General features: G+C 46.7%; 5 protein-coding genes and 2 long non-coding RNA genes across 48 annotated transcripts in view; 3 read left to right on the top strand and 4 right to left on the bottom strand.

Annotated features, from left to right (window-relative positions):
• The window catches only part of SMARCC2 (SWI/SNF related BAF chromatin remodeling complex subunit C2), a 32,550-nt gene extending 8,686 nt beyond the window's left edge, over positions 1 to 23,864 (top strand). Inside the window, exons 7-29 of one of the 40 annotated variants that reach the window (XM_083599591.1) lie at positions 783 to 852; positions 1,160 to 1,235; positions 1,460 to 1,591; positions 2,492 to 2,607; positions 3,132 to 3,256; positions 3,579 to 3,638; positions 5,036 to 5,073; positions 5,840 to 5,970; positions 6,055 to 6,126; positions 7,458 to 7,571; positions 7,937 to 8,090; positions 8,502 to 8,594; positions 9,026 to 9,145; positions 9,478 to 9,540; positions 10,225 to 10,483; positions 11,638 to 11,799; positions 12,446 to 12,501; positions 12,929 to 13,058; positions 14,143 to 14,309; positions 15,012 to 15,146; positions 16,226 to 16,601; positions 20,434 to 20,517; positions 23,372 to 23,864. In XM_083599591.1, coding sequence (XP_083455717.1) covers positions 783 to 852; positions 1,160 to 1,235; positions 1,460 to 1,591; positions 2,492 to 2,607; positions 3,132 to 3,256; positions 3,579 to 3,638; positions 5,036 to 5,073; positions 5,840 to 5,970; positions 6,055 to 6,126; positions 7,458 to 7,571; positions 7,937 to 8,090; positions 8,502 to 8,594; positions 9,026 to 9,145; positions 9,478 to 9,540; positions 10,225 to 10,483; positions 11,638 to 11,799; positions 12,446 to 12,501; positions 12,929 to 13,058; positions 14,143 to 14,309; positions 15,012 to 15,146; positions 16,226 to 16,601; positions 20,434 to 20,517; positions 23,372 to 23,448 — 2,810 coding nt within the window. In that variant the 3' untranslated portion in view covers positions 23,449 to 23,864. Of the gene's footprint in view, positions 1 to 782; positions 853 to 1,159; positions 1,236 to 1,459; positions 1,592 to 2,491; positions 2,608 to 3,131; positions 3,257 to 3,578; positions 3,639 to 5,035; positions 5,074 to 5,839; positions 5,971 to 6,054; positions 6,127 to 7,457; positions 7,572 to 7,936; positions 8,091 to 8,501; positions 8,595 to 9,025; positions 9,146 to 9,477; positions 9,541 to 10,224; positions 10,484 to 11,637; positions 11,962 to 12,442; positions 12,508 to 12,928; positions 13,077 to 14,142; positions 14,310 to 15,011; positions 15,147 to 16,225; positions 17,036 to 19,172; positions 20,803 to 23,371 lie in introns of those variants that run through there. The other 39 variants (XM_083599572.1, XM_083599568.1, XM_083599589.1 and 36 more) reach the window with 39 other exon arrangements.
• A 2,681-nt stretch (positions 23,865 to 26,545) lies between these two features.
• On the bottom strand, positions 26,546 to 39,980 carry MYL6 (myosin light chain 6). Of its 2 annotated transcripts, XM_083599694.1 has the most exons (7): positions 39,773 to 39,969; positions 39,415 to 39,442; positions 34,314 to 34,457; positions 33,028 to 33,201; positions 31,902 to 31,979; positions 31,164 to 31,203; positions 26,546 to 26,864 (listed from the first exon to the last, which is right to left on the bottom strand). In XM_083599694.1, exons 1-6 carry the CDS (start codon positions 39,773 to 39,775, stop codon positions 31,175 to 31,177), a joined length of 456 nt encoding a protein of 151 aa, XP_083455820.1. In that variant the 5' UTR covers positions 39,776 to 39,969; the 3' UTR covers positions 26,546 to 26,864; positions 31,164 to 31,174. The 2 variants fall into 2 exon arrangements, with proteins under 2 accessions (XP_083455820.1, XP_083455821.1); XM_083599695.1 differs by lacking the exon at positions 31,164 to 31,203 and having other exon boundaries at positions 39,773 to 39,980.
• A 5,679-nt stretch (positions 39,981 to 45,659) lies between these two features.
• LOC310756077 (myosin light polypeptide 6-like) lies at positions 45,660 to 62,520 on the bottom strand. The gene is made up of 8 exons (XM_083599690.1): positions 62,382 to 62,520; positions 62,010 to 62,214; positions 54,277 to 54,304; positions 51,997 to 52,140; positions 50,873 to 51,046; positions 48,835 to 48,912; positions 46,877 to 46,915; positions 45,660 to 45,979 (listed from the first exon to the last, which is right to left on the bottom strand). Exons 2-7 carry the CDS (start codon positions 62,193 to 62,195, stop codon positions 46,887 to 46,889), a joined length of 639 nt encoding a protein of 212 aa, XP_083455816.1. The 5' UTR covers positions 62,196 to 62,214; positions 62,382 to 62,520; the 3' UTR covers positions 45,660 to 45,979; positions 46,877 to 46,886.
• A 7,596-nt stretch (positions 62,521 to 70,116) lies between these two features.
• On the bottom strand, positions 70,117 to 130,082 carry ESYT1 (extended synaptotagmin 1). Of its 2 annotated transcripts, none has more exons than XM_083599614.1 (31): positions 129,598 to 130,082; positions 104,124 to 104,165; positions 103,871 to 104,005; positions 102,307 to 102,380; positions 101,446 to 101,518; positions 100,731 to 100,820; positions 99,385 to 99,440; positions 98,799 to 98,922; positions 98,536 to 98,712; positions 98,242 to 98,324; positions 97,630 to 97,678; positions 97,233 to 97,322; positions 96,452 to 96,544; positions 95,026 to 95,097; positions 93,925 to 94,011; positions 93,693 to 93,842; positions 92,769 to 92,921; positions 91,920 to 92,096; positions 90,243 to 90,325; positions 88,598 to 88,646; positions 88,420 to 88,509; positions 87,105 to 87,200; positions 85,196 to 85,267; positions 83,385 to 83,471; positions 82,115 to 82,258; positions 80,749 to 80,912; positions 78,734 to 78,832; positions 77,673 to 77,804; positions 76,638 to 76,740; positions 76,500 to 76,549; positions 70,117 to 72,609 (listed from the first exon to the last, which is right to left on the bottom strand). In XM_083599614.1, the coding sequence occupies exons 1-31, from the start codon at positions 129,964 to 129,966 to the stop codon at positions 72,576 to 72,578; spliced, it is 3,297 nt and encodes a 1,098-aa protein (XP_083455740.1). In that variant the 5' UTR covers positions 129,967 to 130,082; the 3' UTR covers positions 70,117 to 72,575. The 2 variants fall into 2 exon arrangements, with proteins under 2 accessions (XP_083455740.1, XP_083455741.1); XM_083599615.1 differs by lacking the exon at positions 129,598 to 130,082 and adding an exon at positions 109,157 to 109,268.
• On the top strand, positions 72,563 to 73,316 carry LOC310756087. Its single transcript, XR_014544695.1, has 2 exons — positions 72,563 to 72,685; positions 73,062 to 73,316. It is a non-coding gene; the product is annotated as an uncharacterized lncRNA (long non-coding RNA).
• Positions 107,880 to 109,019, top strand: LOC310753340. The gene is made up of 2 exons (XR_014543332.1): positions 107,880 to 108,206; positions 108,769 to 109,019. It is a non-coding gene; the product is annotated as an uncharacterized lncRNA (long non-coding RNA).
• A 7,239-nt stretch (positions 130,083 to 137,321) lies between the features above and the next one.
• The window catches only part of INPP1 (inositol polyphosphate-1-phosphatase), a 20,866-nt gene continuing 17,242 nt past the window's right edge, over positions 137,322 to 140,945 (bottom strand). Inside the window, exons 7-8 of the mRNA XM_083599667.1 lie at positions 137,743 to 140,945; positions 137,322 to 137,684 (exon numbers count right to left, since the gene is read on the bottom strand). The exon at positions 137,743 to 140,945 is cut by the window's right edge and continues 5,598 nt beyond it. The gene's annotated coding sequence lies outside the window, so the exon portion shown is untranslated. The remainder of the gene's footprint in view (positions 137,685 to 137,742) is intronic.

The raw sequence follows: 140,945 nt of genomic DNA, 5'->3' as shown, positions 1-140,945 counted from the left end.
ATACCTCATGTTGCGTTTGCTTCATGTTACGTACTTTCAGGTTGCATCCCGTGGTGACCCGGAAGTACCAGAAAGGGTTACTTCCAGGTTTCACCACATGCACAAAAGTGCTAAATCGCGCTTCGCGCCATGTGCACAAGTGCCAAATCGCGCCACGCACCTGCGCAGATACGGTGCTTCAGGTTGCGGGCTTTTCATGTTGCGAACGGGCCTCCAGAACAGATCCCATTTGCAACCAGAGGTACCACTGTAATATACATTAATATAAAACAACTGAAACAAAGACGTTTTTCGAAAGTTAAGCAATAGAACAGATTAACAACATAAACCAATACTTAAAATATTCATGCAAATAAGGGTTATGCCTGGCACAGAAAGTATTGTGTGGCACCAGTCATAGGTTGTGGAGAGGATCTTCCACAACTGGGGCTCCATCACAAGGAGGCCTCTCTGCATTACCACATAATGTATCCCCCCTGCCCTGCAAGAAACAAAAAACCCAACCCCGTATCTGGAGAAAAGCCCCCACTTAAGATCTTACAGCACAGGCAGGTTGGGTAAGCTTCCCTAGGGTGGAAATTGCACAAATGGGATACCACTGCTGCCTCTGCAGATGACCTAAGCTAATGCAGGTGCAGCCATTCTTTTACCCAACTTCCCTTACAGGGGCTCAGAATAGATCACTGTAAAAATGCTGCACAATACAAATGGTGTGAAATAAAGCCTTTCCAGAGTGGATTAATACCTTGATTGTAACCATCCATGTTTACTTTTTCTTGTAGAAGAGTGGGTTCGCCCGATCATGAAGAGAGACAAACAGGTCCTCCTGCACTGGGGCTACTACCCTGACAGGTGAGCAGGAGCAGAGTTGGCATCTGTCCACTGTAACCTTCTCAATATAGGTACAGGAAGCATGTTTTCCCCTGTGTATTGGAGTGTGTATTTGCAGCTGATGCTACCAGTTTATATCCTCTGCTGTTTTTGTTTTCTCCTAGCCACTTCCTGTAAATTTTCAGAATGTGAATCTGGCTAAGTTTTTCCTGTTTCTGAAAGTGGGGTATAGATGTACTTGTGCCTTAATTTCCGCACCCATTCCTTGAAACTGGCTAAATTGTGCAGGAGAGGTTTTGAATCAACTGCTACCTGCTTTCCTTCATAGCTATGACACCTGGATACCAGCAAGTGAAATTGAGGCCCCCGTGGAGGACGCACCCACACCAGAGAAACCCCGCAAGGTAAAGGATTGCCTTCATTTGAAGTTTGAGTACAAAAAGAACTTGGGAATGGGTCACTCAAGGCAGCTGTCACAGAATGTGAGGCTCTGAATTCATGTTATGTCCACTGGGTCAGAGACATTCCTTTGAGCCTTTCCTTGTTGCAGTTTTGGATTGGAAAGTGGTTCATTTCCCTTCTTGCTTTAAGGTGCTCAGTGATGAGTTTCTTTTCTCCTCACATCAAGGTTCATGGCAAATGGATCCTGGACACAGACACGTTCAATGAGTGGATGAATGAAGAAGACTATGAAGTAAATGATGAGAAGAGCCCTGTCTCCCGCAGGAAGAAAATTTCTGCCAAGACTCTCACTGATGAGGTACGATGCTTTTAGAGAACTTCCATTTCTTTATAATACTTTTGGGATATCTCGAATATACCTATGTTCTAATGAGAGAAAAACTTAAGACCAAGAACAAAACCATCTCTGACCAAAGCATATATAGGAGCATGATATTTCAGACCCACCATTTCTGTGTCCACTTCTTGTATTATTTTGGTCTTTTAAATAGAGTTCCTCTGTGCCCAGCAACGCTTTTTTAAACATACAAAGTAAGGCTACAGGATCAGAATCTCATAGCGCAGATTCATTTTAAGGCAAAATCAACCTGTGCTGTGAGATTCCAATCCTATAGCCTTTCTTTGTATGATGTTGTGTGTAGCGTGATCCTGAATGTTCACACTTGCTCACAAATGTAAGAAGTGCCTCGCTGGATCCAACCAAGTTCCATCTGGTCCAGCTTTCATTGCAATAATTCCAAACGCCATCAAGTTCTATATGGTCCACCTTCTGTGTTCCTGTGTCTTATACCTGGCTCATATTCTGGACATGGGCCAGCAAGTCATTGCTCCTTTGCTCTACCTCACTTCCTGTGCTCCACCTCCCCCCCTTTAAACAATTAGACACAATTTCTGTAGGAAGGAGGCCAAGCCACACCTTTTCCCTGCTGTTTTGAATAAGTGGGGAGTTCTCTCATATCAAAAAGCATCCAAGCTCTCAGCTGCCATCTCCTGCCTAGCAATAGATGATGTGAGGCTGCTTGTTGTGTTTTGACACACAAAACAGACTCTTGACTTCCTGTGAACTGAGGTCTTCCAACTGTAATGGACTTGGTGTAGAATGTGAGGAACAGAAGCCTGAGAAATGTCCATTCACTGTTTCCTCAGCAGAAGCCGATCATTGCTCCTTCTGTACAGTTGCCTTATTTCATCTCTCTAGGTTAACAGTCCTGACTCAGACCGACGGGATAAGAAGGGAGGAAACTATAAGAAAAGGAAGCGCTCTCCCTCTCCTTCACCTACTCCAGAAGCAAAGAAGAAGAATGCCAAGAAAGGGTGAGGACAAGCTTTTCCTTTTTCCCCCTTTTGGGTTGACTAGATATCAAGTAGCTCAGCCTTGATTTTATTGGTTCTCTTGTGCTCCCCCACAATCCCATAAATTACATTGTCTTTAAAGAAAGATTGGAACTTGAAGTGTTCTGCAATGAGGCTTCCTATTACATTCCTGAGGACACAGATTATTGGCAGATAATCAGCCCACCACGTCCACTCCATTGACTGATTACACTGCTGGCTCCACTTTCTGTATGCAGCTGTGGATTTGCCACATGAGCACATGACACTTTCACCTAATTTTCCTTTCTTGAGAATAAGCATCAAAGTGCCTTCTTACCAGAAGTGACACTTAAAGCTGGAAGAGAAACCTTTCTCCTTCTGGACAAAAACATTGATCATAGTGTTTGCTGTGCACAACCAAGTCTTTATGCTGCCCATACATAATTGGAGTCCAGGGTGTTCTGCTTGTATTAGTTTGCTCCAACAAGGCTGATGGATCTCTCTCCTTACACCTCCCTCCACAGGCCTTCCACTCCCTACACCAAATCCAAGCGTGGCCACCGTGAAGAGGAGCAAGAAGACCTCACTAAAGACATGGATGAGCCTTCCCCTGTCCCTAATGTTGAAGAAGTCACACTACCCAAAACAGGTCAGTATCACAGCTTTTGGACTTGCATAGCTATTGTCCTTTCCCGCTTTCCATATGGGTCCTGGGGTCACTAGGTCAAGATTGTACTAACCAGTGTCTCCACCAAAAGTAGTGCGGTTTCATTGCTTTGTGAACCAGTTTGATGAATAAAACAGCCCCCCCCCCAACTCCATTTCAATCTCTGTGCCTGTCTGCTCCTTACAGTGCAATAGAGGAATATATGAATCTTCCAGGAGGTGCTTCTCTAGGACAGGGCAGGTGGGAAGAACCTTTGAGAATTTTCTCTCAGTAAAGTATTCCTTCCTTGTTCTGTCTTGCATAGTTAACACCAAGAAAGACTCTGAATCGGCTCCTGTGAAGGGTGGCACCATGACCGATTTGGGTAAGGGATATTTTTCCTTTTGTTATCCTGCTCTTGGTATGGGAATAAGTACATGTTCTTCAGTGTTTGCTGGATATTAGGTAGCAATATTAAACCACAATAAAGGCTCATTGAGTAGCACCCCCCCTTTGTTACTGTAAAGAACCACATGTTGGAGGGCATGAAATTCACTTCATGTGAGTATTGAAAACTGGTCACCCCTGAGTCCTGACTTGCGACTGGTGTCCTGAGATCCTATACTAAGGGCAGCTTGAAACGTGACATTATTGTGGCAGGGTTGTAAAATAAGCTTGCATTGTGAGTGAAGTCCACATAGGTGTTTGATTTGCCCACGTGTATGCTTCTTTGGAAGAGACTGGCTGTTGGAGCTTCCACAGAAGCATAAGCTAGGCAGAGTAGACACCTAAGAAGTGGCCCCTGTAGATCTCTGAAGCAGGTTAAGTAAGCATGAATCAGTAAATCGGTGTACGCAAGCCAAACTGGCAAATGCAGTAATAGTAGCAAGTTATGCCTGAGTAATTCCAGTAGACCCTAAGAGCTGCCAAATTGCAACTGTCAACCAGATGTTCTAGAGAGAGGGGATAAGAAGCCAAAGGCTTATTGGCTGGAATCCAGAGAGCCTCACAGCTTGCTGTCTTAAGCTCAAGGGAGCTTTAGACTTGTTTTCATCAAACAACAACCTCCCGTGCCATATGGCAAATTGCTTTTGAAACAGTTCAAAAGAAAGTTTTGATATGTCATGGGAGTCAGCTGTTTAAGAAAGAAAGCAAAAAACTCCATTTACATGCCTCCTTGTGCGCGCTTAATTAGCAATTTGGACCCCAGTCAATAAATGTATTAGTCATAGTGTGTATTTAAAAATACTTGTGGGCATGTACAGAATAGATTAGCGCATGCATATGTAATACACACACATATAAAACAGGACATTAAACTCTTCTGCCACTTCCAGTTTCTAGCAGTTTTTACAAAAAGGTTTTATTTATAGCCTCATCTATGCCAAGTACTCAGAATGAGCTGCAATGTTTCAGCCAAGATTGATTAATATGCTAACATGTTGTCAAGGGGGCTCACATTCCATGTAACAAATACAAGCCCTGGGGGAAAATGGAAGTTTAAACCAACAATAATAAATAATAAACTTTTAATAATATTTAGAGGGTCAGTGAAATGCAAAACAAAAACAAAAAAAAACCTCCCGGCTTTCTGCTCACTAAAATACCTTTATAATCTCCTCCACCCTTGTAAGATATGATTAGACACACATTTAGGTATCTGCATGTACAGGAATCTCATAAGTACTCAACTCAGTGTAATACTGTCCTTCCCAACTACTGTAGAATGAGTACAAATAGGTCTACATGACTAAGGTTGCCTTTGCCATTTTTGCTTTCCAGATGAGCCAGAAGATGAGACCATGGAGACTGCAGGCAAGGTGAGCCAAGTCTGACTCAACTCACAGAGCAATCCTACCCTTTAATTATGGCCTGGGGATGGGAAGGTGAGGGCTGCCACAATGATAGCAGAACGGCCACTGTATCCTTAGCCTGCAGTGTGTTCAACCTGGGAGAGGAATGGAAAAACTCACAACCCGAAAATCCCTAAATGACATAAAAATGGCAAGCATGTTCTGGAAACACCACCAGTGGCAACCAATCAGGGGCTGTGTTGGTGATGACGCCCACATTCCTCCCAGGCACGGAGGGAGCCAATGGAACTTGCATCAACAGGGATGTGTCCTTAGCACACCCATTGCATCACCCCACAGGTAGAATGCAAGATGACACCACAGCTTCTGTTTTTGCCTAGTCTCCTGCTCTTTTCCTCCTAAGCAGGCTAATATTCTGGTTCTTCTTTCCTTGCCCTAGTTTGGCCTGGGCAGAAGTGGACACAATTCCATTGCTTCAGTGCTGCAAAGATATGGAAGGGCACCTCCTTGGAGGCCTGCGACAGCACCCATAATTATGCTTGTGCCCTAGCACCCTCTGAAACAGCAAAGCACCCTTGATTCCTCTCTCATCACCTAGCAGTTTGTCTGTACACCTGCCTACTGTCACCCTCTGAGAAGGACTCAGGTTTTCTGAGTGCTGCATGAACAAGCAATTTCATCCTAGGCTTCTCTTAAAATGAAGCTTAAGAACAAAAGTCGTAAGAAAACAGTGGGCACTCAGGTTGCCTACTCAGGAGCTTTCTGGTTTCAGGATGAAGAGGAGAACAATGCTGGAAACAAAGGGGAGCAGACCAAGAACCCTGACCTACATGAAGACAATGTCACCGAACAGACGCATCACATCATCATCCCCAGCTACGCAGCCTGGTTTGACTATAACAGGTGCTCAAGTGGGGACCGGGGAGGGCTTTTCCTCTCAGTACCTCCATCCTTCCAGTCTGTTCTAACTGTTTGATTTTTCCTCAGTGTCCATGCTATTGAGCGGAGAGCCCTCCCAGAATTTTTCAATGGCAAGAACAAGTCAAAGACTCCTGAAATGTAAGATTGCTGTTATAAGCAGTAAGGTCTGTTCTGGGATAGTGAATGTGGCAACCCTTTTCCTCTGGTAAGAGGAGGGCTGGGGGAAGTCTCCTTATTTCCTAATCCAAGGATTCCCAAACTTTCTTTCAAGTTTCATTCAAGTGGTCCATGGCATGTAATCTTGCAGTTTGAAGCAGGGAGATGGCACATCCACTGCATTAAATACCGTATTTTTCGCTCTATAGGATGCACTTTTTCCCCTTCAAAAATGAAGGGGAAATGTGTGTGCGTCCTATGGAGCGAAGAAGCCATAGCCCCGCGACCCTCTCCCGGCTGGAGAGGTGACACGCGGCTATGGCAAGAGCCTCTATAGCCGCGCATCACCGCTCCAACCGGGAGAGCGCGCGCGGGGCTAAAGAAGCCCCGCTTACCCTCTCCCAGCTGGAGAGGTGACGCGCAGCTATGGCAGGAGCCCCTATAGCCGCGCGTCACCTCTCCAACCGGGAGAGCGCGCGCGCGGGGCTAAAGAAGCCATAGCCCCGCGACCCTCTCCCAGCTGAAGAGGTGACGCGCGGCTATGGCAAGAGCCTCTCCGCTGCGCGCCTTTCCGCTGCTCCCTGACCTGCTCTTTGGGGCTGGTGGTGGGCTTCCCCCCGCCAGCCCCAAAGAGCAGGTTGAAAGGAACCTGAAGCTTGGAGAGCGAGAGGGGTCGGTGTGCACCGACCCCTCTCGCTCTCCAGGCTTCCAAGGTAGCCACCTGAAGGCGACTGGACGCACCTTAAATGGCACCTTGTTTTAGAGGGGGAAAACGAAAGGGGGGAAAATCTCCCCCTCTCTGCGCAACGCCTCCTGCCGCTTTGCTGAAGGGGCGCTGGGCAGGGAGGGGGGGATTTTTTTTTCTTGTTTCCCCCCCTCTAAAACAAGGTGCGTCCTATTGTCCGGTACATCGTATAGAGCGAAAAATATGGTATGTTGATTTTTACTTGTATTTTTGTAGCTTCTTTTATTTCTTATGTTGTATGTTGTTGCACTACAGTTTGAATTCTGTGGAATAATAAAATGCCATATATAATAAATAACAGCAGTAACAAAGTACAATTAAAAAACATACAGCATTTGGCACAGTGCATTCCAATTGCTACAATGGACAGAAAAACTATTAAGTGATCTGCCAAGACCCTCAGCAATTTTCAAGTAGTCAGTGTAAAAAAAAGTTAGGGAACCGTTATACTGGCCTCTGTAGTATATGGGAGAGAATAGGCCTTAATATCATGGGAATACTTTACAGGGTGACATGGGTTATAAATAGTGGTTCTGACTGTCATCTTTTTCTTCCTGCTGCACTTTAGCTACTTGGCATACCGCAATTTCATGATTGACACATACCGGCTCAATCCACAGGAGTACCTAACCTCGACTGCCTGCCGTCGGAACCTGGCTGGGGATGTGTGTGCCATCATGAGGTATGCTGAGAAACAGAATAGCCGAGCAAAGCCAGAAGGAATGTATTCAAGACAGAAGCGGCCTCTAGCATTCTAGCTTTCGTACAGGGCTTAGTGCAACAGGATTTTTCCTCGTTTCTTAGCTCCCATTGTGTTTAATAGTAAAAATTATTTAAAGGTGATGAAAACTGAACATGCCCTGTTGAAGAAGAAACAGAAGTTTTGCTTGAGAGTCTTCTTGTTTGACAAAATTGATCTTCCTTATCTGGCTGTTTGGCAGATAATTTGTCCTGGGGAGGGAGTCCAGCTCCTGATCCTCTTAAAAGCAGAGAATAGAATTTGCCACATGGCTGAGCTTCGGGTCCAACTCTGATCCTCTCATGCAGAGTCCACGCCTTCCTGGAACAATGGGGACTCATTAATTACCAAGTGGATGCAGAGAGCCGGCCGACACCCATGGGACCACCACCTACATCTCATTTCCATGTTCTGGCTGACACCCCTTCGGGATTGGTGCCACTGCAGCCCAAAACACCCCAGGTAGCGTGAGAAGAAATTTATTCAATTTCATTTAGGTATTTTAAATGTTTATAGCTTGGTGGTTTAAAAATCTTCAAGGGGTAGCGTCCAAAACACGTTAAAAGCAAAATGAAATTATACAAGAATCTAGAAACATCTGATAAAATGAATTAATAGACATTAATTAGAGCATCAGAAAATTGGGAGTGGGGAGTAATTGGGACAACCCAAAATCCCTTTAGAGAATGGTTGTCTTGGTCTGGGTTTAAAAAGCCAGGAAGTAGCAGGGGGAACTTCCACATTCATGCAAGCTAGAATCAATTTGCTAGCTTCAAATCATCCCTGCTTCTATGGAAGACTTCATTTCTTTGTTTCCTATCCTAAAAGATACATCAGACTGGGGCTTAGTGCAAAATTGTGCTTATTCTTCAGAGTCGTCAGAGCGATAGCGATACCAAGGCTGGACGAAAGAACAAAGAGATTGAAGACCTTGTCACTGAGACGGTGAAGGGGAAACCTGAGCTGGTAGGAGAAAGAAGTGCTTCTGGAAGGGAACTATAAATTGTCAGTGTTTCTGGGGTCTAAAAGAGCAGGGCTGCATGGACTTTCCCCTTCTTTTCCATCAATTTTTAGGATGCATAAGAGATGAATTGTCACATCTTTCACTTCAGGGGTTTCTTAAATGTTGTTGGCTATAGTTTACCTTATAGGCTAACTATAAAATTTCATTGTCAAAGGCCAAGCAAGTCACAAAAAAGAAAGCACCTGCAGATATCTGCCACTGGAAGTTCAGACCCATCCAAGAAGTGGACAGCTTTTCACAACAGATGTGTATGGTTGCTGTCCAACCATTGCAGTCTGTGTTGTAAATTGGCCACAAAAAGAATGCGGTGATGGACATGTTTTCTCTCTGGCTGTGTTTACATCACAGGGAGCTCATTCTTCTCTTTCCCCAGCAAACCACAGCTTCCCAGCAGATGCTGAACTTCCCTGACAAGAGCAAGGAGAAGCCACCAGACATGCAAAACTTTGGGCTTCGCACTGACATGTACACCAAGAAGAATGCTCCTTCCAAGGTAAAGAGTGGGGAGAGGGTGGGTTTGCTGGTATCTGTTCCCTGGTTGGTGTACAGAGGGCCACCAAGAGACAACGGGTTGCCTCCGCCCACTGCCTAGACCATGCAGGGACACAGGACTGGGTAAGAGAGAAACAGCCAGCTCCTCTCCAGTTCTGGCCCAAGGCTGAGTCTGAGAGTACAGCTGAAGAACAGAAAGCCCCTCCACGGCAGGCGTGCCAAAACCTTACACTGAGAAAGAGGCCTCTAAGGACACGTGATGGTCAGATTATGGGGCTGGAGGCCTCCTGGTGACTGACCAGGGTTGTGTTCTAATGCGTGGTTTCCCCACAGAGCAAAGCTGCTGCCAGTGCTACTCGTGAGTGGACAGAGCAGGAGACGCTGCTGCTGCTGGAGGTGAGAGGACAGAAACATGATTAACTTCCCACAAAAGTGCCTAAGGCACTTCTTGAGTATTGCTTCCTCTTCCTGCCCCTAATTTGTGCTTAGACCACCCACACATACTGTGAACTGAGACACTGAATAGATTTTTGAAAGTTGTATCTCTGACTCACAAATACATAAAATATACAACATTTGTAACAACAGCAGCAAATTTCTTATACACCACCCATCTGACTGGGTTACCCCAGCCACTCTAGGCGGTTTCCAACAAAATACAAAGGAAGAAAACACAACATCAAACGTTAAAAGCTTCCCGATACAGGCTGCCTTCAAATGTCTACGAAAAGTCATAACATTTTCTTATCTCTTTGACATCTTGCATTGAGGGAACCACCAGAAGGCCCGTGGAATTGGATCTCAGTGTCCGGGCTGAACAATGGGGGTGGAGATGTTCCTTCAGGTATACGGGACTGAAGCCATTTAGGGCTTTAAAGGTCAACACCAACACTTTGAATTGTGCCTAGAAATATGCATTTATTTAGGAGCTACACTAAACATGGGCACTGAATGTGAGTCTGGCCTCTGAAAAGCTTCAGGCATGTAGAACATCTATTGTGGTGCTGTTGACTGGCTGTTTCTGATCCTTGCCCTTGACCGTTCATGTCCAATGTGTCGTTTCTCTTCACTGCTTTTTAGGCTCTGGAGATGTACAAGGATGACTGGAACAAAGTTTCTGAGCACGTTGGCAGCCGCACGCAGGACGAGTGCATTCTGCATTTCCTGCGTCTTCCTATCGAGGACCCTTACCTGGAGGACTCGGAGGCCTCTCTTGGGCCTCTGGCCTATCAACCCATTCCCTTCAGCCAGTCGGGCAACCCCGTGATGAGCACCGTGGCCTTCTTGGCTTCTGTTGTGGACCCTCGTGTGGCATCCGCAGCAGCCAAGTCAGCCCTTGGTAATTAACTGGGGCTCTTCAGACTCCCCCCACTGCGCCCTTAGGGACGGAAAGGCTATTAAGTCTGTAAATGGGTGCAGTTGTAGAACAGGTCTAGGACATCACTGTCCAAGAGACTCCTGGAAATTCTGTCCAGCCTTGTCATTTTAAGAGTTGACAGTGCACATATGTTAACAAGCTTTTCTCTACAGACTTAAATACTTCTTTTAAAAAAGGAAAGCTGTGGATCTCAGGATGCCAAATTCTGGGCCAGCATCCTGGGAACCAGTAAGGAAATTTTTGCTATCATTTATGTGATGCTAATACCCAGGCTGAACTTGGGTCAGAGACTCACAGATAAGTCCCCAAACAAGCATTCTCACTTCCCCTCCCTCACCTTTTGTTGGTCTGAGATCTCTGAGTTTGCTACTTTCTGAAAGCCTAGCCAATACTCTGTTCCACAGTCTCATCTTGTAGAGGAAATGAGGGCACTTTTCACGACTTGACTCAAGTACAGTACAGGTATATGCTGCAGCGACAGCATCCATCGCAGATGGCTATCCAACCCCTGCTCAAAAACCTCCAAAGTAGGTTTACCACCTCTCATGGGAGTTTGTTCCATGGTCAAACACCTCTTACTGTCAGAAAGTTCTTCCTGATGTTTAGTCAGAATCTCCTTTCTTGTAACTTGAAGTCATTGGTTCGGGTCCCACCCTCTGGAGCAGGAGAAAACAAGCTTGCACCATCTTCCATATGACCCTTTATATTTTTGAAGATGGCATTCATACATGTGATGTTGGACTCAGGTGCTCCCCATAAGGTGTGAAAGTCCTGATAGGTGGAAAGTGCATCCCCTAGCACTCAGAAAGTAGACTGGGATGTCATGTAGTGGTTGTTGAAATGAGAAGCTCATTGCTGACAGAGCTACTACACCTGATCAGATGCAGTTCTTCAGCTCCTGTGTCCCCAGTGGCCTCCCGCCCAGCTCTGTTTCAGCTGCAACTCTTGCCTATCTCAGCCACTTCCTAGTGGGTAGAAAAGGTGCAATAGGATTTCTTGCTGCCCGCAGCACCTACACTGCAATGCCCATTTTGCCCCTCTCCCTGTATCCTCCATGCACGCACCGTTTGGCCACCCGTTGCTCTTTCAGCTGACCCTGTGGCTCTCTTCTGCAGAGGAGTTCTCCAAGATGAAGGAGGAGGTCCCCACAGCCTTGGTTGAAGCTCATGTCCGCAAGGTGGAGGAAGCTGCCAAGGTGACAGGCAAGGCAGACCCGGCATTTGGTCTGGAGAGCAGCGGAATTGCAGGGACCACATCCGATGAGCTGGAGAGAATAGGTGAGGGGGGCGAGCGGGGCGCCTTCCGCGCTTCATCCCGTGAAGCGCCCTCGATGGACCTTGCCCAGTGTGCGGTGGGGACTAAGAAGGGTGCCGAGACGCAGGAGACCAGAGCCGGCCTGGCTTCCGGCCTGGAGCTCACACTCAATCGCCTGGCGCAGGGTAAGGGATTCCCATCGTCACTCTATCTAACCCCACCCTACCCCATCAGACCGGGCAGATCATGGGTTGGGCTGTGTGCCTAAAGCTTTCGCCTCCAGAAGGTGACAGTCTGGCTCAGTGAATGGCTTCTGGGGCCTGCCTTCTTGGGGGGGGTGCCTGGTCTTAAGCTGGAACTGAGCAGTGAGGGAAGGTGGAGGCTGGCATTTGGAGTTCTCCCTCTCTAAGGTGCTCCTGTCCAGAACTTGCCTCAGGTCTAAAATACCAGCAATCTGAGAAGAGTTTATTGGGCCTTAGTCTAGTGGGTCCCTCAGTTGTCATTCCTTGTAAAGGTGCTTGATACAGGATCTCACCCATTCAGATTCCCACTCCCATTCATTCTTCCAATTCCCCCCCCCCCCTTTAGTGGGTGGGAGGGAGCATTACTTTCAGCCTTTAATATTGGTATCTTTTTTCCTTGTCTGTTTCTCCATTCCTTGCTCAGAAGAGAGCTGCACAGATGAGAACCGGGCAGAACCTCCGTCATCGGAAGAGAAGAAAGAGGTGAAGGTGCGGGAGGGCGTGGATGAGCCCCGATACATATTCAGCAAAAAATGAGCCTCCAAAATTTCCTGCATGGGGCATACGTAGGTAGGAGAGGGAGGAAACTGAGGAGGTGCCTCATAGGATCCCCACAGGATGTTTGCAGCACCAGCTTGCAACTTTTCTAACTAAAGTAAGGCACCATGTTACCCTGCTAACAACTAACTGTCCCTCAGAGTCCTTCACTTCATTAATTTTCTGATCGCAATATATATCCTGGTCTACTTTCCTGGCCACTAGAATAATAACTGTAGATCCCCTGCTCCAGTTCTGAGACTTTTCCAATTGTGCCTTCTATATTGTGTGTGCCTGAGCCCCGTGCCACAGCGAGGGGAAGGATGAAGAGGCATTGGGCAGCTGCTGGAATCAAGCGCTTCTCTCAATGCAGGAACCAAGAGAAGGAGCCCTGGAGGAGGAAGTGAAGGAGAAACTTGGAGAGGTGCCCAGGAAAGAGGAAGAGAAAAGCAAAGAGGCTGACGGCGAGAAGGAGATGGACAAGAGTGACGGGGACACCATGGGTGAGCACCACCTTCTGGGTAATGGCAAAGCTCATAAAGTAGCGAGTAAACTAGGAGCCTGAGCGGAGCTGGGATGCTGTGGTCACATGTTCTGAAGCAGGGGCTCCCTCCGGATGTTGCTCAACTATGTTTCATCAGTAATGATTGAGCATGCTGGCTGGGACTGATGGGAGTTGGAGTCTAACAAACATCTGGAGGGCTACAGTTTACCCAACCCTGTTCTACAGTCTCAGCCAGAGGTACTGTTAACTTAAATGCAGCACAGTATGCCACTTGCCTCCTAGAGGCATAAGAACCTAATGGGAATGGGACAGCTCTGCCATTGGAAAATCGAAAAGCTTGTGGTTAGTAGCATTGGTGGGTGTGAAGAGTGTTGGGACAGAAGGTGAGTTAACAGAGCAGTAAAGTAAACATTCCAAGCACAATTCAAAGTGTTGGTGTTGATCTTTAAAGCCCTAAACAGCTTCGGTCTTGTATACGCAAAGGAGCGTCTCCACCCCCATCGTTCAGCCTGGACACTGAGGTCCAGCTCCAAGGGGCTTCTGGTGGTTCCCTCACTGCAAGAAGTGAAGCTACAGGGAACCAGGCAGAAGGCTTTCCCAGTAGTCGCACCTGCCCTGTAGAAGAGTTGAACAATCATATGACTTTTTGTAGACATCTGAAGGCAGCCCTGTTTCGGGAAGCTTTTAATGTCTGATGTATTGTGTGTTTTATATTTTGTTGGAAGCTGGCCAGAGTGGCTGGGGCACAACAAATTCCTCTTCTTTTGATGATGATGATGATGACGACTACTACTACTACTACAGCAACTAGTACCACAAAGAAAACATCCACTCATGAATTTCTTGCTGTCCTTCCTTCCTTCCTTCTTTCCTTCTTTCCTTCTCTTCCTTCCTCCCCTCCCTCCTTCCTTCCTTCCTTCCCTCCCTCCCATCCCACCTGTGCCTGATCAGCCTTTTGAGTGCATGAAAAAATGTGCAGTGATAAACTCCAGGCACTGAGGGATATTCCACCTCTTTCTAAGCAATAGTAGGCCAGGAGATCACGCACCCATCTGCCCATAATTTGTTTTTCTCCTCCTCAGCTGACGGGGAAAAGGAAAAAGAACCCAAGGATGGTAGTGAAGAAGGGCCCAAGGATCTGGCGGAGGCCGAGGCAGAGCGGAAGACCAAAGTGGAGAGGGACATAGGCGAGGGCAATCTTTCCACGGCAGCGGCGGCAGCTTTGGCGGCGGCAGCAGTGAAGGCAAAGGTTAGTGGCTGCAGGATTGGCTGGCTTCTCCATAGGCCAGATGGACGTGTGGGGTTGCCATTCGGACTGACCTTCTAGGAAGCAAATTGCTTTTATATAGTCGTGCAGTTGCTAGGCTGCAACCCCATGGTAAAAACATACCAAGTGGGTTACAAATTTTATAAACGGCATGAAGCTAAACAGCAGGCAGAAGCATTTTTTTTTAAAAAAGGGGAAAAGTCAATACAACAGATACAGTGAGGTTCCTAGTTCAGATCACACCTCAGCCGTAAGTTTCCTTGATCTCTTTAGGAAAGCTACAGAATCTCTTGGCTTCCATCCTTCCTCTGGAATATGAGGAAAATAGTTGCACTGCTATTGTTTGGATTATTGGCATATTGTATGTGACATGCTTTAGGCAGCCAACAAGTTAGCAGGGCCAGTAAGTTGGTCATGTTGCCATGCATTCAGGCACTCTGTTTTTGCTCTCTCACTTGGGTGACTCATTTGTTGGAATTCTGACCCTAGCTTCTAATCTGACAATCTCTCAGTCCTGCTTTAGGCATGAAGGCTTAAGGTGTGGGGTAACTTCTGAAGATGTAGAACGTGGGGTAGGGCAATCCTCCTCTGCTGGGAAGTTTTGGTCTCTGGATTTTTCATAGAGTTCTGTAGGGCATGCTACTTCCAGAGCTTTGATCCACCCTCTCTTCTCTTTCTCTGCAGCACTTGGCAGCCGTGGAAGAGCGTAAGATCAAGTCCCTGGTTGCCTTGCTGGTGGAGACACAGATGAAGAAGCTTGAGATCAAGCTAAGGCACTTCGAGGAGCTGGAGACCATCATGGACCGGGAGCGCGAGGCAGTGAGTACACTTGCGCCCTCTTGACGCCAGCACTGCTTACGCTGCCCAAAGCAGGTTGAGCCCCATGCTGGGATGCAACTTAACACGTGTGTGTGTGTGTGTGTGCTTCTGGGTTTTGTAGGAACTCCTGCTCTAGGTGCTGCCACAGCCTCTGTTTGTTTTGTATCTTCCCTAGTTGATGTGGGAATGTTGTGGATAGTAGGAGAGGATATATTGATTAAATATTATCCTTCCTCACTCAAGCTAGTGAGTCATATAGCAGAGCTCATTCCCCTTTACACAGCAGGAAGCTAGTTTGCAAATTCGTTTGAATCTCTTTAAGCAATCCAATCCGGCTTGCCTAGATTGGAGTTTATTCCTGGTAAGCCCCCTTTTGTTCCCTCTTAAAAAGAAATAAAGACACAACAGTCTTCCTTAAACAGTAACAAAAAGTTTACTTACATTCAGTTCACAGTATGATCCCTGAAGGCAGGCTTTAGCTTGTAATTACAGTTACAGAATGTGGCTTACATCCTTTGTAAGGATGGGCCCTTGTGCTGCTGGCTGAGAGCCAGCAGTGCAGTCCAAGAGAAGAAAGAGTCAAGAAAGTCCAAAAGAGATGGCTGCGTGACGGTACCTTTTGTGGGGTCTGCAAGGGTCACGCCCACCTACCTGGTCACATGCAGGGGGAGGATGCTCCAGACCAGGTGGAACAGGAAGTTCAACTGGCTGGATCAACATCTCCCTGTCTGCATCCACTCTAGGCAAACAAAGAATGTTATATTTGACTGCTATAAGGATTACATTCCACAGTTGACAGCCATGATTCTTCTTACTTGCAGCCAGGCAGTGGTCCGTATGGGAAGCCCAAAGAATGCTCTGAAGGCACATGCTGCAGTTATATGCTGGAGCTAAGTAGATTTGGCTCCAGCAGATGACTGGGAACCTTAGGCTCCATGTATAACGAAGCATATGTAGCGGAGTAAGAATTTGTGGCCACGTTAGGAGAAGAAAAGAAACCAAGGGAAGGGAGAGCACTGCATGAGGGGGTTTGGAATAGAGAACTTGCCCAGTGTAACCTGTCCCTGATCTCTCTGTAGCTAGAGTACCAGAGGCAGCAGCTCCTGGCTGACCGACAGGCCTTCCACATGGAGCAGCTCAAGTATGCTGAGATGCGCGCTCGCCAGCAACATTTCCAGCAGATGCACCAACAGCAGCAGCAGCAGCCACCGCCACCGCCTCTCTCTGTGGGCACACAGCCTCTTCCTCCTTCAGGGGCTCCTCTGGCACCAGCTGCACACTCCATGCCCATCGCCCAGGCTTCTGTGCCGGCCACCAGCACCGTAGGGCAGCCCAGCAGTTTGGCTCCAGCAGAACAGATTGGGCAGCCAGTGGCTGCGCAGCCACAGCCCGCAGCCGCTGGAGCTCCACAGACAGGCCCAGGTCAGACTGGACAGCCGTCTGCAGGTTCTCATGGTAAGTGCGACCAGCTTTTCGTTTGATCCACCAAGGGCAGAACGAGACTGTGCTCTGCAAGGGCTCACATGCGCTCCGGGCTTCATCTCTCACATTGCAAATATCAGGGCTAGGAAGGGTGTGCTCTGGCTTTGCAGAGCTTCTGCAGTCAGAGCAGAAAGGCTACAGGTCTGGCTTCTTCGAGGTCGGCTGAAGAGCTGAAGGGACCTGTTCCCTTGGCAAAACCAAAGAGATGCTAGATTCCTTACAGTTCAGAAGCTTGTAGCTCCATTTGTAACAAAAACTTTAAAAAAGAAAATCTGTTCATAATTATGTTCTGAATAAAGTGTATTCTGTGGTAAACCAATTCATACATAATGCACTTTATGTTCCTAAAGTAACAAAGTGGCTTTCAGTATGTATTGAGTACTTTTTAAAAACTTGGGAAAGCCCAGGCTTTTTTCTTTTTTCTTTTTTTTAAATAATATTTATTACTTTTGGAGTTTACAAAAAAGAAAAAGAAAAAAAGAAAAATACAAGAAAGAGAAAAAAGAAAAACACAAAGACAATACAATACAATATATGAACAATACAAACCCTACCTAAACCCATTAAACTAAACACATACATGAAATAAAACAAGAACAATTTAAAAACATCCCTCCTTTTCCATGCTCTATCCTTCATTCCCTTGTTTCCTCGACTTCCTCACACCTCCCTTTTTGTATCCCACTTCTAATATTTGTTTCAGCAAATCCTTTCCATCTTTCTCTATTTTCTGTCATCTTATCAATAACATATTCTTTAACCTTATTTCCCATTAAGGGTAAATTACTTATATGTACTTAACTCCTTATATCATTTCTGCTAAATCCATAAAATGTCATTCCATCATTTTTCTAACAGTCATTACTTTAACAATATTTCTAAATAAAGACTTTAAATTATCCAATAATCTTCCACTATCTCCTCTCCCTGGCTTCGGATTCTGCCAGTCCTTTCCGTCAGTTCCATATAGTCCATCAACCTGGAGATCTTATGTCCGAGGCTCTTAAATCTTTTCCAAGTCCCTTCTGCGGATCTTCTTCATATTCTTTGATACTCAGGAGCAAATCTCGAGAAAACTCCAACCTAGCAATGCTTTTATTCCTTCTGAGCAATTCAACCAAATTTCCATAGTTAAAAGTAAAGTCCATAAAGAATTTCAGGATGTATTTCAGAATTCCTCCACTTCTAGGTGCCCCCAAAACTTCATGCACCTCCAAACCCAAACCCATGTCCCAAAAGTCAATCAATCCCTGGATAGAGGGATCTTTCCAACTTTCCTTCTTCAATCCAAGCCGGGATCCAAACCTCAAAAATTGGCTTTTGCTAAGTTCAATCATGAATGACCTCGATTTGTAATCCTCAACTTGCTTCTGAGAAGTTAAGGGTCCCGCTTGTACAACTTTAAGTTCCACAACAACAGCTTTCTCCTTTTCCTCCACCATTTGTCCTGCCAAGATATGTTCCTGTGCCAACGCCTGAATTGTTTCTGTATTGGTACTCACTTTTTGGCTCAAATTAGTCACTTTCTGCTCCAAGTTGTCAATTTTAAATATCGTGTCCTCTGTCTTTTTATGGAGCTGTTCCAGCGAATAATTTATCTTATGTAAAACAGTCACAATAGCTTCTCCTATCAACATTTTGAAAAGTCCAAGGTCGGTCTCTGGTTCTCAGAATCTTTATCTTGCAGCTGGGGTTCTCCTTGTTACTTTCCTGCAACAGTTTCACATGCTCCCTCTAGAGGGAAACAGTTTCCACTTGTAACTTGTAACAATTTTTTTTTAACACGACTCAAGCAAATAACAATAGCTTCAATTTTCGGTTACTTTTTCCTCCTTTTTTTGAACGCAAAAGAGGGCAATGGAAACAGTATCTTTCTTGATGCTAACTGTCAAATCCGTTCTGACAATGAACATTCCCCGAACGTCAACTGGCAATCCTTTTCCAGGCTCGGAGCAGTGGCAATTTAATTTTCACTCTCTCCTGCAGGCACACTAAATCCAAGACTTCCCCCCTCTTCTCCTGCTTCCAAGGGGGGTTATGTGATTTTGTCCGATGGAAATTTAATCCTTTGTCAAAAGCTTTCAAAGACTTTAGCTTGTGGCGTCTTTGCTTCAGTCTATTTACAAAAGCGGAAGGCGGACTTCCTGTTTAGAACCTTCCTGCTTTGGTGCCAAATTAAAGTATTTCAAAATCCAATTTTCCGTTTTACTCACCGGTAGTTGTTTAAAATCCAATTGTCCACAGGAAAAAGTCAGCGCTCTCCGGCAGCAGCAATGTAACTTCACTCTGTGAAAGAAGCGGTCGATTCAAAGCACCGCGCCTCTCACCCCACGTCGCTCTGGATCCCCAAAATAGGGTTTCCCCGCGAGTAGGGGAGGCGCAAAGGGTGCCAGCCGAATCCCAAGTTCACAGGCTTCTCCCGCTTGTGATTTCAATGGGTCTCCGCCTTCGCCGTGGCAGTCAGACCCTGCTTTTCATGGAGCAAGTTCCTCCCGATCGGAGGAGCTCCGTGATTGCCGGAGGCGCCAACCCGGAAGTGCCCAGGCTTTTTTCATGGCTTCAGAACTTTTGGAAATTTGACATCTCTACTCATGATCTAATGGAACAAGCTGCTTACAGAGCCTTTTGAGAGTCTGCACTGGCATTGCTGGGAGTGTTTTAGGTATTTACAACAAGCCCAAAATGGATGCTTTCAGCTGAAAGGATGCTTTCGACTTGTAATTTGTGGTAGATACAGTGCGATTTTATAATGTTTCATGTTGCACTGTGATTTTAATTTATGTAAGCATCCTTACGGAATACCAGTGTTGTTAGAAAGGTGGGGTATACATTTTTAGATGAATAAAATACATAGGATTCTTGTTTTCACATGGTCCTGCTGAATGTGTGGGTGTCAAGGGGTGGGGTCACTGGGAATAATGCTGCCTCCCATTTCATGTCAAGTGTCCACATGAGGGGGTTGTATGAAAAGGCTTTAGAGATTGTACAACCCAGTAAATTGTGTGGTTGTGCTTCAGAGGGCAGGGAAGAAAGGCTTAGATCTGGAAGATGTGGGTTGAAGATGAGATTGGCAACAGCGGGCTCATGGTTTTGAGGAACTCGAGTGTCTTTTATTCTGTGTGCGAAACAAGATTAATGCCAGCCTACGCACCTCACAGGAGATTATGGGAACTGCTGGTAATATGAAAGAGTAAACTTCAGTTCATATGCTACTGCAGAGGCATTCAGGCCCAGTTCCCTGTGCTCTGATCCTAAGCTACCGCAACTAACCTTTGCATGAGAAAGTCATTTGTAGAGTGCAAATGTTACTGGAGCAACATACATACAGCTAGACCACAGGTTCTTGTTGGGCTCTAATCTGTGAAATGAGCCAAAGCTGCACATTCAAAAGTGTCATAAAAATGTGGAAGCAGCAATCATAAACGTGTCAGCCTTGCTTATAAAGCTGGACGTTTTATTTCTTGGACAACACTTCCACATTTTTATGGGGTACACTATTTCTGGTTCTGGTTCCAAATCATCCCAATAAATGTTCATAAAAATTATATATTCCAGCATCAAGTCAGTCTCCTGGGTGGGTGGTTGCTGCACATTTGGCTTTGAAGAATATTTTTTTTGTGCCCAGTTTGGTATATAGGCTGGGTCAAAGGTGAATGATGTGCATTTCCTGACCATGCATGCTTTGGAGCCCCGTGCAATGGGATCTTTAAACCCTATTGGATGCAAATGGGTCATGTTAAGTCATTGCTTGCCTGCTTAACTGTCACACTTAATTAGTTCTTTCTGTCTCTCTCTCCCTCTGAAGCCCAGCCTCCGTTCCCCAGCCAGCAGCCATCCTCCCAGATTCTCCCTGGGGCAGTCCCAGCAACCGTTCACCCTGCCATGGCTGGTAATATCCCCTCGGCTCTGCCTTTCGGAATGCCTGCCTCCATCCCATTTAGCATGGCTAGTAACGTAACAGACTCCATCGGCATTAACTTCCCTGCTAACACGCCCATCCATCCAGTGCATGGTAACCTTGTGTGCAGCATGGCTAATCCGCCCGTCGTCAACATCGCTAGCACCCTGCACCCTCCTGCCACCCCACTGCCTCACGGTTCCGCAGCTGCCCAGAGCCCCGCTATCGTGGCAGCCATGCAGGGCAGCCTCCTTTCAAATGCTGGTGTTGGATCAGGTGAGAATTGACCCAGAGATCATGGTGGGATGGGAGAGGGGGAGAGGATTTCACATACAGAAATGCAAGGCGCTGTGCAAGGTCATTGGGCTCAGGGCTGCTTTGTTTGACAGTGCGGAAGCTTCCCCACCTGCATTCCTGTGGCAAAATAAATGCATTACAATTCACAAGTAAATATGGTGTGTGTGTGTGTGTGTGTGTGTGTGTGTGTGTGTGTGTGTGTAACAGAGTGGGGAACTTGTGGCCCACCAGGTGCTGTTGGACTCCAACTCCCATCAGCCCCATCCAGCAGGGCCACTTATTAGGAGCGATGGTGGTGCAGAGGCATCTTGAAGGCCACAGCTTCCCTTTCCCAAGCAGGAACTTGGATGTTCCCGAGTCCCTTTTAAGCCAAGATTCTATAAAGGAGGAAGTGTTTTTCTCTTCCCCCTCCCTGCCTTACACATAAATTATGCCCATGTTTGGAAAGTGTCATGTGTGAAGTGGCCATAATGCTGTGCAAATGTATTAGGAGTGTCCTGGAGTTGAATAAATCAGCCTGAAGTCAAGACACATATGCATCCAATCAACTTCACCACTTTGCCCTAGGAATATCTTGCACATTGGGAGAAAAAAGAAAGCTATTCCTTAGAAAAGGAGTTCACAGTTTATGCAGTTACATGTTTGGTATATAGGCTGGGTCAAAGGTGAATGGTGTGCATTCTCTGACCTTGCATGCTTGGGAGTCCAGTGCAGTGGGCTCTTTAAACCCTATTGGATGCAATATGCAGTTACATTCTACATGCGACCTTTTGCTTTTCAAAGCTCACTGTTACCTAGAGGTAGAATTTTGCCTTATACGTCATTAGTATCCAGGCATGGATTCTTTCTTTCGCTTTCTTCATCGGGGTAGATGTGCAAACTATGCATATCTTTATATATTCACTTAATTAGATAGCTTGTTTTAATAGTGACATTTGAGATTTACAGTAGAATTGCATCATCTTATACCTATGCATCTCTGTCTTGTTTGAGTTTGGAAGATGGCTTTTCCATCTAGGACAGGGGTCTGCAACCTTTAAGACAAAAAGAGCCACTTGGACCTGTTTCCGAAGGGAAAAAAACTGGGAGCCGCAAAACTCGTCATTATAAAAATAACTTTTTTGTCACTTTTTTTTATTATTTGTTTGACCCCTCAGAATTACTCCTCCTCATAGAAATAAACGTTAACAAGTTACCTTTGTGTGTGTGTGTGTTCTTCACTCCCCTTCAAAACAGTGACCAGCGTACATGCCCCTTACAATGTAGCGGGTGGCAGGTGACGTTGGGACGGTGCGTGACTAACGCATGCACCGCCCCCATGCGACGTCACAGCCAGTACAGCGCCCGCCACAGTGGGGAGTGTCGGGGCGCACAATGCGCCTCCTCCCCTCGCTAGTATCCGCCCCGGAGCCGCAGCAAAGGTGTAAAAGAGCCACATGCGGCTCCGGAGCCGCGGGTTGCAGACCCCTGGTCTAGGATTGTGTCCCCCCCCCAAAAAAAAGCATTAGGGGAAATAGCATGCAATGAGTTAGTGCTTGAAACTGCATCTCGTATGTATTGTTTGGCATGGCTGGCTTGCTTTGAGCCATCTTGATTTATTGAATTATTTCCACTAGAGTCATAGATAGCCATGTCATCAGTTTTGTTGTCTCTTAAATTCCATTTGCATTCTGTTGTAAACAGGAATAAGACCTAGGTTCTCCTTCTGGGCAGCTGTAGATTACAGTATGCTTTAATGACAAAGCCATAATAATAATAATAGTAATAATAAATTTTATTTATATCCCGCCCTCCCCAGCCGAAGCTGGGCTCAGGGCGGCTAACAACAATAAAATAGTACAACATTCTAAAATCATTTCATTATAAAATTAATTCAAATCAAATTGATGGCAACCATTAGGCTAAAGTTCTGTGAAGATTGCCAAAGGAGGCAGTCAGGCTGTGCCCTGGCCAAAGGCCTGGTGGAACAGCTTTGTCTTGCAGGCCCTGCGGAACATTACCATATCTGCTATGGGATGTGACAGCAAGCAGTGTTGCTAACCACTTTCTTCTCTAAACTTGACACAAAGGAAACTGACAAGCACATCCAGCAATTCATTTGCTACCTCCTCACCAGTTTTCTCTTTCAGGATCTAAAGTATTTCTAACAAATTGTACTGTAGTGATGCTCTTCAGAATCGGAAGAAAATGCTGCCAAATTGGCAAGGGATCTAAACTTTTCTGAAATTGATTTGATAGGCGTTGGAGGGGGCAATGCACTCACCTACTGCGGGGTCTGGGGTACTGAAATATCAGGTGATTCAGCAATCTGATAGGGCATCAGGCTTGAGAGACTGCATGGCAGTAGGAATAGGGAGGCTGAGCCTTTTAAGTCTTTCCAGTGCAATAGATATTGATGTTCCAGTTTCCCTCCATTAGGGTTTTGAAGTAAATAAATGACACCAGAACACTCATTTTTATCACACAAAAAGTGGCAGCAAGGTAATGCTTGTATTTGCAGCACTGCCAACCTCCCCTAACGTCTCACTTCTCTCCCCTTTCAACCCAGATCAAGGGCCTTCACTTCAGCCGGATCCCATTGCTCCCAGTCCCAGCACGGCCACACCAGTCCCACCCACACAGTGAGAAGCTACAAGCGGCGCTTCTTGGCGCTTCCTTGGTGAGCCCTGATCACTTGGAAGGACAGGAAAACCCTAAATCGTGTGAAACATGGATTCTATTTGGATGGGTTTTAAAAAGGCTTCGAAACAGTGATCCAAGGAGGAAGAGGATTTGGCTGTGTTGGTTCCCTTCCCCTGTGTGTCTCTGCCCCACCTCATGTCCCCAATGCTTTTTTTGTATCCAGTTGTACCAAGATTTTATTTAAAGGTGTTTCTAATTGCTGGGGTGGGGGTGGCAGCAGGGAGAAGAAATTATCTCCCAACAGCCACTGCTATTTATAGAGGGCTTTGATTTTAAACATGGTTGAAAAGGGAGTTTAACTCCCCCTTGTATGTGTCTGTCTCGCTTTTTTTTAAACAATAAAGAAAAATTAACAAAAATATTCTCCGTCTCCTCTGCAGGGAAAACGGCAATCTACTTGGGAGTGGGCTTATTTATGGGGAAGAAGGTATTGCAGCCTGAGGGGGACATGCTGTTTGTACCAGAGTGATTATTTTTTTTAATTCACTGATGCAGGGAAATTTTACTTATGTGTAGCTTATGCATTAGGGACACGGGTGGCGCTGTGGATAACACTTCAGTGCCTAGGACTTGCTGATCGCAAGGTCGGCGGTTCGAATCCCCGCGGCGGGGTGAGCTCCCGTCGTTCGGTCCCAGCTCCTGCCCACCTAGCAGTTCGAAAGCACCCCTAAGTGCAAGTAGATAAATAGGTACCGCTTTATAGTGGGAAGGTAAATGGCGTTTCCGTGTGCTGCGCTGGTGCTGGCTCACCAGATGCTGCTTAGTCACGCTGGCCACGTGACCTGGAAGTGTCTCTGGACAGCGCTGGCTCCCGGCCTCTTAAGCGAGATGAGCGCACAACCCTAGAGTCGGACACGACTGGCCCATACGGGCAGGGGTACCTTTACCTTTACCTTAGCTTATGCATTAAAGAGAGAGTAGTTTTCAGCAGTTTGGGCAGTACTATTTGGTGTCAGAAACATAAAGGAGTTATCTGGAGTCTTTTTTACATAAAAAGCTGAATAATAATTTGTTGAGATAGCTCAGATTGAATTACAACTAAAACAAAGGAGGTCCCCAAATATATTTTAAAAATACCCAGTCAACATCAGGGGACCAAAAAACAATGAAATGGTTTTGAAGACAACTTAAGGTGAGCAGTTTTTAAAAGTTTAACGAGCTGCCACCCATGAGAAACTATTTGTTCCAATGAAGCAACATAATTTGAGGTGTGTGAAGAAATTGTTACTCCACGGCTGCAGCTTACAATTGCTTATGTTCGTTTTACATATAGTCTTGTTAAGCTATAAATTACTTCCATGCCATTTCCATTGTTTGGGGGATTCCGGTGATACTTTTCTTTCATTACCCCACAAAATAGGGCTGCCTCTCACAAAAATAACAGCAATGCCTTGTCCTTCAGGAGTGTGATGTTTCTCTCTTTCCATCACATGGATTTCTTGCACAGGAAGGGAAGGAGTAAGAGTGGTATTTGTACAGTTGCTCAAGGCAAAAAAAAAAAATTGTGTAGCATTGAAATTCTTTTAAGGCCCCTTTGCTCCAAAGTGGGCTCCTCACCCTACAAGGAGTAAACCACTTGTATGGCTATGACAAGTAACCCACTCCAGGATAAACTTCATCTGCTGTGTGTGCATTGTTAAGTCCACCGTTCCTTTCTGTACCTTTACTGCTTTATGCAGCTCCTTTGTGCAACTTCAGAGGAGCATTTAATGTTTCCACTTTTGTCGTGCTGCCCTGTATCCGGTACTTGAAACCCTGCAGCTTTTTGAAGCACAGAAACCCAGCCTTACTTTGTTTAACCTTATCGAGTTTAAAACAAATCCTTTGTCAAAGGGGGGAATGTGCAACATGCTAATTTTACTCCAGGTAGGAGTAGGACAGGTATATGTAGGCATAAACATAACCGTTTTCCCCTTCACATCCTATGCACAGTTCTATTTCCAGGCATTGTTACAAGGAACCTGTCTTTAAAAAAAAAAAAACCTACTGGACCTCAGTTTGGCCTTACTGCTTGCCTTCTAGATGAGACATTTCTCCATTTAATGGATTACATTCATGTAACAGGCCTGACTGGTGCCCTACAGCTGCATACCATGAAAAAGCCACTTTTCAGGGTTGTCTCTGCCATTACTGTATATTATCAGAGCTCTCATTGTGGTCACTAGGCAGTGGCATCTGCTCTCCTTCCCTCGCCACAGGCTTCAAAACCTCCCTCTCTTCAAATCCTGCTGTGGTGCACATGCCTTGCCTAGTTGCCTTTATTTGGTGCTGCTCCAGGCACCTTTCCATATTAGGCTGCTTACAAAAGTAGGAAATGTGCCCTTCTGTTCAAAGCAGTCACATTTTGACAGCTAGGATTAATTGAGGAAAGGGCCATTAACAAAGGCTCAGGTTTTGGTTTTTCAAATTCCTGCCATTTAAAAATAGTAGTAATAATGGAGAACGACAGTAGCACTGTTTCCAAGAATGGTGAAGGAGGGCAGGCTAGGGAGACTATTTCTTGACAGGGCAAAGCCCCCTAGTGTGTTCTAAGGGATTCAAAGCTGTACTCCATAAATTACTGGGTTTTACTGAGCAGCAGCAAGATGTTGCAAGAAGAAACAAACACATGCTACGACTGCTTTCACAGAACATGTAACAGCAACCCAACTTTACTCTGCCGTGTTCATTAATTTCAAAGGGTCTACTCTGAGTACAACTTCATTGGATGCCACTCAGTCTTCTAGATTTATTACATTTACATCCCACCTTTCCTTTAAGGTGACATTGTTTTCTCCCCATTTTCTCCACACAACTGCAAGGAAGGTGAGGCCAAGTGTCAGGATTTGAACCCTGGTCTCTCAGGATTTAGTCCATCAAATAGAGCTATAGCTAAAACTTAGTTCTGTGCTACTAACAGCATTTTTCTGTACTGCTCCTGCCAACACAATTCAAACTGGCTCAGATGAGTATAGCTACCAGAATCACAAGAAAAACCCTGTTTGAAGAACTCTGAACTCCAGCAGCTACCTTGGTTTTCAAGAAGTAACACGGCACAGTGTTCGTAAGACATTTTTGGGAACAGTTTATTAAAGCAACCAAGAGGAAATAAGCTGAACACTTCTGGAAATAAAGTGATGCAAGACAAGCCAGCAGTTTGCTTCCCTGCCCTTCAGGAACACCCCCTTCAGACAAATGATGTTTTCTTCCTTTCCTTAGCCCTCGCCTCAAGGACTAAACCAAGAGGCTGGAGAAAGAGGGAACCAAAAGTAGTTTCAGACACAGATAAAAAGGCACAAACATTTTAAGGATAAACTGGAAGAGGTTCTCGGGAGGAGCTAGAGGTGATCTTCAGCCACTCAGAACCATCCGCACCAACTCTGGGAAGAGAAAATAAAGCCGATGTCAGAAAGGCACAGGCACAAACAGAACACGTAGGACCAGGCTAAACCTACTGGGGGGAAATGGGACTTGCCAGAACGTGGGGATCCATGGTTAGCAATGACAGTGAACAATCTTTCCACTAGATGAGGAGCTTTCCTGTCTTTCCTCTACACAGCAGCCTTTGGCAACTTGGTGTCCTCCTCCTGCTTTAGGACTACAACTTCCATCAGCTCCCAGGATCACAGTGAGGCTGATCAGAGTTGTACTGCAAAACATCTGGAAGGCATCATGTTGGTGACAGCTGCTGTAGGGCTACGTGCTGTACTGTACGTTGGAATTACGGAGGAATAGCACAAAGCTAATTATATCAGCTGCAAGAAACGCTAAAATTGGTGTCCATTTTCTTTGGATGCACAGATGGCTTTTGGTCACAAAATGAAAAAGGCTTAGCGAAGGAAACAAATAAGCACTGCCTAGTTTCCTCTCTACTCCCTTCCCAACAGAGTTTTGGTTAAAGCCAGTCCCTGCCGGCAGTAGAGGATCACACAAGAAGTCCCACCCCCCTCTCCGGCACCAATGTCCTGGGGGCTCTATCTATGACCCACCCCAGTCCCACTCACATCTGTTAACGAACACTTCTAACAAATAATTTAATCAGGAAAAACAACTAGAGACAAGGAAACAAGAAGGCAACACGGGCAGAAGGAAGTACGGCCATTTCTAAAACTAGTTGCCAGGCATCAGAATTCTGGAGTTGAACCTATGAGGATGCTCTGCTTTCTGCAGAGTGGAAAAAGTTGGAGAGACACTCAGCTACAGCAGAGAAAGGACTCAGCTTTCTGACTGAGCCTACCTAGGCAGAGAAGAGGGGCAGGCAGGCAGGCAGGCAGGCAGCCACAGCACAGGCCCTTAAAGAAAGACTGTCCAATTAACCTTCAGTTCCAGTGGAAACACTTCCAAGAGGGCAGGATGGGGGCTGAAGAGCTGGAGGGGTTGCCATGCACCCTGTACCCAATGAGAGCAGCTATGTGGAAGATTTTGCCCCCCAAAAATGAAGTACTGGATCCCCACCCCCCCAATAAACAGTTTACTGCAACTTTTTGTGGCATGCCACAGAACCCAAACTGCTTTTGCGTTTAACATTGAAGAAAGGTGAATTTTTTCCTATTTAAGGTTGCATGTATTCTGTACAGACTTGGAAAACCACTGCAATTTGTGCTTAAAAAAAGTAAAAATAAAGCAAGATTAGACTTCACTGTTCAATAAGGTGAGGGAAGGTGGCACACTGTTGGTTTTTTTACTGGTCCTCCCCTGTTGCTCAGCTGTACAATATCTCCCTGCTTCAGTCTCCTCTTTTTTTGCACTCCCTGCAACCTCAATTCTTGCAGAATTTAACACAAATCCTTTAAATGCATGCACTGAGGGAAAGAGCTGCACCACTAGACCAATATCAGACAAACATACTTGCCCCCCGATGACTTGAAATATAAGGATTTATAGTTTTATCATCATGATCTTGGTTTTTTTTTCATGCTGTGTGCCCTAGAGAACAATGGGGTCTATAGGTTTAGACATAAGACTTCATTCTGAGAATGCTATCTCCAAAGAGTGACTCAAAATACCACCTTCTATTATAAAAACCAACACCATGTGAGGGAGGGAAAGGTTTATAGCAGTACTGTGAACACAATCAGTGGAAACCACAAGGTAGGTGCCCACACTGGGGCTTCAGCCAAAGCACCGTTCCAGACCCAACTACCAGCAAACCAAGACACATTTGACTAGAAGGCTTCTAGGCAGGCTCATATTTTACTCTGCTTCAATACAAAAGCCCCCCCCAAAAAACACCCCACCATGCCCCACGCACCAAAAGTGACAGCTGACTGAGCCACCCCTGGGCCACGTCATTTGCGACGTCTGCTGTTGCCACTTGCACATGTTCTCTCCCCATGAGCCTAAACAACCAGACCTGGAGCGAGGAAAAAGAGCACCCCCATAACTTGCTCGCCTCATGCTGGGATGGGAGCCAGGGTCCAAAGAGGAAGACAGGGAAATGGGCAGGGAAGTCTGGTGGAATTTGGGGTGTCTACTGAAAACAAGTGGGAGTGCACAAGTGCAAGGGAACCCCAAAGAGCTGTCACAAAAAGGGAGGGGTAGAGTGGCTGGGACACCCCCCCCCGGCTTGCTGGAGGTATTCATGCAAAGGCTGGACAGACATCTCTTGGGGAAGTGCTAACTCTGTCTCCTGAGTCAAGCAGGGAAACAGACCGGACCAGGGAACCTCTGGCCTTCCTTCCGCATGTTGCTGAGCTGCAACTCTCATCAGCCTCAGCCAGCATGGCCAAATTCAGCAACCGGTGGGCCAACAGGTTCCCCACACCTGGACCAGAACCTGGTCTCCAAGGCCTCCGTCCAGCTTCCCTTTTTGTGCAGAAACAGATTGCAAGTCCACAAACTGAAAATGTCCCCAGTCTCATCTACAACAGTATGTAAAGCAGCATCTACATGTTCAGTCCACAAGCCCTACCTATGGGCAGGTACAGATGCAGCTGGGCCAAAAGGAGATTGTCCGTGTTCGCAAAGGGCTTTGCACAGGTGCCCAATTAGCCAATTGTCAGCGCCTGCAAAGCGTGATGCCTTTGACTGTGCAGATGAATTCAAAGCCTGTGGACCAAAACAGGACACCTGCTCTCACTGTGGTAGAGAAGGTAAAAGGTAAATGACCCCTGGACAGTTAAGCCCAGTCAAAGGCGGTCCTTCAGGCCGAGGGAGCCAGCTTTCCGGGTCATGTAGCCAGCAGGACTAAACTGTTTCTGGCATAACAGAACACAATGACAGAAGCCAGAGCGCACGGAAATGCAGTTTACCTTCCTGCCACAGTGGTACCTATTTATCTACTTGTACCAGCATGCTTTTGGACTGCTACGTTGGCAGGAGCTGGGAAAGAGCAAGGGGAGTTCACCCCATCGCACGGATTCAAACCGCCAACCTTCTGATCAGCAAGCCCAAGAGGCTCAGTGGTTCAGACCACAACGCCACCCGCATCCCTTCCCCTCACTGTGGTATCACTTGTGAACCACCCTGAGATCTAGGGATGAAGAGCAGTATACAAATTTAACAAATAATAAATATAATATCAGGCAAACTGACAGGTGGGAGGGCCCACAGCAAACAGGGACGGTAAGAATGTGGCCAACCAACCAGATCCAGATCTCCACACCCAACAGAAAGGCATGCCCCAGTCAGTGTTCAAAATTCCCCAGGCGCCCGGTGTGTTTTGTGACTGGCGTCAGTCTAATTTTGACCATGGGGAGATCTCTGGGTGCTAGGTTGGCAACGGACATCCCCATCTGGCTGGCCCCTCCAGCTTTCTTAAGCAGAAGAGCTCATTTATTGCATTGCTATCCCACCTTTTTCTCCAAGGAGTACATGGTTCACCCCCCTCCTCAGTTAATCCCTACAACGACCATGTGAGGTAGGTCAAGAGGTTGTGCAAGGTCACCCAGTGAGCTTCATGACAGAGGAGGGACTTGAACCCTGATCTCCCAAGGTCCTAGTCCGACACTAACCACTACACCACACTAGCTTCCTAGACTACTTCTCTATGGGGCAGCTATATAAATTAAGCAGGTAAATAAATATTGGAAAAACAAAATATCAGAGAAGGATCCGAAATATTTTCCTTGAAGCTTGAATTTTATTCTGGATTGTTTTATCTGACGTTTTAATGTAAACTGCTTTTTCCTTTAAGAAATAAAGCATTATAGCAATGTAAATAATATATTATTATTATTAATAATAATAAATCTTAACTGCAAAAAAATGGTGCCTAGACATTCCACTGTGGCAACCGAAACCTAGGTTTAAGGTGCCTTTTGGCAACTAGCTTATATAACCGAGTTTCTAACACTCGCCCTAGTACTCAACAACTGGGGGGGGGGACACAGATCCAAGTTTGTGACTCTCATCACTGCAACAATTAAGCTGCTGCTCCTCCTGCTGCCACCGGCATCCCTACCCCACAACTGTGAGGTTACACAGGCACAGTCTTGCTTTAGCCAACCAGAGCTGCCTCATTTCCCCAGACACCCTTGCTCAGATTACAGAGAGTCAGCTACATGCAGAGACATGCTGGAAGATGGGGAGAAATGGAGGAAGATGCTGAACAAGAAGGATGGGAAAAGTAACAATAAAGAGCGCCAACAAAAATCTTCCTTTTTTTTAGGTCAACAAAAAAAAGGAGGCTGTTAAAAATATATAAGGTATATAATAAGGTAGGTTTGGAGGAGGCGTACCCCGTTCGAATTCACCCTGATAAGATGTGTCTCACAAATGCTGTAGAAAGGAAGAAACATCAAAATTGATCAAACAAATGAACAAACAAAACTGGACACATGGACATAAAAGACACACCCTAGCCCATTTGAGGCTCACATACACAGTGCCACGTTAGGAGATCTTGCGGTCTTTGTGAGTTGCTATCTGCACAACCTGCCTGAAGTGTACATGCAGTCAAGAGAGCCTTTGCTGCAAAAGACTCTGTCGCAGACAAGGAAACCCACCACCGCCCACCGCCCCCCAAAAAGCTAAATGGCACACATCATTCTTTCCGATTGAACAGGTTACCTGCAGACTCCCCATGACGACACAAAGCAATGGAATGCAAGCATGGCAGACGTGAACCCTCCTGAACTGCATCGCAGGTGTGCACACATATACAGAAATGAGGAACGAGGATGGCTCACTAGACGAACCAAAGGACAGGAGTGCCTGCACAAATGTCACACACACCCAAGTCTCCCCAACTGCATACCTGCATAGTGTTAGATTAGACCAGAGCTCTGTAGGTGATGTTCTCTTCATTTAGACATGAGAAAAGGTCTAAGCGAAAGAAGCGCCAGACCAGGCGCCATAGAGTTACGCCAACGCTAAGCTCTTCCTCATCTATCTAGCACGGAGGAAGATGGCGGGGCCCCCTCCTCGCAAGACCAGAGCACAGCAACCGAGAAGTCACCACCATCTCTGTCCCTCACCTTCATAGTTAATGCAGCCATTGCTGTCTTCATGGCCGGCCACAAGCATCTCTACTTCTTCCTCGGTCATCTTCTCCCCTGCAAGAAAAGTAGGTTGATTTGAGGAGGTTTGGCTAGGTTGCAAACCCAGGGAAGACGCAGCAAAGCCCTTAACAAAACGGATCACAAGCAACAAGCAGAACACACCCTGGTTTAAAGAGTCACAAAAAGGAAATCTGGGCAAGTGGGAATGAATTACTGGCTGGCATGACCAGCAGAACTTTTGTACAGGCTACAAATGGAATGCAAGTTTGGGAAGTCAAGTAAATGTTCACTGGAACACGCACAGCCATCTTCTAATACTGTATTGTAATTAATGGGGGATGTTCAAGCAGCAGCATAAGAGGTCCTGGGGGAAAGACACCTCTGAGGTGGAAGGAGAAAACTATTCTATGGGAGAGGCAGCCCTCTTTCTGCACTCATCCCACTAAAGGAGTCAAGTGACAAGCTCACTTTTGATCAGGGCTTCTCTCTCCTCTAACAGGGCATGCATGGGCCCAGCAAAAATACTCAAGGATTGGTGCATCCCAATGCCCAGACAACACACAAAGCGGGGGGGATTGTGGCAATAGCAATCTGCTGCTAATAACCCCAGAACTTCCATTCTGAAACAAATGGGGCAAGCGATTAAAATGGAACACTAATTTGAAAAACCATTATCTTGTATCCTGATCACACATGAGGATCGCAGCAGTCTCCCATCCATGGGTTTGGCCAAGGCCATAGACGCTTTGCTGCAGGAATTCTGTAGCATTGAATTCTTCCACACTGCGCACGTGTACACATACATACACACACAGTAGGAGAGATGACTGCAATCCAGATACACAATTCGAGTTCCAAGCAGTTATGCAGAGGACTGCAATATAAGAATTCCAGCTACTTTATTCTGCAAGATCAACGTCTATAAATTAGAGAGGCAGGTGTTTTTTCAGGTTCTTTCAGCATTGTACCCAATTTGGGACCACAGTACACTTTTGAAAAGCGTCTGGAGAACCAAGCAAGTCAGGAATGAATTATCTCAGCTGCCAAGCTTAGAAACAGCCAGGCAGCCCCCTGAACGTGACCAAGTCTTCTCCAGCCATACCTAGGGTGACAAGCACATGGCGTATCTCTGCTCCCATGACCGTCCCGTTGCCCTCCTTGTCGAAGACCCTCAGCCCCTCCACATAATCCTCAAAGCAGCCTTGATCCTTGTTCTTGGCAATGGTCTGCATCATGGGCAGGAACTGCTCAAAGCTCAGTGTCTTTGCATTCATTTCTGTGAAAAGAGCACAAAGCGGGTGGGGAGACAAGGCATCATAGACGGATTGTGGCCCCAGAGGATTGGGTGGGGAGTCTAGACGTTTCCCTCTCTCGCTTGCTGCTTTTCTAGGCTGGCCTCTGGCCTTCAGAACTTAGGTGCACTAAGATTATGAATGCATGGCGTGAGAGAAAGCAGATGGGGAGGTGGACATTTCCCCTCCCTCTCTGATGATACTAGAACTCAGGGCTATCCGAATGAAGCTGAATTCCAGAAGATTCAGGGCAGCCAAAAAGAAGCACTGCTTCACCCAGCACAGCCTTTCTCAACCTGTGGGTCCCCAAACGTTGTTGAACTACAACTCCCATCACCCCTAGCTAGCAAGGCCAGAGCTCAGGGATGATGGGAGTTGTAGCCCAACAACATCTGGGAACCCACAGCTTGAGAACCAGCCCAGCACATCATTAAACTAAAACTGGTTCCCACAAGTTTGCAGTGACAGCCACCAACTTGAATGGCCTGAACAGAGGATTGGACAAATCCATGGAGGATAAGGCTGTCAAGGGCTCCTAGCCCCTCAACGGCCCTGGGTCTCCCTTGTGGGGAGGCACTTTGCTTCTGTATTCCAGTTGCTGGAAGCCACAAGTGGGAACAGCCCCGTTGCGGTCAGGGCCTCCTTGGGTGCCCCTGGGAGTACTGGATGCTGAAATAGATGGGCGACTGGCCTAATCCCACAGGAATCTTCTTATATTCTTACTTCATCCAGGTGCAGGAACTGTGATAAAGAATAGCTGCATTTTGTGAGCTGTGTAAGTTCACAAAATTTGCTCATTTTGTTGGCAAAAGTAAACAAAGAGCTGAGGCAACAACAGCCCACACTCTTGCACTGGGAGTCTTGCTCAGCTGTCTCCGAGTTGTGGGCAAATGACCAAGCAGGTTTTTGTCCACATAAATGCTAGCCTAATGCATAGGGAAACTCTTTTTTAAAAACTAGCAGCCAGGTTTGCAGGTTCTGCCATAAAAGCCAAGTGGTCTCTGTTTAAACCACACACTGATCAGGGACCTTTCACTCCACAGAGCACTGAGACCCTTTGCCCCCCAAAACTGCTCCCGTAAAAGGGCCCACTCACCATCGCTCTTGGGGTTCCCCAGAACTTTCATGACTTCAGCATTGGTAGGATTCTGGCCCAGGGCTCTCATGACATCGCCACACTGGCTGTACAGGATCTTCCCATCTCCAGTTCTGTCAAAGAGCTGGAAAGCCTCCTTGAACTCTGCAGGGAGTCACAGAAGGTGAAGAGGTAAGACGCAAAACAATTGTGGGGAGGGAGTGGACAAGCCACCAAACCACATATTACTTTCACATCCTCCACCCCCCACCCCAGCATAAAACTCAAAACAAACCTTAAGATGTGTATTTCCTGAAGCAGAGGCCGTATCTTGTGTCTCCTTTTTTTAAAGACAGCCTACTTGCACCCACACAATTAACCCACATATTTTCAGGCTACAATAAGATGCCCCTTCCCTAGGCATGAATGCCACCGGACACAGCGGGACTCTCCCCTGCCTGCCTGCCTGCCTGCCTCCTCCAGCTGGGAGCGGGGGCAACGGCACACGCGCCAAACGTCACTCCCCCTCAGGATGACACCCGGGGTGACCCACACACCCCTTCCTACACCACTGCTTCCAGGAGCCTAGAATTCAACCTTCCTATTAACCAGGCAGCTAGATAATCTTCCATTTAAGGCACAGCCGGTTTCGTCACCAAGCAGGATCTAGTTTCTTCAGGCACAAAGAAACTGGAGCCTTAAAAAGTAACAAGATCTGTATAGAAAGACGAGGACAGACAAGAATGATCAGAGAATGTGGCTATATACCCCAGAAAGACAGACAGACGGATGGATGGATATTTGAAGGGGGGGGGAATGTCTTGGCAGCAACAAGGGGTGCAACTGCCTGGCAGAACAATCTCTCCTCTTCTTTCTCCACACGCTATTCCGAGGGTCCCGTCCCCCCAAGTCACCTTGGATGTCACCAATGCAATGGCCAGGAAGGTTAACAGCACAAACCATTAATTTGTTTGTATTCCTATTCCATTACATTTGTGCCCATTAGCAGCTTCTGTTATCAAGATCTCATACAGAATATTAATAATTCCATGTGCAGAGGTGAAGAAAGCTGGGTAAGTTTAAGAACATTTCTGGAGCTGTATGAAGTCTAGTTGCCATATGGACAGCTTATGAGCCACCTGAATGATTTTTCACTTTTAAGCTGAGGGGATGACATGGGAGGGAGTGTGATACACATGCATCCAATAAACTGGAGATGTCAAGGACTGGTTTCATGACCTTTCAGCACTCAGCTATGGCCTCTCCTAATTGTGGAATGCTTTTTCAAAAGCTGCAAGCTTACACCTACCTTGAAATAATTCCAAATTAGACTACTGCAGTGTTACAACATGAGGCAGTCCTTGAAGACTACAGAAACTACAACAGGTGCAAAAATGCAGCCACCAGAATGCAAACAAACCAAAACTATTTGACTCATATTACACCAATCTCCACTGACTTGTTGGCTCAGACTGCAGACCACCATATAGCTGCTGCTGCTGCTTCTCTCAGGCCAGCTCAGCTCTCCAGAGTGGGGCAGGAGTTAATTCTGGGTCCACTGCCAATTGTGGGCGGGCAACCACTCTCCCCAAACACTTGAGCACCCCACTGCACCCTGTTCCCCCAGAGCATATCTTGAGGCCGACAGAGGGTGCACCCCATCTCTGGCAGAGTGCCTTTTACCATAGAACTAAGAGCACTTTGCTCCTAGGGAAGGGAGAAGCAGTAACAAAAGGATCCAGAGGCAGCTACAGCTTCTGGAATTCAGATAGGGGGGCTTGCTTATGTGAGTTCCCACAAGACCCCTAACAGCAGAGGATTTTAATGTCCATACTTAATACAGTCATACCTCGGGTTACAGACGCTTCGCATTGCTTGATTTCAGGTTGCACACTGCGCCGAACCCAGAAGTACTGGAACGGGTTACTTCCAGGTTTCGGCGCTTGTGCACAGGCGCTAAATCGCGCTTTGCGCATGTGCAGAAGCGCTGAATCACAACCCGCACATGCGCAGATGCAGGTTGCGAATGCTGCGGGTTGCGAATGTGCTTCCTGCAAGGATCACATTCGCAACCCAAGCGTCCACTGTATATAGTTGTATACAAGGGTACACCAGTGGGGCTTAAGTGGTAGCAAATCAGGGGGTGGGGAGGAGACAAGAGCCACTCAGGATCAGCTATTAAGATTTTCGCATACTGCAGTGCCTTTTCTGCCCTTCCCAGATTGAAGACCTGTTTTAGAGAGATTATCCCCATCCGCTTCCAATGATGCTTTTGCCCAGCCACAAATTCCAAAGCAGCTAATTGCTCTGGACGTTCAGCTGAAGATGCTTGCGTGTTTATTACCTCAAAGCCTCCCACCCAGCAGGAAGCGCCAGGGTCACCCCCGCCTTTGGAAGGCTGGCAAAGGACTCAGCCGGGGCCGCGCCCAGGACAACTGTGGCAGTGCCACCTAGGCAAGCAGCAGGATCTCATTTGAACCAGACAAGGATTAGCAAAGGGGAAGTGTGTGACCCAGAGAGAACCACAAGCCTTGTCCTGCTGGGCAGAAGGGACCAGAAAGGATAATCCCGGCCCAGAAGAAGGGGGTGGGGAAAGCTGCAGCTCAGGGATGGAGCATCAGCTTCTGCCTACAGAAAGTCCCAAGTTTGAGCCCTGGCATCTCCCTGTCCCCTTCCCGAATCCCTGTAGAGTCATTGCCAGTCAGTGTAGGCAATCCTGAGCTAGAAAGACCAACATTCTCACCCAGCATAAGGCAGCTTCCTATATCCCCAGAGTTTCCTCTATCACTCCCTTTTCTGGAGCCATTTAGTGATTGTTCACTTTTAAACCAGGAGGAAAGGGCACAAATGACGTTCTTTGTGGAGGTGACATTTTATGCTCCCCCAGCCTCCTTTTTTCTAATATGTGCAGAGATGGTGTGATGAGAGATACACCATGCATTAACTGGAGATGTTGATTGATCTTAGGGCCTTTTACGTGCAAACACTGAGCTACAGCCTCACTTTTCCCAAAGCTGCAAGATTACACATGTTCAGATGAGACTCCTGCAACATGTAGCACATAAGGCTGCCCTTGAAGACTGTACAGAAACTGCACTAAGTGCAAAATACAGCAGCCAGAATGCAAACAAGCCTTCAGTCACTAGAGCATGAGATTCTTCATCTCAGGGTTGTGGGTTTGAACTCCATGTTGGGCAAAAAGATTCCCGAATTGCAGGGGGTTGGACTAGATGACCCTTGAGGTCTCTTCCAACTCCACAATTCTATGACTATGATTCTAAGCAAAAGCAATGAGAGTCCCATTACATCAAACCATCTGAACTGACTTGTGACTTAGTTCCTATCCCAACAATTGGAAAATCGAATTGTTGCCACTACAGCTTAGCTTGCTTTGTTTTATGGTAGAGCTGTTAACTTGGGTTTTTTATTGGACTTGGTCTTATGGTTTCTGTAATTTTTTTTATACGGTTACCTCTTTATTAACAAATTAAACATTCAAGGAAAGCAGATTATAAATGCTTAGAAACAATAAACGGTGACACAGCCTATGAGAACAGAAGATAAGGATTTTAAATTATTTTAACTGTTATCAGTTTTGAGTTTTAGTTTTAGCGTTCTCAGTTTATTGTACCAAAATGGTATTTCATGGTTGCAAAGCACCTTGGGCAAACACAAGGCAGTAAATAAAAGGTTTCAACAAATAAAAAAGGAAGCTCAATTTGTAACACTAAGCACCTGGAACATTAGTTGCAACTAAACTCCCCTCAAAACTATAACCAGCATGTAGGTGGATTCAGCTTGGAACAAAAAACCTCAGAGTAAGTCTAAAATTAGGGAAACCACAGATCCCCTCGCCAGCCTTAGTCTCAAACCATGCACACACAAACCATGCAAGAATCAGCTGCAACCCTTGCGGGAAGGAAGCTTTGGGGCTCAGAGCCGCCAGGCAGCTCCTCTCCAAATGCACAACTATATTAACACTAATGGAGCCTCCCCGCTTGCTTCCGACGGGGATGTGAACTAAGCTACAGCCACAGAGCTGCTGCTGTTCGGCCCCCTCCCCCGGGACCTTTAGAGCTGCAAGATTCCAAGAGGAATCTCTCCTCCTTTGCCTCCCAGCGCCTGGGATCCGGGCTGGAATGCACCAATGCAGCAGCAGCAGCAGCTCCCAGCCCCGGCTGCTCCGAATTGAGTTTCTTGCCCATATAAGGAAACCAAGAGAGCACAATCCCGGCGCTTTTGCTCGTCCGCTCCTGCAAACCGGGGAGGAAGCAGCGGGGGGGCCAGAGGCTTCCTCTTGCGCGGCCCGCGGGAAAGATCCCGCCCCGGCTCAAGTCTGGCCGCCTGCCGGGCCCCACGCGCGCGGCGCAAGAGGAGGGAAAGCAAGCAGCCATTTCCCCCCGCCTTGCCCAAGCGCGCATCCCGCTGCCGCACAACCGGAGAAGCCGCGACCGGCTCCTCCGGCTTCGGGAACGGGCTGCCCGGGTCAACTCGCGCCCCGGCGATTCCCAGATCCCGCCGGCGCGCAAACGCGGAGCTGGCATTTGCAACTCGCGCAACGGCCGGGAGGGGATCTGGGTGGGTCCTTTCCAGAACCAGGAAATGCATCATGCGGGAGCCATCAAGCGGGCGGCGGCGCCGACCTGAAGTCCAATGAATTCTTATGCAAAGGGTTGGGCCGGGGGGGGGGGCAACTTTGGAGAAAGGCTCCCTCCGAGCAGCCGGCTTCAGACACAAACACACACACACACAGAGGCCTAGCTTCACAAAGCTCAAATGCACAACTCCCCGCGGGAGGGAGACGCGGAAGGGCGTATTAGCAAGGAGGCCGGGGACGTGTTAGTTAACACGGGGCTCGCTTTTGTCCACACACAAACTCACCATTGCGGGGTTGTGATGGAGAGGTGGGCAGGAGGGATAGAGAGCAGCTAGAAGGAGAGAGAGGGGTGGGGGAAAGAGTCATAAGCCCCATATCAGGCTCCTAAGCAGATCTAGGGCGCCCACGGTTTAAACCTTAGGATTTCGACGTTTAAAAACGAAGCCCTGGCCCGCCGCCGCCGCCCTCGGGGTTCCCAAGTGCTGCCCAAAGTGGGAGCGCCCGGAAAGAGATGCGGGCACCTACCGGCGGTCTGGTCTTCCGAGAAGTCACACTGCGAAGGAAATCAGAGAAAAGCCGATTACTATTTGGGGGTTGGGGAGAGAGAACAGCAGCAAGAAAGTTCAGGAGGCGCGAGAGAGCGCATTTCTGCCCGCAAGGACCCCCTTGGCAACTTCGGGTGCGCGCTTGGACTCGCTGCTGCTGCTGCCGGCTCCCCGCCCAGCCCGGCCATCCCCCAAGGTGACCCCCCGCGGGTCCTTGGCTGAGAATCAAAACAGCAGTCCCCGGATCCAGGTCTTGCTTTTGCTGGATCCTAACCGCACAGCCTGGACCCCCCCGCCCGCCCCTCCCGCCGCGCTCAAATCTGCCACAAAGCACCCACCATGATTCGGGCTGCTGGCAGTTCCTCTCGCCTGGCGCTCTGACGCTTCCCTCCTTCCGCCCTGAACGTCTGCAAAGTCTATCTGCGGGTTGGGCTCTGAGGTCAGCACGCAGGCACTCGCCCCCGATTGGCTGACGAGCAGCAAAAATGGATCGACGTTATGCTAAGCAGAGGCTGCATTTTTCAAGAGACAGGAGTGGGCGGAGTTCCCCCGATCCCTCCTCTCCTGTGCAAAGCTAGGAAGGAAAGCACTCGAGCTTTTTTTGCCTATAGATGGGCTGCTGAGACGACAGTCTCGCGGGCGGAGGCTCTTGCCTTAGAAGGAGCCGGTGCATTGCATGCTGGGAGATGTAGTTCTTTTTTTACCCAAAAAAGAAAAGAAAACATGATGTCTGCAGGTCTGAACTGTAGTTCTAGGTTACTGGGGATTAAACCAGGCTGGGTAGATGCAAAAAGAGAGCCAGACTCCTGAAGCGTTGTAGAAGAGGAGATTTTTGCAGGTGTCGCTTGCATAACGAGCCACACCTGCTGAAATTCTTTCAGACAACTCTTAAAGGTGCAGAAGCCCTGGCTTCTTTTCCACCAGGCCACCTTGTTTAAGTGCAAACTGCAAGGTGCTTTGCAGTGTTTGCTTCATCATATTTCCTTACATGACAGCAATGTGTTATTTATTTTTCTAACTAATACACAATTTAATATGCATCAGCGTGGCCAGGCACCTGCCAAGGATCCAAGGACTGAGGACCTGTCACAGGTGGTATGATGGGCTGGCCCTGCTCACCTGATCTCCAGTCAGTTGCATTGCAGCTGCTTACCAGGAGGGGTGAGCTGGCACAGTGCAAATGCACGATTGGAGCCAATCCAGGATTCCTGATGGTGTGTTTGTACCGCACCAATCTCCCTTCTGCCTCAACCCTCTACCTCCTAGTAAGCAGCAGAAATGTTACCTCCCAAAGGACAGGTGAGCAGCAGCAGCGCCCCACCACACTTAGCAGAACTATTGCCTTTGACGGGTCGATCAGAGAGATGCAAAGTGTTTTCTCCCAAGGCTAAGCAGAGCATCCATGGATAGGCTGGAGCTGGAACCCAGCCTAAGGCTGGCCTGATCATAAGGTAGGCTGAAGGTCCCTGCTTTGGGTGGGTGGAGACTCTGAAGTGCAATGCAAGAGGGGGGATGCATTTGTCCGACTCCAAAATATACTGCCCTGGGTCCCTAACTCTTCCCTAGTTCTTGCATAATGTGTTTCATGTGGCAGAATGAATCCAGGTGATTTGTAATAACAGGCCATTTCATCAACCTGAATTGTTTGCATTAACCTGTGAGGTGGCCTTTCCTGTGCTAGGGAGAAAGCAGTTTCCCCCACATTATGGAAGCCAAGCTAATACAAAAGAGAAGCCTTTTATGGTTTGGGTGTTTATACTCATTCACAAAACTCATCGGTCCAAGAAAGGCTATTAATTGCACCTACTCCACTTTGTCACGGAGGAAGTGAAGCAGAGTGAAAATGGTTAGATTTTGGGGGCAGTGAGCTGGAGGTTGGTGGAGGGCAAACAGTGAGGTGAGAGTCAAGAAAGCAAGTGGGACTCAACCTTCCCATAAAGAAGGTTAGGTATGCCTGGAGTTGCTGTTTCCTGAGATGAGAAGCATGGCAAACATGCTGTTTATCTGGGGAAGGATCCGGTTTGATACTGATTTTAAAGTGAACCTAATTGACTTTTATGTACTGAGTTGAATAGGATCCAAAATGCAGCAGTCTGATTGGTCCTAGAACAATGCAGCAGTATGATTGGTCTGCAGGAGCCACCCAATCCAGCTCCAGATGGAAGTGAATCCACAACCTGATTGGCCTACAAGAGAATTCTGGAATTAGCCAATCATGTGCAGCCCATTGTGTAAATAATGTACCAGTATATAAAGCAGATACTTTGGGGGAACATTAATTCCTCCTCACCACTATGAGCTGAATAAAGAGCATGAAATCCACTCTCGACTCCGAGTATATTTCATTCACACTTCCCATAATGGTACGTGAGCTGTAACACAGCCTTCAAAATTCACAGTTCTGTGGAATTCGCTTTGCAGTCCTCTAACCAACAACTGTTTTAGAAAACATACATGTATTAACATGAAGTGTGCAAATGCATATATCATTAATAATATTAATGATAATGCAGCCTTCACCAGCTTGGTGCCCTCTAATTCTCTCATCAGCCCTAACCAGCACAGCTATGGAGGGCACCTGGTTGGGTAATGCTGACCTAAGGTATGCTACAGGGCCTTCTTGTCGAGCTGTGATTCTGACTGGAACATCAGAGCCTCTCCAGCAACAAAAGTCAAATCTCCAGGGCACACATGCGCTAAATGCAACACATTCATACAGCTCATATATCAGCAGGCCTGGCTGTGTACTAATGTGTTTCATCTGCGCTAATGAGGCCAGAGTATTCCCTGATGTGGGAATGGCCTTTTCTTTCTAACCTTCTTGAATTTGACAGCTTGTCGTGAGCAAAGTGCGTTTCGATGGTTCTTCTGTCATCGCTAGAGGATGGGGGTCCAAAGAGGGTGACGACACATTGAGTGGCTGTTTATTGAGGGGACCGGGAGATATTGCATCCTGCTATAAAAATTCCAAGTCTGGTTCTGACTTTCCATTTGCAACACTTAGAGGCAAACTGCTTAATGAGAAGTTCCCTTGTTTTGAACAGGACTTAAATACTTGCAAGTAAATATGATTGGGGTTGAAGCCCTACCGTGCAAGTCCTGAATGGGGGGTGGCTGGGGATATAGGTCAGTGCATCACGGGGGGAGTGGCTACAGATGTGCTGCACACATTATCATAAGCCAATGTGTTGACAACTCCTTTGAATCTTGGGCTTAGTGTGGATATTGAATGGCAACAGCCGGACAGATCCAAATGCACACGTTTCTCTTGTGCCACTTTAAATATTTATTCTGGGAAGGGGGAGAGGGTTGGGCAGATAAGCAAGCGCCAGTTGTATTCATTACCCTTCATATGCAGCCATTACACACGCTTTAAAAATATTATGTGTGCATTTGCTGCAAGTGTTGCAAATGGACAAAATACACCAACGAATCAGCACAGAGAGGAGAAGCAAACAGGAAATATAGAGAAGGAATACAAGGAAAGGGGTGATGGTTCAGACCACTGAAAGAGAGAAGCAGGGAGACCTAAACAGGCAGCTACTGGCCGTAAACCTCAAGGGAAGCCCTTGAGTGTCCTCCTGCACACATGTCAGGACCCATTGAGTTCAAACGCACCTTGTTGATCCATTTACAGAGTGGAAGGTGAAGATTTTTCATTTTTGTTGAAGCACCAAACATAGGGCTACCCCAGGTCATGCATAGTTCATAGTTCATAGCCTGGCAGGAGGTTCCATGTAACAGGGATGTAAAGGTAAAGGTAAAGGGACCCCTGACCGTTAGGTCCAGTTGCCGATGACTCTGGGGTTGCGGTGCTCATCTCGCTTTACTGGCTGAGGGAGCCGGCATACAGCTGCTTCTGGCAAACCAGAGCAGCGCATGGAAACACCGTTTACCTTCCTGCCAGAGTGGTACCTATTTATCTACTTGTACTTGACATGCTTTCGAACTGCTAGGTTGGCAGGAGCAGGGACCAAGCAACGGGAGCTCACCCCGTCGCGGGGATTCGAACCGCCGACCTTCTGATCAGCAAGTCCTAGGCTCTGTGGTTTAGACCATAGTTTTCAGCAATAAATGTGTGTTCCCACTGCATACATTTGCAGTATGGTATAGTAAGAGTGTCGGACTAGTACCTGAGAGAACAGGGTTCAAGTCCTCAGTTTACCATGAAGCTCTCTGGGTGACCTTGGGCTACTCACCGCCTCTCAGCCTAATTTACCTCAGAGGCTGGTTGTTGTGAGGATGGGGAGAACCGTGTAGGCCACTTTGAGCTTCTTTGAGGGAAAAGTGGGATATAAATGCAACACATAAGTAATTTAAAAAATAAAATATTCTAAATTAACTGGCAACTCATGGATAATGTTTGAGTCTAATGGCCCTGCAGGAGTCAAATGAGACCAATGAAACAGAGTCTGGGTGGAGATATAAATATACTTTATTCTCAAACCAGTTCTTAGTGATGTTTATTTACAATAATGATTTACTTGGCAAATAATATATTGATATGACTTATTAAGTAAGCATGAAAGTCCTCAAAATAAGATATAGAACTGTGATGCAGTGACTACATTGTGCAGACACAGGGGAAGATTTAGGGCTGGGCTTTGGGAAGGAGGCCTGAGGGTCTCACAGGGTCCTAGAGGCCTCCCGTCTCCTCCCCAAAGCCAGGTGCCTCCTTACCTGCCTTTGCCTCACACTGATGTGGCCCTTGGTGGGCGGAGAAGAGCACCGGCCTGGGCCGCTCTGGGATCTCTTGTGTGGGGGTGCCTGGTTCCCTCCTCTTCAAAACTGTGCACCCAGGGTCACGGCCCCCCTGCACACACCCCTGATACTGTACAGTCATACCTTGGGATAAATACGCTTCAGGATAAGTATTTTTGGATTGCACTCTGCAGCGACCCGGATGCGCATGCGCAGATGGTCAAAATGACGTCACGTGCATGCATGGAAGTGGCGAAATGCGACCCGCGCACGCGCAAACGTGCTGTCGCATCTTACGTTCTGTTCAGGATGCGAACAGGGCTGCGGAATGGACCCCGTTCACATCCCTAGGTACCACTGTATTAGTAGTAGTGGCGTTAGGGGATGGGTAGTATCTCTGGTGGGGGACACCTACCTCTGGTTGTGCTCCTTCTGGGGTAGTTGTCCGCCTTTGGTCCCCACCCTGCACAAAGCTCTCACCTGCGGCTCCCAGAAGCTGTCAGCAAGTGACAGCGGCCACACCCTGGGAAACAGCTTTGACTGGCTGCCTAAACCAGGTGAGGGTAGCCAATGGGTCTCCAACGCTTAGTGGGTTAGGGATTTCCCCTGCATGCGGAAACAGGCTCTAGTGGATTGGGTGGATGAGATCAGAAGTGCATCCAGTGGCCAAGAAGGCAGTTTCTGCCCATGCTGCAGAGGAAAGTGAGGGATGGATGGGGCTCATCCACCTGGGAAGGTAGCCCAACTAGGAGAAGGAAAACTCTGATTCTAAACCTCCTCTGCCTTGTGGGAGATTTTCAGGAGAAGAAAGGGCTAAGGAGTAAACCCTACACAAATCCAGAGTGGAGTCCCTAAGACAGTTGGATGGCATCCTGTCTGCCTCCTTCCGGCAACCCAGCTGGTGGACCACATCAGTGAGGTTTGAGACAGATGAATGCCAACAACAGTAGTATCATCCTCTCACATTTCCTCCAAGTTGGCATACATGGTCTCTCCCCAAACAGGTTTGACAGTCTTGCCAAATTACCCAGTGAGCTTCATGGCTGAGTGAGAATTTGAACCCTGGTCTCTCTGCTCCTAGTCAAACACACTAACCACGACACCACACCGCATAATGTTTGGTCCTGGGCAGACTTGAAGCATGTGTGGCACAGGCAGCCCACCTGGCAGAAGGGGACCCCATGGCAGCTCCCTTTCTATTTCAGAAATCACTTTGTGGAGTTTTGTTCTAAAGCAGTGAGCCAGATCTGGATGTGTGTGCAAATTCACATGTTGTTGACAAATCCTGGCTCTCCTTCCGCTTTCCAATATGGTTCGGAGTTTTTGGGCTGTCACACAATTCCCTGACAACTTGGTGTTGTGGGAACCTCCTTGCATTTCCCCACCACAAAGATGCCAAAGATACATTTTTTTCTGTTTTTATTGTGCATACTCTCTTGATGATTTTATGCTGTGAAGCGCTCTATAAAAATGTGTTTTCATCATCATCATCATCATCACACAAACTCAGAGACCAGAAAGAGCTGAAAACCAACGACTTTATTGTCCAGTGGAGTAAATGTATTGTTTTGGGAGAGTCAAAATGATTTAAAAATTTGTTTTTCTCATAGAGGCTGTAGCATTCAATGGTGCCCCCTTCTGGTTCCACAGAGGAACACTCAGTGATGTTCCCACATTGCAGTATAAAGGAAGCATCATTTGCAGCCAGCACTCTGAGCAAGGGTTGGGTGGCCGATCGTGTTTATACAAAGGTAGAAAAATGGGGGAGTAGATTCCACCGGGGAGTGATGGGTTTAGCAGTCCTGCCTGAAGGGTGCAGCTATTCAACCCCACCGTCAGCAGGTCTGTAGAGAAAAGAAGATGGTGTGTCCATTACGGTCCGTATCAAAGATTAGCAAGAGTTAGTATGAAGTAGCTCTTCAAGACAAGAGCTCTGAAGAGAAGGTGAAAATTCTTGGTTCACCAGCTTAGCTACATCAGCTCTGCAATGCTAGTCTTTGCAAACATCAGCACTAACAAGTTATAGCAAACTGACTTTATATCAACAAGCAACAGCAACAAGTAACTTTCCTGGAGTGTGCACACTTGATAATAAAAGGTAAAAGGACCCCTGACCATTAGGTCCAGTCATGGCCGACTCTGGGGTTGCTGCGCTCATCTCGCTTTATTGGCCGAGGGAGCCGGTGTACAGCTTCCGGGTCATGTGGCCAGCATGACTAAGCCGCTTCTGGCGAGCCAGAGCAGCACGAAAACGCCGTTTACCTTCCCGCTGGAGTGGTACCTATTTATCTACTTGCACTTTGACGTGCTTTCAAACTGCTAGGTTGGCAGGAGCAGGGACCGAGCAACGGGAGCTCACCCCGTCGCGGGGATTCGAACTGCCGACCTTCTGATCAGCAAGTCCTAGGCTCTGTGGTTTAACCCACAGCGCCACCCACATCCCATGCACACTTAATATTAGTGGGCCTCCCATCAGGGGTGGACTACGGTAATCTTTCATAATATGTCACCCTGTGTGAAGCTAAAATTTGGTGCCCCCAAATGGATCTTCTCAATTACGGATCTTCTCAATTTTGCACCTTCACGGCTCCAAGATACCGCACACAAACGTAAAACTTCAGAAGAGAGCTCAAGGCTCAATACTGAAAGAGGTTACAGGGAAGGAAATGTTATTTCCGGTGGGGAGGAACACACATCACTCCACAGAATTAACCACACTCATTTCTGAGGCACATACTCACTCTCTTCCGCTCAGACTGCCATGATGTGTTTGACAAAGGCTGTGGAGAGAAAGGAAAGAGTTGTCAGGAAATTAAAACTGCCTGCCACCACATTCACATGCTCAGTATTTTGGTCCAGCGAGCCTTTTACACCTGTTCCCCACCCCCATATATGTTTTCATCATCACATTTTCTAGGGTAACAAGAGTACATACAGAGCCTCTGTTTCCAAGTCATATAATCCTTCAAACAAGTCAGTGAGACATTACTGTTGTAGGAAATGTGGAGTTGAGGGGAGTAAAGGGGAAGACAGTAGAATTTCATTATTTTGTATAGTATATAAGCAAAGCTTTTGTTTCAGTGTCACGCAAACAGGGACTTTATTTTTGTTTGCTGTGTGAGAGACCAGAAGGCCCAGGGTGTGGTTGGTTGCAGTCGGTTGGTTGCAGTGTATTTTGTCTGTGTGTGCAGGGGGGGGGTATTGCTGGGTCAGGTTAACCATATTGATTTGTATGCTGTTGTGGGGGGATTGGCTATTGCCTTGCTGGCTTGCATACACAATGAAGGAGAGCCAAACTGGGTGAAGGCATCCTCCTCTTTTAGCTTTCCTAGGAAGGCTGTTTTCCATACCGTTTGGTACCAGTGGTCCATGTTCACTCCCAATAGATGCCTCCAGTGTCTAGTTATGGCGCTCCAAGCAGCTGAGAGGAAGTGGCTTATGAGCTCTTTGTCATGTGTGTTACACCTGATCTTTTGAGGTAGCAGTCAACCTTTACTGCCTCGTCCCTCCCTGACAGATGTTTCATTAGCAACTCAGGTGACAACTGGCCCACTTGCTCACCTGCAATCTGTTTTCCTGCCCTCACTTACTTCCCCTTAAATATTAGGAGTTTCCTTTCTGGCATTAGCAGGTCATGAAGTGCCTAACTGCTCCCTGCATGTAGCATTGAGGCCCTAACTGTCGAATGGGCCAGTTGTGGCTTCTGTATTACCAACAGTACTAGGCACTTAAGCACCTCATCCACACAGTGTTGCACATTTGTTTGCATATGAAAACTGCAACAAGCAAAGTCCAGCATCCCATATAACTTGGGAACAGAGGAAGCTGCCTTGTACTTAGACAGACCATTGGTCCAGCAAGCTTGATACTGTCCACACCGATAGGCTGTGTCTCTCCAGGGTTTTAGAGGGGGGTATAATCCCAGCTCTACCAGCAGATGCCAGGGATTGACCTGAGACTTTTCACTTGCAAAGCATATTCTTTACCACAACTTGTAGATAATGTGTGCAATGTTCTGTACATTACCTGCTTTTTAATATTCATTTGTAAACTGCTTAGAGGTTTTTCTACAGTCGAGTGATATATAAATTTAGTTAATTGCGATATACAAGCTTGCAGGATCTACACTTTTATCACCACATTTCCCTGTGAAACTGGGAAGTGTCGCTGCTTCCCTTGAATCAAACTAAACTGTCTACTCACCTCTTCTAAGTGATCATCCATAGGCAGGCTGTATTTTAGGGGGCAGAACTGAGTTATCTGCAACGCAATTGATCAGTTACTTAAGTATTTTTATTTACTTTCTTGATTGGGGGGGAGATGCCCCCCCTGCCAAGGTCCTGGGCTCATCCAGACTTCCTTTTGTGCCATACTTTCTAGGTTGACGTTTTAAAGCGCTGTGTCCAAGCATTCTTTTTTATTTTCCAGCCACTTTGCCCGTGAGAACCCACTCTTTAATGCTGAATCAGAACAAAAGGCAATTTGTGTTACCCACAGATTGCCATCTGCTCTGATTCAGTGGTAAAGAGCGGGTTCTCTCTGGGAAAGAAAGAAAAGGGGCAAAAGTGTGTGGGGGGGGGAGTGCTTGGATACAGTACTTCAGAGTGTGGCCCTGTGTCTAGGAAGTCTGGATGAGTCCAATATGAGTGTTCCGACACTGGGCCTACCTGCTCATGCAGAAACAGACCCAGTCTCTCACCTTCATAATTGATGCAGCCATTAGCATCTTCGTGCCCAGCTAATAGAGTGTCTACTTCCTCTTCAGTCATTTTCTCACCTGGAAAGAGAAGGAGGAGGAACAGCACATGGAAGAAGGGGTCAGGTTCTTTACATTTCCTTCAGTCCCCATCAGCCCCAGCCAACATGGTCAAAGGATGATGGGAGCAGCAGCCCAGCACCTAGCATACCAAGTAGTTCAACCTGCATCTTGCGCTGAAATAACTCCTCAGGAATGTGTATGAAACTACATTGTTTGTTGCACCAAAGGTGGTTTGATGTAAATGGCATCAACAATCAAATCTGATTTTGAGATATTTGTGATAGACCATATTTACCTTTATTAAATTCTAATCAATTGCAGTTGATCTTCAAAACAGAATGTTGGTATGTGTTGTGTGTGTATGTCTATAAACAGGTATTTGAATTTTATTTTAGAGGGCCATACTTGGAAGGGGAGACCTGGGTTCAAATCCATGCCATTTGCAATGCTCACAAGGTGACATTTGGTCACTATTTCTCAGCCTAATCGATTTCACAGGATTGTAGAGCAAATTCTATCATATGCCATTGTGAGCTTCTTGGAAGGAGCGTGGGGCACAGCTGTGTAGCTGAGCTAGGATTTGAATTCAGTTTTTCCCAGTTCAAGCCTGATGGTCTAGTCTATCAGCATGACTAGTTCTTTAGGCTGCAACCAAAACCCCACTTGGGAGTAAGCCACATTGAACTCAGTTGCATTATTATGTTAGATATCATTCATCAAGAAACAGTAAAAGGCTGCAAACAGTTTTAAGAACTTTTTCTGTGAGTTCTGGGTGTGGTTTTCTAGGCTGATTAGACACAGCTGGTAATGTGTATAAAAGAAAAGAAGTCGCAGTTTGAATTTTGCCTGCAGAGAGAGAACACCCACATGCTTTGTGTTTGTTGTTTTTGTATAGCTGTAACAAAACCTTTGTTTGAGTGTTTTGCACCGATCTTGTGGTTCTATCGTCTGCCACCAGAAGAAAAAAAAAACCCTAACATATTATAGGCTTAGATTGAAGGGTAATAATGATCATGTATCCTTTCTTCTAAAATAAAATAAGGAGACAAAGGGTAGCAAAAGTATCTCTCCATTTTATAGACTTTTCACTTTTTCAATAGTTCTTTGCAGGCTGTGCACTGCACCTCCCTGGAACAGAAGCTCAAGTCCTTATTTATTAATGCATGCATTCTATAGTGGATGAGAGTGCAACAACTCCTTGCCACAAGGGCATCCTCTCTATATAAAGGCCACTCCCCCAAAACCTTAATGGGGAAGAGGTACTATGAGTCTACAGTGGGGCCAGTGTTAGTACCAAGGCAAGGGGAAATTAGGATGCAAAACCGTACCTGGAGAGACCAGGGCCAGATTTAGGTTTGATGAGGCCCTCAGCTACTGAAGGTAATGTGGCCCTTTATATGTCCAGCTGTCCCTAGTCAACAACAAATTGTCACTGTTTTTTAGTTTGAATATATGCTATATGGTAATTTATGGACCTAATAGGTATCTAAAGCCATTTGCACATAACAAATAGGAGCCTACACAACACAAAACACTGTTGCTGTATGTAGGCTTTATTTTATTTGTTTTTTATCTTGTATTTTGGAAATGTACATCCAGTTGTTTTTTCCTTTAATTTTTTTGGGGGCCCCCAAGAGAGTGGGGCCCTAAGCTATAGCTTGTTTAGCTTATATGAAAAATCCAGCACTGGGAGAGACAGTACCTAAGCAACACCAGCTTGCCTAAGGCCATCCAGTTCATTTATGAATGAACAATCATTTCGAACAAGGATTAATTGCAGCGTTGCCCATTAGCTAGTTTAGCACATCCACCTGTACCTAAAGCTGAAGTAAGTGAATGGGATGATGGCTGTGTTGAAAATGGGATCCTTCTGGGCTCTGGGCTGTAGCATGGCCTCCTCATGTTTGGTGTGCCCCCAAAGCTGCTTGGGCCTTCTGGCAACAAACTGGCGAGAAAGTTTTGCCTTGGCAGCACTTACCAAGCGTGGCGAGGACGTGGCGCAGTTCTGCGCCCATGACGGTGCCGTTTCCCTCTTTGTCAAAGACCCTGAGCCCCTCCACGTAGTCTTCGTAGGTTCCCTGATCTTTGTTCTTGGCAATAGTCTGTAACATGGGCAGGAACTCTTCAAACTCCACCCGCTTAGAATTCAGCTCTAGTGGAGGAGGAGGAGGAGGAGGAAAGACTGTCAACAGCAAACTAGTCCCAAGCGCTTTGCCTCCTAGATTTCATGGGGCCCTTCCCAGCCTACACCCTCAGAAATCTGTGTCCGTTGATTGTATACATTCCATGAGGACTGCACTCTTTCACTTGGAATGTGAACCCGAAACTGTGTTTTACATCCTGAAAATTGCTTAGCATGTGGTTTTCGGGGAGGATGGAGCACAGGCTCAGAACTGGAAGGAGGTGGTCACACATCAGCTTCTTTTATACTGGGTTTCTATGTAATACATACTCAAATTACCGGTATATAATTATACAAATTATACAGAAGTAAAGAAAGAGAGAATACTATATTCCATGTTTATGTTTCTACTATTGTCCTATTTTCTTTCCTTATTTTTCTCCTTTAATTGATACAATATCTCTGCTTCTGATATTCAGGCATGAGTGCCTAGGCTAATGCAGCCAAAAGGGCACCATCCATGCACACGTATCTCCTCTTTGCATGTGGGTGGTACCATTTTGGCGACATAAGCATCGGCACTCAAGCCTAAATAGTAGAACTAGTAAGATTGCTGAAGCTCTAAAGGGATGTCAGCCTCACGTCTGAAAACACCCTTCAGGGCTGATGTGTCCTGTGCAGCTTCCCACCCTTCCCCCCATTCCTAACTAAAGATGGACAGACCTCTCAAATTTGTTTTCCCAATCTTAAATTCAGTTCACCATATTTCCACATCAACTTGCTATTTTTTTCTATTTAAAAAGAGTTCTCATGAAAATTCACCAGCATTTTAGCAGCCCTTTCTCATGATATACACATTTTTGTATGCAGTTTTTGCCTAGTACTACTCTGTACTGTATGCTTGCTTGAATTTGGAATCTATTGCCCTCAAGTGGCCATACTGTACGTTTCCCTTTCTACTTGTGAGGATCAAGACTCACCGTCCGGCTTGGGGTGTCCCAGGACTTTCATGATCTCGGCATTTGTGGGATTCTGTCCCACGGCCCTCATCACATCTCCGCACTGGCCCAACTGGATTTTGCCATCACCAACCCGATCAAAGAGCCCAAAGGCCTCTTTGTAGTCTAGGGAGATTAGACCAAAGTTTTAATGTGGTTATTTTGTGATGAGGTCTCAGAACTGGGCAAGCTGCCGGGGACCGGAGGGTTTTTGGGGGATAAAGTGTCAAGCTTGCCATGCCAGCTGTCAACTTGATGGTTCACATAATCCCAAGAAACTAGACACCGCCGTCTGCAAGGTCTGTTTAACCTGCCCAGTTTCTATCACTCATCACAGCCAATATGAAGGGAGGGAGGGAGGGAGGGAGGCTGCTGCCTACCAAAGGGCAAGCTCTGTTCGGGATGCGTCTAAAGAGAAAACGATGATGGTGATCTTGAAAGGAAGACTCTGGCTATTCTTGCTCTAAACGAAAGAGGGATCTCAGGGACCTTCCTTCCAAAGGGGCATCACCTTGATCTTGGGAGGGTTTTAGTTGCCAAGGAATCATTTTTATATTTAGACAGCACCTCTAATCCCGTAGCAACCTTGGACAGCACAAAGGCATGGCTAATCAGGCACACCAAGAGGAACTGCATCTCTCAGATACCCAGGCCCCCAACTCCTCTACTAACTGAGCTAATGAGACATTCCTTCAAGTTGCTAAAGAAGGTTTCAGTGGTAAGGGCAATTGGAAGTGCAAGATAGTTAAATCAGGCACCTATAGGTGATTACAATGTTCTGTTTGTTGGAAATATGTACACTCTTTCTCTCATAATGCTTAGGGCAGCTTTCAAGATAATAGAGGGATGGTTTGGTGAGCATGGTGAGGCTTCCTAAGGACTTGCCTGCATTACAAGTGTAAATGTAAAACCACTTTCCAAGTTTATTAATGGTGAAGTCCTGTATAAGTCTACTCAGAAGTAAGCCCCATTGAGTTAAATGGGACTTGTTTCTAGGAAAGTGTGGCAAGGATTGCAGTCTAAACGGTTGCTGCTCCTAGCTAAAGAACCCACATATATTGTAATCCGCGTCAGGGCTTTTGGGGCAGAAAACCAGTTTATTGATATAAGATTTAAAAATAAGAGTTGCTGTTAAGTGGTCGTGGAGAAAGCCATGCCTCCAGAAAAAATATATAATTTCTTTTGTGTCATGAGGGAAATTATGAATGCCTTTGAAATAAAAGTGTGTGTGTGTGTGTGTGCATTTGTGCATGGAGGTGTCAGATCAGAAAGCTGAAACTAAAGGTGTGATGATACTTGGTGGGTTACAAAGGTGTATTGGGGGAAGAAAGGACAATTGTAATTACTGTTTGCTCAGTCTGCACCTGGAGGACTGGAGTCTATGTGAGGAGGAAGCTGGGGCAGGGATAAATTATGTGACTGTCCAAGAGGATGGACTAGGCTTCTGTGTTTCCAGTCTCTTGACTCTAGCAACTCCGTTCTCCGCTGCTTATGCCATGAGACCAGAAGTAGCTGTAACTCCTCTCCCACTCCCGGTTATATCTAGTACTACAAAAATTGTGATGTGATCTCATCCCCACTTCAGGTTTCCCAGCAGCCAGTTAAATGAAGTGGGGGTGGAGGACCTTGCAAAACACTGGCATCATGTTTTGCTTCTTGGTGTTCTAAATGTTATGGGAAGAGGAGAAGGTGATACGGGGCCATTGCTTTTGATAACAGCTCCCAGTCCCTAAGAAATTAAGAGGTTTTAGGAAGTAAAAAGCAAACACCAAGATGCACACAAAGCAGTTACAGTGGTACCTCAGGTTAAGAACTTAATTCATTCTGGAGGTCTGTTCTTAACCTGAAACTGTTCTTAACCTGAAGCACCACTTTAGCTAATGGGGTCTCCTGCTGCCGCCGCGCCGCCGGAGCACGATTTCTGTTCTCAGCCTGAAGCAAAGTTCTTAACCCGAGGTAATATTTCTGGGTTAGCAGAGTCTGTAACCTGAAGCGTATGTAACCTGAAGCGTATGTAACCCGAGGTACCATTATATTTTGTTTGAGGTGGGCTGTAGAAGTGAATCAGAAATAGTTTTGCCACCAGGTGAAAGTTCATGCACTTATGTGCATCCAGGCACACCAGCTTAGCCCCGCGACTGTGGGTGCAGGGGGCATGCATGCACAACGTCAGCATGCTGCAGGGCGCATGCAGTGTCAGCGCTTCTGCATGTATCTCAGGAAAGCTTCTCCTGGCGCCTTTGGACAATCAAACTGGCTTACCTTCCAACTGCTCCTTAGTGAATTCAATCTACAAAGAAGAAAGAAAGTGGTTGGAGATCATGACAGTCACAGGAAAGGGGCAATGGTACTGAAGTGAGAGAGAGACTGGGCAAGGTGACAGGAAGGTGGTCAAGCCCAAGTTGTTGATAGAAATGCCAAGTTATAAAAAGGAAGCATTAGGACTCGCAGAAAACTTCTTCAGCCAGAGATGAGTGGACAGAGCAGATGCTAAAGCTCCCAAAGAAAAACTAAAGATGGAACAGGGCAGCTATGCTATGTATTTTGTCCATTTTAACATTTGACCGGTTAATTTTCATTGGCGAACAGATGTGTAAAAAATGGTCAACTTGTTTAGAGTTGATGACCATACTGGACATTTGTATTGTTGCATTTTTCAAAAATACCTACACAGTCCATCAGGGTTAGGAATTTTGCTTATTCAGATCAAATTCTCAGGACTCTCCCTAGGCCACCCCCTTTCTGCAGACCACGACTCCTCACCAGTCCTGCTCTGTGCCTTCGTGAAACTCTTTAACTGTGATATTGGCTCTTGCTAGCCTGGATAGAAATCTCTGGCTTTATTGTGGCTGGAATCATGAGCGTAGCCAAGGGGGGCCCAGCGGGGAGATGCCTCCCCAGATCAAGTAAAACAATAGAAAAACTTAACTGACCAATCACGTTGGTTCTGGCCCCCCCACAAAAATCCTGGCTACACCCATGGCTGGAATGCAACCTCTTGTACAAAGAAAAGAGTCACACCCATTACTCTGGCCTTGCCTATCACTAGGAGGCCCTCAGAAGTTACCTCATGAGAGAATGCAGCCCTCACACTAAGAAAGGTTCACCACCTGTGTGTCTATATATCACAAATGTCTCCTCCATGGTCATCTCTGAATGGTTCATTTTTACTCCCTTTCTCTGTCTCTCTGTTCTCCAATTTTCAGTTCTCCTCAGACCTGTCTCTCAATCTTGTCAAACAAAGGGTGTTTCCAAGACAAGGAGCGCCTAGAAAGATACAATCTTGGGTTTTTTTGTGGTAAGCCAGAAGTGGAATTGCAATTGCTTTTCCCGAGTACCAGGGATTTTCTTTTGTGTGTCCACATTCTGCTATGTTCCATTCATATCAGTGGGTGAGACACAGCTGTGTGCGACAGTTCATTCTCCTTCCCTTCCCTCCATTCTATCACTCTCACACCAAGACTTTTAAAGAACTTCCAAAATCCATATTGGAGTATACTATTTTTCATCCAACCAAACTGTCACAAAAAAAAGCACGCAAGCTTCCAACTTCTCCACAATTCTTCATCAGGCCAGGTGGGAAACAGTTCTGTGGAACTTGAAAGCTTGCACACTGTTTTGTGTCATTTTGGTTGACCTCATAAAGGCATTGCCCTAAAATGGGTTTGGGAATTTTCCTTATGAAAGTACCCAGCTACTTTCTAATGTTGTCTAGGTTCTTGGGAGATGACTGCCTTTCACAGTTGAGGTTATTAAAGGGCGGGGGGGCGTGAAGGATGGAAAGGCAGAGAGAGAATAAACAGAGTGCTGCCAAGGAGATTTCCACGGCCTCCCCTCCTACCCCAGCTCCAAGGTAGTTGGGGAGTTGCAATTTCACCTCTCTCTCCCTCTCTCTGCAAGGAGGCAACGCATTCTGCCCTGCTCCCTGCCCACTCAGCTCCTCTGAAGCCTTGGGTCAAGAGGTCTGCTGCTGACTGACCGACTGGACTCCCGATGAGAGATCCAGCAGCTTTTCACTTTCCTTCCTGCCACTGAGAAAGGGCAACTTGCTTCCTCAGCCTTATAAAATAAAACAAAAAATACTCACTCTCCTGCAATTTTGCGCAAGTACTTTGTTTGTCAGTAAACAAAGAGGGGGAAAATGCTTTCCCATTTCTCTCCCTTCCCAACTGTGGAGACTCAGTTCCCCAGAACTCCTCCAAATTTTATGCTAAATCCACTGAAGAGTCCAGAGGAGCCAGTGGTCAGGCCAGGTCTCTCTCTCTCAAGCGATGGTGCCTGCTGAGTCTTCACATGTTCATTCAGAGTCTCCCAGCGGCTTCTGGATTTCTTCACTTGCCTCTTCATCTGCTAATTCACTTCCTGAGTTCAGTTCCAATGGGACAGCAGGACTGCTGTATTTTGTGAACCACTTTGAGATTCACAAAAAAAGGGTATAAGAGTTTTTAAGATAAAATAAATAAAATGAGACCGGCAGCTTTTCTCAGAGATGTGCAAGGTAAAGCTGCTTACAATGTTATAAACATTTCACAAATTTAAAATTACACGGTTAAAAACCCACATTTTAAAGCAGCACAGAGCAATTAGTTAAGATATAGGGCTTACTGTATGTTCATTTCCAGCACATTCATTCAAATAAGTAATCAGTGTTTTAAAATATGTGGAATGGCCTTACCAGATACTAAAAGCGTGCTTAGGTATGGGAAGTGGGGGGGGCAGGGTGATAGGGCTCATTTATGCCCCCGCCCCCCAAATGCTGCTATACACATAGGAACCACACCTCTTGCACAAGTTGAGCATCTTTCCCTCTGGAGATGTGCTTCTCTTCTGGGTTTAAAATTATAATAATGAATTCTATGCATTAGGGGGGAAGTCATGTGTATCACTGAGAAAACACAGATGTATTACAAATAGATGATGATGCACATGGGCCCCTATAAAATGCCAGTGAAGAAGGCAGGCCAGTTCCAGTTTCAATGCCTCATGCAGAAGCTGTCCAAGGATGTTTGCAGACCAAGGTGTGGAATTGCCACTCTCCATACACTTACTTTTCACAGGACATGCACATGGCATCACTGTCCATTAATGTCTATCCTCTGTCTTCCCTGCATTATATATGCCTTTTTTTCAGACAAAGTCTTTGCTTTTTTCAGAAGTACAGAAGAGTAGAGCACTCTCTGTAGCTGCAGATTCCCTTAGCAGTATCTCTTAAAGGGCATCGTTTTCATGTGGGCAGTGACCAACAACTCAGGCGAATCTCTCACAGCTTTGCAGCACACTTTCACTATAAACTTTGCAATGGGTGTCATTTTATCACATTTATTCATTTTTAAATTGATCCTTTTAATTAGGTTAATATGTGTTTCTGGTTTGGTTTTTTTAATGCATCACATTTTTTGTTTAAAAACTGAACGAAATGTAGCCAGAAAAGCGTTATATGCTAAAAAGATCAGTGGGGGAAATGAGCAGGGTGATAAGATGTTGGGCACCACAAAGGTGTGCTGAGCTTCAAATGGTGAATTGAAGCTTCCCCTTCGTCACTCACAGGAGCTGGTGTGGATGGAACATGGAGGACTGTGCAGAGAGAAAAAGTGCAGGAAGGCTCGTGATTATGTGGAAAGACACCTGCAGTTCCGCTTATTGCTTACAACAGAGAGGCAATCTTGGAGCCAGAGGATGGAATGAATGAGCATGACTTCACTTATTAATGCCAATGGGTCTACTCTGTGTAAAGGTTAGGTGTATTCCACCCGGAGTCTGAAAGCACCCCAAACCCCTCAGTCCTCTGTGGCAGCTCCTAGGGGCCCAAAAAGGCTGTGGTCCAGGCATCTCACTGTACAGTACAGGGCTCCATATATTTGTTCCGTCCTGGCCTGCCCCAGCTGCAAGGTTTACAAAAGGTAACAACTCTTGCTTCTGTTCATCTTGCTTCCCACAGGCCTTGGGAGTAGATCCTGGAGACGGAAGCGTTTCCCCCAAGACTACGCATGTGTGGCCATGTGTGGCTGGAGATGGGACCCAGCCTAAGGCTGGCTGGCTCATGAGGAGGCTTGGAGCACAGGGCAGGAGTGGAGGGAAACCAGGGTGAACTCTGGATTTTTAGTTTTGCGACATGCGACACTGCAGATGGAGATATAGAAGCATGATTAGTCGCACCAACAGGGTGAAGAACAGCTTCTATCCGTGGGCTGTTAGGCTGCTGAATGAAAAGGTAACAACAGGGCAACTGACTTTTGGGTTTGGTGGGTGTGCGTCAGTAAACGAGGGGAATTAAGACTAAGAGAGATGAGTGGGGGGAGCTCGTGTAATCTCACTGTATACAAGTTGTAAAGGTAAAGGTAAAGGGACCCCTGACCGTTAGGTCCAGTCGCGGACAACTCTGGGGTTGCAGCGCTCATCTCGCTTTATTGGCCGAGGGAGCCGGCGTACAGCTTCCAGGTCATGTGGCCAGCATGACTAAGCTGCTTCTGGTGAACCAGAGCAGCGCACGGAAACGCCGTTTACCTTCCCACTGGAGTGGTTCCTATTTATCTACTTGCACTTTGACGTGCTTTTGAACTGCTAGGTTGGCAGGAGCAGGGACCGAGCAACGGGAGCTCACCCCGTTGCGGGGATTCGAACTGCCGACCTTCTGATCGGCAAGTCCTAGGCTCTGTGGTTTAACCCACAGCGCCACCCGCATCAACTTGTACAAGTTGTACAAGTGACAATAAAGTATTTCTATTTTTATTTATCATTGTGGATCTGCACATTTTACAGGTACTCTTTTTTCTGGTTGTTCTGTGGCCCGTGGACAGTGCAAATGAGCCCTGTGTGTTACGTGGGACCAAGAACAGTTCTTCGCCGCGCATGCAGGTGCTGCTGTGGCCAGGCCTGGAACTGCTAGGCCAGACTGCCTCTTCCTGCATCAGAGGCCAGCCTCTCGCTGGCTCTTTCAGCCTTGTGACCAGCAAAGACAGGAGGAGGAGATGCTTAAGGCGCCAGGGAGGCCAGTTCAGCAGGAGGTTTCTAGGACTGGAATCTAGAGTGGGTTTAAATAAGGGCTCGCTTTCCCCTCTCTGCCATCACTCTCCTTATTGAAGCCCCTACCTCACTGTTTCAGGAATCCCGCAGCGTTAGGAGGACATGGCTGTTGACTGAATGCCCCAATCCTCCTGCAACTTGATCCTCCCAGTCTCAGAAGGTGGCATCCCAGCAAAGGGATAGAGGTGGGATTGAAATAACTGTTCCCTGTAAAAAGCGGGGAATATGCTAAGTCCCACCCCCACCCCACCCCCGCTGGTGGCCACCTGTCCCTGGCCGGGCTTTCTGAGAATGCAGGCCAAATACCAGGCTTTTGCGCCTGCTGTTCGGACCTGTCGTTAAAATAACAGGAGCCCTTTCAATTGCTAAATTTATCTTGCCCCTCTAACCCGCTAACCTTAGCTTGCTGCCCTTCCCACTCACCATTGTCTATTGAGATGGGGAAATGGACTTTATTTCCTGGCTGCCTAGAAGCAGCACTGAGACAGGGTTGCCATACTTCAAAAAGTGAAAATCCAGACACAAAATTTGTTGAGCTTCTTTTTGCAAAAAGAAAATTCGCCAAAAGCTACACTTCCGGATTTCCTCAGACATTTCAACACTTTCTGCCTGGACGCTGCTTCTGAGGGCCTGATCCCGGTTATGTCCAGATGTATGGCAGGCAGCCCTACACTAAGAGCAGAAGAAGAAGCTCCAGCTTTCCATGAAGCAATGAACCCTAAAGGCCTTGAGGTCTGGTGTGGTGCAGAGGCCAAGGAAGGAACTTCCTTTTAAATACTGTATGAAAGACCCAGACTCAACTCTGTGCTTAGCTACCTAGCACACTGTAGTGCAGCTTTGCGTAGGCTGATAGTCTTCAGCCATTTCAGATGTTTCACCCACCTTTAGGCTAAACATGCATTCGGAGACCCATTTCTTAATTTTGTTACCATTTATTTGTAGCCTTACCCAGCTGCATGGCAGACCAAAATCCAGTAGGTACAGCTTTCCCCCAGCACAGAGAGATAGTGATGGGGAAGCGGCACCTGTTGAATTTGTGCCTGCAAAAAGCTTGTGTCAGGAAAAAAAGAATGATAAACCTAGATTAAGCATCTTTAAATATGAGGATATAACTATATTTATATCTCATATGCATTATAAAACTAAATTCAGACTGGGGGAATTCACTGAATGTCAGCACAAAAGTTGGAGAACAAGGGCAATCAAATTCAGCATTTTGTTCCCAATAGCAGTCAGCAAGAAGTCTTTGGAAGCAGACAGCAGGACATTGTGCTCTGGTTGCATGCCCAGCACTTGGAACCCCAAAACATACTGTCTCTTGACATGGAGGGCTAATTATTTATCATGACTAAAAGTCTAGAGTGTGATCAAGTGGCCAACTTAGCTTCACACAAATCCACACCTTGCACAGTCATTGTCCTGCCTTTTCTTTCTTTCTTTTTAAAACTAGAATTCATTATCAGCCTTGAAGGCACACAATGAACTCAGAATGGACTGAGAAAGAAACATGCCTGATTTTAGACATTCTCATTTCCCATATGGAGCTCCAGTTCCCAACACTGTATCGTTTAGTCCAGCAGATAGTGTTAGCCTTGAGCCCAGGAGACTTAGACCCAAATCCTTGCTGATGTACAATTCACTAGAGCTTTTTTTAACCAAGCATCTGTGCTCCTTAGCTCCCTCTCTGAAAAACATGGAACAATAGCTGTGAGGGTAAATGAAACAAATCATTTTAAAGAGCAGCAAAACTCAGGGAGATCAGCTGTCTCATCTGGAGACAACGAAATAAGTTGCAATTAAATCCTACGGTAGTTCATTCCGTTTTATTTTCTGTTGCTTCAGACCCAGTGTTGACCACTTCCAATAAGAGTGGCCAGATTTCCCATGTTTTGGTTCCAGCCAGAGTTAGCTGGGCAAATTTAAACACATATGAAGTTTCTGCAAAATGTAAAACTGAATATGGGGATTCAGTAAAAAGGAATGATAATAAACAGATCAGGTAAGAGTTATGCATGCCATCAGTACCTTTCAATTGACACCCAGTTGACACCTACTTGGTCCCTTGCTGTTCATGAGAGGAGCTGTGAGCTTGGAGATAATGCAGCAGGGTCTTGCCAGCTATTTGGGTATCCCATAGGAATGGGGTTGTCTGGTGGCCAGTTTATAGGTAATGTGTGTGCATAAGCACATGCTGCTCCTGTCAATTGAGTTTTACTTGGCTTTGACTCATTCTGATCTTTCTGCCAGGGGGAAATACCTGACTGCTTCAAGGGAGTTGGAAAGTAGTTTACGGAAGCCTAGAGCCTGACAAGTTTTTCAGAGAGTTGGTGGTCTGAAAGAAGAATCTCTTTTCATGGTATGTTGTTCATTCATCCCACCATTTGCCTCAAATAAAGTGGCTTTGTATTGTTTCAAAAATCTGTTTGATAAGAAAAACAGGCAAACGAAACATGTGTACCACGAGAAGTGAAGCCTCTTTCAAATCACTTTCAATTCTGTTAAAAACTATCGTCTGTCTCTGCCCGGGCTGAGGATATTATTCAAGCCCAAACATATTTAATACTCCAAACACCTTCTGTGGAGTCGGGCTGGGTGGGTGTTTGTGAGTGGAACAGGGCTAGGCTTGGCTTCTAAAATGGTGATAGCTGCCTTGATTTATTTAGCCCCCTCTTCGCACCCACTAATTCATATTAGGGTGCGCCTAATTAATTATTGCAACCTGTAACCTCCCTTTATCCACTTGTAATGCCCTGCTGCAACACTTCTCAAATTAGTTACCTCTTACAATAATATCATCCCACAAAGCACTCTGTCTATTTAGTAAAAGGATAGAAAACACTTTAGATCCAGATAAAATAGCCTAAGATCCTGGCCACCCCCTCCTCCTGCTGCTGCTGCCTTTAACCGGCTTCCTTCCCAAGAAGAGAAGGGTTCCCGCAGGTGTCCTGTCCCTTCAACCATGTCTCACTCACCACAACTTTGGAGAGGTCAATTGGGGGATCCTTGGGCTTTGCTGGCGCTGCTGGCGCTGCTGGCGCTGGTTCTGGTGCTTTGCCTTTAGCTCCCGGGGCTCCTGGCTTCGCTAGAGCTGGCTTCGCTGCTGGTTTGGCAGGCGGGGGTACTGGCCGTTTCACCGGGGCATCCTTCTTTGGGGGCATGTTCTCTCTGTGTCTCCTGCTGGGAATGAAGCAGAGGGGAAGTCAGCAGATGTAGGCAGGATCCTCAGCTCAGGCTGGCTCTGCCCGGCTGCAGTTTAAATAGCTCTGTGGATCCTGTGATGTCAGCCCAAGAGGACTAGCTGGGTATGGAGTGGGAATGCATCTAAAAATGGGAGCATCAGTCACCTTCAGCAATGCTAGTTCCTCCCTCCATTCAAGACAGAGAGATCTCAAAGGGCTTTGCTACAGCTAAGCATCCTTTCTGAATAGCCAGGCCTTGGACGTGCCTTTGTGGCACCAAGCCAGTCAGCTCACACAGCAAATCCTCTGGCTCTCTGCACCAGTCATATGGGCTAGCAGAAGGCAAGCGGGGGTGGGATTCTCCTTCTATTAACATTGCATCCAGCCTGGCTTGACTGCTGTTCTAAGTAAACTGCAGCAGCATAGGACCCAATCTATCGCGGGGAGGGTGTAACTATGGCATAATTATCTAGGAACCTCTACATTGTGGAGTATGTTGATTCTTCTAGTTGCACTGATCTCTCTCTACACACACACACACACACACACACACACACACACCACACACACCCACACACACCCACACACACACACACTTCTTGGCAACTCAGAATGCAGGGTCTGCACACATCACAATACAGACACTGGAAAAAGCAACAACTTGTTTAGCTAGAGGGTGTTTTAGAATCATTGCAGCCTGATTGGCACAATAAACACAATGCTTTTCGTTCTGCAAAATATTCAGTTTGGGATGGATGGAAATTGGAGATACTTAGACATGGATGTAAAGAATACTTCACATGAATTAGTTGCACGATCCTGTGATCCCAGCATCTGTCTGTCTGTAAGAAGTGTTTTATTTTGGGTGGGTTTCCCTCTGTTTGCAAATATCAACAGAGGTAAAAGCCTGAGACAGACATTCATCATAGTCCTCGTTCCCTCTGCTGCCCTTAAAAGTTGGACTAAGATCGCTTCCAAAACAGCTAGTTTAATGAGCGTTTATCCCAATTTGTTTGTGGTGAGATTAGACACTGTGTCAAGTAAGTGTTATCCCAGAGCATTTCCCCATCACCTTCCTTATTGCAAAAGATCTGATCTTTTGGGTTTGTTTTGCAAGAGTCCCAAATGAGCTTTAACTGTGCTGCCTGAATTTGCCAGGGTGCGATTGAATCCCACCCCAAAATAGCGACAGTCTGAAAGTGCCCCAAATTCCTGGCAGCAAATGTATCTGCCTTTGTGTACATGCATCTGTTTCTGGCCCTGACTCTCTTTTCTCTCTCTCCCTCCCTTGCTGTTGCAATTTTAGAGTTTGAGCAGCTTGGGAGCAGGCACCTACCAGTTTCACTTCTGCATGAAGGGCATCGTTGGCACACACAATCATTATAATTAATACTTAAGGTCAGGATAGTTAGTAAGAGGGTGGAGTAATACAGGTTGTCATAGGCTCCTAAACATTTTTTAAGAAAAAAAGCACTGAGTTATACCATTAAATTATATATCAATGGAAAGATAATTTAATGAAGAATGTAATGCAATAACTTTTATGAAGGATTATTTATTACAACAGCAGTCATAAAGAAGAAACGTGAAAGACACAGAAAAAATGAGATATATAGTACAGTGGTACCTCGGGTTACATATGCTTCAGGTTACATACACTTCAGGTTACAGACTCCACTAACCCAGAAATAGTACGTTGGGTTAAGAACTTTGCTGAGTTAATTGATAGGTTAGACTGTTAAGACAAATTATCCAATAAAAATTGAGAAAGATGGAAAGAATTTGCTGAAACAAATAATTAAATTAGAATACAAAAAGGGAGGTGTGAGGAGGTCGATGAAACAAGTAAATGAAAGACAAAGAGATGGAATATTGGATGTGTGTTTTATTTTTATTTTTTTTATTGTTATTGCTGTATTTTTCTTTCTATTTTTACTTTTTTTTCTTTTTTCTATCTATTTTTTATGTGTATGTTGTTAATTTTTCTGCTGTTTGCTTTCTGTTTCTTTTTTTTTGTAATCTCTAAATTCTTAATAAATATCATTTAAAAAAAAAAAGAACTTTGCTTCAGGATGAGAACAGGAATCGTGCTCCGGCGGCACGGCAGCAGCAGGAGGCCCCATTAGCTAAAGTGGTGCTTCAGGTTAAGAACAGTTTCAGGTTAAGAACGGACCTCCGGAACGAATTAAGTACTTAACCCGAGGCACCACTGTACAGGTTAAATTGCCATGTTGGCACTTTGCGATAAATAAGTGGGTTTTGGGTTGCAGTTTGGGCACTCGGTCTCTAAAAGGTTCGCCATCACTGGGCTAGGGAGTAAACTCTACACAAATCCAGAGTAGAATCCCTAAAACAGTGGGATGGTGCCTTGTATACCTCCTTCCAGCAGCTCCTGCAGCCCAGCTGGTGCCAAACATCTTGCTCTGCTGCGAAGTCACTTCTGTGCTGCTAGTGCAGCAAAAACAACATGGGAGGCAGCAGCTGCGAGTTACTGGTCTCTGCAGCCACAGCAGGCGCTGTGATTCTCCAACGGTTTGACTTCACCCCCTGACGCACACTCACTCCATTGTCTCTTCGACAACAAGTGCAAGGAGATCTTTCTGGAACACAGAAGCCACAGCTGTGCAACCCCAATAAGCTACGCTTTGGTGGGGGAGCATGACCCAGATTGCATGCACGGGGTGACACCTTTGCCTCATTTGGTGAAACAGGATGGACAACCACTGTTGGTTGTTATTTAAGATGGTTCTGCGCCCGTGAGCACTTGTCTTCTCACCTTCTGTCCTGGTAGCCAGGCAAAAGCAATCTGGGTCTAAGCAGAGATTCTTGATTCTGAAGGGCTTGTACTGGAAGGAGTCATGGGAACTTTTTCATACTGCAGTGGTACCTCGGGTTACATACACTTCAGGTTACATACGCTTCAGGTTACAGGCTCCGCTAACCCGTAAATAGGTTTAAGAACTTTGCTTCAAGATGAAAACAGAAATCGTGCAGCAGCAGCAGCGGGAGGCCTCATTATCTAAAGTGGTGCTTCAGGTTAAGAACAGTTTCAGGTTAAGAACAGACCTCCGGAACGAATTAAGTATGTAACCAGAGGTACCACTGTATGTCTATACAGATGTTGTTGTCTCTCCCCCCCATCTGTTGTGGCGTCAGTAGAAATAGGGGTTGGAATGCTGGTTTCTATTTTTGATGGATCCAAAACAAATTATGTCAAAGAAGAAAACTCCTTACATCTTTTGCATTCAGGCCATGTGAGTGATCCTCTATACATATCAACAGCATGCGTAGAAGATCATTAATGTGGCCCAAAGGTCTGACAGAGCTGGCCAGGATTTTGCTGGGGGTGGAATGAGCAGCTATGATGCAGCACAGTGCTCATGTATCGAGCTATCAGGCTCAATATTTCTTCTGTGGTTCTGTCCTTTGGGTGATGCTAAAGGTCAGCTTCAAAGCAGGCTCTCATCTCAATTTGTTAACTTACTTTTGTTCTCATCATTTTGTTTTTATTCACGTAAGCAGATACCACATCCCTCTCCCAGAGGTGCTTGCAGGAAGTGGCAAAAGCACAGGTGCAGGCATTTGGGGAGATTGAGGCCATCTAGGCTCCTCCTTAGTTGATTCTGGGATTTTTTTAAAAATGTTGCCGCACAGCAGACACCTACCTTGGCCACTGACTCGTTTTACTCCTAGGACTTTGGTGGTAAGGTTATCCTTAGGAGAAACAGATTGCTGGCAGAACTACATGAAGGCTTGCAGTTCCACATCAGTTTAGGGAAACTGCAGAATATGGTAGGGGGCTGCAGAATACAGCTCTCCCTATCCATTTAAATAAATAAAGTTTCTAGCCATTATAGTGGTGAAGATGCACTTGGAACTGTGCTTGAGCAATGCTTGCTGATGCAGGAGAGATGTCTTAACAAGAGATCTAGTGATTGTGGGTGGGGCTAATGCATCCACACAGAATAGCTCCCCCTGCCCCTCATTGACTAGAAAAGCTGCAGCAAATTTAGAAAAAAATGGTTTAAAAAATGCCGAATAAATGGAGGTTGTAGAATTGAGTTTTTCTTGGGGCAGGATTTGCATTTTAGTTTTAGCAGGGAGAAGACCCAGCCTTGAGCATTAGCTGCTCCTACTGTAACTTAGGGACGCGGGTGGCTCTGTGGTCTAAACCACTGAGCCTAGGCCTTACTGATCAGAAGGTTGGCGGTTCGAATCCCCGCGATGGGGTGAGCTCCCGTTGTTCGGTCCCAGCTCCTGCCCACCTAATCAGTTCGAAAGCATGTCAAAGTGCAAGTAGATAAATAGGTACCGCTCCGGCGGGAAGGTAAACAGCATTTCCATGTGCTGCTCTGGTTCGCCAGAAGCGGCTTAGTCATGCTGGCCACATGACCCGGAAGCTGTACGCCGGCTCCCTCGGCCAGTAAAGCGAGATGAGCGCTGCAACCCCAGAGTCATCTGCGACTGGACCTAATGGTAAGGGGTCCCTTTACCTTTACCTTTACTGTAACTTAAAATGAGACAAGCCCAGGTGCATGCAGTACATGGTAGTGGTGGCGAAGAGGCTAAGCTGTTGACCAGGGAGTCCCTGCTTCCATCTCATTTTTGCCATTCTTTCACTGGATGGCCTTAGGCAAGCCACTGTTCTGTCAGCCTTCGCTTCAGCCATGCTAACACACACAACACAATCTGTAATAGAGGAATGATTGTAGTGACCTATTGCACAGGCCGTTTGTAAGGATGTTGTGATAAGCCAGCTGAAGTGTTCGGAATAGCAGAAACGTGTTTAAACAATTGCTATTGTATTAAGAGCAAATGCAGCCCATTGCCAAAAAAGCAGGGGAACCTGAGGAGCTCCCAACGGAGACAGCCTCCGGAATGCCACCCTGAGCTGCGCCTCGTGCATGTATAGCTGTGCCACCCCAGATGTAGCTGCATCCTCTTGGTGCTCAGAAACAACTAGAAGCCAGCACTGGCTAAAAGAAGCCATTACCGGTAACTCCCCACGAACGTGTTGATTTTCTGTCCAAATCAAGAGGCTTGGGGAATGCCCTTTGCAACTCCCAGGTGCCCACTCCAGAACGGACACATTATCCTATAGCCGCTAACAAAAGAGATGAGGAGTGACAGGGCAGCTGAGAAGCACAAGGCAAGCCTCCTGCCGGAGTGCTAAGGAGGACTTGATTGATGGCTCCAGTTGTCCTGCCAAAACTACCTCCTCCACACATTCCAGAAACAACTTTATTAAAGGAGGTTTTAGGCTGGTGCAGACATCTCTCCACTGCCTTCTCTTTAATCAGATTTGTGTGTTTGTGTGCGGGCATGCATGCTAATTATCGTCATCCTTTAGGCTGGCTAAGATCCTAGCAGGGTTCTTCGACAGGTGACAAAGCCAATGGCAGTGCAGGCATTTCTCAGCCGGGGTGAAAGACATTACTGTATAGGCACCAAAGGAGGGTGAACTTTGAAAAGCCTCCCTTTTGCGGTCCTGCTGGTTGTCTGCAGTAACATAGCCTGCTGTTTCTTATGTGGGGTTCAGCAACTGGGGAGGCCCTGCCCCGTGGACATACAGGAGGCCGGCTGATTCCTGGAAATGCTGCTCCTCACAGGCCTGGGAAATCCCCCTCCCTCCCTTAGTGGGTTGCATCTGGCTTCAGGATCGTTGGGCCAAAAAGAATGAGGGCCTGCAAACTGGAGAGCTCTGGTGGCTTCTGATCCCGTTGCTCACACTGGTTGCTCCACGCAAAATGAGAATAGCAATAGTGTTTGGAGTTTGGATCCTTTGTTGAATTTGGACCCCAAGCAAGTGCCTGCCCATAACACCTTCTAGAGCTGGCCTTGTCTGCTGAGGAAGGGAAAGGAGACATAGGAGACTAGGAAAAACATTGGTTTAGGGAACAGAACTACCACCATAAATCTCAAAACAGCAGGTAGCTTTTAAAATGCTGGTGAATTTGAGGCAAGTCAGCTAAAAACAAGTCATGGATTGGCTGACATGGATTGGCTGTCTGGAAGTGACCCCAGATGAAAAGCTGCTTTGCCAGAGCTGCAGGTACAAACGCACCCTTATCCATACTGGGGGTGGGAACCCTGTTCCTTTTTGCCACTTAATTTTGATGAAGTCACCAATAAGAGGGGACCGCAGGAGCACAGAACCACACAAATTATATTGTAGCTCAAGACTAGAAACAGAAGTAGATTCCAAGAGATGGCGCTTGGCTACTACCGTATATTCTGGCGTATAAGACGACCCCCCAACTTTTCCTGTTAAAATATAGAGTTTGGGATATACTCGCTGTATAAGACTACCCCCGCCTGCAGCCAACTAGAGGCAGCCTCTTCCCGCCCCGGCTGCCGCCTCTCTCGAGCCCGCAGCCGCTGCCTGGCTGCCTCCCGCACAGCCGTCACCACGCGGGTTAACTCTCTCGCTCCTGCCGCCACCACCTGCCACAACCATACCCAGCATATAAGATGACCCCTGACTCTGGAGAAGATTTTCCGGGGTTCAAAAGTCGTCTTATACGCCAGAACATACGGTAGTTAAGTGATGGGATGCCTTTTATCCTGGAGAAGTTGACCTTCAGAGTGGACATGAGAAATGGTGGTGATTCCTCAGGGGTAAAGTAATGGTCCGGGAGTAGTGGGGTATGTCTGTCTGTCTCTTTGAAGGGCAGTCCTCTTCTTTCCTTCCAGAACATGAATCAAGTCACCTGCTTTGACTTCACGCCAGCAGAAAAGAATGCATGTGTTATCTGCTATGCCCTACATCCGAGGGCTTGTCACACTCCCAGCTTGCTAAAGCACAGACATACTGTTCCCACAGGGAAATGGCTACATACTATTTTGAACTGTATCAAATATATATATTTACAAGTCCAGATTGTTCCCCAAGTGTGGGACAAATGGGAAAATTAACTTGTAACACAGTTAAATACTGAAACATGTTTAAGAAAGCGCAGCAATTGTAGCTTCAGTGTCTCTGGCCCTGTTCCTCCACAATTCAGAACCACCAACTTCACCCATGCAAAATTTATATCAGCTGATTTGATGGTGCCATGCTAGTCTCACTCTCAGAGTGGAGAGTTGGATACTGCAAACTTCAGGTGCGAAGGCTTCAGCATGCAGGTGAACTGGAGAGGTGAGCTTCATGTTTTATTGGCTCTAAAACACGATGAGAGTGGCACAAGCTCAATATCAAGAAACAAGTTTGAAATTTAGCAGAAGGTCATGGTGTTTTTTCAAGCCATTTGGACCAAAGATAATTTATTTGTTGAACCGCAATAACTCATCCTGAACAAAGTGCAGCAGTTGTGAAGGCCGTAGAGTGAATCAGCTCTACTGTGCCAGTTTTGTTATTTAAAATAGTGAATTTTTAATATCAAGCAGTATGCTTCAGGTGGGGTTGCAGGAGAGGCACAGCAGTAGTGCTAGTGGCACAGTAGGTCAAGCCTCACCCTATTTGCTGCCTAACACGCTTTCAGTGTGCAGTTGGTCCTCTGATTCCAGCTCCACACTGAAAAGCTACCTAGAATGGCATTAGATGCCTAGGCAAGCCCTGTGGGATGCACACAGGATAGGAGGGGGGTCTTGTGTATGAACCAGCCTGAAGAGATTTTAAGACATCATCACAAGGAGGTAGCACACCCCCAAAATACCCTGGGTAAGCATGTGGCGCTTCAAAATGCGAATAATGTTGTCAGTTGCTCTTTGGACCTCGTTGTCCTAATGTGCATGCAAACTCTCAAATCTTGAAGGCACACTCTGAGCACTGAAATTGCAGGACCTCAAACTGATTGCATGCATAAAATCGATTTTCCTACCAAGCTTTTGTTTGGGAGGGCTTGGGGTCATGGCGGCGGCAGCGGGAGCAGCAGCAGAGTAAATAAAAACTAAAGCAGAGTCACAGATTCCTCCTCTCTTTATTTGCTACAACAAATTACAGTGGCTGCTACAAGAGGCACAGGTGCCAGAAACACACTCGTGCAGTAAAGCCGTGCTTTCGGGAGCTTTGATTTGGCATGGAAGGCAGCAAGTGATTGAGCTCTTTGCAGGCACACTCGGCACCCCCCAACCCCAAATCTTTCAACGTGCTCTTGGGGGGGAGCAGCGCAGATTCAACAAGGAGGTGCTTTTGCTGTGTCAGACACATTCGCTACGGTCATACGCGTAGAAACAAGCACTTTAAAAAACTCTTCATAAATAGACCACAATTAATGGTTTTGGCTTCTTCAGAGACGGAAGAGCGAGTGCACATGCGTGGAAAGGAATTGGGGGCTAGGACTGGACTTGAGAGTTCCATGTTGGCAGCTCCCAGCTGTGAAGCGAAGGAACAGTAGGAAAAAGGCGAGCAAAGAGGCAAGATTGCTCGGCAGTGGAGCCTCAGACAGAGCAGCAAATACTGTGCTCCCCCTCCCTCCATATTTTGGAGAGGCTAGAGCCCGCCCTGCCGCCTAGCTGCTCTGCCACAATGATCCTGCCCACCTGGCCCAGATTACAGGGTCTGCGAAGGCGGAATACATCTAGCCACTGTGAGGCATCTATCAAGATTTAGCTTCCTGTGGGCTTAGCCATGTGGATTTTTTAAAAATCGCCAAAGCGGTTTGATTCTTTCTCATAGCAACACCGCAGACAACAAACCTCCACAAAAGCAAACAACAACAGCAACCCCAAGTGCAGCTGCTGAAGAGCTCCATGAGGGGAAGTCCATGCTGCCCACAAGCCCATGAAGGGGCCTCCACCAAGCCCAGCTCAAGCGAGAATAGCCTGGGAATACGGGAAAGGCAAAGAATAAATGGAGGCCCGGCCATTGGGGTCTATTTTGTAAAAGAGCAATCAAGACATTTCCCCAGCACTATAGTAGGACAGCGCTGAAATTTGCAAGCAGTGATTTATCGCTCTGAAAAAGGAGGGGGTGTCTAAGGGCCCTTTAGTCTTCATGTGTGCAATGGTCCTAAAAGCTCAACTCTAAAAAATTTCATGCTAGCAGAGGAAACCTTAAAATCATGCATACGGTGTATGTCGAGAGATGTACCCTCTGTGTCCTTTTGCTTCTTGAAGCAAATCTCCTCTCTCTCCCCAAAGCCTTCATGCCTATCCTTCCTTGCAAATATATTTTCAAAGTCAGTCAGAAAATGCAAATATTGCAAGTTAATTCTGTGTACAGGTAGATAAATTCTGCATATCTGTAAATCTGATTTGGAGCACGGAATATGAATTTCCTGCTACAGAATACACACGGACCTAGAACTTGGTGCAGGAGGTTGGGGTGGAGGAGGTTTGACACTCCACACACCGATTCCAGGACTGGAGTGCAAGAAGGCACCAAACAACATTCGTTTTTTAAAACAGCAACGTGAGTGGCACAAATAACAATACTGCAAGAAAGCTGTCTGTCCATTTGGACTATCAGCACAATGCTGGGTGGGACAAGAAGCCAAAAACAAACTGATTCAGTTTAAAGGAGCCAGAATCAGAAAGAGCAGGTGATGTTTGGCGAGGTTAGCGAGACCTGCTACCAGGAGGTTGTGGGCCTGCACAGAGTCAGGGCAGGACACACCACGACACTTGACAGGCATCAGCTAAATGCACGGAGGTCACAGCCATGGACTCCCCATCATGGGGAAAGAATGATAAAAAAGGCAAATAAAAATGGCTTGGCCACTGCGCTCTCCACCCCTCAAATCCTGTCACTCAAAACGACTGAACGCCATTTGAAAAGTGTATTAGCAGGACAACTGAATTCAAGTTGCTTTTCCCAGCCAAACAAGCCCAGGACAAGGGTTGTTGCAGAATGTTCCCTTTCTAGATAAAATATCTGGTGTGGAACCCTTTGTTCCAAAGGAGGTTATTTGCCCAAGTGTTATTTTGGGGAAATATCTGGTCCCTCCCTGCGGAGCTCCTAGTACTTCTCTAGCTCACCCCCTCGCCCCAGGCTCCCTTCGCTCCTGGCCCTTTTAGCTTCTTCTCCAGTGGCTGCTGAAAAAGCGTGAGCCTACAGCATCTGTAGAGCCTGAAAGGAACTTCATCCTCAACAGAAGGATGAAAAAGGTCCACTTCTTTGGTCAATGAAAAAAAAGGCAGCATGTGGTATGCAGTGTTGAGAGAAGCACACAGGGTGAATGCAGGGTGCGAATCCCTCACCGCCTCAAAAACCCACCCAGGAGTCACTTCTCGGTGAAAAAAGAAGATTCTAAGAACACAACACTATGATTGCTTAAAAAACAGATACAACTGAAGAGTCCGTCCAGCAGGCGGGTGAGCTTGGGATCCTCCAGCGAAAGGTGATGGTGGTAGCAGTGTCAATGCCAGCTCTTCAACTCCCTGGATGGTGAAGTTTCAAGACAGGAGGCACCGTGGAGATTAGGAGCTGGTTTTGTCATCTTTCAAATCGTACCTGCAAGATAAGGAGAGCCTTTGCTGACCTTCTGGCACAAAACCACCTCAAAGGAATGGTTCCCAGGCTGTTAAAGGTAAAGGTACCCCTGCCCGTACGGGCCAGTCGTGTCCGACTCTAGGGTTGCGCGCTCATCTCGCTTAAGAGGCCGGGGGCCAGCGCTGTCCGGAGACACTTCCGGGTCACGTGGCCAGCGTGACTAAGTGGCATCTGGCGAGCCAGCACCAGCGCCACACATGGAAATGCCGTTTACCTTCCCGCTATAAAGCGGTACCTATTTATCTACTTGCACTTCGGGGTGCTTTTGAACTGCTAGGTGGGCAGCAGCTGGGACCGAATGACGGGAGCTCACCTTGCCGTGGGGATTCGAACCGCCGACCTTGCGATCAGCAAGTCCTAGGCACTGAGGTTTTACCCACAGCGCCATCCGCGTCCCCAGCCAGGCTGTTAAGGCACTCTAAAACCCTCCAAATCACTACAATAAGGGAAACCACATCTCATACCTCTTTGGAGGAGGCAGGAGGATGTAAATCCTGGTATTTGTAAGTCACTGGATGCACCCTAAAAAGAACCATGGGAGCTCACATTCCTCCAAGCTCCTTTCCTTGTCTTTGGATTTACATGTCAATAGGCTAGGCAGCATCTGTTCCGCTTGTAATACACAGAGGATGCTCAAGAATGCCTAATTATGACTGTGGAAAATTCACTAGGAAGTCTGGGGGAATTTGGTACAGCATCTCATGTTCCACATCTTCCCGCTATCCTCCTTTTTCCAACATGCCCACCAGAAGAAATGCCCCCATACTGCTAGATGCTTGTGTGCAAGCTGCCTGGCCCCCCTCTTGTCGCCTACACAGGGAGAGAGTGAATCAGGATGTCCCATAGCTGTCAACCTTTCCCTTTTCTTGCAACGAATCCTATTCAGAATAAGGGAATTTCCCTTAAAAAAGGGAAAAGTTGACAGCTATGGGGTGTCCAAGCTTGCCACCCTGGGTAGTCATCCAATTTGTATCACTTTGTTCCAATCACAGAATTAATGCTCAATGTGATTTTGTGACAACTGTGGCTTTACTCTAGAGATCTCAGCATCTGTGGGCTTATTTTTATGCTCGTTAGTTGATCTGGGTGTTCACAAATGGATTCCATTTACAAGAAAGGAAATTCTGACACCAGGAAGACCTTTCTGAGGGTAAGAGCTGTTTGACAGTGGAGCAGACTTCCTCGGGAGATTGTGGACTCCCTTCCTTGGAGGTTTTTAAGCAGAGGGTGGATGGTAATCTGTCATGGATGATTTAGGTGAGATTCCTCCACTGCAGGGAAGTTGGACTAAATGACTCTCAGTGTCTCTTCCAATTCTACAATTCTATGATTCTCCGAATTTCTATGAATGATTGTATATGTACTTGCAGCCTAGCTCCAAGTTCAGGAGAGAGTTTTACGAAAGAGCCACATTCAAGGTGGGGTGGAGGGGAAAGGGATAGGGGAGTGAGGAAAAAGGAAAATAGTGGACAGTGCCTCCAGGACTAGGGTCTAATCCATATTAGCTCTGCACATTTTTGTTCAGTATTCTGGTTCCTTTTGCTCATGAGGCCACCACTACTGTCCCCCCCCCCCCAATGAATTCCAGACCCCTTCAGGACCTCTTTTAGCTATTGCATGATTCTTTCACTGGGTAAAAAGGTAAAGGGACCCGTGACCATTAGGTCCAGTCATGACCGACTCTGGGGTTGTGGCACTCATCTTGCTTTACTGGCTGAGGGAGCCGGCGTACAGCTTCCGGGTCATGTGGCCAGCATGACTAAGCCGCTTCTGGCAAACCAGAGCTGCACACAGAAACGCCATTTGCCTTCCCGCCGGAGCGGTACCTATTTATCTACTTGCACTTTGATGTGCTTTCGAACTGCTAGGTGGGCAGGAGCAGGGACCAAGCAACGGGAGCTCACCCCGTTGCGGGGATTCGAACCGCCGACCTTCTGATTGGCAAGTCCTAGGCTCTGTGGTTTAACCCACAGCGCCACTCGCGTCCCTCTTTCACTGGGTACTTCCACATAAAACAGCTGCATGTTGTTTACTATCAACAGGTGTGGCTTCACAAAACTAGTTTGGCACCTTCGCCTCCCCCCCAAACCTTCCTCCCTTGCTCCATCTTTAATACTTAACCTTGTGTAGGTGGGCATTTTATCCTCCCATTTTTCTCTGTCTGGAAGGACATCACGGGGTTGTGTTTTGTTTTGTTTTTAATGCTGCTTCTTTTAAAGTGCACTTGTGCAACTGTGGTTACCTTTAAAAGCTCTTTCCCCCAAAACCTTCAGTGTGACTAGGAATGTAACTGTGATGGTGGCTGCATTCACTCTGCAGTTGTTTTGGGGGTGCATCCTCTTGTCCCCTCCTATGCAAGTTCACTAAGAGCGTGACCCCCTCCATTCACCTCCACAGTGGGGGGAAAGAGGCTGGATCTCAAGAAACAGCTTCTGAGGTTGGTGCGAATCCCACCTCCTCAGCAAGGGCCCTGTCATTGCAAAGGTCCTTGGTGGCAGTGAGCTTCTCCTCCCACCAGCTGTTTTCCACGATTCAACATCTTCTTCCTCCCAGTGCAACTTGCATAAGGGAAAGAAATAAGAGGCCAGAAGCCCAGAAATCTTACTCCTCCTCCAAGAGGGATCCTTGGGGTAAACGGTCTTTGCTGGGTGGGTGAAGTTCCCCCCACCCACATCAGATTCTTCTAGGACTCTAGCCTCTCCTTTCCTCCTATACAAGTCAGTGGAGGGATTGCTCCATTACCTTGCACTAACGCTCCAAGCAGGTGGGAAGACAAGGGAGGCGCAATGTTGTATTCCATAGAATGTGCCGAATGAGCAGCAACTGCATTGGTGAAAAACGTAAGAGCAACCATAGTGGCTTGCAAGTAAAGGGGCTTCAGTGTGGATTCCACCTGGAATACTGCACTGTCCCTCGGACAGAGAAAGACCTTTATGGTTCACTGCTCCGTGTAGTCAATAAGGGTAAAGGTAAAGGGACCCCTGACCATTAGGTCCAGTCGTGGCCCAAACAAAGGTCTGACAGAGCTGGCCAGGATTTTGCTGGGGGTGGAATGAGCAGCTATGATGCAGCACACTGCTCATGTATCGAGCTATCAGGCTCAATATTTCTTCTGTGGTTCTGTCCTTAAAGGTAAAGGGACCCCTGACCATTAGGTCCAGTCATGACCGACTCTGGGGTTGTGGCGCTCATCTCGCTTTATTGGCCGAGGGAGCCGGCGTACAGCTTCTGGGTCACGTGGCCAGCATGACTAAGCCACTTCTTGCGAACCAGAGCAGCGCACGGAAATGCCATTTACCTTCCCGCCGGAGTGGTACCTATTTATCTACTTGTACTTGACGTGCTTTCGAACTGCTAGGTTGGCAGGAGCAGAGACTGAGCAAAGGGAGCTCACCCCGTTGCGGGGATTCGAACCGCTGACCTTCTGATCGGCAAGCCCTAGGCTCTGTGGCTTAACCCACAGCGCCACCCGCGTCCCAGTCAATAAGGGACAAGAGACTAAATTTTAGAATCTAGACTCACAGAACTGTAGAGTTGAATGGCACCACAAGGGTCTTATAGTTGAACCTCCTGCAAGGCAGGAATCTTTTGCCCAATGTGGGGCTTGAACCCAAGACCCTGAGATTAAGAGTCTCATGCTCTACCAACGGAGCTATCCCAGGTCCATCCTCAGTGGCATGGCATACGGAACCATCTGTTTTCCTACCCTAGTCCCAAGAATGAGAGGATCCCTCCTTCAAATCACGTTTTGCATCCTCTATGAAAACGACGGCCCAGGTAGCAAGACCTCCTCTGCCTGCCCAGTGATACTGGAGACGCTATGGGGCAACTGTCCCTCCTGCTGTACTCACCACTGGGGAGCGCCCTGCGACAGGTCCTTCTGCGAGAGGTCGATGTGCACCTGGGAGGGGAAAGCACAGAGAAGCAGTCACGTGCCGGCTCCTCTCCAATGGGGAGCCTGAAACGGCAGCTCCTCCCGAGTTCCATACCTTTCCTATCGGCTCCCCTCGGGACATGAAAGACACGCTGTTTTTGATGTAGGCCTCCAGCTTCCTCCGCTGGGCATCGTCCAGCGTCAGATCCCATTCAAACCTGTGGAAAGGGCAAGCGAGTATCAAGGCCTGTTTCACATAGATTACCCCACAAATTTTAATTGCCCTTTTTGGCCAACATACAAGTTACTTAATGGTAAAGCTGTGAATCCCAACCCTCCCACCGACGAAACACACTCGGTACGAATGCATACATAGGGCTGGAGCAGGGAATCTAATCTGTGTTAGTGACTGCAAGTAGGGAAGCAGGGAGTACAGTGGTACCTCGGGTTACATACGCTTCAGGTTACAGACTCCGCTAACCCAGAAATAGTACCTCGGGTTAAGAACTTTGCTTCAGGATGAGAACAGAAATTGCGTGGCAGCAGCTCAGCAGCAGTGGGAGGCCCCATTAGCTAAAGTGGTGCTTCAGGTTAAGAACAGTTTCAGGTTAAGAATGGACCTCCAGAACGAATTAAGTACGTAACCAGAGGTACCATTGTAATAGTTAGCACTGAGTTAAGTAACCCAAAATAAAATTAACTGATGTCATGGATAGAGCTTGGTAATGGCGACCCCACTTCAGCAGTTATTATTTTCATGTAGTGATGTTGAAATTATTTTTATTAAAATTTGTATACTGCTCTTCATCTAGATATCTCAGAGCAGTTCACAGCATAAAAATAAAAACACAGAACAAAACGAACCCCCCCCCCCCATTTAAAAGGACATAAAATGTTAATCAGCCAAAGGCCTGGTTGAAAAGAAACATTTTCACCTAGTGCCTAAAAGTATATAATGAAAACACCAGCCGAACTTCCCTGGGGAGAGCATCCCACTGCAGAAAAGGCCCGTTCTTGTGTCGCCACTCTCTGGTCCTCTCCAACCAACCTGACTGTTCACTATAAGCTAGAGGCAGCTCCAGTTCCCAGGAGCTGGTGACCCTTTTAGACACCCACCCACCCACCCTCACACAATGGCACCCTCCCTCACTTCTCATTGAACTCAGGATTGTGGGTCTTCTTCCGCACGGTTGTCTTTCTCTTGGTGACACGGGATTTGTCAGGCAGTAGGATCAGGGAGACATAGGGGTCAGGTGTATCCTTGGTACCTGACTTAAGGTTTCTGAAATGAAGGCAGAGAGGGTTATTAGGAGGGATGGGAACATTCAGTGCCCCCAAATCAAATGGAAGGAGGGATTTGAAGAACCTAATGGCACATATTGGGCCAGATTCAACGAAGTATTTGGGCAAGTGGGAGCTGGTTCAGCAGGACTTTCCCCTCCTCTCAGTCAGTTGGGGGTCAGGGTCCACAGAATCCCCAGAACAGTGTGGGGAGAGGAGAAGGGAGATTGTTCCATCCGGCAGGCAGAAATGTTTGTTCTGATGCAACAATCAAATTAGCATGGAAATGAAATCCTCTCTAGGGGTTGTACCCAATCCTGGTCCTTTCTCAGAGTAGACACACTGAAGCTAGTCATGTCAATTCATTGCAATGGGTCTGTTCTGAGTAGGGCTAAGATTAGATACAACTCTATGCTAACTATAGCAATCACGTTGGACTGTCTTTTATTAATTATTATTCCAACCATGTACCGGCAAATTCAGGTTGCACAATTATAGCTGATCTGTGCAATAAGGAAAGTGACGGGGAAATGTTCTGGAAAGTGTGGGATAATGCTTGTTTTGATGCAGCAGCATCTACATAACATCTTTGCAACTAGATCAGAAGGAATGCTCATCAAGTAACCAATGTTGTCTGATCTCTCTGCAAATGAATTGGGATGAGTGTTCAATAACCAGTCACCTGGGAGTGCCCTTACAGTACCTCTTTTTTCTTCTTCTTTTTTTTTTACTGCCACTTGGTGTAGAAGCCAAGAGTCAAAGCATACATAAAGTAAAAACCCTCTTTGGGTGGTAGCACAAAATCCAGCAAGATGGCTGAGAATGTACCCATCTTCTATGCGCAGTTAAGAAAACCTCTTTTGGGGGGCTCATGCCAAAGCCATCTCTTTGTCCCGCTCCTCCCAAATCAAGCCCCCTTCCAGCCCTTACCTGCAGGCATGTATGATGACAATGAGTTTGCGCGCATCCATGTTGTACCAGACAGTGAGGCTCATCTGGCCCAGGGGCGAGTTTGATAGCTCCAGGTTACTGCAGGGCAGAAAGACACAAGCACAGCTGATTATTAGGGGAATCGTGGTACTACATGGGGCTGGGATGAGGAAAGGGCAAGACGTTTTGACACTTTTTGCGCAGCACGTGCAGCTGGAGGAAGGAAATGTGATGGTAGAAGCCTCGTCCATGTTGTCCCCACAGATGCTAAGGGAGCAGAATGCATGAGCGATGAGTATGCTTAGGTACAGTGGTGAGGGAGGGCTGAAGAAGCAGGGTGGTTAAGAACTTCCCTGCAGCTCTCATTGCTGCAGGGGGGTGGGGGGGAAGCAGACTTGCTGGTGTTCCCAAAGCCCAAATGAGCACCGTGCTGCAAGACATGGAGCAGAGTAGTGCTCCCATCTTTTAAAGTATTAAATATATTACGTACATAAACAGCAAGCGTTGTTGTTCCCTTTCTGGCAAAAAGCTCCAAGGCCACTCAGCCGATCTGCATCAACAAGATGTTATTCAAAAGCCCACAGTGGACTGGCTTCGGTTTCACAAGCTGACCCTGGACCCTCAGAATTCAGACTCTAAAGCAGGAATGGGGAACCTTCTTCGGGGCAAAGGCTGTGTTACCCTGGTGAAAAGCTGTGAGGGGGATCCTTTCCAGTAGCAAGTAGGGCCAGACCCACACACAGCCACACACAATCACACACCACAAGGTACTTCCAATGGAAACAGAGGCCTATATTTAACTCTTAGTAACTCCATGCAAGTTTCACCTGGTGTTTTCTCCCATAGACTTTTTTTTTTTAAAAAAAGACAAGGACTGTAACACATATAAACACCCTTGATCCCTTGATCTGTCTTAACTGTGAAAAAGGCAAAAGGAACTCAGTATTCCCGGTAGAATGATGCAAATAACACCAATAAACAGATGGAAAACAAGTCCCACATTAGAGCTATCCAAAGCATCAAATTTCAATAAACATTTACATCCCCAAAACCATATACTGCTTTGGACTTGCCCAGCTTGGTAGTCAAACAGCTCAGGTGCCACCTTCCCCTGTATAAACTTACTCAGGCTCAGAGATTAACCTCTGAGGCTCTCCTCTGCAGTCCATCTCCCAAAGATGTTGGAGGGTGAGAACAAGCCTCTCCTGTGGTGGCCCCCACTTGAGAAATGTTCTCCCCAGGGAAGCTTTCCTGGCACTGACTTTGCCTTCCTTCTGATGCCAGGAAAAGACCTTCCAGGCATTTGGACAGCTGTAATGACCCGGCTTTTGGCTGTTGTGGATGGGGCACTTATTTTGTTGTAGGGTGGCTTTTGTGGATGAGTACTTTTTAGTATAGATTTAGTTTTAATCTATTTTTATTACATATTATTGTCTTATTGTCTCTGCAAACCACTTCTGGTGATGTGAAACAATGCATACAATGAACAGACAAAGGGCTCCCCATCCATGTTCAAAAGTTATCTCCCTCTAAACAGGCCTCTGTGAGATCAGCTAAGACAGGCCAATAGTAGCCATAAAGGCAGTCACCTCCACCAACATCCCTCCTGCCAGTGGGACACAAAGCAGATCAGCCAAACGTGTCAAGAAAAGTGGGGCCAAGCAAAGAAGACAGAGAGCAAGAGTCAGATGATCAAATGTGGAGGAAGGAGGAGTCAAGGCTGTCAGGAAAGTGATCTAATGACCCTCAGCCTCTCTTATTGATGCATCAGAAAATGTGGTATCCTTGCAGCAGAGGCACTAAGATAAAGGGCAGTGTGTTTACCCTCTGCAAGGAGCTAAGGCAGGGATAGAGAACGTGTGGCCCTCCTGATGTTGTTAGCCTGGATAGCCAATGATAGGAGTTGTAGTCCAATAACCCCTGGAGGACAATCCCTGGACTGAGGAGCTCAATTTTATTGTGCAAGATGAAATTGTTTGCTGGGTTCCACACCCCACAGGGCTGCCCTTCTTTACCTGCTGGCCTGTGGCAGGCGCTGGCGCAGCTCTTGCGTGGAACCAGAGTCTCCATCCTCCCGGATGTACAGCTCCGTCTCAGATCCCTTCTGAGAGCCCTCCTCAGTCTCTTCTCCTGCCCCACCATGAAGGGCCTCCACACCTGAGTGCTGAGAGATCAGAACCTGCGGGATGAGGCACACAAACATGGAAGATGATTTCCTAGGACAGTGGTATGGATTCATCCTGTGGTCAAGAATGGGGACCTCAACACCAGCTTCACCAGAACTTTGCTGGAGAGACCCAATAGGTGAAGATAAAACAAAACACCGGCTCTTTACATTCCCCCTGCATATTATGAAAATAAGAACAATGGCACAAAAGGTAGTATTATGTACCAGGCAAACCAGACCAGACCTGACTTCTCTGTGTTGCAATTTTTTACATATTGTTACGTACGAAAAACAATTTAAAAAAGGAAATAATCCGTAGGAAAACAGGTTAGACAGATTAGATTGACAGATTAGAGAACTGGGCCAAAACAAACAAGATGAATTTTAACAGGGAGAAATGTAAAGTATTGCACTTGGGCAAAAAAAATGAGAGGCACAAATACAAGATGGGTGACACCTGGCTTGAGAGCAGTACATGTGAAAAGGATCTAGGAGTCTTGGTTGACCACAAACTTGACATGAGCCAACAGTGTGACGTGGCAGCTAAAAAAGCCAATGCAATTGTGGGCTGCATCAATAGGAGTATAGCATCTAGATCAAGGGAAGTAATAGTGCCACTGTATTCTGCTCTGGTCAGACCTCACCTGGAGTACTGTGTCCAGTTCTGGGCACCACAGTTCAAGAAGGACACTGACAAACTGGAACGTGTCCAGAGGAGGGCAACCAAAATGGTCAAAGGCCTGGAAACGATGCCTTATGAGGAACGGCTAAGGGAGCTGGGCATGTTTAGCCTGGAGAAGAGGAGGTTAAGGGGTGATATGATAGCCATGTTCAACTGTATAAAAGGTTGTCACATAGAGGAGGGAGAAAGGTTGTTTTCTGCTGCTCCAGAGAAGCGCACACAGAGCAATGGATCCAAACTACAAGAAAGAAGATTCCACCTAAACATTAGGAAGAACTTCCTGACAGTAAGAGCTGTTCGACAGTGGAATTTGCTGCCAAGGAGTGTGGTGGAGTCTCCTTCTTTGGAGGTCTTTAAGCAGAGGCTTGACAACCGTATGTCAGGAGTGCTCTGATGGTGTTTCCTGCTTGGCAGGGGGTTGGACTCGATGGCCCTTGTGGTCTCTTCCAACTCTATGATTCTATGATTCTATGATTCTATGATTCTAGGTCAGAGACTGTTCAGAGCTGCTGTCCCCCACATCGCCACTTACCCCCAGCTGCACTCGCATCAGGACCTGGATGGCAGGACCAGAGTTGCTGAGTTGGAACCAGCGGTCAAGGACAAGCCCCTCTGCTGACAGCAGCTGCTCAAGTGGGAGTGACAGGGTACCCAGGGTGTGCCCATCATCTTTCACCTGTGGGAACGACAGACAGGTGAGGACCGATCAAAATTTCACAGGTGAAGTAGGCAGGAAGGATGAGGGTCACACGTGGTGTGCATTGGAATAACCCCTTTCGTACCCTGAAATCTTTGAAACTATCAAGGGGCAGCCTGGTAAAGGGTCCTTTGGTAGGAACTGGGTTGAGAGAATGTGCAAAATCTCCAAGGCTTCTTCTCCCTGCCCTGCCCTGCAAGGACGTAGCTCACAGAAGAGGGAAGGGTTGAAAGGAAGCAAGTTGCAAGACACTGCTCCCTGTCCTGGCTTGCCAAGAGCTCACACATACCCCCTGTGCTCTTGGGTTCCCTGGCAGCAAACCTGCATGGGATCTGCTGCTAAAACACAAAAGAAAAAACTTTCATTCCTTGCAAGGTATTTGAAGTCTTAACATGAGGACTTCAAAACACTTTGAACATGATGGAATGAAGCCACACCCACCTCTCAAATTTGGCCTGCAAGCATGCTCCTGATAATGGACCATGGAGGCTGGTCCATTAGCATGTGTGGGGCACTGCCCCACCAAGCTCAGTCTCCCCCCAGCCAGCTCCCACCTGCCTGCCTTCTTACTTATGACAAATTGGGGGCGGCACTGCGTGTCATCTGCTCTGGCTCCACCTACTGTTGGCCTCCCTTGCCTTCTGCCCTACAAGTCCCAAAGGGCACCAGGCACCACTGGTTCAGAGTTCAGGGCAAGCCACCTATATTATCTCAGCAATCCTTACAAGTACCCAGTAAGAGGGCTAAGGCTCAGATTTGTTTGCGTAACTCCATCCAGTGAGTTTTGACTGAAGCACAGAAATCCCCTCTTGCAGTATGAAGTGCTCAGCTCCCAGAATGGCTTTGACTTTCTCACCTGATGTGGTGTGAATTAGGCCATAAACATATCTCTTGTGGCTTTTGCTGCTTGCAGATTGCCCCGCTGTAGCAGGGGAGACCAGAAATTCTACCCAACAAGGAGGACAGGCATTTTGGGCCCAGCTGACTTGCTAAACGGCTCGCTTTAAAAGAGATAGTGGCACCCAGGAGAAAGGACAGACTGACTCCAGGGGGTGTGTGTTGGGGGGGGAGAGGGGGGGAGGCGGGGAGAGCGAGAAAGTGCTACCTGCAACTCCAAAGATTCTGCATGGGGCCTCTTGATAAGGAAGGAAAAAGCTTCATTCCACACTGGCTCTGCAGTCTGAGAGGAGACCTGAGGGCAGAGACACAAGGCCGTGATAAAAGCTCTCAACACTTAGAAAATACAAAAGGGAAGAAAATATCACAATTTGAGGTTAGCCAGCCGTTTATAAGACAGTATCAAACAAATCCCACCAAGAATGGAGGGAAAGGAAAGCTAGTTCAAACCATATTTAGATGACTGCCTTGAGATTAAGTTACAAGAATAGTTGATTGATGGAGCTATTCTTTCCCTTTGTTACAGCAATTTAACTAAGCACTAGTACTTGAATTTACTTTCTCACCCTCCCTCCCAAACTTTTGTGACATGTTGTTCTGGGAGTCTTTTTTGGCTAAACAGCCGGGTAAAAATGCTTCAGATGTTCTGCTCCACCTGTGGGCTAATCTATTTATATCAACACTCATTTTCACTATCACTGAAGGAGAGCTATCTATAGCTCAGTAAGGGTTTCCAAATACTTCTTATTTTAAAATAATTCAAAATATGCTCAAACCTTAGTTCTCCCATCTTTATGCTACCAATTTAGGATAAGATCTTATGTGATCAGTGCTTTTTTGTAAATTAAAAATGAGGATTGACACGTAAATACTGACGTCACATTTTGGGATTTATGATCAAGTGCTCTTTTTTAAATTAATATTTTATTATGAGAATTTCATTTGTAAAAAGACAGAGTGAGGAAAAAGAAAGAAAAAAGTGAGAATAAAAAAAGAAAAAAATACTGTTACATTACCATACATTAATATATGACCATAAGTCCCCAAATGATCAAGTGCTCTTAAAGTTTTATTTGTTAAATAATTAATAATAATAATAATAATAATAATAATAATAATAATAATAATAATTTTATTATTTATACCCCACCCATCTGGCTGGGTTTCCTCAGCCACTCTGGGCGGCTCCTAACAGAACACTAAAAACAGAATAAAACTTCAAACATTAAAAACTTCCCTAAACAGGGCTGCCTTCAGATGTCTTCTAAAAGTCAGATAGTTGTTTATTTCTTTGACATCTGATGGGAATGCATTCCACAGGGCGGGCGCCACTACTGAGAAGGCCCTCAGTGTCTGGGTTGAATGATGGGGGTGGAGATGCTCCTTCAGGTATACTGGACTGAGGCTGTTTAGGGCTTTAAGGTCAGAACCAACACTTTGAATTTTGCTCGGAAACGTACTGGGAGCCAATGAAGGTCTTTAAGGACCAGTGTAATATGGTCTCGGCGGCCACTCCCAGTCACCAGTCTGGTTGTCACATTCTGGGTTAGTTGTAGTTTCCGGGTCACCTTCAAAGGTAGCCCCACATGGATTGCATTGCAGTAATCCAAGTGGGAGATAACTAGAACATGCACCACTCTGGCGAGACAGGTAGGGTCTCAGCCTGCGTACCAGATGGAGCTGGTAGACAGCTGCCCTGGACACAGAATTGACCCAATTGACTCAATGGAGATCAACTGATCTCCTTTGCCCTTTAAATAAGGGTGAATGTACATGTGCACACAAACACATTCGCACACACACACGCACACACATTTACCCCAGCTATGCCACCGCCCTCTAATATCGTGGCTTCGTCTTTTCACCCTCAACCCTCCACCTCACCCTCTTTGCCAGTTTCCTTAGACTGCTCATGTGCCACCTACCCACATCCTGCCCCAAAGTAATTCTTTACTGCTCACTCCACCACAACCCTTTCCCTATTAAAACAACCACCATGTTTCCCCCCCATGCCTTCACCTTGGTCTTGTAGGAGACACCACGGACAGAGAGACTGGCGTAAGGACTTGGGGGTTTTGAACCCTTCCGCAGCTGGGAAAGAGAAAACGGTTGAGAGTTTCTAGAATGCTCGATTATAAGTAGACACTGTGTGTATTTTGAGCATGTCTAAGCACGCAGCACAGGCCAACAATTTGCTCAAAAGGGAAGCCCTATCTTCTGTTTTTGAACATGCCTTATGTATTCTCATAATGACTGTCAAACACCTCTATTTATTGATTTCATACAGGTGGAGGAAACAAGTGGCTTTCCCAAGGGCATGCAAGCGAGGGGCAAAACTGATGTAATGGTGACACAGCAGTGCATATTTTTTAAATCCTTGTGCCTTCCCTGTTCATTTGTACAGTGGAGATGGAAGGAGCAGCGGCGTAGCGTGGGTTGTCAGCACCCGGGGCAAGGCAAGTAATTTGCGCCCCCTAACCTCTAACCTGCCACCGCTGCCAGCTTCTTCTTGCTGCTGCCTGGGCTGGGGTATTTACGGTAAGGTAGCCACGGCGGCGGCGGGTCCGTGTCAGGTGATCTGAGGCGAGTTGCCGCTGGCGCTGCCGCCCAAACGACGCCACTTGCCCGGAGGAGGAGGGCAGAGAGGCGAGGAAAATGCAACATGGCCCAGCAGCTGCAGCAGCAGCGGTGGCGGTGGGGCCCTGACGCGCGGCCCTGACGCGCGGGGACCGCAGCGAGCGCTGAGAGCCGCTGCCTGCCGGACGCCTTCAGCCCGGACGCGCGCACAGCTCGTCGGTTCCGCGAGACATGGGGCTCTGCTACAGCCTGCCCCCGAGGCTGTTCGGCGACTCCGGAGGCGGCGAGTGCGCCCCCCCCCAGATGTTGCGCCCGCTGCGGCCGGCCCCCCCTGCACCCCCCACGCTACGCCACTTGGAAGGAGTCTGTTTTTCGTAGCTCCCCAGCCTTATCTTGCTGCGCCCTGTCTGGCTTTAATCAATTTCCTACCCTTACGGCTGGGGGTGGGGGGACGGCTTAGGTAAGACAGGGAAAGGACTGCCTTTTGCTCCCTCCTCCTCCAGAACCAGGAGTGGTTTGCTGGGTGGAACAGAACAGTGGCAACAGCCTCCCAGCAGCAGCATCACTGCTGCTGACCAGGAGGGGTAGGAGTGAGGAAGCAGAGAGGTCTGGGCTGTGCAGGTGCTCAGGCCAATCCCATCCAGCACTCCCACTGGTAGGGCCAGTGCTGCTGCTGCTGCTGCTGCTGCTGCTGCTGCTGCTGCTAGGAGGCCATTGCTGTGGCTCTGCTCCTCTGAGTGAGCCATTCCTGGCTTGCTTTTAATTTAATATGAAGTGCGGACTGCAGCAAAAGGGAGAGGGAGGTCTAACTGCACAATTGTAGAAACGTTGCTTTAAGTCTGCATTGCTGCATTTTATTTTGCATTATTATACGCTGCTTTCACAGCTGTGAAGTGGTTTATAAATTTGCAAAATAAACTGAAAACCCTGCCCTTCCCAGCCATGATCCCAGTGAAAACCACCCCGCCCCCACCAGCACAGCATTGAGACTTAGGCTAAGAAAATACTTCCAGGTGGCACCCAATGTGTAGGGGGGTGATTTTAAACCATCTCAACATACACTGGTGCCCCCGCTTAGTATTAAAAGGGAAAGGGGGACCACAGATGAAGCTGTACATTATACATTTAACAGGATGTATAATTAGGCCTGGAGTCTGCAGCTGAGCTGGGACTTAGTTAAGGATCCTTAGTTAAGGTCCAATACAATATTCCGCATTAGTCCTCTGCTAGACCTGAAGGAAAGAGAGCTCTTTAGGATGTCCAAGGAATGATTGGCAGCTTCCCAGCTCTCTTGGCCTGTGAAAGGAGCTCAGAGCCCCAGCAGGGAGAGGGGATATGTACTGCCACTCACCGGCAGGTCAGTGGCCCTGTCAAGGAAGACTGACAGCAGGGCAGATGACAGCTCCTCGCTCTTTGGTGTCTGGATCAAGCTATTCACCATCAATACCTGTGAAAAGTGGCACACATTAAGGACTATGCTTAGATGCAGTATCCATCAAAACTATGACCGTCACATGATAGTTTGGTAATCTGCACTCGTCATGTGAGCAACTCATCACAAGATGGCCTTCTTGCATCAAAGATTGGCAGTTGTCAGTGGGAAGATCCCCGGCAACGGTCACATGAATTGCCCTTGTTCTTGTAACTCTGACCCGGCCTTCCCCTCGTGCCTTCCAGATGTTGTTGGACTCCAGTTGCCATTAACCTCTGTCAGCATGGCCAAGGATGGTGGGAGCTGTAGCCCAAAAACATATGGAGGGCACCAGGTCAGGGAAAACAGCTCTGGCCAGACATGCAGACCCTTTGAAAACCTACCGCCTATGGCTGCCCCATGTTCCCTTTCCCAGCTCTAATATCCTTGGTGCTGGACATACAGTTTCCAAATGTCTGAGCTAACAGAAAAGAGTAGTTTCATTTATGCCTCTATGAGGGTACTGGGAGAAAACATGGTTTTGCTTAAGCACAACCACCTCCCTCAAGAAACTCAAAAATCTGTTTTTTGAGGAAGGTGGTTATGCTTAACACAGGGACTGAACAAGTTGCAGGACTCTTCACTAGTAAGATAGACCATGGTCACTCCAGGAAGCCCTGTGAGGCAGGAATCTTGTGCTCAAATAACCCTGAACTGCTACCAGCAAGCAACAGGCCTTCCTAAAGCCAAAAACAAGCTCTTAAAACATTAGAAAACCCCACGTTCCCTCGCAGTGGCGTGGGCTTTACTGACAAGGCTTTCTGAAGTGACCACGAGACATGGCATGCTCTCACGGTCACTCCAGAAGGCCCTGAAAGGAACCTCATGTTCCCAAGGTAAGCGCACGCATCCTGCCCTGTCGTTCCTCAGTTGTTATTATTTTGCAAAGCCCTCCTACTTCTTGTGCAAGAAGTGAAAAGAGTACTTCTTTCACTGGGAGTGAAGCATTCTTTGAAAAACAGGCAGGGCTCAAGCCCAGCATTAGTTCCTCTAGAGCAGGCAATCTGAGGAGAAGTTCTCTTTTCAGAGTGGAGTAGCCTAACCTTAGTTTGAAAGCCTGTGGGGAGGACTTGTGCTCTGCTTTTAATGCTTGTATAGTTTTTAGTAGTGTTAAGCTGCCATAGAGGCTAACAACCCCAACCTCCATCCCTATGGGGCAGTTCTCTCAATGATCCTCCCTCCTCTCCCCAATTACCTGCTCCAGCTCAGCAGCACTGGGCGTGGGGGGCAAGCACTCCAGCTTCACATGGAGCCGTCCCGACTTCACATCCTCTAGGGGGAGCCACTGAAACCAAGAGCAGGGGGTAAGACCAGCACAGCTGCTGCACATCTCCTGCCCACCCTCTCCAATGCCATTGGTACCATTGACTTACCTCGTCAACAAACTTTTGGCTTAGCACTCGTCTCAGAGGGATCTTACACCTGAAAGGGGATGGAGGAGGAAGAGGTGAGTGAGAAGAACAAGTGGCTTTCTTTCTGTCACAGGCCCTGCAAAACTGAATTAACACCATGATCCAGGTGACACGAAGCAGAGGGCCTTGTCCTAGTTTGCAATTCATGCACAGGTTACTAGGAGTTACTAAACGTCGACAGAAGGTGTAAACTTGCAGTCTGGTAACATGGATCACTGCCTTGTCGTGGCGAAGGGGCTTGAATAACTCAAGAGAAGCTATGAGCTATGCCGTGCAGGGCCACCCAAGACGGACAAGTCATAGTGGAGAGTTTTGACTAAATGTGATCCACCTGGAGCAGGAACCAGCAAGCCACTCCAGTATCACTGCCAAGAAAACTCCATGGACAAAAGAGGACAGGCGTGCCTGGCATGCTCTGGTCCATGGGGTCACAAAGTGTCGGACACGACTAAACGACTAAACAACAACATCATCATAGGAAACTGCCTTAAATTGAGTGAGACAATTGCTCCATATACTGTTTAGCTGCAGCTCTCCAGGATTTCAAGCAGCCTGCCCTGATTCACAGGCCCAAAGGTGGGCCAGTGAGAGTGGTTTGATGCAGGGATACGAAAGAAGGATGTAAAAAATGCCAGAGTGTTCAATTCTAGTGCTTTCTTGGAAGTGTAAACTTACAACCCAGTCTGCAAAGCTTCACATTCAGAGCCCAGGGTCCTCCAATTCTAGTATGGTGTGGAGGGCAGGGCTTTTTTTCAGTCGAAACACTCTGGAACTTAGTTCCGGAACCTTCCCTGAACGTTCCAGCAGACCCTGGATGGACTGGGAGTTGGTGCTGTATGCGTTTTCAGCGCTTTTTAAGGTTGTCGATGCAGCATGTGTTTTCAGCGGCTCCCTAAAAAAAACTCAACCACCTTGGCGCCCCCTAAAAATGAGTCCAGATCCACCGGGAGTGGGGGCTATGGAGATATCTAGGCTCCTACCTTGAATGTTCAGCTTTCATTAAGAAAATGAAGCCTAGTTGTTAAGCTAATGAAGATACAAAGACAAATGTAGAGGCAGTATTCTACCCAATCTCTGTGGAAGAAGCAAAATCCACTCCCAATTAATGCCAATGCATAGAGATGATTGAAAAGTAGCTGTATTTCACCTATAAAGCTGTAAATTAATAAATAACTATGGGTGCATCCAGATGGGGTCTTAATATTGCAAAGGAATGGTTCACATTTTGAAAGCAAGTCATTGGCAACATTTTTCTTAAATTTTCTGAGGAAAGTATAAATCAAGATTGGCACATTGATGCCAATGACATCACGTGGATGCTGCAAAAAAACCTCTGAATGCACGAAGAGCACCGATCGCACAACAAACACCCATCTGGAAGCACCCTTAAATGACTTGCCTTTAGGTGTTTTCTGCTTCACTCTGATTTACTAAGGCTCAGGCTCACCAGTATAAATTATGTGACTGTGGGATTGAAGATGTCTATAGAGAGGGAGGGGAGTGCTTTTCTCCCTCCTCCCATGTCACGCGGTACTCAGGCAACTCAAAGGAAGAGAGGTGAGCATGTTTCTGGCCTGTCCAATTTTTCATTTTGCTCCAGACTTACCTTCCCAGGAAGTCGTCCTTGTCAACATCTTTGTCATATAAATCAAACTCCACGTCCTGCCCTGGGACGTTACTCACAATGACCTGGAGGATATAGCAAAGTGGGTCACAATAAAGAGCCACACAAACTAGAAGCAGCACACATTCAGGGATCGACTTTAGTAGATTAAGAGTGAAAGCCAAGGTTTGTTCTCATCTTGGCTCTGGAAAGCAAACACACTCATTAGGCCAGCATTGGAAGGGGGGGTACCTGGTTTCCTGGATTCCATCCCCCACCTCTTTGAAAGGGCCTAGGTAGGGTTTCATGTTTGGCCAAATAATTGGTCAGATTAGCCAATCAAACATTGGACAGCACTATGATGTGAATCAATTAATTAAAAAAGACCAGATAGCAGATTTTTACGAATATTTTTAAACCATAGTTTTTATGTCTTTATTGATGGGCCAAGTTTGTGAAACTAGGTTCATACACTGAAGAGGCTGGGTGTTAACCGAGAGTGAGAGTGAGCAATGCTTTATTGATCTGTTGCCTATTTTATCTTGCTGATTTTTTTGGAGACAATTCTCTGCTGACATCTATCTTTCTTAGACTTCTTGGCAATGGGTGTCTGTGCATGATTCAGTAAATGAATGTGTTGTATTGTGTGTGTGTGTGTATAAATAACATTTTAAGATTCCTGGTGACAGATCTATATCCTCTAGGGAACAAAAGATGAAGGGCATATATTTGGGACTATTGGCTTCTATCTTTGGCTCCAGCAAGAAGTGGAATTTGGCAGGAATTCATACAGAAGCTCAATGCAAAAATATTTCACTTCAGGCTACCAGTGGCACATTGCAGATGGAAGCTGTGTGCATATGAAAGTTTGAAAATCACTGAAGACATATCCAAGTTGATCTTTCAGATGATTTTATTATTTTGGAAGAGGGAGTTAAGAGACAAGACATGTTGCTGTACAATGTACCCTTTAGATGGTATGACATTTCTGAGTATTCTTGGTCTTAGTGGCATTTATACAGCACTGAGAATCCTCTATGGTAAGCTGAGATTGAAACACTGCATTTAGGTTTTATGGCTTTCCATTCTGGGGCCGTTTGTGCGTCCCAAATACTCCACCCAGCTGTGAGTGAGCACCGTCTGTTGATGTGGAAACTTCTATAGGTAAAGAACTTCCAGGTACGTAATTGCTAGGCAGAAGTAAAAAATGTTGAAACTGACTGACAGACGCTCTAGACAGGGGTTGGGAGTCCAGATGCTGGTAGACTCCACCGTCCATCATCCCTGACCATACTGGCTGGGGCTGATGGGAGTTGGAGTCCAACAACCTCTAGACAGCCATAGGTTCTCTATCCTTGCTCTGTATAGAACCAAGGTAAAAACCTGAACAGGCTTCATTTGGGTTTTCAACAATTTGTGTTATACTGTAGCTATTCTCAGGTGTGTGTCCAAATCAGAAATATGCAATGCTCTGTTGTGTGCTTTCCTTTCATCCATCTGATTGCAAGGAAGACATCTCAGGACACTGTGAGTTATCAGACACTGTATCAGTTCTGCTTCAGTTAAAATAATCTGACTCTGTTGCAGAACAATTCCCCATTAAACCCACGCTCCACCACCACCAGCCAAGGCCGGAAGGTCCAGCAGATCCAAGCTTGACATGTGTGCGTGCATTCTCACCTCATAGATCTCGCTCCAACGGGGGTTGAGATCCTCTTTGATGACGCGGCTACGGAACTTCTGGCCCCCCAAGCGCACTTTGACATAAGGGTCTGATTTGCCCTTTATCATCCCACCCATGAAGTTATCCTTGGCAATCAGATTCTCAGCTTCCAGCAGGTGAATGCGGATCACACTCTGAGGGGAAGATGAGAGAAAAAGAAGAAGAATTTGCCTGAGGGAACTGCAGTCACCATCCTACAAAGCAACGGGTCTCTTATCTCGCTTTTCTGGGGTCCCCAAACCATCCTAGGTTTTTACGAGAGCAACACAATAATTTTCATCACAGTAACTGAAGGAGGCAGAAATCAACTAAGATTAGAGGTTGGAGCACCTAGCTTCTGTAATACCATTATTTTTGCTGTAATCAATTAAAATTTCATCAAAACTCAAAAAAGCCAAGCTAAATATGAAGGGGGAAATCCATATTTATGCAATATATGTTAAAATCTTTCATATCTTTAAAATATATAAATAAAGAACATAAAACTGGTGATTCAGAAGGGTCCTTCAACTTTGTACTGTTATTTTTACTGAAAGAAGCTGAACTGTTAACTGATGAGACTGTCTATAGCATTATTATTCAGCACCATTGTTTGTGACTGGTATCTTTGTTTTAGATATTTCTGTCTGCTCCTGCTGATTTCATGAACTTCTCTGTAGCTTGTTATTCTTCTGTGGTTTTATATATAACTCATCCTGGGATCGTAAAATCAATGAAGGGCAGGATGGACATATATAAACACATACATTATATCATTTCCTGCTGCTGCTCAGGAAACATCAACTCTCTCAAGGAGACGACCTTACCTCAGTGCCAAACTCAGCATCTGGGCTGGCCTTGGTGGGGCGAGGAGGCCTGTCAACACTGCTCCCAACATAGGTTCCCTCCGTGACATTCAGATTTCCTGGGGGGCATGGCCGGGGGTTGAGGCAAACTTCAGGGGCATCCAGATACAAGATCTACAGAAACATTGGCATACTGTGAAGCATGAGGTTAAGAAGCAAAGTCAAAATGGTTAGGAAGCATCGGACTGTTGAAGGAAGAGGACAAAACGTAACTGCAGGGCCAGATAACATAAACACTGGCATGTTTGACTGACTCTGGATAATCAGTGAAGAAGGGGAACGGATAGCTCAGGGCAAGGGACCCTCTCTCAAACACCTGGTTTTCAAAAAAGAAAATGCAGCTGGAGATTCACTCATAGATCTCCAAAGTTTTGCCTTTAGACTCCACTTGTGTTTAATGCTCAATGCTTAGTAGCCCCATGCTATATTCCGGGTCCTTTCTTCACTCCTTTGTGGCCCTGTATCACATATCCGTAAGGCAGGGGTGGTGGACTTCTAGATATTCTAGATCATCCTTGCCCTGGCTGATGGGAGTTGACTTACATCTGGAGGGCCACAGATTCCCCATCCATGATTCCATCTTGGGGAGAAGGGAAGAAGACAAAAAAAATCCCACAAGCAAGACCTAAGAGTAACAGCCACTCAGAAAGCCACCTGGCCTCTACCCGCAATCAAAATAGGCAGCTCATACATTCTGCAGAGTATATCTTTCCCTTCCTCACGCTTGAAAAAGAAGCTCAAAATGCTGTTTGTTTTGTTGCATTTTTAAATAAAGGACATTGAGCAGTAACTGTTGAGCTGGCATGAAAGGGTGAAGAGGTGAATCATCATCATCATCATCATCATCATCAGAGACACAATAAGTCTTTAAGTCAAGTGTTTTACCCGCATAACGAGTTTCATGTAGATGCGGCTGTTGAGTCCAGAGTTCTCCAACTGGAACCATTGGTCAAGAACCAGATTGTCAGCACTCAAAAGGCGGGACAGATGGATCGTGAGGGAGCCCAGGGTGGTCTGACGGTTGTCGTCTTTGACCTGCCGGAGGGTGAAAACAGCTTTTGCATTTCTGTGCAGGCAGAACTATGGGAAGCATTTTGGAAAAGGTGGGAGAGCCTACCTGTATATCAATGTCCTCAGTGGTTGGGTCTTGCAAGAAGAAACGGAAGGCATCGTCCCAGACAGGAGAAGAAGTGTTATAGACAACCTGGTGGTGTGAGGGGGAGAATGACAGTGAAGAGGTAAGAAACAGAAACAGCGCCCATTTCTGAGGAACATCAGTCATTCGAGCAGCAGACTTCCTGAAGCTGCTACACTCAAAAGAAGAGGAAGGAGCAGCCATGAGCCATGTCCTGACCCAACTCCACCAGAGAAGCCCTTCAGTAAGCAGCTGATAATTAAAGTGCTGGACTGGGTAATGGGGGATCAGGGCTCCTATCCCCTCTGAGGCATGAAGCTTCCTGGGTAACACTTTCTCTCAGTCTAACCCTGCTCACAGGGTTGTTGTGGGGATAAAATGCAGAGGGGGCAGGGGAGACAAGGTGGGAAATAAACACAATAAAGAAATAAGTATCTTAGGTAAAGGTAAAGGGACCCCTGACCGTTAGGTCCAGTCGCGGATGACTCTGGGGTTGCGGCGCTCATCTTGCTTTACTGGCTGAAGGAGCCAGTGTACAGCTTCTGGGTCCTGGGGCCAGCATGACTAAGCTGCTTCTGGCGAACCAGAGCAGCGCACGGAAACGCCGTTTACCTTCCCGCCGGAGCGGTACCTATTTATCTACATGCACTTTAACGTGCTTTCGAACTGCTAGGTTGGCAGGAGCAGGGACCAAGCAACGGGAGCTCACCCCGTTACGGGGATTCAAACCGCCGACCTTCTGATCAGCAAGTCCTAGGCTCTGTGGTTTAACCCACAGCGCCACCCACATCCCAATAAGTGTCTTACTTGTTATTAAACGATAATTAGTAAGTGGAGGTTACAGCCAGAACCCCCCTGCACCATCCATCCTGGCCTGTGATACAGTGCACCAAGCAACATGACCTGGATTATTATGGGATGTGACCAAACTGAGGGAAGGGGAGCTAAAACCTGCCAGGCACCTTAAGCTTGCCACCTCCGTTGTGACTGCTGCATACACCCCATCATCAGCACCCCAAGTGGTTACACCTGGAGGTGTCCAATGAGCAATAACTAACAGACAAGAATGAATGAAGTCCTTACCTTGCTCTCACGGGTGACATCTTGAACGGAGAGCTGTACCATGGGGTTGGGCTCCTTACTGGCCTTCTTCAGCTACGTACAGGATGAGGTGAGAGAAATGATGGACACAGAACTTATCCATGAACTATGCAGCCCTTAACAGGTTTGTCCCAACATATCTAAGAGGCCCCACTCTTTCCTTCTTGGCCTAAGATGGGGCTCAATGAAACATCCAGTTCCTTGGTGTGCCAGGTGGCGACAGGGAACCCATTGCCCACTCCCCATGTTGCTGGACTACAAGCCCCATCATGGTGCCACGCTGGCTGGGGCTCATAGGAACTGGTGTCCAACATCTCAAGGGTTGAGGAGTAAGAGCTGAAGGGCCACCAGCTCCAGCTTCACCCTCTTGCGTGAGCTGACATACAAGCAAAGGGCTCTTTCACCTTCGCAGCATCAGCAAAACAAGTTAGTTTGGCAAAGCCCTTCCCTTCCTTCATTCACTTTGAGACAGAAAGGGCTCCTTATTGCCTCTCCCACATGAACAGAAACACAGGCTCTGTCACGAGTTCTTCCCTTACGAAGCTTGGCTGCTGATTTCTGAGCTCCAGCAAATGGAAGTGAACAGCATTGCTGTGTAACAAGGGGTAGTCTCAGCCAAAGCCTCTGCTGCTACTTACACTGGGGAGGAGGGTTATTTTAAAGAGCCAGTTGCTCATATCTCAGCTTGCATGGAAGTGCCAGTTTGCACCTTCTAGGCCACCAGGTGTGAAGCCACCAGTTGTTATTCTGGTGCTGCCTAATAAGAAGCCCCTAAAAACTGCCATCTGTTTATGAAGCTGGACAGCAAGAGCACACAGAAGCACATTTTTTGTGGCCCCCTTACAATTATGCAATGCTGTTTGCCAAATCCCAAATATCTAAAAGCAGGTTCAACAGGGCTGCCAAGGAACCGGAGACTTGGAACGCCTTCTCTTAAGTGTACAGTGGCTTACAATTTAATAAACAACAAGCTCCCACTTTTGCTGAAGGGAAAGGGCCATCTTTAATATTTTCCTCTTCATCAAATTTGGGAGTATGTGGAGTCTTTTCCTTAGCTATGCACCGTTGGGAGGTGGGAAAAACCTATTAATACAGGAAAGGGCTAGCATTTTCAACATATATTATTTGGAACAGGGAATGGGAATCTGTGGCCCTTCAGATGTTGCTGGACTACAACTCCCATCATTCCTGACTATGGGAGCTGGAGTCCAACAATGAAGCACCAACGGTTCCTCATTCCTGATCAAGAAGAATATTGCAATACTTGTTTTAAACCCCCCCCCCCCCACTTATATCTGTTTTGGGATATGACAAAGTAAGACGTTTAAATACACAACCTATCCACCCCAATCAGCCCCAACTAGAAGAGATCAGGAAGCCAGTATCATCAAGGTTTCTGACTACTCACTGGGAGCTCTTGTGCCCTGTCAAGATAGACAACCAAGATGGCTGCTGATGGTGGTTCTGGTTTGGAGGAGATAGTTTTGTTCCACTGGAGAACCTTTAAACGGCACGCAAGAAGCAAAACAAGCATAAAGTCAGCTCCACCATTTCTTCCCAAGATACCTTGCTATCTTTCACCTTGAAGGACATCTCCCCCAACGCCATCCCAAAAAGCAAACAAACTGGGGAGACACAAGCAATGGGAGACACAGATTTCTCCAAAGGATATATTTTTATTTCCATCTCTCTTTTACTGATTTGTTCATCTGAGCCCAGACCACACAAGAGGTCCAACTATTGATTCTGCCCCGAGGTCTTCCAAGCCATTTCCCCACAGAATCTAACTTGCCTCATGGAAACAGAACCAGGAGTCCTGATTTCCTGGCAGTAGTTACTATATGACTTGGGAGTCTGAATTTGGAATCCTCCATCCAGGGTCATTGTCCACTCCTCACATATTGCCCATTTCTGAGGAAACTCTTCTTCAAGGAAATACCTCATAGAAAAAATGGGGGGGGGCTCTAGACTTGCTCAACCAACCCAAAGCACCCCCATTTTAAGAGGGTTCAGGATTAAAGGGGGTGGGGAGAACTTTGCCTGAGACCTTGGAAAGCTTCTGCCAATCAGAATAGACAATACTGGGCATCTTCCTGCTTTTGTCAGAAAAGCATCAACTCAGGCCCAGCCAACTGCAGACACATCTCCTGAGCTGAATTGGCCTCCAGGTAGATCAAGGTTACACTCACGTGTTCCAGCTTAGAGATATCTGACATGAGGGTGTGCCACTCCAGGCGCAGGAGCACACGAGCCCGGCCACCATCTTGCAGAGGGAACCACTGCCAGGTGGGAGAAAGAGGGAGAGGATTAGGAGCACAGGGACAGACTTTGAATCTGAGGTACCATCACAGTTACAGCCAATGGACTCTTCCCTCTAACTATATTGCCCAGCTCAACATGATATGGCCCACTCTGCCCCCCTCCTCTGTCCCACCGCTCTTCTCATGAGAGACTTCAACACCACCTCTTTACCAATCTATGATGAAACACCATTCTTCCTTCTTCCCCTCAGATATCAAACTCAAAGGCTATCCTGTTGTCTGGCACCATGTATGAAACCAGCCCTGTCCCCTCTTCTGCGCTCACCTCCTCTAGCACACGAGCCTTGAACACCTCTCCAAAGTCCAGTTTCATCCTGAGGAAGAAAAGAAGGTGGTAACATTTGCATAAGTACCGTCTCCTCGCTTTCAAGCCCAAGGTGCAGCAGATCAAGTGACCCTCATCCATAGAGATCCCATCTCCCATCATGAAGAAGAGAAGAAGAGTTTGGATTTGATAACCCGCTTTATCACTAGCTGAAGGAGTCTCAAAGCGGCTAACATTCTCCTTTCCCTTCCTCCCCCACAACAAACACTCTGTGAGGTGAGTGGGGCTGAGAGACTTCAGAGAAGTGTGACTGGCCCAAGGTCACCCAGCAGCTGCATGTGGAGGAGCGGAGACGCAAACCTGGTTCCCCAGGTTACGAGACTACCGCTCTTAACCACTACTCCACACTGGCTCTCCAATTTCCAGAGCTGGAGATGAAACCAATGACTCTGGGGCCTGAACTGGCCCTGCCTAACTCTTTAGCCCCCAAGTCCTCTAAGCATCAGAAAAAACAGCAGAGGAGCTCCAGTTCCTCCTCTCCCCTCAGCTACTCACCCAGCTAGGTCTCACTCCCCTCATAGAGCTGGGAACAGAGCCCAGCCAGCCTCTCACCTGCCCAAGAAGTCATCCTGATCCGGGTCCTTGTCAAACAGCTCCACCTCCAGTTCCTGCCCCGGTACCTCGTGTACAATGAACTGTGGGGATAGTGAGGTGGGGGGTCAGAGCAGACACCACCTATTGTGCAGGCCGGAGGGGCCCTCTTCAGACAGAGAAAGGAAAGGAATGACAGTTGTGTTGCGTGAAGAGGAAAAGCTAAGCCAGGGAGGGAGGATAGAAAGAAAGGGGGCTGAGCGTCCCCCTGAAAGTTTGCACTCAATTTTGCCACCTCAGCTGGCAGCCAATTACCTCATACATCTCATTCCACTTTGGGTTGAGGTCTTCATCAATGACTTTGCTGGTGAAGACCTGGGTTCCCACACGCACAACGGCGTATGGGTCTGACTTGCCCTCAATCATCCCTTTGATGTACTTATCCTTGGACTGCAGGTCCTTGGCCTCCCTCAGAAAGACACGGACGACACCCTGGAGGGGAGAGGCATGCATCAGGCGCAGGGCTCTGGCCCACTCACAAGGATAACCCCCTCCCCCTCCCCCAGGGCCTGCCTTACCCTGGGAATCGGGGAGCGTAGCTGAGCTGCTTCGTGGAGATCGGGGACCAGTGGGATGAGCAGGCGGTTGGGGAGAACCAAGAAAGAGGCAATGGAGTCCATGATCATGGTGTCAGACAATGAGCTGCAGAGAAAAGCCTTCTGTTTTAACACAGTACACACCACCCTGCCTCTTGCCCACCATGCATCCCCTCCAATCTCCCAGAATACCTTTCTGTCCCACTGCACCCCAGAAAGTTCTTCTCCAGCAAGACTCAGTTCTCCCACCAACCAATTTCTTCTCAAATGTTCTCACCTGTTTTCCATTGCACTCCTCACCAGTCCTATTGACTTCAGTGGAGCCAACCCCACCGGGGCTAGGATTGAAGTCTCCCCCCTTTACCCTTCTTGCACACTCAGCTGCTCTGGTTATCTCCAAGAGAAGAAGCGCTTGAGAACATAGAAGCCTCATTCTTTTACCAGAGCGGTAAATTTTGATGGAGGAAGCAAACAAGACAACACCCTCTCTGACCTCCTACAAGAGCTGCAAGTCCAGAGGCCAGAAGTTCCCCATCTCTGGTTTTATCATCAATCATCAAGCATTTACCTCAGTCCAGGAATGTCCAAGAGGTTGGTCATTCCAGTCCAGTTAATGTCCAGAGTCTGGGAAAGAAGGGAGAGGTGTGATTTAGAACCAGTTACAGAAATACTGGATGTGGGGGTGGATTTGGGTGGGGGGTTGGGAAGAAGCAATCAGGACTGAAGATATCCAGGTTCAAATCTCCATTCAGCCTTGAAGCCCACTGCGTGACCTCAGGCCCCTCACCATCTCTATCAGCCTAACCTTCCTCACATTATTGTGTGTGAGAGAGCCTTGCTAAGCCACCCAGAGCTCCTTGGACAAATAAATAAATTCAATTAATAACTCCTGTGGGGTTTGTCAAAATCACTTGGGAGATCTCACAGCTGCAAAAATGTATGAATCCTCCTGTACTTCATTTTAATAAGAGAATTTACTAGTTTGTAAACCAAGACTTCAAGACATCTGCACTGGAATGACCGGCCCCTTGAATGTAGGAACTGATTCTGCTGCATGTTTTTAGGGAGACAGCATGAAAATTCTGCCTATGGTGTTGTTACCTGCGGCTGTAAAAGCTTTCATTAAAGTGGGGGTGGGCAAGTTTCTAGCTTTTGTGGTCTCAAGAGATACGCTTGAAAAGTACTGATAGTAATCAAAGAGCGGTTGCACAACATTTCCATAGTGAGGGATTTGGCTTCAACCTTATGCATAGGTCAGTGCCCCTTCCCAACATTTGCAAAACCAGAATGGGACGTGGCAGAAACATAGCTGTCAAGTGTCCCTTATTTGAAGGGACAGTCCCTTATTCCAGTGCCATGTCCCGCTGCTGTCCCTTATTGATAGATGTCCCTTAAATGTCCCTTAAATGATGTCCCTTAAATTTCAAAGGAAGCAGCTCCTCCCTGCCGGCCAGGGAGGAGGGAGGCTCCAACTGTGTTGCTTGGCTGTGTTGCTCACCCAATAAGAAGTCTAAGAACGACTGGGGGGTGGAGCATGCATGCCTTGTGTGTGGCTAGTTAACGCAAGCTGAGGGGTTTTTTGAATGCTGGACGCCATTTTGTTGCACGTGCTGCTGCAAACTTTGCAGTGCAAAGCCAGGCCGGGGAGCCATCTTAAGTTGAGGCTGCATAGGCCTTGTGGTGCATGTGATTCAGATTCTATTCAGTTGAACCTCTGGTTACAAAGTTGGTTGGACAGTATTCTCGAAGCTACCAGCATGAGTTTGACCAGACTGCAGGAGGACAGGAAGACTGGAGTGCCTGGAACAGGTGAGGCTGCAAGTCCCTTATTTTGGTTGCTGGTCCCTTATTTTCAAGGCTGCTGGTCCCTTATTTTCAAATCTGTAAGTTGACAGCTATGGGCAGAAAACTTACCGGACGGCGGATGAAGAACATGGTGAGCGCCCCGACAATTGGGACATCCCCAATGAGGGGCTCCAAGATGACCCGCAGCATGCCGTGCAGCTGAGAGAAAAAGAGAAGGTTGAGGTCGGATTCTCAGTCAATGCTGCTTTAGTCATTCATCATATCCCTGTGCTCTGGGACAAGCAGAGGATACAAAGGCAACAGCATCTGGTAGAAATGATGCATCTACCATGCCAGCCACTAATGCAGGTTGACAAACAGCTGGGGCAGCCTGTCACAAATCACAGCCCCACGTCAAGATTCACCCTTAAATTCAGGGATTGTGGGAGGTTGAGGAAAGGGAGGGAAAGGGAGGGAGGGTTGTCTCCACATCTTCTTGAAGGGAAGGGGCGCCCAAAGATTTCTGCTTTTAATTACCAGGAGTAATTAGGGAGGCCTTCATCACTGCCTTCCTGCAGCTGCAGTGCTTTCTAAATAGTAGCTCAAAGGAATTAAGGAACTGGGTAGAAATGATACCCTTTCAAGGAAGGCGATGGATAAGAAACAAGGCCTGCGGTTGCTGGGAGCTTGGACTGATCCTGTGCCATGGCAAAGTGGAAGTTCCTTGGGTTAAAAAAAGAAGAAGCCAAACTGTCCCTAAAAAGGCAAATCCATTACTGGGAACCGTATCAGCCTCTGAGATTTCTAGCCTACCTTTATGAAGCCAAAAACAGGACCACCTTACCTGCATGCCTTTCACCCCGGCCTTACAGAAAAATTTCTTGACCTCCACATCAATCTGGACGTCACCCACATAGCTGTGTTACAGGGAGGGAGGGAGAGAGAGCAAGAGACCAGCATGAGGCTCTCAGAAGCCAAATAAAGCCATAAGACACTGCAAGAATGAAACACCAAGGCCCTAAAAGGGAACAGTTCCCCCCTTAATCTCCACCCACCCTGTTGGACCATTTTTTCAGGGGTTGTTGATTTTGTATGCTCTCCTGTCCCACCCGGTTCCTCTCTTTTGGCCAGGAAGTGTGTGGGGAAGAGGTACTGCGGATATCCAGCATGGTCCATAAATGCAGCATGAATGAGTCTCTGGCTCTGCATAGGAAGAAACATTATCTTCACCCAAAGCAGAGCCTCACAGCAGAGCAACGGATTCTCCCTTGTCTCTCCCTTGCAAGTGACTTGTCTCTTTAAAGGAGAGTCAGCTGTGACAGGGCCAGTGGGATTGCAAAAAAAGAAAGGGACATAAGAACACAAAGAGATCAGCTCACATGACCACCCCGTCCAGTGCCAACATTGGCCAACCTGGCGCCTCTGGGAAGCCCACACTCAGGGGATGAGAAAAACAGCGCTCACACCTTCCCTCTGCAATGCAGCTCAACCTCCACAGTGCAGGACAAAACTTGCCCTCAGATCATGCACTCTTCCAGGAAGTAGTGTAGAAAAATGTTCAGGTTCCAAAATGCAGCTTGTCAGAGTAAGAAGTGCTTTGTGGGCCATTCAATAAAGAAGAATCTGCTCCCCCCGCCCCATCCCGCCTTGATTCTGCTCCATTTATAAAGCTAACACAGCAACATAAGAAAACCTTAGAACTTACCTAATGTTTAGGTCCAGCAAGATTTGCTTCTTGTTCAGGCCAGTGTGAACCTTAACTCCAATGACCTTGAGGGGCTAGGAGCAGAAGAAGGGTCGTTGTTTAAGCAAATAAAAATAGACTAAAACAAGGGAGGCAATGCCCCACCTCTCACTCTCCAGCAATCTCTGTTAAGGCAAACTGATGGTCCGTGGATGTCAAAGCTTTGCCAAAGATATACCTGCCTCTGGGATAACCCTCTGATCCCTCTTCCAAGACACTGCTGCCGCTCAGTGGGTCAACCGAGACCCACTAAGAGGTAAAATGGTTTTAGAAGGACTGAAATTAGGCTCCTGCACATTTCTGGCCCAGCCAATAATGAGAGGGCAGCTCTGGTTCAGGCTCAGGTGTGGGCAACCCAGGCTTGGGCTTGGGCTCGGTGGCGGGACTATTGGGCTCAGCAACTTTGTGTCTGGATTTTTACCTCTTGAAATATGGCAACCCTAAGGTTAGAGGACCAGGAGCTAGGGAACATTAGCCAAGAGGGAGAAACACGGAATTAGGTTAGATCCCTGTAACGTGAACAATTGACAGTACTGCCCAGCCACCCCAGGGAACCTGAGCTTTCAACAACATTCATCAAAGTCACAGAGACCAGAAAACTTCATTTAGAAATAAAAAAAGCTTTAGTGCATTAGCTGAAATGTTGTTGCTACTTAAGCACCTTGGATACAGGCCCACAGTGCAAATTTGGATAACACTAGTTAGATTATATGCATACGTGTTTCTGGGCAAATGAAACTGGGTGGTTGGGGTCTCCACCAGCATGGAGCTTTACAGTGCTTCCAGCAAAAGGGTTGTAAGTAAATAAATAAATAGAAAAGGGGCAGAAGATCTAGAGGCCAGCACAAAGGACCTTGGATTTGAGTAAGGAGGCCCTACCCAACCTAACAACACCCCTGCAAAAAGGCAGCGTAATAAACGCAATATGTATATTAATAAAGCACTGGCTTCTGTTCTAGAAACTAAACCCTCCAACAAACACACAACAATCACAGAACTGCAAAACATATGTAGCTCTAACTCAAATGTGGAAGTTGGAAGAACATAAATAAGATAGCGATTATAAGACTAGGATGGAAAGGCAAGATATGAGATTGTGGTCCTTGGTCCATTAATAAGGAATCACCACCACCACCCCAGGAGCAAGTATAACGATTACGCAGCAGAATGACTGGATTCACAAAATCTTATTATTGGATTTTCCACAGTGATGCAAAATGCAAGACCATAAAATGTTCCAGCAGGATTATAACGTAAGGTTTCAAATAAAGTAAGAAAAAATGTACAGACTACTGCTAGCATCCCAAAAGGTGAAAAAATCCATGGCAGTAGCAATGCATTAAAAAAAAAAAATCATTCAGTGCTTTCAATAAATACTAGCCCAAGGTGTGTCTGGGGTGGGGAGGAAACCCTCTGCACATATGGGATGAAATCTAATTATTTCTTTCCCCTTATTTATGGACTTGTCCCCTGGAGCATGCTCTCCCTTAATATTTTCACCAACTATTTTTCAGCTGACAATTACCTTCTCTCCCATGTCAACCTTGGTGAATGTAAAGGTCTGCAAATGGGTGTTGGAGGCTCGGATGCTTGGAGCAATGTTTTCCACCAACAGCTTCTCCATGTACTGGCCAAAGAAAGGCCAAGCCTGGGCCAGGATCTACCATGCCGTGGGGGAAGCAGGGGGGGAGAGGGACAAAGAGAGAGAGAGAGAGATGTTAGTACTGTCATGATGCTGCCATGGCTGGGCAGGAACAATTCAGCCGACTGATTCTCACCTTGTTGAGCCATTCAGCTTTTTCAACATCTGGGAAACTGACCTAGATAAAAGAAAAAATATATATAGATTAGCTCCTGTTGCAAAGGACCCACCCGCTGTGGGTTCCTAGACAGACTAGGAAATACCTCCCTCATTCCCGCAAAGAGAGAGAGATTGTGCATCACTCTTAGGCAAGATCACTTTCGCAAGAGGAATTGGTGAGACTTTACTATAGAAGAGTCAGTGTGGTGTGGGGCAGGGGGAAGGGAACCTCAGGTCTTGGGGCCCAATGTGGCCTCCAGGTTTCTGTGGTCCTTGGGACCCTCCTCCCCAGGACACAGCCCTCCCTGACCCACACCCTGCCTTACTGCCTCTGCCTGGCAGGAATGTGCCCTTGAACTGCAAATGGCTCTTGTTGTCTCGATGGGAGGGATGTGTTTGTCTATGGAGGAAAGCGAGTGATGGGTGGACTGAGGAGGCTGGGCTTCAGATCCTGGTTTAGCCATGAAGATCACGAGGTGCCCTGGCCTAGCCACCATCTCTCTTCCTGATCTCTAACACAGGGTAAAATGGGATGAAATCATTTGTGCTTCTTGAAGGAAGGGCACATTACAACTGTGAACCATGAAAGAGAGGACAAACTGTGAACCATGAAAGAGAGGACAATTTGGGTACTTGGTGCAGGAAGGAGCACTGTAAAATTCCCAGCATTTTTTTTAAAAGCAGGTTGCAATATTTAGCAATACGAGTTCTCAACAGTTGGCTATAGTACAGTGGTACCTCGGGTTACATACGCTTCAGGTTACCGACTCCCAGAAATAGTACCTTGGGTTAAGAACTTTGCTTCAGGATGAGAACAGAAATTGCGAGGCGGCAGCGGGAGGCCCCATTAGCTAAAGTGGTGCTTCAGGTTAAGAATAGTTTCAGGTTAAGAACGGACCTCCAGAACGAATTAAGTACTTAACCAGAGGTACCACTGTATTTCAAAGTGTATGCCATAACATTCCGCCAGCAATGACAAATTGAGCCACCCACGATTCCACTTCTTGACCACCAGCTAAGAGAGGTCTCAACTCACTCTTTAAAACTTTTAAGATTATCGCTAAAACAGCAAACCTGAACTTAATTCAGCGTATTCACGTATAGAGCTGTGTTGCTGCTGACTTGGAAACCTCCAACACACCAGATTCCCTTTAACACACACAATTGACTGACGTTACGCAGTTTAGAAGCCTTTCCACACAACAGACTCATAAACAAACAGGAGGGTTATCAGGAAAATATGTCACTGAATATAGGCAGAGCTCCAGATGGGGGATCATGAGCCTGGAGTTCAGACCCTTGGACCATATTATGAGACAGTTCTGCCCTTAGTCATTGTCTATCATGTCAGCTGTTTGGTGGAGTGATTTTGGGGGAGGCAGAACTCCAAGAGGACCACAAGGCTGGAGTTCAGACCCTGGGATGATAGGATGAGCCATTGCCACACTTAGTCATCGTCCATCCCCATGTCAGCTGTTTGGTGAAGCAATTCTATCTTTGACCGTGCATTTTCTTAATCCGCTTGCTCAGAATTGAGTGGGGTGGAATTGAAGAGGAGCGGTTGCAAGAGATTCTTTGAAATCCTGCAGGGCGGGTGGGTGATGGGGGACATAAGGAAAGCAGCTGATCTTCAGGCCACGGTTATCAAGCACACGCCCGTCCTCTTCCTCAGGAATCATGCTACTGGCAGCTTGAGCACAGCCTGCAGTTTCTTAGAGGGTGTGAGCCCTCTGCTATGCACAAGTATATATGTGCAAGTGAGAGAGAGAAAGGAGGAGAGGCCTGCCACATTACAGACAGAGGCGGAGGAAGGTCAGGTGGTACCCAGTGTGGAAAATTTCTTGCCACCCCCACCCCCACATTGATATATATTTTTTTGGCCTGCAAAAAATGGTTTTACGTTATTTCATATTTTCTTACAAAGGAATAATAAGTAGCAATAACAATAACAACAACAACAACAACAACAACAACAATAATAATAATAATAATAAAAACAACTTTTATTTATATCCCGCCCTCCCCGGCCAAAGTCGGACTCAGGGCAGCTAACACCAGATACAAAACATTGGTATAAAATCAAACAATAATTAAATTACCTCCTAAAAACATGTCAAAATCAAATTAAAGTCTAATTAGATGGCTTTCTACAGGGTTAGGAACAGTAAGTGCTCCACTGAATTGAAATTTCAGTCTTCACGACATAGGAAAACGTCCAAGTAAACAGCTATTTTCATGGAGGAGGGTCACGATATTAACAGATATGCATGAAATTTCATATATAGCTATATAATCCCTAGTGTAGTAAGATAAGACCTTTGGAGCAGGCATTTTCAAAAAAAAGTTTTTTTATGAACCGCCCTAGTAGTTAATTGTTTCTTGATAATCTGTCACCCCCCTCCAATGATGGAACCTACGCCCTTGATTACAGATGCCCTATTCAGAGCTCAATTGTTAGTCGGAAATAGGTGAGGAGCCTGTGACTAGATTGTCACATGAAACTAAGCAGACACGTATGAACCAAATCGGAGGAATTTGCCACTCACTAATGTCATCATTGGAGGCCCTCTTATGTGCTCCATCAATCTCTGTGTGGCTGGGTTCAGGGAGAAAGACGGAGCTTCTGAACTCCCTCCCCAGAGGGACTCACCTTGCCTCTTTTCTTTCTGCCAGGTGGAAAAGACCTTTCCTTTCAAATGATAATGATGTATGCCTAGGGTTCCTGGACATACCTGGAATACTGCAGTTGGTAGCAGTGTCCAGGCAAAAATTGGCGAGATGTCCTGAAAAATCCGGATTTTCACAAATATGGTAACCCTATATATAGAGGGACACGGGTGGCGCTGTGGGTTAAACCACTGAGCCTTGGGCTTGCGATCGGAAGATCCATGGTTCGAATCCCCGCGACAGGGTGAGCTCCCGTTGCTCAGTCCCAGTTCCTGCCAACGTAGCAGTTTGAAAGCACATCAAAGTGCAAGTAGATAAATAGGTACCACTCTGGCGGGAAGGTAAACAGTGTTTTCGTGTGCTGCTCTGGTTTTGCCAGAAGCAGCTTAGTCATGCTGGCCACATGATTCAGAAAACGCCAACAACCCCAGAGTTGTTCAGACTTAACTGTCAGGGGTCCTTTACTGTTACCTTTTTAACCCTTTTTATGCCAGCCCTGCTTTAACCTTCTCTGATTGTGGCTTGTTAATGCTTGTTAATGCTAATGTCTTCCTGCTGTTGCTTTAGTTAATCAGGATCGTAATGGTCTTTCCCAGCTTCTCTTTTATGATGCCTCAGTCATTGTGAATGATATCTTATTCTACTGCTCTTGTTCTGCTTTTTTGAAAAAATTATCTGGTTGTTTTCTAAAAAACTGAATTTAAATATACTAATGTGAACAAGAAAGCAAATGGAAAATTAATTTATTCCCCCAATTTTATCTTCTTCATTCCCAAAAGGTGAACTTCAAAGACATGACAACTCCTCATTCTCAATGGCTCACACCGAACAGAGCGATCTGACACTTTCATATAGCAAGTACATGTTATTTTGGGACGCAGGATCACAGGAAAAGCACATCATTTACAACAAACTTGATACCGGTAAGTTTGAATGAGAAATCTTTTTTTTTTTAAAGCTATAGATGCATTTGAGAAGTTTCATAGGAGAATGGTGAAAATACATGGCTGAGATATGAATCAGCATCAGGACTTGATGCGCGCGCGCGCGCACACACACACACACACACAAACATGCACCCTTCTGCCTTTTTTCTTCAACTGTGAAGAAAAGCTTAAGTACACAATGAGTAAGGTTGCACCTGATGAAGTCCACAGAAATTCCAGTGTTGGAGCACATATGTAGGAGAAGAAACAGCCCCAGACCTCCTTGCCTAACACTAGAAGTCTCCCACACCCTGCCGCTATTCCACAGCACATTCCTCTTCAAAGTCTGGCCCAAACTCCTTTTTGTCCCCCTCAGAGATTTCTATTTTTTTAAGTGCAGATTGAAATGAATGAGGAACTAGCATGTGGAAGCAAAGCAAATTCCTTGACACAGAATGTGGATCACAGTAGTGCAGAAATCATAGCTGTCAAGTGTCCCTTATTCCAGCGCCATGTCCCGCTGCTGTCCCTTATTGATGGATGTCCCTTAAATGTCCCTTAAATGATGTCCCTTAAATTTCAAAGGAAGCAGCTCCTCCCTGCTGGCCAGGGAGGAGGGAGGCTCCAACTGTGTTGCTTGGCTGTGTTGCTCACCCAAAAAGAAGTCTAAGAACGACTAGGGGGTGGAGCTTGCATGCCTTGTGTGTGGCTAGTTAATGCAAGCTGAGGGGTTTTTTTAAATGCTGGACGCCATTTTGTTGCACGTGCTGCTGCAAACTTTGCAGTGCAAAGCCAGGCCGGGGAGCCATCTTAAGTTGAGGCTGCATAGGCCTTGTGGTGCATGTGATTCAGATTCTATTCAGTTGAACATCTGGTTACAAAGTTGGTTGGACAGTGTCCTTGAAGCTACCAGCATGAGTTTGACCAGACTGCAGGAGGACTGGAAGACTGGAGTGCCTGGAACAGGTGAGGCTGCAGGTCCCTTATTTTGGCTGCTGGTCCCTTATTTTCAAATCTGTAAGTTGACAGCTATGGCAGAAATTGAGGTGTCCCTATCTACTGCACAGGAAGCACAAAGCTTTCAATTACTCAAGTAAAAATTGTTGTGGGATTTTTTTTGGGGGGGGGGAGGGAGATCAAGCAAACAGATGTCAACCTTTGCCTCCCTCTTGACATGATTTTTAAAAAGCTATTGTACAGAATGGTAAAGACTGAGTTTTCTTGTCCATGACTACCAAGGAAGTACAAGCTGAAGTAAAAATAATTTTTTAAAAAATCAATTGTTCTACAATTGTGACAATCGTTAGGCAATGAAGGAATGCAGACTTCGTGCAATGCTGGAAAAACAGATTATAAAACAACAATGGATGAATTAAGTCTGCCTCATACAGAGAGAATAGAAATGATGGGATGATACCAGAAATCTGCTTCAGTGACGCAGAACAACTCCTGCCTCTCTGCAGACACCTGCTCTCTATTACTCCCACTCAGCTAGGCTTTTGCACTCCTGTGCGGTGCCTGGTTCACCGCAGCCAACTTCAGTTAAATTGCCATGGTAACTAAGACAAACAGGAACGGCCTAGCACAACAAGGCCACAACCACAAGCTCCACCACCCTTAGTCGGAAACCCACAGCCAGTGAAAATGAAAGCAGCCAGTTTCCCCCACCCACTCCACTTCCGTGTAATTTCAGATTATTTTTTAGAACTAGGACTCGTGTACCCTATATTTTGGTTTCCAAACAGTTAAAGAATAATGTTCAAAGTATTAGAAGCAAACCACAACTGGGGGTGGGGAAACGGATATGTTGCCTTACTCATTCAGATTTACCTGGAGCCACCTATTTTGCACCCAGACCCTGAACTCTTTCATTCTTCCTCTCTGCTTTTGATACAACAGGCATGAGTAAGACAAGTGGGGACTGATGTGTGAAAGACCCAGCTCAATTCCCACCCACCGCCACAAAAAAAAGTTCACTGTTGGTCTGGAGCACAGCTCATATTTATTCCGTATTTACATTCCACTGTAGCCTTGAAGCAGCTCACACAATTTTTTACACCATTAAGAAGGTCAAGAAAAGCAATGTCAAAAGAAGAGTTTGCCCTAAACCAGGGATGGTGAACCTTTGGCCAGCTAGATGTTGCTGAGATCCCTGGCTGTTGACCGAGCAAGCTGGGACTAGTGGGAATTAAGAGTCCAACAACAGTTGAAGGGACATGCAGGTCCCCCATCTCTGCCCTAAACCTTCCACAAATAGCACCTCACACCAGCAGGGCCCTCACAGAGGGGCAAGGCACAGAGCTTCCCATCAGGAAGTGGTCCTCTGGTCAGTGGATGGGAGCTCTGGGCTGACCTTCAGCTCCTTCTGTAGCCAGCTGCAATGGGGGTTCTCCCCAGGAAAGAAGAAATAGGAGGGAGCAAGCTGGAGAGTCAACTGGTATCTAAGGCAGTGGTGCATTTCCAGCCCAGAGGACCTAATTTATATCAGACAGGTCAGACACAGAACAGTGTGGTGATTAAGAATGCAGTGCAAAAGTTGTGTTGCTTTTTATTTATCTTTAAATAGCTCTCATGCCAACTCTGCCTTTTTGAAAAAGCATATGGATTATAACTGGGAGAGGCTGTGTGGCTCTGTCAAAAGTGGTTGTGGGTCTTATTTCCACTGCTGCCTAAAATGTACAGATTTATGTAAATGATGCTTTGAGGACTCCAGTTGAGATAAACTAAATCAATGCTTGGAGAGCACACTGATAACGGTCAGAATAGTCCATACTGGGTCAGATCACTGGTCTTTAACTGGTGGGTCAGAACACACTGCCAGGTCACAGGCTGGTCAAAGGAGGGTTTGAACAGCAGCACAACTCCCATCTGTCAAAGAATTAAGAAGCCCCCCCCCCCCCTTCAATGCAGTCTTGAGTTAAAAGCAAGCCCCAGTTTGAAGACCTTTAAGACTACTGGGCTAGATGGATGGTATTCAGCATCAAGTACCTTCATGACTCAGTATAGTAGTTTCATGTGCTCCCAGGAAAATGGGCAAGGGGAGAGGAGAATGTGAAGAGGGCAGCAGAGATTCAGTCCCTTTTGCCCACCTGGGGAAGCTGTATCTCTCCAATATAAGAAAAGAGGTTCTCCCTTGTGTGTGCTGTCCCATCACGGCCCCTGAATGTACAGCAGCTACTCGAGGTCAATTTGTTCTCTATAATATTGTCAAGAGGAGAACTAGGACAGGAGCAAGTCAATAGACTCCTTTATCCTCTGGACAAAAGGGACCTTATGTTCTGCTGCGTGGGTGTGAGGCCTTCAGCAGTACACAATGCAAGCAGCATGGCCAGCCAAACTTTTAAAAAGGAGGCTGCATGTATCCACTTCCCTGGCTGAGTATGCGCCTCGCTCTTATCACAGCTGCCAGCTGGGGGAGTACAGTTGTTTTTCGGGCTGTCATCCATGCGCCTGCAGTAATTTCTCTCTCTCTTTTAGATCTATAGAGCAATAGAAGAAAACCATACTGTCCTTGGGCGAGGGAGGAGCCAGCAATCCTGGCTCCTTAAGCCAGAAGGGAACATCCCTGGGCAGCTGTTTCCGCTTCCTCTCTGTGCAGAGAAATAGTAAGGTTGCAGGCGGGAAGCGGAGGGGGGTAGGAAAGAGAGAGAAAAGACCAAGGACAGAAAGGCTTTTTACAGCACTGCTTATTTAAGATAACCTGCTGCAGACATTCAAGGACAGATGATACAACTGCAGCTCAAAGGCAAGCCATCTGCATCACCATACAAGCCCATAATGCTTATTTCTCAATAGCTGGGTGATTTATTTTAACCCAGTGGTTTTGTACCCAGTTTACCCACTTCCTCCTTCCATAGTAATCAGGGCTCTGCTATTTCTGTACTGTGTGTGTGTGTGTGTGTGTGTGTGTGTGTGTGTGTGTGTGCAGGAGCTGACAGGAAAATCACCTGCTGTTTTGGTTTTAAGACACCATCATATTTGCATGCATGCACGCCAGATATGTGCCACTACTGGGCACAGCTAAACACACCAGACGGTGTGCAACACCCAGAAGGGAGAGTGTGTTGAAAATACGCTTGTGTTGCAGATGGCAAAACAGGCATTAAGTACACAAGATTAAGGAAATGAAAAACAGGAGAGGGTCAGAGGTCTTCATAAAGGATTGTAGAATGTTTGTTTAAAGAAAATACTGTTGAACTACTGATATAGAAGTGGGAAAGGGAGATACGAGGGTTAGGGATAGAGGGGGCTGCCAGACATTTACCCACATGCTTCTTGATAGCAGCAAGATCCTCCTTGGCAGTAAGACTAGCACTTTGGAAATAAAGCACCCAGACTTTTGCCACGGGGATGAACAGGGCCAGCATTAAAAGGCCCTCTCTTCTCAACAAGGCAATTTGCATGGGGATCACGTCTGGGGTTTGGAATGCACTGATTTTCATGTTAAGTCCCAGATCATGAAACACAGTCGGGGCCGACCCACCTATGAGACAGTTCATACCCCCTCCTCGCTCCTGATGTAGCCCTTCATTCTCCCCTTCTTCCCTGACAGGAACGGAGGAGGGGCGCCATTTTGTGGTTCGCCTCAGGTACCAAAATGTATTGGGCTTGTCCTGAACACAGTATCCACAGTTTTTAGGTGCTGTGTGAGATGAACTGGTGGGACACCCTGTTCCCCATCCGTGGCACATACAGAGGCTGATAGGAAACCAAGCACATGACAACAGCTCTCTTCCATTATCTTGAAACACTTTCAAAGAGACGGTAACTGTCTTTCACTGTTGCTCTTGGGGCTGAGAAAGAAACAACCCTGGATATCAAAGCCGAATCCCAACAGAATTAAAGTATCCCCTCTCCCCTTATTTAGAAGTATTTATAGCCTCACCTCAATGGGACGCGGGTGGCGCTGTGGGTAAAACCTCAGCGCCTAGGGCTTGCCGATCGCATGGTCGGCGGTTCGAATCCCCGCGGCGGGGTGAGCTCCCGCCGTTCGGTCCCAGCTCCTGCCCACCTAGCAGTTCGAAAGCACCCCTAAGTGCAAGTAGATAAATAGGTACCACTTTATAGCGGGAAGGTAAACAGCATTTCCGTGTGCTGTGCTGGTGCTGGCTCACCAGAGCAGCTTCGTCACACTGGCCACGTGACCCGGAAGTGTCTTCGGACGGTGCCGGCTCACGGCCTCTACAGCGAGATGAGCACACAACCCTAGAGTCAGACACGACTGACCCGTACGGGCAGGGGTACCTTTACCTTTACCTATTGCCTCACCTACTCACCAAAGTTTTCAAGGCAGCTGTAAACCCAGTTCAATACACCCTAAAACAGACAACGGTACAATACAATACACAAAAGTGTGCATATATAAATCTGACCCCCAGTTCCCCCAGGTGGAAAAGAGTCACCCCACAGCTTACCAAGAAAAGATTTGGAGAGAGCAGGCCGGGGGGGGGGGGAGAGAAGGACTGTTTTCTGTCACCTCAGAGCACCTGATTAATGTGTTATTCCAATTAAACATGAGCCAAAGGCAGAAAGCACACAGAGAAGCAGCGAAGAGAGGAAGGGCCATCTGCTTCTGGGAAAGGAAACTAAGCAACCCGCAAGCAAAGGGATAGCAAGCCGGAGCTCCATCAACCTATTTATACCAGAATAATGCAGAATCAATGCATGACGCTCAATAAGTATAAAAAGCACACGGTTAAAATCAAGCCTCATTCCTTTTCTCGTAACACACATACACAGAGTTCCCACTGTGGATTTGTGTATCACTTGGAGGACATATTGTTCTCCAAAAGCTCACCACTTGAAAAGAGTAGGTCAATTTGTAGGCATTCCAGCCAAACATTTTAAGCATCAAGCTGTAGCACCTGCTCCTAAATGGGTGGTGAAAAAGAGGAAGAGGAAGAAGAATTTTGGACTTGATATCCTGCCTTTCACTCCCCTTAAGGAGTCTCAATGCAGCTAACAGTCTCCTTTCCCTTCCTCCCCCACAACAAACACTCTGTGAGGTGAGTGGGGCTGAGAGACTTCGGAGAAGTGTGACTGGCCCAAGGTCACCCAGCAGCTGCATGTGGAGGAGCGGGGAAGTGAACCCGGTTCCCCAGATTACGAGTCTACCACTCTTAACCACTATACCATGTTGGGTTAACACAGCAGAGTGCCAACTCTCAAGCACTGAGGCAAATACATCCAAAAATGCATGTAGCTTACAAAGTGTTCTGACTCAAGCACACATCTCTGTTTGCCATTTGTCCCTTGAAAGAATATATATATTTTTAATAAGAACATTTGCAAAGCTTCTCTACCTGGTTGGCTGGAAGCAATCCTTACTCCCCATAGGCGAGCAGCTACTTAAAGGCTACCCTCATGTTAATTCCTCCTTGCGTGCGTGAATGGTATGTGTGGCAAAAGAGCAACACAGAGGCAGGGAGACACACCCCATGTGAAGAGTCAGGCCACTGGTTTATCTAAAGCAATACTGTCTGCACAATGCCTGGCAAAGGTTCTCCAGGCTTTCAGACAGGAGGCTTTCCCAATCATCCCAGGGGATGCCAGCAATTCAAGCCAGGACCTTCTGCACACAAAGCCGGTGTTCTACCACTGAGCTATAACACCTCCTCTACATCCTAGTGGAATGTGGCTGTGAACTCGGATGGCAGAGGTCTAGTTTGTATGTGCAGGAGAATCAAGCAATAGAGCCTTTCCAGACTGTGCCACCCCGAGCTGCAGGTGGGCATCTGCATACTTGAAAGTTGCCCCGTAAAATAGAAACAATTTGCTCATAGAAAAACAATAGTCCAGGGACATTTCTCTAGAACACTCGTGTGCTGTCCCCGGCTCCCAGAGCCAGGGTGTACACCGGCAAGACTTTTAAGACTTTTTAGTTGAAAATGGAATGTGTGCCCTAAAATACAATCCCCCTGTGGCTGCATATTATAATAGGCAGATCAGGAGTAGAAGACAAGCTGTTTTTCAGTTAAGCCTGTCCATTAATTATCTTCTCACTGGGAAAATACCAATAGGTTTCCAAGAACCTCAGAGTTTGCTAGAATAAAGTATTAAAAAACTGCTATAGTATTTCATAAGCCAAACCTGGGAATAGACTAACATGCAGCAATTTCTCTCTTCCCTCTTCTTCAACTTAACACACAACAGCCACAAGCTTTCTCACTGCATTCAGGCAGCAGCACTTTATTCTGTTTTCCTGACATTTCCTCATCTGCACATTTTCATGTTGTGTGTGTGATCTTTCACACAACATACAAACCACTTCTGGAAAACTAGCAGAGTCTATCAGGAGTTTAGCACTCATTTCAGGATATTTGCTTCCCCACTCCAAAAAAACCCCAAACATTTGCAACCCTGTTAACCTGGAAAATCATGAGTTTTTACGTTGTAATTTCAAGCAATGAAATTTCATGCAATGTTCAGCATATAGTTATTTCACACCATTTAAAACTTAGTGTGACATGGTGGCATACATCAATCAAAGAGCCACAGCTCCATAAAGCAACAGGCAATGCAGTGTAGAAGGAAGGTTAGAAGGAAGGATAGAAAGCATTAGTATTATAATCAGGAAAACTAACACAATAATTCCCATGTCTAAGACATTTTGAGCCAGTGAAGCCCTCACTAATGAAAGGGAGAGGGCAATTTTATCTATCTCCCCCCCCCCAAAAAAAACCAGCCCCTCCTACTGCCTCTCTCTCTCTTTTTAGAATAAATATTTACCGGTAATTGTCTGTGGTCTCAACTGTTACTACCAACTAGTACAGATGTTAGTCAAACGCTACAACAGAGTTTAGACTGTGACAACTGTTTTTCAAATATATTTTAACTACTTCCCACTTTGAAATAAATACATGTTTTGGTTTATTTTTCATTTTTTCAGATAGATTATCCAACTCCACATATTCAACCAGTTTTTGAGTCCATTCTGTCCTTGAAGGAACTCTGTCACTATTCCAATTTGATGCAATAAGCATCCTGGCGGCCACTGTGGCATAAAGGAAGATCTCTCTTATGTTTTTAGGAATATCCGAATCTTTGAGTCCCAATAGGAAGGCTTCTGGGTTTTTTCAAAAAAGGAATATTTACTCCTCCCGCCCCTCAACCCTCCAGAGCAGATTGTAATGTTGGGGGGGGGGTATGACAGGAATTGCAGGTGGGAGGAACTGGGATAAATGGCCTTCCCTCACCCTTCTGGGTCAAAAGCCCCTTCATGAACCAAAAGAGTGTTCTACAGTTGCTTAATACCTCTCAGCATGAGAGACTGAACCAGTATAGAAAAAGGACCTCCCTGGGTGGGAAAGCAGCAGGACAAATGAGAAGTTGCTGCTTTCTAGGCACAGGACAAGGAGAAGAGTGGATGAGCTGGCTGTAAATTATTCTTTTATGCTAACAAAGGGCTTTGTTGGTGGAGGAAGGGTAGGGGATGGGAGAGAACTGTGGGTGCAACTTCTACTTCATCCATTTTGTTTCATTATAAATTATATTTATATGTGGAATTTTATTGTGTTTGTGCGCTTGATTTGTATAGCTCATCTTCTTCTCTAATGCTTAAAAGAATATTGTGCTTTCTTGTTAATGATAAGGTGGATTATTCGCATCTGAGTCTCCCTTGTAATGTTTTGTTTCGATTATCTTGCAATGTTCTACTACTTGATTATTTAAGCCTGCTGAGAGATTGCCTTGGAAATGTGAAGAATAGAAATGATCTAAATAAATAAACCTGGTATACTTAAATTGCCCACCAAATTTTGGCAACCAGCTTGGTTGCAGGGAGAGGAATAACCCAACTAAATGCAACAGTGCAATGTTGAAGATGGTTCACGAAGACTGCATCCCACCCTCCTCCTTTTAACTCTGCCCCATAGCTATTAAAATAAATAGAAAGTTTGCCCAGGTCCACTTCCAAACCGGCTGGGCTTGTTCTGGGACAGAATAACTTGTCAAGATGTTTGCTTTCCTAAATGAAGAAACTTGAGCTGAAATAGCTTTTGAGGTTAACAAATACAGTGGTTTTTCAGGATATCACGCTTCAGCTCCTGTATCAACTATCTAACATTGTTCTGGGCAAGTTGTTTCTGGTCACCTCCCCATGTTGCCTCGGGACAGTGCAATGTAAGGCGATAGTAGCAAGGAGCTAGAAGCCATGTGATGAACCGTTCTTGCAGTTTGGGGTCTGTGGTCATATGCCTGCGCTGGTCACCACCGCAAGTACCACAAATGCACCAGAAGCAGATGCTCGAGTCAGTCCGCTTTGCAACGTGCAGAAGGAAATCAATTTTTGCAGAGACTTCAGCTGCAGTGCCACTTGACAATATTAGATCACTGGATATGTGGTGTGGGCGGGCCTGCTGGTGGGCAAACATTTGCCTTCCTCACGCAGTCATCTCACAAAGGAGAACGGCAAGAATGTTGCCGCTTCAGGCTTTCTCAAATTCAGAAAGTCAAATAACCTGAGCAGCCCATGACTAAGAACAAACAACAGACTTAAGCATATTTGCTAAAAACTGTTGGCCGTCACAAAAATACAGACCTAATGGAGAGATGTCTGATCCATGGACTGCTAGAGGAAAACATAGAAGCCTAACAGGGCTGGCCCAAGACATTTTGGCACCCGAGGCAGACCCCAAAATAACGCCCCCCTCCCTCCTTCCAGGGAAGGAAGAGTGACGGAAGGTTTACATCAGGAACAAGGAGGGAGGAAAGATCAACTTCAGGATCTGCTGCCCCAGAGGATCCTACCATCTGAGGCAGTCACTTCACTTTGCCTCATAGGTGGGCCGGCCCTGAAACCCAATATAATTTATCCCCATCAACCCATAAATAACAAGCTTTCTCCCTACCATGCCATCATAAAATGAAAGTGTCTGAAAGGCCTCTTTCAAAAACCTATCCCTAGGGGAATTATACAGGGAACAATACAGTACATAGCAAACAATATCTTCCACCACCCCCACCTTGGCAGCAATGCATAAACACTTTTTAGGTATTCAAACACATCACCTCTCACAAGGAAGCAACTGAAATTCCCCTTGTCATGCACTCCTGACCCCTCTGCAAGATGTTTTTACCCCAAGGAGGTCTGAGGCAAAAGCAGCAAGTGGAAGGGGAGGGAAGAGTTCAACTGGAAGTGCAACTTGCATGGAAATGAATTCATCCTACGAATGAATGCGCTCTGAACAGCCCCCTCCCCAGAGCAATGCAAGGCAGAAGGGGGCTTGGGGGCTCCGTACACACGTGGCAGTGAAACAAATAGCTTACCTCAAAGTCACTCCTGTTAAACTGAGGAGGAAAAGTAAATTTGTACTCACATTCACTAAGCAAGTATATTCCTCCTGGTCCAAACAAGCAATGCCCCCCCTCCGCCCCCACTGAAGGACCTGCCTCAGTCCAAGTTTGCAATCATTTAGAAAGCCATGCAAGGTTTCCTTTATTTCTTAAAGGCATTCAGTGTGTCTCAATGAAGTTACAGGAGTGTTTCAGCAGAGTGTTTCTGCTACTGATCTTTTATTTTATGTATTTATTTTTACAGTCCATCTTTACTGCCCGGAGCACAAGGTGGTAGACAGGTCCCCCCCCCTTGTCATTTTATCCTCACAACAACCTTGTGAGGTAGGGTAGGCTGAGAGAGAGTGTGACTAGCCTAAGGTCACCTAGTAAGCTGAGTGGGGATTTGAACCCTGGTCTCCCAGGCCCTAGGCCAACACTCCAACCACTGCAGCAGACAGGCTCCCTTTCACCCTGGTTACCATTTACAAGACTAGTGACTAAGCCATGGGTAGGCAAACTAAGGCCTGGGGGTCGGACCCGGCCCAATCACCTTCTAAATCCGGCCCGTGGATGGTCCGGGAATCAGTGTGTTTTTACATGAGTAGAATGTGTCCTTTTATTTAAAATGCATCTCTGGGTTATTTGTGGGGCCTGCCTGGTGTTTTTACATGAGTAGAATGCGTGGTTTTATTTTAAATGCATCTCTGGGTTGTTTGTGGGGCATAGGAATTCATCCCCCCCCCCCCAAAAAATATAGTCCGGCCCCCTACAAGGTCTGAGGGACAGTGGACCGGCCCCCTGCTGAAAAAAATTTGCTGACCTCTGGACTAAGCTGTTATCGTTTACAAGACTAGTGCCACATTTGTAATGTTTAAATTGCTCAGATAATGGAGCACTTTGCAGTTTTCATCAAGCCAAGGCATAAATAGGCAAAAAGCAAAGCCTACTTGGGTCCTTCAGGCCCTGAGTCACTCTGCACTGAACTCTGCCACCCTATTCCAAGTGGAAGTCTTTTAGGGAGGAGGGACAGGGTCTGTGTGCAAAGCACAGGTCACAGTGAGACCCTTGAACACGGTTGGCATATTCCTAAGCCAAATGTCTCCAGTATCTGACTCCTTACAGAAAGATGTGGGTACATCGTTTCGATGGGGTTCATCTAACGGCTCGCTAGTTCCTGTAAACACAGCTCACACTGACTCAGAAGTGTTATTCATTTCTTCTTAAAGCTTAGCTGCAAATGGCATCTAGCTCAGAAGGTCTTCAAAAAAATGGTAGGAAGATGCCAGACCGGCTTATATTTAGAAGCTCCCTTCGACAGCCTGCCCCAAATGCTACACCCACTATTCTTAATCGTGTGGCCCTAAAATGAGCAGAAGCAGCATTTCCTGTATAGGAGAAAACAGAGTGAGGAGTAGGTGGTGAGTCAGACAGAAGCATTCCCCAAATGCCAGTGTTGCTAGGCCTGCCAAGACAGATTCCGTGGCACAGAGAAGGTGATCTATTTCCTATACTGTGAGATTTTTCATCTGCTTAGACAGGCACCTAACAGGATCTAAACTACCAGCCTTGCCAGATAATACACTTCGGTAACAGCCACCTGCCTGCTTGCATGTGACCATAATAGCCTCCAGGTAATCTGGCAGGGAGGTTCTCATAAAATTAGAAGAGTTGGTCCATTTTTTAAATCTTTCAGGCCATCTATGCTACAAATAGCTAAATAATATATGTATATGTGGGCAGACAAGCTCATTAAAAATGGGTGACCTAGTAACTTCGGGGGACTTGCTTCCAAAACTGTGTGTGTGTATCAGCACAAACATTTTGGCTTGCCCAACAGAACTACCTCCCCTCTCCTCCTTGCGTTCTGTTATGGGGGTTCCCAACCCCCAGATCTGGCCGAGGGCATGCAAGGGGAGATGGGAGGAGCCCTTGCACTGGTCCCAGCTAGCAGCTAAATTTGACCCCTACTTTAGATAGGTAAAGGGACCCCTAACCATTAGGTCCAGTCGTGGCCGACTCTGGGGTTGCAGCGCTCATCTCGCTTTATTGGCCGAGGGAGCCGGCGTACAGCTTCCGGGTCATGTGGCCAGCATGACTAAGCCGCTTCTGGCGAACCAGAGCAGCGCACGGAAACGCCGTTTACCTTCCCACCGGAGCGGTACCTATTTATCTACTTGCACTTGACGTGCTTTTGAACTGCTAGGTGGGCAGAAGCAGGGACCGAGTCACGGGAGCTCACCCCATCGCAGGGATTCGAACCGCCGACTTTAGACTTTAGATAGTTGTGCTTTTTAAAACCACAATTCTTACTCATCCCATGCAACTCAGAAGGCTATAATATCAATTTTAAAAACCTTCCAACTTCCCCTTAAAGTATCCAATTCTTTGGCACAAAGGCTATTTGGAGACAAATCTGAGATTTTCTAAACTTCTGATAGCGGAGATTATTTTTCTGAATTAAAATTGGAGGCGCTGCTCCATGCTTACTGCTGAAAAGATTTACTTTCACAGTGTAAAAGAGTAAGAAACCATCTGGTCCAAAGAGTCACATCCACTAGGTATGCTCCCTGGCTGGAAGCAAGAAAGCCCACAGAAGTGACTCATGGAAATAAGCAATATATTCCCTGCAAGGTGGGTGGGCAGAGAAAGCACAGGTAACTCAACTGGATCATTGCAACGGATGGTACAGCAAAGATGTAACTGGCAGAGAATTGCTCTCTTCAGAAAGGGAGCCCAACTGGCTGGAGGCGTGTCCAAAGCAGTGAGTTATGCAGATATACAGCAGGCAGGTGAAGCTTTTAGGAGCCTTGAGTATTAAATCAAATGCCACTGTATTGGCCCGAATATAAGCCGCACCCAAATATAAGCCACACCTTTAAAATTGGGGGGGGGGGGCAGAAAAAATACCCAAATATAAGCCGCTCCATTCCTCGCTGCTCCTGGCTGCATACCCTTCCTGGCCTTGGGGGAGAGGACTGGGGACTATGCGTGCACGGGGCAGGCACCGCTTTGCCACACTCCTGCCGCTGTTTGCCCCATGCTCCTGGCTGCATACCATAAGGTTGCAAATATAAGCCACACTTTAACTTTTCATGGACAGAATGTGGGGCGGGGGGGAGTGAGGCTTATATTCAGGCCAATACGGTATTTCTGATGGCACACCAGCAAATCTCACACAGTTACTGGTTCTTCAAGGTTCTGCAGTTAAGTGAAACAACATGTAGCCTCCTGGTTCAATCTTGGAACAGGGAAGGTGTGGGTTCAGAAGATAGAAGGCATTTGGAAGATAGAGGGCCTCCCGTTAGCTTTGGCTGGTGGCCCAGCTGCGCCCCTATCTGGACAGGGATAGCCTAACTTTGTCTTCTGTGCTCTGCTACCTTCTGAGTTAGATTACTGCAACACATTATACACGAGGCTGGCTCTGAAAACGGTTTGGAAACTTCAGCTAGTGCAGAATTCAGAGGCCAGGTTGCTCACTGGGGCAAGACGGTTTGAGCATATTACACTGATCCTGGCACAACTGCACTGGCTGCCAACTGGCTTCTGGACCAAATTCAAAGCGCTGGTTTTGACCTACAAAGCCTTTAATAGTTAAGGACCAAAAGACCTCAAGCACCGCCTCTCCCCATATGAACCAGCCCAGATGCTGTGATCATCCTCTGAGACCCTTCGTCATGTCCCCCCCCCTTCTGGAATGCTCTCCCCAGAGAGGCTCACCTGGTGCCTTCATGGCATGTCTTTAGGCGCCAGATGAAAACATTTCTCTTCAGCCAGGCATTCAGCTGATTAACATTCTATGGCTTTTTAAATATGTTTGTAGGAGAGGCTTTGTTTTTCATTTTTTTATTATGTATTGTGTGTTCTCATTTTGTATTTTAATGTTGCGAACCACCCTGTGATCTTCAGGTGGAGGGCAATATCCATATTTAATAAATAATAAAACAATATTAAATCCAGGTAAATAGGTCATTTTGGACAAACCCATGCTAATCCCAGCTTAGAGGAAAAATCCATCAGAGAAAGGATGCTGTCATATCTGCAAAGGGGCTTGCCGCCCAGATGAACTATTAATGCAGAGAATTCTTTGTGCGGCTGCCAGTCTCAGAACATTGTCTGACGAGCCTTATTTTTTTCAAAACATGCAAGAATGGTTTCCCTCTCCCCCTCCCGCCCCAAAGTAAGATAATATCTTGCTTTCTGGTTTAAACACTCAGAACCCATTCTAGCTGCTTCCTATTAGCTGCAAAGGTTCAAGTCTGATCCAATTATCTCTCTCCTCTCTCTCAACACACACAAAAATATTACCGATAAGAAAGATAATGCATCTCCACTTAAAAACACACAAGACATTTTGCAGGTTTTAAAGCTTCAGGGTTTCTCGCAAAAGTGGATCCACGAGGAAAACTGACCAAAGAGAAAGGGAGGCATTGCTACCCTAACTATTGCTGGGCCACAGGTAGTAGTACAGTGAGAGAGAGGTTGTAACTGCTGGGGAAACACAGTGGTGTGGTGTGTGGGTTCGCAGGAGGAGACAGGCACACAGTGGGTGGATCAGCACAGTAGGAGCTATGGGGTTGAAGAGCCAATAGGGGAAAACCAGAAAGGATGCAGGAAGCGGAGCCATTGAGGCTTGAGGAGCGAAATGTAGTAGCAAAACATGCTCTCATCACATTTAAGAAACAGTGTCAAGCTTCAATTGTATGCATACTTAGCTGGAAGTAAAATTAGTGGGATTTTGCTTCCAAGTAAATCTGAATAGGTTTGGGCTGCACAACACCATAATCCTAAACCCTGCACAGGAGGCAGAGCACATGTTTTTCATGAAGAAGGTGCCAGGTTCAATCCCTGACATTTCCAGTTAAATACCAGATAAATACAGGGGTGGGAAACCTCACACCCAGTGGGCCAAATATGACTCTCCAAGCCCATCGACCTGACCCATGGGACTCTCCCCATGCCACACACCCTCCTCCAGTGCCTCTCTATGGCTGGAAGGCTTCCTTTAACTGCAATAATGCCTCTTGCCTGCTTGGAAGGAGGGTGTGTGGATGAAATGCAGCCTACTATAAAAAAGGATGTGTCACCTCCACTGTTCTGTCCACTTTTCCTTCATGCCTCACCCACAATTGGAATGTGGTCCCGAGATGTCCCTGAAGGAATGAGGCACTTAGGCTGAAGGAGGTTCCCCACTCCTGAGGTAATAGGACCCTTCTCTATCCGATACCCTGGAGAGCCCATGCCTTGCCACCCAAAACTGGTTTTGTGAGTTACCACTGTTTATTTAATAATTACCACTGTCTCTATTTTCTGCATTACATTTCCTTCCGGCCTCACTGTTTACAATTCCTCACATCCTCCAAAAAATACAACCTCAGGATAACACTTCATGCAACAGACTCCATGCTGTCATAAAGGTGCCACATGACTATTGATTTTCCTTGAGAGTCAACTGTAGTAGATAATAGTGAGTTATGTGGACCAACAATCTGGCCCAATATAAAGCAGCCTCCCCCTTTGGTGCTAAATGGTTCTTAGGCTGATATAAATTGCAACATGGAGTTAGGATGCCTTAAGGGCCACCTGGGCTCTCCTTTCACAGCTTGTTCACAGAGGTCATCCAGAGATATGATGTTAGCTTTTCCCCAGTTACAAAGGCACAGCTGGCCTCAACTAGAGCTGACTCCATGCTGTGAGAACATGCTTCCAGCAGAGATTTAACACCCAGACACCATTGCTTTTGACTTTCAGGCATCTCTTGTAAAAGGCAAGTAAGCCAAAAGTCAATTCAAGCCACTTACTCCTAGGAATGAAACATGCTTATTTTTAACACAAGAGGTTATTTTAACGCAAGATTCCAGATGTTAGAACTGCAACCCAAAGGCCTCAGCAAATGAAGCTGGCCAAGCGCAGCAGTTCAAGTTCTGGGCATCTGTGAGCAAACTTAGGAGCCTGATGTCATCAGTGCAGCGACGAGCAAAAGCAGAAAACTCTCCATTTATGGCATGCAATGAATCGTTTTTATTTTCCACCACTAAGCGCACACGCACACTGTAACCACTCTTTCCTCACCACAGACACAGCTAACCCTCTAAAGTGTGATTGGAAAAAGCTGGTTTTGACTTCTTTCTTAACTCAGAAACAAAAATAAGTCTGCTGTTTTGCACAGACATTGTGCAGCACTAATTTATTTAGGGAAGATTCTTTCAGGCCCTTTGTCTCATCTTTCCACATTTTAAGCTAGATAGGATTGCAGACATTCAATTTAAAGACAACTGACAATTGTGTTATTGCACAGCACAGCATCACAATCTCAGCTAGAATGACACCATCCTTAAGTTTTGCCACCCCTGGATTATTAATTACAACAGGAAAAAGAATGAATTTTAGACCCTCTTTTTAATGTATTGCCCATGTTTACTGCTGTCTTGGGTCAAGGGCTATTGTTATTATCCTAACAAAGTGAAGTCAGCGAGTTTCATGCAATATGAGTGCTTTGAGAGTTTCACTACAGAATCAATTTCAAGGGACAATAAGCTTTCGAAGTACCTGGAACATGACCTTCCTTCTTGCTGAAAGCCACATCCAAATGGACAAACCTATTCCATCTTTAACAGTTCTGCACCCTCAGCAAGGTACTAAAATATATGCACCAAGGCATTGTGGCCTCAATAGTTTCAGAGTCAGCAGTTCCACCTTCCTGGCCCTGGAGTTTGTTGTGCCCCAGCAGATCATCCTCTCAGTTTCCACTTCAAGGGTTTTCTGAATTCCACAGCTCCATGCAATGATTTGAATTTTTTTAAGAGGGGGCAACACTGCTACCTGCACTGCATTTGACAACTTGGAAATCTCAGTTTGTTTTTATAGGTTTCTAGTCCTCAATCCTACAAAGACAGAGTTCGGAGTATGCAGGCTGCCAACATATGGTAACATCTTTGCATCATCAAAACTGATCAACGCTTTGAAATTCTTTGTTCTCCCCTATTATGGATAGAAGTAACCAGGGCTGGCTCAAGACATGTTGGCACCTAAGGCAAACCACATAATGGTGTCCCCTCGCTAGGGAATAAATATCCACTTTGGGAACAAGGGTGGGAAGAACCCAGGAGTGCCTCCTATTCTCCAAGAGGCTGCTGTGGAAGTGACATGGGGGGGGGGAATGCCAAGGAGGAGGCAGAGACCCCAAGGAGCACATCACAGCTGTCAATGCCACTGCGGGAGAAGCAACAGGCGGGGTGTTCCTTGGAGGCTGGATCCGCTGCCCCATGGACTCTGACGCTTGAGGTGGCCGCCTCACCTTGCCTCATGGGTGGGAGGGCCCTGCAAGTACATTTATGGCTTTTGCCATAGAATCTGGATTACTTTGGCACAGAATTTTTATTCCAGTGCTCCCATTCCTGCCCATAACCATACAAGCTCTGAGGTACCCACTCCCCATCTCTTAGCTTCCCAGAGACCAAGGACCCTAGCACCCTGCTGCAAGTTCATTTGTGGCATCTAGACTTTGGACCAGAGAGTGCTTGCTTATATCCCTATAGAATCAGGTCCTCTGTTGCCACTATGCAACAAAGCCATACTCGTTGCATCAGGCTATAAAGAGAAATATTTCACTTTTCCATTTCCAGCAGCCACAGCAAAACTGAGTAACTATCTTACCCAGGGACCTAACAGTAAAGCTATCTTTCAGCAGCGAGTACATTTCTGTATCTCCTGTAAGATTTTCTTTCCTCCTTATCAGTAAGACACTAGGCTGAAAGGGGAGCCTCAGCGCACTTCCTGCCACAACAGATTTTAACATGCTGCAACTCCACCTTATCTTATTTTACTCCACCCATCACATAGAAGGAGAATTGAGACTGATGATCCGGCGCTAGAGAATTATGTTAACACAAGATCGGAAGGATGGAAGCTGATCAAGCAAAACATAATGGACAGGAGTTTTTTGTTTTTTAGCTTAAGTTCCAGCAGAGGAGAGTTAGAGGAGACAAGGAACAAGCCAGGTGAAAGCAAGTAAAGCAAGGCAAGGTGGTTTGGGAGTTATATTTGTTAATATAACTCAACCCTGGTAGGCATCTTTTGGCCGCACCTACACTTTGCAACAGCACAATTAATTCTACCTTCCTACATTTGGGGCAATTTATCATGGCTTTCCACATTGCATTTTCTGCTGATGGAATGGGGCAGCTAGAAGTCTGGAATAAACACAGGAAAACTTGGGGTGGAATTAACCACTTCTCTTCATTTTTATAGGGTCCCCCCATTTTTTTCATACCTTCACATCTCTAGGGATGTCCACAAATGCCATTAAGTTTGGACACTGGGTGCTACAGAGCCGCAGGAGCTTAGAACTGAACAGTTGTTGTTTTCAGTGACCGTTAAGCATTCAGTGTGATGTGCAATCCCAGTTTCAGTTACAAAAGATCCAATTAAAATGGAATTAAGGCAAGCCGGCATGCACTTCGGCCAGTGTTAGTGCCCAGCTGGAGAACTAGTTTAACAGTGTGACCCTTAGGACCAGCAAGGATTGCAGCCCCTGAAGCAATATGGATCTTTCAGCTTGTGCACAGAGGTTTCAGGCTACAGTTAAGGCAGGGCAAGTTCACAAGTTCCATTTGACAGCAAGAGCAGAGCTAAGGTATCACATTCCAAAACTGTCTCCCAATGTTAGCTGATTTCCTGAAGAGACAACATTCTATTCCATAATGCTGACACCAACTATGCACATCCACATTATCTCATAAGAGCAGCAATTACCACATGGAAAATGATAACCTGTGAACTCACTTTAGATTAGGGTGCTAAAAGCCACATTACAGGACTGAGAGCTGAAAGATACTATCATCGATTTCCAAATACTCAGGTTCTTTGAACATCCCCTGAAACTACAACAGCACTCAAATCAGGTGACACAGTAAAAAAACAGAGGGGTGGTCTTTTTCCACCCAGTCACCTCTTTTCATCCCTGTTGGCAGTCTGTTCTGTTCCCCTGTGGTTTTTTGCTTTTTGGACCACAGATATGGGACCAGAAACGGTCCACCATCACACCCAACTAAATACTAGCTAGAGTGAGTGAAAGGTATGGAGAGGTGTGTTTCTCTTGTAAGAAGCCATGGGCTTGGGGGGGTCACTTGCCCCCCATCAAGTAAAACAATAAAAATACTTAACTGACCAATCACGTCATTTCTGCCCCCCCAACAAAAGTCCTTCCCCCCCAACAAAAAAACCTGGCTACGCCCATGTAACAGACCAACGTAAGATAGAAGAATATTGCGACACACAGAGATTCCAGAAAAAAAGAGAGAGAGAGAAACTAAATTCCTGCTGTTTTACTCCTTTTCTTGGCTAGATATTCTTGTCCCTTACAGGGTTGCTCATTCAACTCCTCCTTAGTATTTATGTAAAGGGAGGGCAGAGAAAAGACAAGAAAGAAGCAAGACAGGCATGGCAGAAGACAGTGCCAAGATTTGTGAATGAGCTAGTTAATAGGAGGATGGGAAAATGTACCTGTCTCCAGGAAGGGCATCTACACTATGGGTACCAGATGTCCCTGTTTCCCGGGGACAGTCCCCAGATCTACAAATCTGTCCGCGGACAAAATCCGTCCTTGGATTTATATTTTAAGTGTTGTAGATTTATTAGTAGTGAATGAATGTTGCATGGTTCAACAGCACAAGACACATCATATGGGGACTTATGGCGAGGCAAAATGGCAAATGCCACGGCAGCGAGCAGCTCCTGAAGCCAGCCAGAGCCAACTGCGCTACCAGGCTGGCTCTGGGCTGCTGAGACTGCCGCCGCCGCCGCCACTGCCGAGGGGAAACTGGGGGTGCCCGGCGCGTCAACTGGGGGAACCGCTGACACACACACCCCACGACCCAAATCGAGCTGGGAGTGAGAGCGCCCAGCCACCCAGTCAACTGCCCAGTGGCACTCTGGGGCCAGGAAAACCCCAGAGCCGACACAGGGAGAGGGAGGAGAAGAGAAAAAGGAAGAGGGAGGAGAAAAAAGAGGGGAGCCCTGACCTTGCTGTGCCGCTGCCGCTGAGGAGGAGAGGTAGGAGAGCATCGGGAGGGCAAGGACGCGTGGCCGAGCCCAGGCCCGACCCGAAGATATTACTTCTTTTTTTAAAATAACTTTTTGAAAATAACCTTTTTTTCTCTTTTTTTTTTTTTAAGTGTCCCCGGATTCTTAGAAAAAATCTGGTAACCTTAATCTACACAGATAGAGAATCACTGCACAGAGATGGAAAGCAGGAAAATCAAATCGGATTCCCTCAAGGGGGAGGGAGGAGGGTTCTGGAAGGAAGTTGTAAGGGGAGCTAAATAGGGAAGCAGATGATAAAATGATGGATCAAAATAGTTAAAGATGCAGAAAGGAGAGCTTTAGAAAGCAGGAAACCTATCAAGAGAGCAGGAGCAGTTACAAATTGCAGGAGGGTGCTAAATGCAGCAGCCGTTTTTGCAAGAGGGTGTGAACATGTGCTTCTCCCCAAGCCACAGCATCTAGCCAGAGGCTGCTGCTTTCTTCCTTCCACTCCGAGATGCAGTTTCATTTCTTCCCTCATGCAGAGCAGTGAAACATGGAAAGTTACAGGTTGATGGCTGCAAACACCCTTCTAAGACAAAGCAGCTGGAAGGTGAGCAGAGGGAGATAATACTACTACTGCTGCTTAATAATACGTAGCATTTCAATTGCTCGGAATCTTTGCATGTCCGCTGCTACCCTTCCAATAGCCCTGTGACATAGGCCGGTATTATCCCCATTTTGCAGATGAAGCCCGAGGCTAACTGCTTCCTTGTTTTCTTTGCCATGGAGAAGGGGAAGGAAAAACCTGGGATGCCAGCAGAAGCAATGAGATTCACCCACAGATATTTTGCTTTCCATAGGCCTGGTCAAGACACCCACAAGCAAACTAAGGATGGAGCAGGGCATGGAGTTAGGCATCAAAAATGCAGGAGTGCAACAGTGTATACTACTCAGCATCATTTTATGCAGGTTAAAAGACGCCTGATTGATTGTTGCAAGAAAGTAGGTTCTGAGGGCAGTCTGGGGCCACACTGTGCAGCCCTCAGCCGGTCTGGACAGTATGTATGAGATCCACCATGGAAGGAAGGTGGTGTTATAAATGCACCAGATAAAAAGCAGCCTCCATGTGACCAGGCAGGGAAGATTTAGAAAATCAAATCATTAGAGGCTTCAGAGGCAGCTGGTACAGGCAGACAAACTGAGAAAACATTTTAGTGGGCAAGTAACTTTCACGTGCTCCCTTCTTGGACCCGGGATCACCGCCCTGCAACTGTATTTTTACCAGTATTTGCCCACTCACCCACCCCGTTCAAAAGAAGGCTTGCGGGAGCAGGAAACCGACACCCAGTAAGCAGGCACGCATGTGAAACCGGGAATGCGTAAATATTCCGTCTGAGCGCATCCAAGGCGAGAGGATTTGGGCATGGCTGAGGTCCTGCGATCCCAAAGCTCGCGCCTTGTTTTGCTGCTCCTTTTCTTCCCTGGGGAACTCCCAAGGGGAGGAATCCCGGAGCCCCCCTCCCCCTCCCCCCATGTAAAACGGCACAGCCCAGCTCTTACCCAGGCGGGCAGCTCGCTCTGCCCCAGGCTTCGGCCCAGCCCCGTGGCGCTCAGCGCAGCCTCCTCGTCGCCCAGGAACAGCCCGGCCGCTCGCAGCGAGCGCTCCTTGCTCATCCGCCGGCCCCGCCAGCCCATGTACAGGGCCACGCCGGCCACCACGAAGCCCAGGCTCAGCCCCGCCCGGCCCGCCAGGTACACCGGCAGCAGCCACAGCAGCCGCCGCCCGATCGCGCCCAGCGCCGCCAGGGCTTCCGCAGAGCCGATGCCGCCGGGCAAGCGAGAGCCGCCGGAGCCCGAGGAGAGCCCCGCGCCCGGATCCGGCGCCCCCGCCGCCGCCGCCGCCTCCTCCTGCTCCGGGGCCCGCTCCATGGCGCTCCCGCCCCAGGAACCCGCCAGTCTCGCACTGCGGCGAAGCCAGCAACTCGCCAGCTCCCGCGGCTGCTGCAGTCCGGGAACCAGGCTCGCTCGCTCCGCCCGCCGATTGGAAGGCGAGCTTCCGAGGGCGGAGCCCAGCTCGAGGCTGGGCGGGGCGCCGCGCCCCGTGATTGGGCAGAGGGGGAGGGGGAGGAGCCGGGCTGCGGAGCGAAGCCGCGCCCCTCCATTCCGATTGGGCGGCTGCCGTTCCGAGAGAAAGAAAGTAACGAAAGGCTGGCCCCGCCTCCTTTTCTCTCTCGGGCTGCAGCTCCTTCGGGCTGTCCGCTGTCCACACGCCCCGCGGACAGAAGGATCGACCCTGCTTTCTTCGAAGGGCTCCGCTGGGTCTTGGGCGGGGAGAGAGGGGCGCAAGTCGAGCTGCTGCTGCTGCTGCTTTTAATTACAAGAGGTTCCAAAACAAAGTTTCCAAGCACATTACCAGCACGCAAAGCTTCCTCGCCCTATTCCAGCCCATTCAGAGAATCGTAGAATTGTAGAGTTAGAAGGGACCCTAAGGGTCATCTAGTCCAACCCCCTGCAATGCAGGAATCTTAACAAGATCATACATGACAGATGCTTAAAAACATCAAGGAAGAATTCCCCACCTCTTGTGGGAGTCTGTTCCACTGTCGAACAGCTCTTACTGTCAGAAAGTTAGTTAGTTAGTTAGTTCATTTCTGTACCGCGCTTCACCCGAGGAGCACAGGGCAGTTTACAATAAAAAAGCACAAAAATACATAACATAGTAACAAACAAAAATAATATCCTCCCCACACACAGACTCTTCACAAACTCTACAAATCAAAGCAATGCACACCTGTGTTACAGCAGCAACAAAGGTGAGGCACCACGTGTGAATGGTGTTTGGATGTTATTGTTTAGTCATTTTGTTGTGTCTGACTCTTTGTGACCCCATGGACCAGAACACGCCAGGCACTCCTGTCTTCCACTGCCTCCCGCAGTTTGGTCAAACTCATGTTGGTAGCTACGGGAACACTGTCCCACCATCTCGTCCTCTGTCGTCCCCTTCTCCTTGTGCCCTCCATCTTTCCCAACATCAGGGTCTTTTCCAGGGAGTCTTCTCTTCTCATGAGGTGGCCAAAGTCTTGGAGCCTCAGCTTCAGGATCTGTCCTTCCAGTGAGCACTCAGGGCTGATTTCCTTCAGAATGGAGAGGTTTGATCTTCTTGCAGTCCATGGGACTTTCAAGAGTCTCCTCCAGCACCATAATTCAAAAGCATCAATTATTTGGCAATCAGCCTTCTTTATGGTCCAGCTCTCCCTTCCATACATCACTACTGGGAAAACCATAGCTTTAACTATACGGACCTTTGTCGGCAAGGTGATGTCTCTGCTTTTTAAGATGCTGTCTAGGTTTGTCATTGCTTTTCTCCCAAGAAGTTTGGATGTTACTGGACTCCAACTTCCATCAGCGCCAACCAGCAAGACAAGCAGGAGGAATGATGAGACTCATAGTCCAGCAACATCTGGAGGGCTCTGTCCCTGTGCAGTGCAATAGTGACTATTGTGTGCAGAATTAATTTCCCCCACTGTGATTCAAGAAGCCACATTCATCTTTTTACACTTCTCTTTTCCGGTGTAGCAAGACTTCTAGATGGCGTTGAATCTTGCTTACTTGCTCTTTATAGCCATTAACCAGAGCTATCCTTCTGTTTCTGGAATTACAGTATATGAAAATAGTTATTAAAAAAAAATAAATACAGTATATGAAAATAAAAGTGTAGTTTGGAATGTTATTCAAATTAGCTACTCAACAGTTTGAGAGAAAGGAAATGACTGAATAGGCCATTGGTATTGTACTTTCCTCAGCACCATGTGCTTATATCAATACAAATGTTTTAATTTCACACTAATTTTTTAAAAATGAAGTCTAAATATATAGGAACTATCCATACAGCATGCTACAGTTTTGAGGGCCTTGTCATGATTTGCCTCATTTTAACCACTAGCTGTCAGTCCAAACTTTGCTATCCCCTCTTGATTCATGAAGGCGATCCTGTATCTGTAGGTATTTTAGAAATGTGCCCAAAGCACATCTGTTGCCTTTGCATAATTCTGACGTAAATCTCATTTAGTTTTGAACCAAAACATGAAGTGTGACATGAGGAGCCTCTAGAATACCCTCTCTGTAAAGTTAGAGAACTTCTCCCTTTAAACAACACTTGTTTAGACTTATGATAATTCAGTGAGATCAATATTTCTAGTTGGAGTCTAAGGCTTCATTTAAAGTCCAATTCTGTAAACTGTTCAGGGACCTTCATTACTGAGTATATTTCCACTGATTTTCATAAATACATTGCTCTTTAAACCTCAGTAACCATAATTTTAAGTGCTCAAAACTATCCTTGGCAAGGTATATATTCCAATTAGTTTTTATTTCATTGACTCTACCCCTTTCAGTATGGCTTCTCAGATTTCTACTACACCCCTTATTCGAGAGAAAATATGTGATTGTGTTAAATAACCACAACTTTTGTAGTAAAATTCTAATGTCATGTTGACGGGTATCCTTAATGCTGGTGAATTCTCTAGATGGGTTCCATAGACCAGTTGCAAGTTCAAGGGCTGAATGTCCAATTTAAAAAACATAGTAACAATTTATATTTTATCAGGCAAACTTTACTGGCTTTATCTTATTTGCATGTTGCAGCTCTGCGTACATTTCCTCCTCTTTCCCACTACCCCCACACTAACAACGGTGTCATTTCCCACTTCCCTGCTACTTACTGAAGCACAAACAAACACACTTTCCCTACATCTGAATTCCCAAGACTGTATCTTTATTTTCAGGAATAATCTCTCTTGCCATTCTTTAAACAAATGTGGTCCAACAGCATCCTCTTTCCATGTCTATTGCTCTCATCATCTAGGAAGCTCCTGACACCATGCTTGCTAAACAGCTGTATGCATTCCTCTAATGCAGTGGTTCTCAAGTTTTTTTCTCTAGGCAACATGTTGTCCCTATTTTCAAAAAGGGGAAAAGAGAGGACCCAAATAATTACCGCCCAGTCAGTCTGACATCAATACCAGGGAAGATTCTGGAGCAGATCATTAAGCAAACAGTCTGTGAGCACCTAGAAAGGAATGCTGTGATCACCAATAGTCAGCATGGATTTCTGAAAAATAAGTCATGTCAGACTAACCTGATCTCGTTTTTTGACAGAATTACTAGATGAAGGGAACGCAGTGGATGTAGCCTACCTTGATTTCAGCAAGGCATTTGACAAGGTGCCACATGATATTCTTGTAAAGAAGCTGGTAAAATGCGGTCTTGACTATGCTACCACTCAGTGGATTTGTAACTGGCTGACTGACCGAACCCAAAGGGTGCTCATCAATGGTTCCTCTTCATCCTGGAGAAGAGTGACTAGTGGGGTGCCACAGGGTTCTGTCTTGGGCCCGGTCTTATTCAACATCTTTATCAACGACTTGGATGATGGACTCAAGGGCATCCTGATCAAATTTGCAGATGACACCAAACTGGGAGGGGTGGCTAACACCCCAGAGGACAGGATCACACTTCAAAACGACCTTGACAGATTAGAGAACTGGGCCAAAACAAACAAGATGAATTTTAACAGGGAGAAATGTAAAGTATTGCACTTGGGCAAAAGAAATGAGAGGCACAAATACAAGATGGGTGACACCTGGCTTGAGAGCAGTACATGTGAAAAGGATCTAGGAGTCTTGGTTGACCACAAACTTGACATGAGCCAACAGTGTGACGCGGCAGCTAAAAAAGCCAATGCAATTCTGGGCTGCATCAATAGGAGTATAGCATCTAGATCAAGGGAAGTAATAGTGCCACTGTATTCTGCTCTGGTCAGACCTCACCTGGAGTACTGTGTCCAGTTCTGGGCACCACAGTTCAAGAAGGACACTGACAAACTGGAACGTGTCCAGAGGAGGGCAACCAAAATGGTCAAAGGCCTGGAAACGATGCCTTATGAGGAACGGCTAAGGGAGCTGGGCATGTTTAGCCTGGAGAAGAGGAGGTTAAGGGGTGATATGATAGCCATGTTCAAATATATAAAAGGATGTCACATAGAGGAGGGAGAAAGGTTGTTTTCTGCTGCTCCAGAGAAGCGGACACGGAGCAATGGATCCAAACTACAAGAAAGAAGATTCCACCTAAACATTAGGAAGAACTTCCTGACAGTAAGAGCTGTTCGACAGTGGAATTTGCTGCCAAGGAGTGTGGTGGAGTCTCCTTCTTTGGAGGTCTTTAAGCAGAGGCTTGACAACCATATGTCAGGAGTGCTCTGATGGTGTTTCCTGCTTGGCAGGGGGTTGGACTCGATGGCCCTTGTGGTCTCTTCCAACTCTATGATTCTATGATTCTATGAACAATTGCAGAATAAAAATTTGCTTGCGCCACACCAAATTTTTTATTGATAAGAAATACATTGGAAAACAAAAAGAAACAACTCCTAGCAGTGCTTGATTTATAACACAGAACACAACTACCTTATAATATGATCATGGGGACATACAGAAAGTTTAAAACAATGCAGCTACATAAGAACATGAATTATTCCTAAAATACAATATTGATTGTCCTTGAATCTCCCTGCCACACTTGCCATCCTCTCCTGCCACACCAGTGTGATGCATCACATCCCTTCAGAACCACTTTTCTAGTGAGTCCTCCCCTCCCCCCCGCAAAAAAAGGTATATAAACGGGCAGAATTAAGTCCTACAAATTTCATAGGAGCTACACTGACCTGCCGCTTGGGAGTGTTGTCTTACCATTCTGCCAAGGAATGATACAGTAATACATTTGATATTTGGGTGTCATATTACTGGGTGGGGATTTGAACCTAGGTCTAAACTGACTCCTTGACAATGATAATATGTTTGGTATATTATATTGCAGTTGTTTATCTGGCATGGTCCTGCCAGGAAGCAGGTCAATTTTACACGTGCAAGGGCAGCAAACAGAGCAGTGCAGAGATGAACAGACTAATCCATCAAAACACACACATTCCTGCAGGGATTTATTTTGTGGAATTCCAACTGAAAAGTGTGTGTGTGTGTGTGTGTGTGTGTCTGTAGCATTTGGATCTTCCATCTTAGGCAATAATGTACCTTGCTTTTGCTCTGCTGATTACTATTGTGGCATAACACCACGGTCTCTGCTTACCATCTACTAAGGCCGCTTCTGCATTGGATTCTTTGGGCTCCTTCCTTACCTACACTAGACTTGAAGCAGGCACAGGCAAACTCAGCCCTCCAGCTGTTTTGGGACTACAACTCCCATCATCCCTGACCACTGGACCTGTTAGCTAGGGATGATGGGAATTGTAGTCCCAAAACATCTGGAGGGCCGAGTTTGCCTATGTCTGATTTGAAGTAAGGGGTGGGGAGAATGAAAACACCACCGTGTTTTCTCCCCATGGCTAACCTATTTGGGTTTACGAGGTGGTGCAGATCCCAGGGAAGTCCACATTTTTACTTTTGTGACCTGGAAATTGTGCCACAGAATACACAGACGTTACAGAGCTAAAGAGGGCTTTGGTTTGCTCAGCCATCAAGGCTCTGCATTGTCATTGCTGTCTGAAGCAAAAGGAAAGCACAGGAAAGGGACAGGATTCCTCCCAAGGTCACCCTGCGCATCAGTAACCCTATTCTTATGCAGAGTGAGGTGTGCACCCCTAAGGCACTGAATCCTAATTTCTGCACAGGATCAGGCTCCATTCCCTTTGCACAGTTATAGACTATTCATGTGGTGCTTGGCAGGAACAAATAAATAAATAAATACTTCCTGCATTAGCTGATTACATTTCTCATAAGCTTATCATGCTAAAAGCATTTTTTGTGCAACAGAGTAGCTGTTACTTGCTGAGCAGATATCACAGGATGAGCAAAGAAGCTTTTTAATACACAGCCGGCAGCTGAGGCCATCTTGGCTTACTCATTTTACTGTTTAACCTAAATTACAGACCGTTCCAGAACACTGTTACAACACAAGAAAAAGCACCATTAATGATGCCACTTACTGAGGTCTTCATCAAATATTACTGGCAATGAAATTCAGAGTTCTGTATTAAATTGCCATACGATTAGTGTCATGGACTGGCTGGACACAGAGGAATCGTGAGAAGCACCAGCTGAGGAAGCCCCAAGGGAAGAAGGATCAAAACCCGGGGAGCGGTGGTGGTGGGACAACAGTGAGTGGTCAGAGGAAAAAGAGAGAACAGATGGGGAGGAGGTGGTATTGGAAGCTGAAGAGGTAACAGGATTTAGTGAGCAGGGAGAGTCTGTGGCAGAGAGAAGTCTGGAAGCAGAAGCTGAAGCAGGAAAGTGGGAGGACGGAGGCCAAGAGGCAGAGATGACTCAGGCTGGTGAAGAAGCCAGGGTGTCTTCCCCTCCTGCTGTGACAGCCTCCTCTCCCCCAGGACCTGCAGAGGTATGAAGTGAGAGGAGCAAAGGCGGGCATAGCAGTGCAGTCTCCAGTTGGTTGGGAAGGACCCTGGGGAACAGGAGTCAGGAGCAGGTCAGCAATAAAAACACCAGTGTCAGTGATGTTAATTCTTTGTTCAAAGAAACCAAAACAACTCAGGCCTAATGATCTCAACAACTCTTCCCAGTAGGTTGCAAGGACTGAAGGTCCCCATCTTCCCACAGCTGTCTAGGTCCCCTCTTCTCCAGAGTATTTCCAAGCAACCAAAAAATAAAAGCTAGAAGACAGGTTTCTACCTGCGATCCCTTAGGAGATGTTTGCTCATGCTGCCACTTTCAATTACAACCGGGTAGAAATTATGGGAGGAACAAGAAAGGGAAGAGTACAGACACCCACACACCCACATAAAGGTAAAGGTACCCCTGCCCGTATGGGCCAGTCGTGTCCGACTCTAGGGTTGTGCGCCCATCTCACTTAAGAGGCCGGGGGCCAGCGCTGTCCGGAGACACTTCCGGGTCATGTGGCCAGCGTGACGAAGCTGCTCTGGCGAGCCAGCACCAGCGCAGCACACGGAAATGCTGTTTACCTTCCCGCTATAACGTGGTACCTATTTATCTACTTGCACTTAGGGGTGCTTTCGAACTGCTAGGTGGGCAGGAGCTGGGACCGAAAGACGGGAGCTCACCCCACCGCGGGGATTCGAACCGCCGACCATGCGATCGGCAAGTCCTAGGCGCTGAGGTTTTACCCACAGCGCCACCCGCGTCCCACACACCCACATGCCCCTCCCCAAAAGCTGGCTATGGGAGGGTCAGGAGAATCTCCAGAAAAGCATGCTGTGGAGGAGAGTTTCCAGTCTCCCACTCAATGAAGAATTCGAACTCAGGTTGCAGTGCCTATCAAAATCTTTAATGCTCAGATCAGTGTAATACATGGGCAAAATGCTGTTCAAAGGCACAGCAGGTGCTACACATAGCCAAGTAACCAAAGACATTGATCCAGGAATGACACATAGCCCAACTTAGGAGCTAACCCCTCTTAAGCCCCCTCCCCAATAAAATATGTGAAGGGACTAGCACTGGCGGAAGAACAGGGGTGTAGGGGGAGCGCACCGCTCCCGGCGGCATGATCCCAGTGGGGTGCCATCATGGCTGGCCCCCCTGCGCTGGGTGCCACGCCCCCGCATGCGGCGCACCACGCCCCCAGGACGCATGCCACACCTCTGAGATGCGCGCCAGTCACACCCCCACCTGCTCTCCACCCCCCCCCGCCAGAGCTTGAAGCTCCGCTACGGAGGGCTGGGCCTACCCCCGCAAAAAAGTTGATAGGTATTGCCATTCAAATGGTGTGTGTGTGCCAGGTCATGTGATTGATTATGTAGGGATGAGCTTCCCCCCCCCACCAATATTTTATTCAAGTTGGCACCCCAGCAACCTTGTTATTAGGGAGTGGGGTGGGCACTAATTTCTTACCCATGCTCAATGATCCCATGTTGAAAACAAACACATTTGTATCCACTGTATTAATGGGCTGAGGGACTTTTTTATGTGTCTTTATGACCAACAGGTGGTGGAAGGAGCGAGCCAGATTCTAGTGAGTGAGACTGTCCCTGGCTATAGTACTGGTTTTAGCCCTCTCACTGGTCAGAATTGAAGGAGCTAATGGGCCGAAGGATTAGGAGAGGGAGGCTGGGGGAATAGGTTTAAAATGGAAACTAAAACCAGCTTAGGTTATATTTCTTTTTAAAACTATAGTTAATATTTTTTTTTAAAGTAAACAAAGGAATCGTACGGCACGGAAAAATTATTATTTACAACTTTAAAAAGAGATACAACAAATCTTAATTTAGTGGCTCCCTAAAAAGTGTTAGGAGAGGCAATAAATTTTAAGTTAAAGGAAGCTGAAAGAAAAAAGAAGGCCATCAAAGAATTAATCCTAATAAAACAGGGAGAGTAAACTGTGGAGAGATGATGGAGTTTGAGAAAGCCCCCAAAAGAAAGCTTAGCCAAGCAAAATTTAAACTGAAAACTCATAAAAATACCAAGATGAAGATTTTAAAGAGAATCAAGAAAAACGAAAACACCTGATGACTAGAAAGGCCAAGGGAAAACTAAGACGAAGGAATGTGAGGGGTGAAATCAAGTTTATATATCTTTCGACCAACAAATCTTTGGATGTGAAAAGGAGCACAGGAAAGGACAAGTAGGTGGATATGAAGTCTGCTTCAAGCAGAGTGAAGAATAAATACAGAAAATAGAAGGCTTTTCTTTTAAAAGGCAACTGGAAAAGCCATTTAATAAAAAGAACAGGCTGGGGTTTCTGTTGCCGAAATTGTTATCATCATCATTATTAATTTATTTTCTACACTGCCCTATAAATGAAGGTCTAAGGGCGGTTCACATAAAATATCAAATACACAAAACAAAAATAACCCAATAAAGGGTTACCAGAGCATAGACAACCGTGGTTAGGCTATCCCTGTCCAGATAGGGGAGTAGATGGGCCACCAGCCGAAGCTGATGGAAGGCATTCTGGGCCACTTGTCTCTCTCTCGACAGAGGTCCTCGTACAGGGCGACCAAGGCAGTTTCTGTGCCAAAACCAGGCCTAAACCCTGATTGAAATGGATCCAGAAAACCAGCTTCTTCCAAGAGCACCTGGATCTAGTCTGTGACCACTCGCTCCAGAAGTTAGAAAAACCACGATTGGGAAGATTTTAACACAGGTGAGCCTTAGAAGTGAGAAGGGGAGGGGGATCCAGGGGGAAAGAAGGCTGTGCCTGTGATAAAGAGCAAAGCAGAGGGGGAGAAGGCAACATAGTTCCTTCTAATTTCATGTTAGCTTGTTGACAAAAATACTTTGCAGCCATTTTGTGATAGCGTCTTGGGGACTATAGAGAACCTCCTTCACTAATGGGCAGAACTTCATCTTATTTATAATGTGGCTTCCAAGGAGTAGAATAACAAACCCTCTTGAGCAGCTGGCTTAAAAGTGGTGGCATTTGGCATAGGAAGCTAGGAAGAGGCATTATTATTAATATTATTATTATTAATATTATTATTATTATTTCCCACCCTTTTCCCTGATGGGAATCAAGGCAACTGACAAGCATTCCAGGAGCCACTTCAGATTGGTGAAGTTAGAAAAGAATGACGGCACGGAAAGAGAAATAACTATTGAACCAGAAAAGGTTTAGAAGCCACTAGGATCAAGAACTGGTTCTGGGGGAAGCATAAAAGGGGGAAATAACTGAGAAAGCCACAAGGAGCAGCAGCAAAAAGCAACCAACCAAGGGTGAGAGTATTCTACCTAATTGTAGTTACTGGGCAACTGCAGAAGAGGGTCACCAAAATATTGCTGAGTTTTTGTTCCTTCAGATGTGTATAAATCCAGAAGGTTCCAAACATGCCAGCATTTTGGATCCTCGCTAGTAATTCTGTTCCTAAGGTAATGCATTTAGAATACCCATTTTAAAACCGGATGCATCAAACTGCTTCCTTTGTCTGTAACAGTTGCCTTGCTAATTTCAGTGTGAATAAGCAAATAATGCATTTTGAGGGTGGATCCACTGTTGGCAATGGTAGAGGTGGCATTGGAGCGAGTAGAGGTTTTCACCATTTTGTCGGCCATTTTTAAGCAAAAAAAGTCCAGCAAACGTTTAAGCACATCCATATTCGTAATCAGGAAAGATGAGCCTTGACCGTTTTTTCCTGTACATAAAGGGCAGAAAATTTTGTCTGCTAATGGTGAGGCTGAAATGACTGAGAAAATATTTGAAATCTTATGAATCCTGACGCTCTGGCCATTTTGACTCATACATAAGGGGCTGGCTGATTGTTCCACTAATGACCAGAGAGTGGGCCAACACAAAATAATAATAACCCACATTTGTGAAACATTTTGAAATAGAGGTCTGTACCCCTATCTCCTGTAGATAAAGGAGGCATGTAGCTCCCAATTTTCTTTGCCTGGGGTACATGTATGTCTCTTTAATGCAGGAAACATGATCCATTAATGCTGAGACTTTATTAAAAAATTAATTTGACCAAAATTGTATTACTGGCTTTTTGGTGAAAACCTGCATGAAAGGATTGATAGTTGCTGGGTTTCCGACAAATACTAAAATTTGGATCCTTGCCAGTACTTCTGTTCCTAAGGTAATATATTTAAAAACCTGGTGTAGCAAAGTGCTTCCTTTGCCTGTAATCTCGTTACCTTCAACTGCAATTGTAGCTTCTATAAGAAAACTTTTGAATTATCAGAGGGGCAACAGGCACTAATAACTAAAAAGTGATCTCTAAATGCTGTATTGTAATTATAGCAGCAATACAGGTGTGTGTTTTCTGGCTGAAGGTCAACTAGGTGAGTATCTTGTGCTTGGCTGAGGAGAAAATCTCTGTTGTGTTCTGCCTGCAACTCTTTGTACAAAGATTCTTTCAGGTCGCAGTGAGGGGGACCATTCAAGCACCCTGAGCCTGTTGGAGAAAAGGTAGGCTCTAAATGGAATAATAC

This window comes from Podarcis filfolensis (genome assembly GCF_964270895.1).
Source record: "Podarcis filfolensis genome assembly, chromosome: 2".
Classification (NCBI taxonomy): Eukaryota; Metazoa; Chordata; class Lepidosauria; order Squamata; family Lacertidae; genus Podarcis; species Podarcis filfolensis.
The sequence above is the reverse complement of the archived record's forward strand: the minus strand, read 5'-3'. Positions and strand labels throughout refer to the sequence as shown.

Coding starts and splice junctions, on each gene's coding strand:
- MYL6 (XM_083599695.1), bottom strand. Junction 33,202..34,313: donor GGGGAACCCCAAGAGCGATG/GTGAGTGGGCCC, acceptor CTCTTTTCACAG/AAATGAATGCAAAGACACTG. Junction 26,865..31,901: donor TGGCTGCATTAACTATGAAG/GTGAGGGACAGA, acceptor TTCTCTTCCCAG/AGTTGGTGCGGATGGTTCTG.
- LOC310756077 (XM_083599690.1), bottom strand. CDS start 62,195: ATGCCCCCAAAGAAGGATGCCCCGGTGAAACGGCCAGTACCCCCGCCT. Junction 51,047..51,996: donor GGGACACCCCAAGCCGGACG/GTGAGTCTTGAT, acceptor CTCCTCCACTAG/AGCTGAATTCTAAGCGGGTG. Junction 46,916..48,834: donor TGGCTGCATCAATTATGAAG/GTGAGAGACTGG, acceptor TTCTCTCCACAG/CCTTTGTCAAACACATCATG.
- ESYT1 (XM_083599614.1), bottom strand. CDS start 129,966: ATGGAGCGGGCCCCGGAGCAGGAGGAGGCGGCGGCGGCGGCGGGGGCG. Junction 98,713..98,798: donor TACGCTCCCCGATTCCCAGG/GTAAGGCAGGCC, acceptor TCTCCCCTCCAG/GGTGTCGTCCGTGTCTTTCT. Junction 95,098..96,451: donor ACAGGGCACAAGAGCTCCCA/GTGAGTAGTCAG, acceptor TCCTGTACGTAG/CTGAAGAAGGCCAGTAAGGA.